At 36.4% G+C, this 144,179-nt stretch overlaps 1 protein-coding gene across 1 annotated transcript; it reads right to left on the bottom strand.

Moving 5' to 3' along the window:
* Positions 1–24,381: 24,381 nt before the first annotated feature.
* On the bottom strand, positions 24,382–141,825 carry BMP5 (bone morphogenetic protein 5). Its single transcript, XM_046638705.1, has 7 exons — positions 140,649–141,825; positions 82,223–82,415; positions 62,545–62,693; positions 42,214–42,408; positions 31,408–31,484; positions 29,730–29,840; positions 24,382–26,338 (listed from the first exon to the last, which is right to left on the bottom strand). Exons 1-7 carry the CDS (start codon positions 141,136–141,138, stop codon positions 26,189–26,191), a joined length of 1,365 nt encoding a protein of 454 aa, XP_046494661.1. The 5' UTR covers positions 141,139–141,825; the 3' UTR covers positions 24,382–26,188.
* Between the last annotated feature and the right edge of the window lie 2,354 nt (positions 141,826–144,179).

Below are 144,179 nucleotides of genomic sequence, written 5' to 3'. Positions count from 1 at the left end.
CATAGCAGAGTCCCACACATTACCTTTAATACTTTGTTAGCTTTTTTGAATTATCTGTTAATGGTGTTTACTCTAGTTTTTACTAAAATCCATAGTTACTTCCTATTTCCATATATACAACATTGTCATTGTGAAAATTTCAACAGTTTACCTATTTGGGCTTAAATTAGTGTTACATTTTTAAGTTTAGAAGACTGATGGCTTGAAATCACACTATATATTCATTTCTGCGCATTTATACACACCATCATAGCACAAAAATGTATACGTGACTGTCAATCATGCCAAAATAGAATGCCCTGAAGCATGTACTATAGTGTCAGTGACCTATATAGTGTGACCTGTTTTAGAAATGTCAGTTGCACAAAGGAAAATGTAACCTGTCTGAGAAATATTCCACTGACTTAAAATCACATTCTATAATATAGCCATTCCTGTTTTTAAGAATGTCAGCCATAATTGTAAAAGTGAGGCTTTAGTCCAACTTGGTGCATTGACCAAATATTCACACTTGGGCTGGGAGTGGGTTCATTCACTGGATCCCAGAGGATGAGCAGAGAAAGCAAGTGTTTACCACAAGCTGTGGGGGAGACTGAGGTAAGAGAAGGCTAAGGAATCAAGAATTGAGCTGGAAGCAGAGTTGACTAAGCTATAGAAGTGAGTCAACTTCAGGGGACTAGAGAACACATCAGGATGTAGAAGCATAGAAAATGGGGTGGGAAAAGTAGATGGAAGCCAAGCAGAGAGGGGTCGTGTATAATCATCTAGTAGGGGGATTGTTGCCAAAGGCTGAATTTGAGGAACTTATTGAGGGCGACCTAGAGAAAGTCTGGCACATAAAAGACTGTTGCTTTCAACTGCCTCATTTGACATTTTCTTTTCAGAGGTACATGTGGTTTTTTCCTAGCAAACTAAATTATAAACAATTTGAGTGACAAGACTGTCTCTTCTACTTTTTGTCCACTTAAGGGAGAACAAAACGAGGTGTCAGAAGAACTTGGTTTCCGTTTTAGTGTTTGTATTCCTTTTCTATTGTTGCCATAACAAATTACGACAAAATTAGCAGCTTAAAACAACACAAATTTATTATCTCCAAGTTCTGTAAGTCAGAAGTCTCGACTGGCGCAACTGGTTTCTTGTCTGAATTTCCCAGGCTGTGATCAAAGTGTTGGCAGGATAGGCTTTCATCAGTAAGCTGTGGGGAAGAATGGGCTTCCAGGATCAGTCAGGTTGTTGGCAGATCATTCAGGTCGTTCCTTGCGATTGTAGGACTGAGCTCCCCATTTCCAGCTGGTGATTTTTCTCAGCTTCTAGAGGCCGCCATATTCACTGGCCCTCCTTCCTCCATCTTCAAAGCAGCAATGTTGGTCAAGGTCTTCTCATACTTTACTTCCCTTCCCACCTCATCTCTCCAGCCTTCCTCTTCCACTGCCTCCCTCTGTCTGGCTCTTCTGTCTTCATCTTCTGCTTTGAAGAATTCAGGTAATTAAATTGGGCCCAACCAAATGATCCGGGATAATCTCCCTATTTTAAAGTCATCTAACTGGCATACTTAATTCCACCTGCAAAGTCCCTTAACAGTAGTGCCTAGATTAGTGTTTGATTAAATAACCCAGGGAAGGGAAGCTTGGGGCAACACCTTTAGAATTCTGCCTTTAAGAGTTTTACTACCAAAAAAATTGCATGTTCCTGGGCAAAGCAGGCATCTCCTCTTAGATTCAGTTTCCCATTGCAAGAATTAAGAAATTAGGCCAAATAAATGTTAACTTTCTTTCCAGCTCTGTGTCCATACCTAAAATCTCTTGACCTATACCTAAAATGCAGTGACAAGCATTCAGTTAGTGCTCAATGAATATTTGTTGTTTGAGATGAAATAAATGGCTGTAATTGTTGAATACTGACCTTGTGTCATTTGTTTGTTTTATGAAACTATTTTATGTAAGTAAAAGTTCATATAATTTATTATATTCTATTATGTATCTAAATAAAAATTCATATAACATTTCAAAAGAGTGATACTGGCAGAGTTTTAAAAAAACCTCCTCTGCCCCATTCCGCGCCCCCAGATGCTCTCCCAGAACTGGCAAATCCTGCTGTTTACATCATCCAATGCTACAGTCATGACTTTAAGTAGTATATTCACACTCCTTTATTTTGATGTAGAATATATCTATTGCTTAGACACTATAAACGATGAGGAATTTACCAAAATTGCACTCCATTACCCTCCTCCACTTACATTGCAAGTGTGTTGGTGACCATAGCAGATCGTATTTTCCAAGCTAAGATCTCCCACCTCTCATCTTCCAATGTTACATTGACCCTCCTCTCATCAAGATGTAGGATGCTTGTTCCCTCTCCTTGAATCTCACATGCTTGTGAAAACAGCAGAAGTGATGCTACTTGATTTCAAGGGCAGGTCATAAAAGACAATACAGCTTTCTCATGGTTCTCTTGGGATAGTCCTTCTTGGAACCCAGCCCCATGCTCTGAAGAAACCCAGATCACAAGGACAGGCCATCTGCAAATGTTCCAGCCAACAGGCCCAGCTGAGGTCCTAGCTAACAGCCAAAATCGGCCAACAGACACGTGAGGAAGCCATGGAGATGACTCTAGTCCCAGCCACCATCTGACTGGAGCGACATGAGACCCAGAGTAGTTGAGCCAAGTCAATACCCAGAACCATGAGATACAATAATAACAAAATTATTGTTTCAAACTACTAGGTTTGGGGTCAGCAATAAGTAACTAGAACAGTTATATCTATATTTTTTGTTATTCTCTCAGCATTCTGGTCAGAAATTCAATTACAGTTTTGTTTGATTTGATGAAAAATTCATTTTAATATATAAAGCATAAAACCAAAATTTAGCGTATTAGGGTTATATAAATGTAAGTTAATGCAGAATTAAAAAATGAGATTAAACCTCTAGGAAAAAAATGCATTCCTACGTCACTAAGTTCCTGAAACTCAAAGAAAAATGTGACAAACGCCGAGGTCCGATATTCTCTACTAAGGTTTGCAGCTTTCGTTTTGCTTTCATGGTCTGAATCAGCTATCACTCTTCTTTTATCTGAAGCCCTGCTCTTCTTATAGTGCTCTTTTTCATTTTGCTTGACTAATTTTATCTTTACTAGGGATACACGAGCAGGAAATATTCTGAAGTGCTATGTTTCTTTCTTTTGAGGAAGATTAGCCCTGAGCTAACATCTCCTGCCAAGCCTCCTCTTTTTGCTAAGGAAGACTGGCCCTGAGCTAACATCCGTGCCCATCTTTCTCTACTTTATATGTGGCATGCCTACCACAGCATGGCTTGACAAGCAGTGCCACATCCACAGCTGGGATCCGAACTGGCAAAGCCCAGGCCGCCAAAGCAGAACGTGCAAACTTAACCGCTGCGCCACCAGGCCGGCACCACTATGTATTTTTAAATGTCTGTATTGTGTCCTCCTACTTTCTTGATAATGGGGCTTGGTATAGAATTCTAAGTTGAATTATTTTGTAAAAGAAATTGAAGTCGTTTCTCTGTTGTTTCCTAGTGTCCAATGTTATCTTTGATTCATTGATTCATCTTTAGCTCATTAGTGTACAATCTATTTCTTGTGTTTAATCTGTTTCTCCAAAAGATTTTGGAATTCATTTTCCTGTTCATAGGGATTTTGGTTTTTCTCCAGGAGGCATTCATGTGTAGGACTTTCTTAGTTCATCTCTTTTGGCAATTATGGGTTCTTTCAATTTGAAGAACTACGTCTTGCTGTAGCTTGGGGAAATTTCCTTTTATTAATCATTTGGTTAGTTTCTTCCATCTTTTTGTCTCTCTCCTTCTGCTTCTAGACTTGTTTTGGAATACTTCTGAGATCTATCTTCCATGTCTCTCACATTTTTTTCCATGTTATTTTCACATTTGTCTGTTCTGCATTGTGGGAGACTTGCTTGTTTTTATGTTATAGATCACTAGTCTGGATTTTTAGCCGGAACCATTTTATTCTTTGGTCCATTCATTTGATTTGTTTCAATTTAGGGGAAAATTTTTTTTTCTTTCACATTTCTGTTTTGATTTCTAATTGCTCATTCTTTAGAACAATTTAGTCTTAATTTATTTATATAATAGTCTCCTATGTCTCTCTGAATATTCCCAGTGTTTCTCAAGTGAATTAGCACCCCAGTGGACATTGGGCAACATCCGGAGACATCACAGTTGTGAGGGTGCTACTGGTATCTAGTAAGCATAGGTCAGGGATATCGCTAAATATCCTAAACTCACAGGAAAGCCCCCTAGAAGAATTATCTGACCCAAAATGTCAATTGTATCAAATATGAAACCCTGAAATATACCTGTTAGAAATTAAAAATTCTCTTTGTTCCATATATCACTTTTGATTCCTCTGGAGTTAGTGGATATATTTTCTTCCTTCTATTTATGTTGTGTGTGTGTGTGTGTGTCTCTGTGTGTGCCTTTTCCAAATATGTGTTGATCGTAGTTCTTCATTCACATTTACGCAAAAAGTACAAAGTTGATTCATGGATTTTCCCTCTAGTCATGTTTGTCTATTTTCCCAAGAGCTTCTCCCTTAAATGAGAAAGCCAACTATTGCTTTCTGTTAGACAGCAGGGTGATGTCAACAGATCAATACTGTTGGAGAGTGCTTGGATATGGAGCAGGCAGCTAGAGATCCCATCAATTATCAAATTAAAGAGAGTTTTACTCTGGGGATAAAGTAATTTATTGTATTCCACTACCAGATGGAACTTACTTTTTCTTCTTTTTTTTTCCCCTCTCTTTCTCACTTTCTTTCTCTCTTCTTTTAAAATGTTTTCTCTTTTTCGGATGTAAAGGTCTGGAGTTATTTCAAACCCTTCTCCACTTCTTTCACAGGCCCAAACTCCTTCTAGAATACCTCCCAAGACAGGAGTTAGGTCCTAGCCTGAAGGCAAATACTACTGCTGTCTGTCATATCAACTGTGTATATGGCAGAGGATGAGGGGAAGGAATAGGTGTCTCCAGGCCCAGCTATTCCTAAAGGAGTCATTAATTAATTTCCCTGATGATTCCGAGGACCCTCTCCCAGTCTTTGTGTTGTCAATGATCTTAGAGTTTCTCATGGGCTCCATGAGGATTGATTGCTCTCACTTCTGGAATCTTGGCTTGGATTCTCCAGCTCTGTTTTCTCCATTAATTCCATCCCACCTGTTTTTTAGTTTCCAGAGTTTGCTTAAAGTTTCTGGTCCACTGGTAGCTCTATTTCCTGTTTCCTAACACTCTTGTGTTTTGATTCTTTATTTAAAATGTAGGTCCCAATTATATCAATGAAACCATGGATAGGAAGAGAGGTAAACATACAAAACGGAAGCTTCCCCGAATCAATTACAGACATGGGCTTTAATAGATATTTGTCATTTTTTATTGTCAAATGTCCTGTATCTGGTCATGTTCCCCAAAACCATATCCTTAGATAATGATTCCTGTGAAAGTGATTTATTGAGGAAATGCTGCTAGGGGAAACAATCATGGAATAGGGGGGCAGGGACGGAGGATGCCAAGGGTGATAGGCAGAATAATGCCCCCCCCCAAAAAAAAGTCACATTCTAATCTCCAGAACCTATGAATATGTTATCTTACACGGAAAGGGAACCTTACTGCTGTGATTAATTTAAGGATCTTGAGATAGAGAAGTTACCTTAGATATTCCAGGCAAGCTAACTACAATCAGAAGGACCCTTAAAAGTGAAAGAACGAGACGGGAATGTCAAAGACTTAGAGAGATTTGAAAATGCTATCTTGCTGCCTTGAAGATGAAGGAAGGGCCCACAAGCCAAGAAATGAAGACTGTTTCTAGGATCTAGAAAAGACAAAGAAACAATGTTTCCTTAGAGTCTCCAGAAGGACCACAGCACTGTCAACACTTTATTAGCCCAAAGGAACCAATTTTGGACTTCTGATGCATAGTTTGTTTAGTTTTAAGCCACTGGGTCTGTGGCAATTTGTTACAGCTACAATAGGAAACTGCAGCATCAAGCAAAGCTGAAATCTCAGGCAAAATCCATCAGAGAGCGTCTTTGGCTTGATCCCACAGGAGCACCCTACAGGGTGAGAACTGCCTCAGAGTTGTCTCCACCTGAGGTGAGGGCCCTGAAGCTTGCATACTGCCATGCCTGCCCCTGTTGATTGTTAGTTATAGTTACATTCCCAGGTATTTCTGGCTCTCTGCCTGAGGTGAGGAAAACACATAACTGTGCAAAGGGTTCTTGGATCAGCACTGACATTGTTCACCACACCTCCATTCACCTAATCTTCCTTTAGAAACCGTGCCATTATGGGTCCAGGATTTTGGAGAGGTAATATCTCTCTAAATGTCCATTTTCCAATCCTAGGTTTCCAGCAATCACTTGATTCTCTATGACCCTAATTTCTAATTTTCTATCGAGAAAAGCCCTGTTTTGAATAAGATATAGTCAGTTTCCATTTGTTGCAACATAAGTTTTGAAAAACATAGCAAAAGGATTGCGAGAAAAAACCTTCAGGAAAATGTAAGGAATTCGGTATTGGTCATCTGACTGGAATAGGGTAGAAGGTGGTGGAAGTCGCATTAATATTCCCAGATGGGACTCAAACAGCTCCTAACATGAAGTGATGGCACCTGATTAAAGGTACTATCTAAGGTCATCAGTAAGCAAATGCCCTTTGGAGGCAAAGATCTGGGGTACTGTGAGTCTCGTGCTAGGGGACAGTATAAACGGTATAAAGAAATCAAAGGCAAGTGAGTAATTCTAGATTTGGAAAGTTTACAGGAAAAAAAAACTCCCACAAATCTAAATAGTAAATAATAAGCTCAAGGAATAATTCCAATAACACACAACCTTAAGTCTAAATCTCCGCCCTTTACCTAATAAGTGAAAAAACCTGAATGGGATTGTTTCATTCTTTCTTTCTTTCATCTACTCATTTATATTTGAGTGATGTATAATATACAGTCACACACTACCCAATGACATACTGGTCAACTGCAGACAACATATGGTGGTCCCATAAGATTAGTACCATGTAGCCTAGGTATCTAGTAGGCTATACCATCTAGGTTTGAGTAAGTGCCCTCCATGATGTTCACACAGCAATGAAATGGCCTAACAATGCATTTCTCAGAACATATCCCTGTTGTTAAGTGACTAATGACTATATTGGCACCTGGACAGTTGCTAGAAGTCTGAGGGATAATACAACACACATACACAAAACATCCTTGCCTTCATGAGGAAACTTACGGTCTCATATTGTAGGACAGATATAGAATCCTAAATATCAGATACACACATATTTAATAAATATAAAATATTTAATACATTAGATATATTCATTAAATACTTTGACCTCCCTAGGCTAAAGCGGATAAAAATACAATTATGGCAATTAGATCATTAAAGATTAACTGGCTCAAGATATACTGTTTGGTTAAATAATTACCTTGAAAATATGGGACAGTCAAAATATCCAATCTAGGTAACAAATTCCTTCCCACCAACACACTCTTCTGATTCCACAAAGAAGTTTCCATCAGCTTTTGTAGAAAAAGTGTATCAGGTATCATCTTCACCAGATGAAAAAGTAATTGCCTATTTCATCAAATCAATGTGGTACTTAAACATGTAAAGATTTAACCAGCTGTTTATTATTTCACCCTTCTTTCATTTTACTCATATTAAATTAACATGGAACTTGGGTAATTGCATGATGGGAATTCAAAACTTTCATTGGTACAGGGGATGAGGTTTGAAATTGATTTTTCATATTGTTATACAATCTTAGATTTAGAATTGTTGATTCTAAAATAAGGATCCTATTGCTGAAATTAAACTATTTCTCTACCCTGTAAACTACCCTCACTTATATCCCAACTAGAAAACAAACTCAAGTTATATCTATTCAGTGTGACGGAATAAAGTCACATTTCTTGGATTATAAGGATTACAAGGATTTTCCTTGAAGATATTCAAGGTTAAACCGTAAATCCAAAGCACTTATACTTAATTTTCCTGGACTTTAAATTGTATTTAAAGATTTTAAGGTAAAAGTGAGGTTTTAGTCTCATAATAAAATGTTTATAAATCAGCTCGAGAGCTCTGGTTTGTGGATTCAGTTAGCTAGGTTGAAATCCAAGTGAGAGAAATTGTGACTAAATTAGCTTGATCCCTTTTGTGAGTCAGAATTACTCCAGTCAAAATTTTAAAATTTTAATACATTATTTGTAAAAGATCCCCATCGAAATTAAATTACTAACTGAGATGCTTGGGTAAGGAGATATATGGCCCCATGATCAATATCTTTATACTCTTCCTGTATTGGTTTCAACACTCTTCTCTTCAGCATATACGGTATTTTTTTTCCTCTCTGCTAATATAAAGGCTGCTAAGGAATTTATTTTATATTGAGCTCCCTTTTCTTTGTTTTTTTATGTGTGATACAGAATTTTTAAGAAAGTCTCAACAGTTTATCACCACTGTTGCTAGTTTGGAGGTTATGCCTTGTTATCGTTGCTGCTGATGTTGTTCTTGTCATAGAAAATGTCAGACAGAATGCCATTTCTCGGAATTCTGTGACGGACAGTGTGGTCAGGGGTCCAAGGCTAATGTTACAGAGACTAAGTCCTTGAGAGCTGAGCCCTGGACAAGGAAAGGAGCTGCTATGAGCCAGCTATACAAAAATATCTTCCTCACCAAAGAGTTTCTGTGATTCTTTTTATCTTTAATCTGCTGAAACTGAAATATATTACTTGAGCTAGGATGAGATATTAAACTAGTGACACTACCCTTCTGACTTCCCAAAAGTAAATACGTTAAGAGCAGGACCAAACAAAAATGGTGCCCAGTAGTATAAGGTATTTGGTTGCTTAAGTAGAGCAGGGAAGAGACAAAAGGAGTTTCTGGCATCAGAGACCCAGACAGCCTTGTCTAAACTGGACTCTTAAGGTATACGAGCCTTCCAGACACCTGGGAGAGAAGTGCCAGAATGGGTATGATATTCTAAGAAGGAAATATTCAGGTAGAGGGACAGGGACAGGAGAAGAGCAATGTATTCTTTTTACTCCACCATATTTCTCAAGATCAGCCCTTGGCGGACATAACACAGCAAATACTTTTCTAATGTATTTTATTCACCATAGTATGCTCCTTTGAAAAAGTTTCTAGTTCGGATTTGTGAAATGAATTGTTTTGGAATATATCTCCCACCAGAGAATAAACAATTAACCACTTTAGTAAAAAAAAAAATAATTTTATGTTAATGAGAATGTATAAGGAACAATGGCCCATGGCTATACAGATGTTCATGAAACAAGATACATCAGCTGGTACGAGACAGCATCCAAGAATCAGGATCCTTCTACCATGTAATTAAACTATAAACTATCCTGTTTTTTAAAGACTGTCACTAAGTAATTATTCTTTTGACACAAAGTAAGGGGGAAATTTCTTATTATTCTTGGGAAATAACTTGAGCTTCAGCTCCCCAGAGTGACAATTTGGGAACTTTCAACAGGAATGCACCAGTTGTTCTTAATTGCCATGAGGACTAAGGGAAAGAAAGTACACAATATAGTACTATATATTTACTGTCTGCAAAATTAAAGGAAAAGAAATCAGGAAAATAATTCCAACTGTAAGTAAATGATGTTTGTTTAAAGAATTTAATGATAATAATTACCTTTGTGATTGGATAACCACATTGAAAATTATTTGACTTGTACAACAAAAATTAACTTTGGTTTCTTTCTCTTTTATCATACCGTAATATGGGATGTAATCCTAAAAGTAGATCTTTAGTTTAATTCCCATGGAAAAATAATAAACATATGAGAGATATTGGACATTTATATTCATTCTAGAAATAAGCTATATAAAACATCTCTGTGCTTGCCCAGAACTAACATTTCTAAGAAACCAGAACATAATGATACCCAAACTCTGGGGCTTTTGTTGTATCAACCAAGTGTCTTTCATCACTGAAAAGGAGAAGAGAGCCCTTGGAACAAAATTCCACCTTATGTTTACAGCTCTGTATCAGTAAGTCAGATCCACAATAATGCTCTGTAACAAGCAACCACAAAAATCTCAACAGCATACAGGAATAAGCATTTATTTACACACAAGTCTTGAGGTTTCTCATGAGTCAGCGAATCTAAACTGGGCAAGACTTGGCAGCTCTGTTGATCTTGACTGGACTCTTTGATGTGTCCACGGATGCTTAGCTCCAAGAGTTACTTATCCTTTTCCCGGAACAGCAGGCTAGCTTAAACCTACCCTTATGGTATTAGTAGATGTGTAATAGAGAAAGCACACCCATACAAGTGCTTTTCAATGCTTTTTTCATATCACACCCACAAATCTTCCATTAGACAAAGTAAGTTATATGGTCAGGCTCAGAGGCAAGGAGTGAACAAATACGCTTCATCTTTTTACTGAGGAGAATTTCAAAGTCCAGCGATGACGGAGCATACAGAGAAGGATGAATCACTGGGTCTACGAATGCACTCTACCGTCACCCCCACTGCAGCACAGAGGAGTCTGCTCCAGCTTCTTCTATGGCTGCCTTCTCTAATTCCATGGGCCCCAAGAGCCATTGCATTTTGTCATTGGTGGTTTTCATTTGCTTTAAAACATATATAATACTATTTATCCCTTAAGCATCTTACACAAACCATTCACAATTAATTTCAATATAATCAAATCTTTCTTGATCCATAAAGACATCTCTCAGAAAACACCTCTTCTAAACTGCCCATTTGGGGAAGTGATTTAGGTGAATGTGGTATCTGAGGTTCATTCTTTGGAGAAAAGTTGATACCACAGGTCAGCACTTGAGCATCTTCTTTTAACAAGGGGTCCTAGCAGACGCAAATGCACCATAGCATGAATGCGATAATCAGGCAGAAAAAGATAACCAAGAATGTGGAGAATGGACATTCACACACCCGGGTTTTCTGCCTCCCATCCATCTTCTAAATTGCAGCTAGAGTAATTTTTCTATTTAATCTTTCCTTTCTAAATTGTTCTCTTCACTGCATCACCCCCGTTCATTGTTTTTTCTTCTTCTTCTCCCCAAAGACCCCCGGGACTGAGCTGTATATTCTAGTTGTGAGTGCCTCTGGTTGTGCTGTGTGGGATGCTGCCTCAGCATGGCTTGATGAGCAGTGCTATGTCCGCACCCAGGATCCAATCCGGCGAAACCCCTGGGCCGCCAAAGCAGAGCATGAGAACTTAACCACTCAGCCAAAGGGCCGGCCCTTCATTTTTAAATTCTTTGTTAAGAGCCACATACATCTGACACAACAGAAGGTAAACAGTGAAGATGAACAAGCCTCAATAGTTTTAGTATTTACTTTTGGTTTGAACAAATTTACATATTTATCCACAATTATCTGAATAATAAGCCCTTCCCCCTGAAATTGTTTAGATTCCAATTTCAAAGTTTTTATACTCAGCTTATAACTTTCACAAAGATCCTAATAATAATCATGAATAAAGTTACAGTATCAGGCTTTTCTGATTTCCTACCATTTCATGCATCATTTTGTGCAATGTTTGGCAAAGCACAAGTTCTGTCTCTTTAAGTAATGTTTACTTCTCAGGGATCAGGTAGGTTCATTTGAAAGAAATAAAGGATCATCTTCACATTCTTTTCACTGGTCTGTCTAACATGGACTTGGGATCTCAGGGATGCAGGGGGAAAGTTCTAAGAACATGGTCAAGATGCAAGAGAAAGACTTACAGAGTAGCATCATATCCTGATAAATGCACAAACTCAGGACACTTGATCAGATTCTTGATTCAGAAATCATCTGAAAGACACCACACTGTTTAAAATAGCTTTTGTTTTATTGTCCATGATTAAAATAGCTTTCTCCAAGGCTGGGTTGCATGCAGTGAACTCTGTGAGCTAATCTGCTTGCCTTTTTCACCTCTTGCTTACTACCGTCATACCCCAGGGGAATTTTTGATGGAGTTTGCTCAGGATTCTTTTGCCACAAGAATTATAGCTACCACTCACTAATTTCTCTCTATGTGCCAAGAACTATACCATATTACTTGAAATATTATTACTAATATTCACAAGGACAATCAGATAGCTATTGCTATTATTCCCAATTAAGAATGAGGAGACAGACTCCACCCAGGACATTAGGGGTCTTGTATGGCATGTTAAGGACCTAGGATTTTACTCTCGAGGAGATGGGGAGTCACTGAACAGTTTGAAGCAGGTGAACATCACGATCAGAATTACGTTTTGGATAAATTATTCTGGTGACAGAAGTTACCTAATCCTTAGTTGATTTGTCACGGAAAACAATCAAGCTGGAGGCTTGTTAGGAGGCAACCGTAGCTGGAGTGAGGAGAAATACTAAGATCTAGAGCTAGGGAAGTCGCAGAATGGAGCTCAGCCCCCTCTTTTATTTTTTAACCATGTGTAAACTCACCATATGACCTTTCTCAGCAAATAACCTTCCAGGCAGCCTTTACCCATAGATGAGAATTGACATGCAAATAAAATCCTTTTTGCTATTCTTTCTTGCCAAGATTTTGTTTTAACCTTCTAGATGGGTTTCCTACAAATACTTGCTCTCACACTGCTGCCTGATAGCTTATATTAGTCGCAATAATGGCTAGTTAATGGCCAAAAAATAAGTTTCATACCCTTCCTCCTATCGTTCAAGTCCCTGTGCTGACACCCTCCTTCATACAGGGTATTATTTCCAATAGCTGTCATTTAAACCTTACTGTTTCAGTGAAATTAAAGCATAAAGCAATCCCCTTCAGCCGTTTCCTGTCTTGCTTCAAGCTTGTTTATTCTGCTAGACTGTGATGCAGCCTCACCTTGCCAAACCCCAAGCTTACATATTCATCGAGTCGTGTCAAATGCTCCCTCTGCTGTAGAGCCTGACTTGGTTGCTTCAACCAGAATAACTCTTCCTCCATTAAGCATGCTGAATTCTTTACCTATATCTCACTATAGGGGCTCATCATTTTTTTAAAATTTAAGACTTTTATTATGGAATATTGAATATATGCAAAGTAATGTATAAAAATGAATGTGGTGGATTATTGCAGTAACAGCACCCAGTTTGTTCATGCCTATTTATATTCATGTATTTCCCTCCCACATAGACTCCGGGCTTGGTCATACGACCTGCTTTGCCTTAAGAGACGATAGCAAATGTGATTCAAGACCATGAAAAGGGCTTGCACAACAGGCTGTGCTTTCTAACTTCTCCCAGGAATCTGGTAACCACTAGCATGGAAATAAGCCTGGGTTAGCTGACTGGGGACATGTGGCCTAGCCACCCCTACAACATTTAGCTAACCAGCCAGCACCAACCAACAGCCTGCCCCAACTGCCAGGTGTGAATGAGGCTCTCTTAGACCACGCAACCCCAGCTGATGCGTAAACTGACTGCAGTGCCAGCATAAGTCCAGACAGGAGCAGTAGGACAATCATGGCTGAGCCGAGTCCAAATCTCTGATCCACAGAATTGTGAGCTAAGAAATCATTGTTGTAACTGACTAAGATGTAAAAGAATTCTTTTACACAGCAAAAGCTGAGACACGATATACATGCATTTTTAGAAATATTAATAAACAAGCATTTGTATTGTAATTCATACTAAGAAATAGCATTATCAATAGCCCCCTCCTCAATTAAAACCACTTTCCCATCCCTTTCCCATTATCTTGAATAGTGAATTTTTTAAATCATTCCTTTGCTGTTCTTTAATGTGTGTGTGCATATAGATGGATATTTAGTATTGCTTTATTTTGAGATATATAAAAATTATATCATACCATATGTAATCTTCTATGATGTACTTTATGTTTTCAACATATTTGTAAGATTTATCCATAGGGTTGTGGGTTATTCATTTTCACTGCTATATAATATGATGTATTTTTCCATTTTCTGTAGATGAACATCTGTGTCATGTCTGGGTTTTTAGTTGTAACATACATACATTTATTTGTTTTTTTATTATTGTTGGCTCAAATTAACAGTTTTGTCATAAATTTTCTTGTATAATTTCCTAGTTCAGATCTCCACAAGTGTTTCCATGGTGAAGATTTAGAAAAGAAAAGAAATCATTAGGTGATATAGTATGTGAATTTTCTTTACATAATTATGCTCAAATGTTTTCAAAATTATTTTAGCAATTTTTATTGCCATTAGCAGCATAATGATCCATATTCTCTCCAACTGTCAATGTTAAAACATTCTTTGAAAACTATTTGCCACTCTGGTGTGAAATGTTACTCATTGTGGTCTTTGTTTGCCTTTTCATCAATGGTAGTGCGGTTGGACATTGTTTCACACGTTACTTGGCCATTGCTCTTCCTTTTTTGGGAAATTCTATTTAAGTTTTTCCTCACTTTTCTATTGGATTGTTCCTATACCTTTTATCATCCATTATTTTAGGTTTTTTCTGTCTTATTATCTTTAGAGTATGTCTCATGTAAAATTAGTTAGTTAGTAGGAACTTAAACTCTTCATCAAGGAAAGCTACTTTTTTAGACCATAGAGTATTACACATGTGCCAATTTACACAGATTTTTCACGAAAAGTATTTTTCCAATTTCATTTTCTTTTTCACAGTTAACATTATAGTAAACTGGGTTGGTACCCTTCTCTCAAAACAGATTAAGCATCTGTCTTCCTGATTTGATTGCCTGGCGTTCTCCACATCCTTGTGAGGAGATGCTTGAAAGGTAAAGTAAGAAAACAGACTTCTTCAAAACGTTCCTCCTAGTTCAACATGCAACAGACTTGGCTAAGCCCTTCTAAATCAACTCCCACAACATCATCTAGGATACAGCACTCCCTAAGAGAGCTGTTAGAAACTTTGAATAATATAACAGATAAAATACAGAGCATACTTAAAAGACTTCTTCAGGCTCTAGAGACAAATATGAGGCACTGATATTTAAAGCTAGTAAAATTGAAATAAAAGCAACCAGTACAGATTAAAGAAAGGTATCAGAAAAAACTACTATGTTCTATTTTTATAATTAGTATTAACACATGATACATGATTATCTGTAATGGTAAATAAAAGACCTTAACCCAGTAATAACATTATCCACCTACAGAATAGTTACACGAATACCACAGTATCTAGAAAATTTTGGACTGATATTCACATTGTTTCCTCATGACGTAAATTCTTTTGTGTTAGTATATACAGTTCTTTAAAAAACAAACTTCTTTACTAACTAATCCTAATGCAAAACAGGTTTCAGCTTCACAACCAGAAAATGGCTATAATTTCAGCCCAAAATAAAGATATGTGAATGAAAGAAATTTTAATAGTACGCAAAGGAACTTACAGTCAAAGAGTTCAAGGCAGAATTGTGTCTTGTCTATGCTGAGCGATAGGAACGATCAAAAATCAACAGTACTTCTGGGGCTGGCCCAGAGGCCTAGTGGTTAAGTTCGTGCACTCTGCTTTGGTGGCCCATGTTCACAGCTTTGGATCCAGGGCACAGACACACACACCGCTCATCAAGCCGTGCTTTGGCGGCATCCCACATACAAAATAAAGAAAGACTGGCACAGATGTTAGCTCAGGGCCAATTTTCCTCAAGCAAAACAAGGAGGATTGGCAACAGATGTTAGCTCAGGGCCAATCTTCCTCACACACACACATGCAAAATCTACAGGGCTTCTATGAAGTGTCTTTCAAAGTCTTTCTTAGAAAGCCATTTTAATATTCAGCAGCACTTTAAATCAGAGATGGCTTCCTTATGTCTCTCCTAAACCTTTTATGCTACCATTAAAGCTCTTTTCTTTCCTCATTACATGTATAGAATTGGTGGAAAATCATGTGTTACTTTTTTGTTCTTCATTAAGAACTTTTTTGCCAATGACATTTTACACAATTGTTCCCAGATAGTCAGCTTCATCCATCTTTTTTTTCTCACTGCTGTGTTCACTTTCCCGAAGCTCCTTGAACTATTTTAAATACACAGCCAGCATTAGTATTACAAAATTAGACAAAAATGTTTTATCAACTAACACCTAAATTGTATTTTCTGCAAAACTGATAGGAAGTTCCACTTGACCTTTCATGGTAAAGAGAGAGAAGCTGACCACAAAGCCCTGTGGCAGACAGGACAGAACTAAGTTCATTGTCTTCATGTCAATATCTGTTTCCCACAGACGGACCTTGGGTGTGATCAAGCTGTGAGTAATAAAAGCTGGAGAAGCCTTCCCATTTACCACAGGTACCTGGATCTGCAGTGTGATCTCACTGACTGCATGGCTTTAAATGCCATCATACGCTGATGACTTACAGGTTTATATCTGGCCAGGACCTCTCCTGTAATCTCGGGACTTGTATTTCTAAGCACTTTCTGAATGTCTCATTCAGAAGTTAACATGCCCCAAATCAAACTCTCAACCCCTTGGGGCAATCCCTCCCCTTCCTCTGCTGGAGCTCAGTAAATGATTCCTCCCTCCTTCCACTTCCTCAGGCCCTATTAATGGAAGTCATCCTTAACTCATTCTTCCCTCACATCCCATTAGCAAATCCTATCAACACTACCTTTGAAATATTTCCAAGTTCACATTACTTCTCACCACTTCTACAGTTACCACACTGGTCTGAGTTACTATATTCTCTAGGACTGCATCATTTCATTATCCCCTAAACTGTGCTCCGTGCTTCTGCTTTTGCCGTGCTACCCAGTGCTCTCCTCACAATGGCTAACATTCCTTTGAAAACACACTCATGACTTTTTCTACTCAAAACCTCTCCAAATGGCTTTGCACCTCAGAGTCAAAATTCAGAGACCTTACAGTGGCCTTTAAGACCCTATACCCTCTGACTCTCTGCTACCAGCCTGAACTCATGTCCTTCCTCTCTCCCCATCACTCACTCTACCAGGCCACAACGGCCTCCTTGCTACATCTCAGAAATGCCAACCATACTTCTGCAGTTGTTGTTGCGTTTGCCTGGAATGTTCTTCCCACAGAGACCTACATACATCGCTCCTGTTGTAGCCACATTCAATTCTGTACCACCACCGTATGCATGAGCCTTTATAGAGGTCTTCTTTTGTCTCCTACAATTTAGGAATACTAAATCATCCTGTGGGCTCAGACTGTGCTCCTTGTTTTATCCAGATTAGAATGCTCTGCAGCTGCTAGTGCAGGATGCAACGCAGGAAGGACCTGAACTCCTCTCCTCCCATGGACACACCGAATCTACAGCTAAATATGTAAAAATTCCCTCAAAAAACTACTAAAAACTGGCAGACAGACCCCTTCATGTTGGGCCAACAAGAAGGAAACCACATTGAAGCAGCTTGGAAATGCTGAGACACAATCTCGCCATAAACCCCAACCCAAGCATGTTGACGCACAATCCAGAGGGAATTCAAAAGTTGGAGCATCTCCCTGAGCAGCAAAGGACTTGTCCCTCACGTGGGGCACCCCAACTTTCAAGGCCCACACTTGAAAGATGAGCCTCCAAGACACTTGGCTTTGAGGACCAACAGGAGACCAGCGGGGCTGTGGGGATCTGAGGATTGGTTCTTTCTTTTTTTTTCGTGAGGACGATTTGCCCTGAGCTAACATCTGTGCCAATCTTCCTCCACTTTGCATGTGAGATGTGAGGACCGGTTCTTAAAGAGCCACACACAGACTCACCTCCCAGGCCCAGCACAGAAGCAGCCATTTAAAAAGCATCCAGGCTTTGTGTGAAAGAGATTCATTTGCTGATTTTGAAGCATTGGTCTAAGGGTCAGGCGCCTGCTGGGATACTTTCTGTGGACAGAGGCTGGTAGACGCCATCTTCCTGCCTTCTTCTGCCTTGCCAAAGCTGGAGGGCGCCATGTCTTTTTTTAAATTTTCATTTCTTTTCTTTTTATTTCTTTTTTCTTCCCCCCCCCCCTTTTTTTTTTTTCCTTTTTCCATGGGTACCATCTTTGCAGTGGGCACCACCTCCAGCTCTCCAGCAGGCCAGTACCCACTAGAGGGGAGCTTCTACAGGCATGTGGTGCCTGTGGCAGCTGCCACCCAAGGGATGCCCCTTGATCACCTGGCTCTGGAGGCCATGGGACTGTAACAATCGGAGAGACAGTTCTTGGCCAACTACCATCCCCAGGGCACTGCACAGATGGCAGGCTGAAACCCACCGGGTCCTCCTGAGAAAGGGCCTATTTGCTTTCCAAAGAGCTTTGGCTAGAGGAGCCGGCTTCAGGTCTGGCACACACATGGGGGCCTACGAAGGGCCTGTCAGGGAATATAGCCCTGGGGACATCAACTTTGTGCTCTCCCCCTGGCTTGCTACAGCTCCCCGGTGTCTACCAGAAAGGAGCTCATACACACTTCTGGAGCCCTGGTTTTGTGCCTGCTACCCAGGGGACGCCTCCACATCACCTGGCTCTGGTGGCCAGCAGGGCTTACACCTGTGGTCCCACAGGACTGTATATATTTGCATTCTTGAAAAGCTGCTGCCTGAGGGTCTGGCTTTGAATCCACCTGAGTCTAGCTGCTGCCTGAGGGTCTGGCTTTGAATCCACCTGAGTCTAGCTGCTGACTGAGGTCCTCCCCTTCGGGATACTGATGGCCGTGATGCACTTTCAGCTGCCGGGTGCGATTCAAAACAAAATAGGCTGCTGGGACAATCACAGAGGTTGGAGAGACAACCGAGAGCTAGGGCAGGGCTGAACGATGATGTTCATCTCCTACACAAGGCCACTCCCTCACAACTGGGAGAGGTGGCTGTTTCACCTAATGCATAGAAACCAACCCAGAGAGTCAGGTGAAATGAAGAAACAAAGGGAGATGTTTCAAACAAAAGAATAAGATAAAATCTCAGAAAAAAATCTTACTGAGGGACCAGCCTGCTGGCCCAGTGATTAAGTTCACATGCTCCACTTCAGTGGCACAGGGTTAGCCAGTTTGGATCCCTGGTGTGGACCTATGCACTGTTGGTCAAGCCATGCTGTGGCAGGTGTCTCACATATAAAGTAGAGGAAGATGGGCGCGGATGTTAGCTCAGGGCCAGTCTTCCTCAGCAAAAAGAGGAGGATTGGTGGTAGATGTTAGCTCAGGGCTAATCTTCTTCAAAAAAATTTTAAAAACCTTACTGAAACACAGATTAGAATGCATTAAAAGTGAAAGATACTTTGGCAACATTCATTGTAAGGTGAGGAATTCAGTCCCCTCACTGTCTCAATTTTGACAGTCTTCCTTTTATGTTCGCTGTTTATTTTCCATTAAAATAATAAATGAAGACACTTCCTACTCATTTCCAAATCACTTATAGAACATCAACTCTGAGAATATGTTTATGATAATGTTTTAAGGAATTAATAAATAAGTGAACACGGTAGGATATCTTCATCTTAGGATCTCGAAGGAGTGTAAGATTTTCCCAAATAACTACAGTAGCTGGCTGTACTTGTCTCAGAAGCCGGAGAGCAGCAGTGGTTTATTAGAGAGCTCAGACAAGGGTTTGGTGTGTTTGGTCTTTTTGAGGAAGTAGCAAAGGAGAAAGGCCTCCAGGAATCAGTAGGATATCAGCTGGCAGAATTGAGGGAGGGCATTTCCGATGAATGGGAAAATGTTATCAAGACCCAGAAGCTGTATTAGTGTATTGGGGACACAGAAAGTACTTTAATTTACTTTCACTTAATAATAGTTCTCACACTCCAGAAGTGTGAGGTGAGAGTCATTGGAGCCATTAGGTTCAACAGCCAAGATTTTTCAAAGATTCTTCCTTTTCATCATAACTCTTTGGAGAAGTGCTTGTTCTCTTATATAGACTTTATTTATTTTTTAATTAGGTTTTTTTTTGAGGAGGAGGAATTGCCCTGAGCTAATATCTACCACCAATCTTCCTCCTCTTTTTGCTGAGGAAGATTGGCCCTGAGCTAACATCCTTGCCCATCTTCCTCTACTTTATACTTGGGACACTTGCTATAGCATGGCTTGACAAGTGATGCGTAGGTCCTCACCTTGGATACAAACCCGTGAACCCCGGGCCACTGAAGTGGAATGTGCAAACTTAACCTCTATGACGCAGGGCTGGCCCCTATAGGCTTTATTTAATTTCCTAAGTGGAAACAACTTACACGTATTATTGAGAACAATATTGTGGACTTTCATCTTTAAGACAAATAGTCTTCTAATCACCAGAGTCTTAATAACCTTAAGAAGAGAAAGCCGTTATATCCTTTTTTCTTTATTAATTTTAAACAGGTAATTTTAAAAGCCAATCTACAAACTATGTTATGAGAGATATGCCAAAAATTGAATAGGCAATGATAGTATGTCCTTATATTCAAAAGGAGGGCACTCTATACTCACAGATGCAGCCTTTCTAGATGACATACTCGGTCCATTGTCTATTTGCACATCTCAAATAAGAAAGACAAAGAAGAAATAGGTTGTTCCAATATTTTCTCATATTCTTGTCACAAAAGTAGTCTGAGTTAGCAAACTTATTCTTTTGAAGTTGGTTGAAATGATCAATTTTCCGACATTTTCCATATTTGCTCGAAAATAATGTATTTCTTAAATATTGTTTGCACATCCATTAAGTCACGTTTGTTAATTGGGCATGTCTGCTCTATCCTCACTGATCTTTTTTCTTTTAATCTATCAGTTAATGAGAGAGATTCCCTAAAATTTCTCACTAAAAAGGTGAACTTTTTTTTTTTTGATGAGGAAGATTGTCACTGAGCCAACATCTGTGCAAATCTTCCTCTATTTTCTAAGTGGGATGCCTCCACAGCATGGTTTGATGAGATGTGTGTAGGTCCATGCCCAGGACCCAAACCTGTGAACCCTGGGCCACCAAAGCAGAGTGCGTGAAGTTAACCACTATGCCACGAGGCTGGCTCCAAAAAGTGCATTTTTAATTTCTCCTTGTAGTTCTATCAGTTTTTTGGCTTGTGTAGTTCTAAGACATAGAATACTCTGTCTTACGTATAAGCTTAGAAATGAGAGTAGTGATTAGAGGTGTTATCAATATGTTTTGATCCTCATTTCTCTAGTAATCGCTGTTTGCATCAAAATGTAAATTCACTTTATTAACATGGTTAACTCAGTTTTCCTGAGACGGGTATTGTCCTGTTACATATTTTACCTTCATTTTACTTTCAACCTTCTTATGTTTTTAAGTTTTAGGTGTGCCTCTTTTGAACAAAATGTAGCTAGTGGTTGAAGTTATTATTATTATTATTTTTAAAGATTGATACCTGAGCTAACAACTGTTGCCAATCTTTTTTTTTTTTTTTCTGCTTTGTCTCCCAAATCCCTCCAGTACATAGTTGTATATTTCAGTTGTGGGTCCTTCTAGTTGTGGCATGTGGGATGCCACCTCAGCGTGGCCTAACAAGTGGCGTCATGTCCACGCCCAGGATCCCAACCAGTGAAATCCTGGGCCACTGAAGCAGAGCATGCAAACTTAAGCACTCAGGCACAGGGCCAGTCCCTGAAGTTACTATTTCAATCCAATCCAGCAATAGTTGATCTTTTGAGTCCATTTACATTTAGTATTAGATGACTGTCTGAATTTAGTTCTATCATATTATTATATGTAATATTTCCCCTTTGCTATGTTTCTTTTATCCTTTTCTTCTTTTTTATTTCATTGAATTGATTGCATTTGGCCATATTGCAATTATTCCCCCTACTGGCTTAGAATATGGGTCAGCAGACTACATCCTATGGACCAAATCCCACCCGCGCGTGTGTTTGTAAATGAAGTTTCATTGCAACACAGCTGCACATATTGGTGTACATGTTGCCTATGACTGCTTTCACACGGCAGCAGCAGACTAGAGCAGTTGCTACAGAAACACAGAGCCTACAATATTTACTATCACGTGCTTTACAGAAAGAGCTAGCCAACCCTGGTTTAAAATATACTATTTTGCATCCTGAGGTTAATGAGTCTAATTTAATCGCTATCACCAAGTGAAATGCAAACCTATATTTCCAACCATCCACCTTCCAACATACGTTCTGTAGTTGTAACGCATTTTACCATATTCAACCCTATTTAATGCTATTTAACTCTTTTGTTTTTTTAAGCCACAATTACTAGACATGGTTATTTATTTTAGTCTATGCTTATGTTTGCCACTTTCCTGCTCACCATTTTTGTGTATATTTCCTTCTGGGGTTAATTTTGTTTCTTCCTGGGCTATAACCTTTAGCAGTGGCTTTGCTGTTGATGCTAAATGCTCTGTCAGTTTTATTTGCCTGAGGATGTTTTTATTTTGCCCTAATTTTTGAAATAGTCTTGCTGAATACACAATTCCAAACAACATTTATTTTTCCTTAGCAATTAGGAGATAATAATTGCCTGTTGACTGACTTTCAAGTTGAAAAGCAGCTTTGATTGAGAGGTCGGCTGTTAGCCCCAAAATAGTCCCCAATTCTCTGGAATACTGATCAAACGGATGCTACAACTCCCTTGGATCCCCATGGACCTGAAGGTCTTTTAGATTTTCCACCTCTTTCTCTGTCTCAATGCTGCTGCCTTCTGGATTTCTCCAGATCTACCTTTCAGCTCACTATTTTTCTCACCAGTGACATCTAAGCCACTGTTGTAACACATCTCATAAAGTTTAAATTTATATTTTTCCTTTCCAGAAAGTTCTATCGATTTACTTAAAATATTTTATATTCACATTTTTATTCCCTCTTCTCTAAAACACATAAAAATACACTTATGTATTACATGTCTCTATATGTGTTTTATTGAAGAAAGTATAAAGCTATAATCTAAGACATCTTATTGATCTTGTGGTTTAAGGAAGATAATTCTTTTCTTTTTTTATAGGTACTTCAGGAAAATAAACACAGTCAAACTTTTTAAGTAGTTTTTATTATATTCTACCATGTAATATTAGCCACAATGAACTGGGAAAAAACAGGGCTCACAGCCCACTAAACCATCAGTTTAGGTCTTGTTTCTAGACCGGTTGAGTCTTGAGGCTGTTATGCAGTGTTCCCTCTCTTATCTTCCTATGGATAAGGTGCAGAATTTGAGGCTGTGGGGTGTGGGGCATCCACCCATCCTCTCCCCATCGTGTATGTACTCTGACCTCGAAGCTAGCTAGCTTCGAGGATGGTTGCCTCCATCAAATTGAAACTACAATACAAGGTTAACGTGCATGTTTGAAAGTTTCTGAAATTTCTTTGTATTTTTAAAAGTTTACATCTGACCCAGTTTCTCCTGTCTTTGAACTCTCCATCTTTTAACCAGGTTTTAACAAATACTACAATGGACTTGGAAGTAATTTTTTGCAAAGCCTTTGCTATTTTTAAATTGCTCACTTGGATATAGTGTCACTTTTCTGCCTAAATAATAATAAATACTGGCATTGATTGTTACTTTTCCTACTTTCTCTTCAACTATGATCGTCATGAAACTTGATAAAATACAGATTTATAGATGTATACCTAGCAATGTAGATGTTTTATCAGAAAAGCTTTCTTCACTTCTAACTTTAAAAAGTTTCAGGCCAAAAAAAAGTGCCAAAGAGAAAACGCAGAAAAGCAGGTGATCTGCGATGGGAATTGGATAGACTGAGCCCTGGAAGGAATGGTTGTGAGACGGTGACTCGTGTTCGGGAAGGAGGAGTTCTTCTGCCTTGAAGGGGGATGCAACATAAGCTAATTCTTCACTCTAAATGTCTTGGGAGATGATATTTGCCAGACTGTATAGTAGCCAGTAGACTCTGGCTCGGATGATGGTGATATAGGGATTATAAAACGAGAGTTCTTTACTTAAGGAAAAAATAATTTTGGATTTTCTTTCTTGTGTTTTCCTTCTTTCTTTAGTTCAACGCAGACGATTTATTTTTGCCTTAGTTTTAAAGAACTTGAGTATTTGTGTTTTTTGCTCTTCTATTTTCACAAAGGATTAGGGCCACTTTGCAAAGCAAAATACATATAAAGCAGAAAAATTAAAAACAAAGACGCACACAAACAAAAAAGCCAATACGTAACCAGCTAAAAAGATCTGAGTAGTTTGGATTGTGTTAAAATAGGCAGTTATTCTGATTTCTGGTAACCAAAGTAATACTAAGAATTTACTATAATAGCTATTTGAGAATAATGTGACTGAGCATCTGTGCATATGTGTATATCCACATCTCCATATATGTACATATATAATTGAGAAAAGGTGAAAATATTGATGTCAATTATATTCCTTCTTAAATGAAAGAGAACAAGAGAAGTATTTTCTCATCCTAATCATCTTTTGCTATTTTTAAAATTCCTTTGTTGTTTGAATAGATTAAGAAAATATTAATTCATGGATTGTTGCTTGGTTCATTTAATGGTGACTTATTTATTAACAACACAAAAACTAGTTTTAGCAATTAAAAACAACTTAAAGAATCAGTAACCCACAAACATTTTACATCTGATATTCTTATATTCTTCATTTGTGACATACTTGCTTACATTTTGTATCCCTCTTAAATAAAGAGCCAAATCGAGAAGCACAGTAGAAACTAGCATCACAAGTTTAATATATTTTAAAATATAGAAATATATTTTAAACAGCACATTTAAAGAATAATATAATAGACTTCCATTTCTTATTCTTACAATGGTACACCATTAATCAAAAAATATATTAGTTAACGTACCCCCCCAATATAGTTATTATCCAATTTTCTTTAAGATAGACTGTCTTTTAAAACAACATTGCAATAGACCTGAATGACAAACCCATAACATTTTTGAAGTTACTTCTGATATGTTTTATTTGAAAGACCCAAAAAAGTGAATAATAAATGGTGCTTTATGAGTATTTTAGATGAACTGTAAATAAAGCTAACCGTGGAGCCACCATGAAACAGCAAGTTATCCATCTAAACGTCAGTATTCAAGAAGTCAGTGTGTGTTAAATAAAAGCCTTAGAAGACAGAGAGAGAAACAGAGAGAGAAAATAAATTAATTTCAGAGGGAAGGACACACATGCACATACACACAACAGAACCTTCCCGTTTGGAATTATTTGTGCTTGGAGAAAGGTTTACAAAATCCCCTTACAAAATCAGGTTTTCATTGAGCTCATTCTCAAAGATATGAAAAATGGATCTCAGCTGGTCTTTGGAAATGGCAATTCTGTCAAAGCCATTCTGGGATTTTTGGTAATTTCCTCCAGTTTAGTTTCAGTGCTTTTACTCTAAATAAAATCCCTTGCATCACATCAATCAGCAAACTCAGTTATAAAGGAGAGCTAAGGAAAATGGCTCTGTCGGCATCTTTGCTCCGGTATATTTTATGCATGCAGCGACTCTTGTCAGTGGGGAGGGAAGTGGAGCACATGTAAATGTTTCTTTATTTTGGACTCTTTAAATCTGAAAATTATCTGAAGCAGTAGTGTTCTAGATAATAAGCAGACATGATTTATTTGAGGTAAGAAGGTTGTGCTACAATTTTTTAGCGTTAACTTGGAAAGTTATGGACACGGGCTCAAACCTGTCTCCACAGAATTCCTTGAGCTTTGAGCTCTTTGCAAAATCTACAATCCACAAGCCAAGAAGGAACACGCTCCTATAGTTACACCAATTCTGTTAAAGCAAACAGTTATAACAATTATGTGCAATCTTGCAGCTTCTATCTTCTGCCTACCACTTATTTATTCAAATTCAGTTCAACATTTCACTTTATCTAATGAAGCAGAAACTCTAAAAGAAAAATTGTGTTTACCCAAGAATTTTTGTTTGGGTTGCTATCTTTTTAAGTTTTATTTCTAAATAAATATCCTATCATAGTTTTCATTGGCACAACGTAACCAAATGCATTCAATTTCCTTCAACAATATTTAAGAGTCAAAGGAGTTCTAATTTCAGAAAATTATATGAAAATTGTATTAGAAAAACTGTTGCAATGGAATTGGACTTAGCATATCCCATTGAAAGTTAGACTGGGCAATCTATTGTACAATGTAGTGACCTATAAAATAGATTTTCTTGATAAGGCATCCACAAAGAAGAATATATACCTTTAAATAAATAAAAGTGACTATATACATGATATTGTACATAAGTAGAGAGATGAAATGAGCCAGACTAATTTTATGAAACGCCCCTTTTGTCTGAAAGTAGACTTTTTATTGTAGTCATAAACCTTAATACAGATCTTTTTCTTATTACCATTGTTATTTAATATTAGTGGCAACCACATGAGCGCACTACCATATTTCTGTATTTTTTCAAAATGACATTGGAACTGTCATCAAAGTACAGCACAGAGATGGCATTTAATTTGGTTGGAGCACAACAAGGCTTTGGTACGTGGTCAGGAAACATCAGATGAACCTGGGAAAGAAAAAAGTGGGTTTTTTTTAAGAAATAAGGTAGACATTTTGTCTGCAGCTTTAAAATACTATGCTTGTTTTATCATTCACAGTCAGCACACCCCTGAGCTGACCAGCATCCTCCTATTTATGTTCAATGGCTGGGATGGGGGTGGCGGCCCGTAGTGAAGGATGTATTCTTGAGCATTAACACCTAGAATGAACCCAGAAGTTCTAATTATGTGTTGGGGCTTTGAAAAATATTCTACCACGTAAGGAAAACTCCCTCTATGGAATAGCCAGTGGAAATTTTCCTGGGGGAAAGACCATGGCAACTAGCACTGAGTTGCTCTGGGTTAGAACGACTGCTTCTATTTACTTCATGAGAAATATGGAAATTATAAATGCAAATCAATGAAGCCACACAATTGGACTGTAGAAAGATTTGGATCTAAGAATTATTTTTAAAAGGATAATTAAACAATAAATCATAAAAGTTTTGCCAACTCTTAATTTTCCATCGTAAAGCAAGCATAAAAGTCACAGTAAAATAAACTCCAGGTATAATCCAATAGTTGCTTTAAAGCAATGATTTCAACTCTTCACAGAATTTTTTACCAGATTGGCTGGAGTTTAATACCCTTTTACTTTCTTCTCTAGACAAATGCCAAAAAGCAGGCCAAGCTAAAGCAGAGGTAAGGAGCCTAGATATTTTACAAATTGAATATCCATCTTCCGCAAAAGCCTAAAAAGGTGGCTGTAGGTGGAAAGTGAAATGCTTAAGTAAAGGATTTATTCTCATTTTGATCAGACTGGCTGTCTGCCTATGATTTGCAGTAATTGACCAAGGAGCCAGAACGTGGTTCCTCCCTTCCCACCCACCTACCCTGGTCCTTCCCCCAAAGGAGTTTATGGGAAGTGCCACTGATGAGTCCTAAGGGATTGACAAAAAGTGAATACGGTCTCTTGGAGTTTTGGCTGCACAGTGTGCTGGCTGAAATGATATAGGAGTCTTGCATGTGGACAAAAACAGCAGGAAAAATGAGGTGATCTGACACGAACTTGAAATTTCCTAAGACTTCACAAAACTAAAAGTTGGACAGTTTCTACAAATTTCAGATGTAGCTTGTGTCCCTCATCAGCTTTATCTTCCATAACCCATACACTCATGACGGATAACTCCCTGTTTCAATGGCCTTGGCAGCCTCACGGAGCAGTCGCTCCAAAAAAATGGATTGTTCTTGAATGGCTTCTCAAACATATTAGTCACAAACACGCTTTTCTTTAGCAACAAACATGCCTGTCTTCTTGTTTCATGTCCTTCACAGAACAAACGTAGAGAGTACACAATGCCAGGAAACAAAAGCAGACTTCCCCATGTAAGCTTCAAGTTTTGCAATGACTTATGTCCCATATCCCAGGACAGTAATGCAGAGCAGGGTCCTGTTCCAAATCCGTGTCAGATTTTTTTTTAAATGTTTGTTTTTTGACACTGCCTTCTAGACTACAGCCCTAAAAGCTGACAATGTGTAGCTATATATTTATAAGCAAAAAAGAAAAAGAAAAATGAGAGAAAGGGGGAGAATTTGGCAAAGAGTTTTTGCAATAATTAAGCATTGCTCAGCCTGAGGGAACCTTTGATGCGTTAGATACACATCTAAGGAAGCAAACGTCTACTTTCTGAGTCATTGAGATGACAGTTAAAAGAGGCAAAGAATTTTCTGAGAAATTAAATTACATTTCTCTATAAGCTAATAGTGGCTGTTCCTCGTGACCCTACAGAAAGATAGTGATCATGGCTGTCCCTTCAAGGCACGAAACGGCGGCATTCTCTCTATGTGACTGGCTTTCAGGTCAATGTGAATTCCCATAGACAAGGCTACAAGACTAGACTTCATGGATTCTTGTTACCCATGGAAGTTTGAACACAACACACTCATTCTTGCAGAGCATACCTGATCCTCAACCCCCAGAAATGATACCCTGTATCAAGTACTTATCTTTGTGGATAGCAAAGACGAAGTCATAGCAGACCTTAAAATTTCCCCAGGAGTTTACTCTATACTTTGTATATGGCACAGAAGTAGGCAATCTCATTGGTCCAGACTAAAGAAAAAGAACATTTATAAACGACTACCTTTCAAAATGCATATTTGTTTTATTTCTCTGTGTTTCTTCACTCCAAGGTTATTGCCAACGTTTTTGACAATGCTCACGCTCTAGTTGCCATCGATGAGCGTCTTTGGTGTCTACCTATTCTGCAGTACCTCTGAAGTCAGTGAAGATGCCAGCAAAACATCAAGCCATTCAAAGATTTAATCTCTCCATTTATGGAGACCATTCCTTATTCAGAAGGAAACTGGGCTAACCTTTCCATCCACTTTAAATTTTAAATTAATTGTGAAAAAAGTAATCCGAAGAGTCAACTCCTCACAAATTCTCATAGTTACTCTTGTTTTGGTCATAAACAAGCCTCGCCCACAAAGAGATTTTTTTTCTCATAGCTTCTGCTCTCTTACAGCCATCCAACAGTGGCCGTGTATCCCATCATTGAGCTTGCATCTAAAATAAGTTGTTCCCTTCCTTCTCTCCTAATTACGTAGAGTTAAAATGTTCATATTAACGCAAACATTCATTTTAATGATATCACATAGGCTATTGCACCTTCTAGGAGCCTCTTGCTTAGTCTTCCAGAGGTTGTCTCTCTGCCACAGCAATAAGTCACACTCCATAAGGCAGGTATGTCAGACTCTCAAGAGGTTTCCTGAGCTCATTAGATAGAGTACAAACATTTAGAGACCATGAAATCAACATTTCACTATCTTTTTCATAAAAACAAGCCTCGGTTATTAGAGATTAAATCACTGCTAAATTCCTGAGTGTGGAAGGGAAAAAAATGAAGAATAATTCCACCTGAAAGATTACCAAACAAAGGTATCAAGAAATAGAAATGAGTCTTCTACTTATATTCCACATTGAAGAACGTTCATAATACCAAAGTATGTCATGGAACAATCAGAAATAATTAGAGTAACCCTCTCAGATGAAATTCAGTGCAGCTATTATTCGATGTTTTTGCAATGATTACTAGTGAATTGCTGGGTTAGAAACAACCCCTGGGAACCTGCTGGATATTGCGTAGTGAAGAAATCGGTGCAGAATGACCACTTCATGTGATTACTCTAATTCCCTAGCTGAATCCTCCCCATTCTGGAATCAGGATTATTCTTTAAACCAGCCTGCATTTCCTGGCTATACTCACAATTTGTTATTTTGGCTCTAAAAAGTACCAAAGGAGTTTGAGAAGAGAAGATAATGCACTGCATAACTATAAATGGATGCTTTCCTTTAAAACAATTTTATGTGATGCTTGCATCATAAACCATTTCCAACGCTACAAAATCAAAGCATACCAGAGTTTGAACTATGGCATGGTTGGTGGCATTCATATGGGCATTGAGTGGAAAAGAACATTCTCCATCACAATAAAATGCAGCATATCCTTCTGGTGCTATAATCCAGTCCTAAAAATGCACAAAAAAAGAACAAAAATATAATATCACCAAAATAAAAAGAAAGAAAAGTAATTCTTAAAGAATACTCAAATATATTTAACCTGGATAGGTTTCCTTTTTTGGTCCAAAAATTATTCTAATAGGACAGCCTCCTCCAAGCCCTTAATTTATTTTTAAGCTGAAGTTTACAAGAAAAGTATAAATATTTTCACAAGAAATTGTCCTCTGTAATTTCTCCCAAGAGGTCACTATGTAAGATATTCATAGTATGTATTAAATCCATGTATTCACGAATAAAACCATAATCATGAAATAGCTTTCTAAATATTGTTTAAACAGGAAATGATGAACTCTGGAAAGTTCAAGTGAACCAGAAAGGAAAAGAATAAACTTAATTGAGATAATTCTCATTACTTCTTAATAACTCATTGTTGGTTTTCGAAGCTTGACAGCCTCCTAAAGCTTTAACATTTGTTCCTCGTGCTGTTTTTCTTTCCGTTCATGTATTAACTTTATAATCTCTTTAGAAGAAATGAATGGGAGCAAATTCCTGAAAACTGCACGTGAAAAATTTAGGAAGTAAAAAATTGGCACATGTAATGGTTGCCCTGACTTTTTTCCCAGAGATGTAAAACTTGGCCCAAATGTAAAATTATTGAATGTTGATGTTGAAGGTTTATCATAAATTTGAAAATGTTTACATTTTAATATTACTTCTCAGTAAGATAGCTCATATTCTGAGGATACATTGTAATGGGATAATGTAATCTAAAACCTTCAATTTAAACTATTATGACATAGAGCCAGTAAAAACTATTTTGGTTAAATCCTCCTCCTCAGCTGGTTGTGAAGCATATGTAAAAGACAGCAGTAAGATTTTTAAGTGCAAGAAGAAAAACTGTTGTCTGTATTTTGTCTTATGACAGAGACCTCATAGTCGAGGAGTCTATTTCTTAGTCTGATATTTTGGGACCACAGGGGGCAAATGGAATTGCTGTAGTTAATTTGAAAAATTGATATTGAAATTAAAAGTTTGGGATATTTAAACAACAGCACATTTTTCTACTTTCTAAATATCATAGGGTTACATTTCTTCTTCAGCGTAGTTGTTTTTTACTGTAAACTCTAAAAACTGTGTTTCAATGGTGAAAGGATAATGGAGAAATAAAAATGATATGGATAGGGGCCAGCCTGTTGTCACAGCAGTTAAGTTTGCATGCTCCGCTTCAGGGGTCCAGGGTTTGCCGGTTCAGATCTCAGGCACTGACCTACATACCGCTTATCAAGCCATGCTGTGGCAGGTATCCCACATATAAAATAGAGAAAGATGGACACAGATGTCAGCTCAGGGCCAATCTTCCTCAGCAAAAAATGGAAAGAGGAGGAATGGCAGTGGATGTTAGTTCAGAGCTAATCTTCCTCAAAAAAGAAAATGATATGGATAATGCATATACTGAAGAGCCATGTCAAAAATAACGGGTTACTGTATCAGAAAAATTAGTGATAAAGATTACGAGTAACTCAGGATGTATAATAAAGCAGAGAAGACACACCTCAGTTGATTGACCATCCTTACCTGCCATCCCAGATCCCGGAAACTCACATAGAGTTCATGCTTCTTACAGGCTTGCTTTTGTTCACTTGTATTATAATCTGCAGATAAAAATCAAATTTTAACAAATGGCAGCTCACCAGGTATATTAATATTTCCTTTGTGATATCACTGATAAAATAAATAAGAGACTGTATTTGAATTGTCAAATATGAATTTGAATCTTAAAACTAGGAGCTACTAACTAACCATGTGAACTTCAGACAAGTCCCTTGTCCCATTTCTTCTTCTGTAAAATGTAAACAATACCATTTACCTTGTCAGGTTCTAACTGGGGTTTTGATGGATGCCCCCATGTGATGGTGCACAGCCTGATGTCTTCTACTCACTGAGTACCGGCTGCTCAGTGAATGCTCATTCATTAACTCATTCACATTAGAGTGGTATTTAATATATTTAAATATATCAAGTATTCCTACAATACTTTTTTAACATCTTCCATGAGACAGACATTGGGAAAGTGCCAACTGGGATCTTACTGAGTTGATTTTATTTAATAAATATCTTAAACTCAGGAAACCCAAAGTAGACCTTTTGATCATCCTCCTAAAACCTGTCCCATCTAGACCTTTCCATTCTTTTTTTAAAATTTTTTTTGGTGAGGAAGACTGTCGCTGAGCTAACATCTGTGCCAATCTTCCTCTATTTTTGTATGTGGGATGCCACCACAGCATGGCTTGATGAGCAGTGTGTAGGTCCACCCCCAGGATCCAAATCCGTAAACCCTGGGTTGCGGTAGAGGAGTGCGCAAACTTAACCACTATACCACTGGGTCAGCCCCATAGACCTCTCTATTCTTGACTGATGGTAGCTTCCTAGGCAGAAAATTAATTAATTTTAAAAATTTGGAGTCAAAACATACTCCTCTTTCCTTTCACTCACACATTCAATCTGTCAGGAAATCCTACACATTTTACCTTCAATAGGTTCAAAATCCACCCTCTCTCATCACCTCCATGACTGATCCTGGTCCAAGATGCCATCCTCTCTCACCTAAATTACTACAATATCCTCATTGCTACTCTCCCTGCTTCTGCCCTGGCCCCCCTACAACGAAAAGTGGACCTTTTAACAAAAAATTATGTCACTTCCAAGCAAAATGTCCCACTACGGTTCCCCATATCACTAAGAATGAAATATCTGCACCTTTTAACAAAAAATTATGTTACTTTCAAGCAAAATGTCCCACTACGGTTCCCCATATCACTAAGAATGAAATACCTGCACAGTGGCATACAAGGCTCTATGGTTGGCCCTACTACCTCTCTGACTCGTTCTGCTACTCGTCCCCTCCTTCATTCCACTCTGGCCATGACAGCTGTTTGCTGTTTTGCACACAGGTCAGGTTTCTCCCACCTTAGAGTCTTCACTCTCATATTCCCTCTCCCCGAAATGCTCTCCCCCTGGATATCTATATAGTTAACACCCGTAGCTTCAACTCTTCACTTAATGTCGTCTTGTCAATGAGGCCTTCACTGACCACCCTATTTAAGATCAAAGCTACCACCTCGACATACCTGATCTCCCTCCCCGTGCTCTGAGTTTCTTTTCCATTTCACTTATCATCTCTGGCATATGCTATGCCATTGCCTCGTTTATTACGTACATCGGTTCTTGCCTGTTTCCTCCCACTAGAATGTCAGCTCCACACGGGTAAAAATTTTGTATGTTTCTGTTTGGTTTGCTGATATATCTCCAGCATCAGGAATAGAATCTGGCACACAGTAGGTATTCAAAAAATATTTGAGGAATTAATGAATGAATTCCTCAGAGTGTTCCACAAATGATTGGAAGCAAGAGAAACACATTATTTCCATTACCTATTTTGGAATATAATCTGAAAAACCCATAAGCTTTATTGTTGTGCAAAAGGATGAAGGACGAATGAAGAGCCCCAGTCTTGCATCTGGAATAAAGTGAAATACTGAAGAAAGACAGAACTTTACAGAAAATCTTTTTATATGGTCTTCTCTACAGTGTGTTCACACTTTATACAAATAGCATTCTTTTTTTTTTTTTTTTTAAAGATTTTATTTTTTCCTTTTTCTCCTCAAAGCCCCCCGGTACATAGTTGTGTATTCTTCGTTGTGGGTTCTTCTAGTTGTGGCATGTGGGACGCTGCCTCAGCGTGCTCTGATGAGCAGTGCCATGTCCGCGCCCAGGATTCGAACTAACGAAACACTGGGCCGCCTGCAGCGGAGCACGCGAACTTAACCACTCGGCCACGGGGCCAGCCCCTATACAAATAGCATTCTAAAAGCCAACCCATGTTGATAATTTCCAATATGAAGTATGAAAGGGAGAAAAATTTAGGGCAAAGGAGCTAGCAAATAATTTATTTTCAAAGAAGACAGCTAACTTTTTCTTCTAGGAACGAACGCGACATTCATGCTGACAGTCATCTCTGGCAAATCAATGCAGCAGTGGACGCCGCAGAAGCTGGCTGTCTTAAGGTGTAACCTTCCAGTTCAGTCACCCTCAAGCTCACTGAAGATGTAGGCACAACAAAGATCCAAGGGGCCCGTCTTAGCGGGACCTGTCATCTGCCTTTCAGTTACTTCAACTAATTACTTAATGTCAGTCTAGAAAACAAGATAATGATTCAATTTTGAACTCAGGAACTTTTTACTTCTAGATCAGACTTATTCCTACTGTGCAACTGCCTTCATTAAAACAAATTAAATATATAGATAATGATGGAAAATGGGGGAAAGAGAATTTATTTGAAACTTTCAAAGTTTATTCTTTGAATAAACATCCCCTTAATTAGAACAGCACAAAGAGTTAATGTAATAGATAATTCCTTTTACCGTTTTTAGGGAAAAAGACACTTTTTCGTTACAAAGGCAGAGAATAAGTATTTTATGTTCTGGGGTCTCCCTTGCAGTGACTCAACTTTGCCACTACAACATGAAAGAAGCCATAGACAAGATGTAAATGGATGGATGTGGCTATATTCCAATAAGACTTCTCTTATGGAGACCAAAATTTGAATTTCATATGATTTCTACACAAAACCAAATATTATTTTTCTTTTGAGTCTTTTTCAAACATTTAAAAACGTAAAAGCCATTCTTAGCAATTGGGCCGTACAAAAACAGGTGACGGCCTGGATTCGGCTTTCAGAACTTACTTTGCCAACTCCTGCGTTAGACAATAATGAGAATATTTATTCATTCATCCTTTTCTTAATTAAGAATATTGAATATGAATAAAGACTTTGTAGCCAATAACACATACTAGTATATGTGAAAAGACATAAACTATGAATATGGTTATTTGAATTCCATGTTTATAGAAAAAGAAAGAAAGTAAAACTTCAAAGTAAAACTATATCTGTTCCATCTATGCAGCTTTTCATGCAGGCTAAGTGATGTATATAATGTAACATCACATAAAGGTAACGAGCAATGAAATTTATAACAGAATCTGGTTCCAAGAGTCTGATTTCATAGAGCGCTAGGACCATATGTTTATTCTGTCAGAAATAAAAATTAATGGATACTGAGTGAAGTAAATGTTGTACCCAAACCAGCACAGTCTGCAGTTAGGTTTACTATTAGGTTTACTATAAATGGTTGGCAGAATAAACTGTGGGAGGAAGGGCAAGGAAATTAGATTTATATCTTTAAAACATATTGATTGGCAGCCCTTCAGATATTAAAACAAAATGGACATAATGCAACTGTTGATGAGCCTGCCTACAAATGCAGGGTCATGCCAGAAATTACCAAAATGTTCTGGTGCCACAGTCAACACTAGAAAAACATGCCAACATTCCTCAACCATAAGGCAGGTGCTATAAATGCAGCATTTCTTTGTTTTGTCTCTTAATGGCAATAATAGTGAGAAACCACTGCCACCATATTGAAAGTATTGCTAAATCCTTATTGCACATTTCTTAATGATCAATTTCTGGAAACAGTGTAAATTTAATCTTTCTCTGCATTTGACTTTTAAAAAACTATTTTATCTTAGAAAAAGATCGTGAAAAAAAGTACTTGGAGGTAAAAAGTGGAAAAAAAAATCCTGAAATCTACATAGGGCTTCCATGTTCTGTCTACTAGTCCCTGAAAGAAACAACCAAGTAAATAAACATGGGCTAGCATAGCGTAGCTAAGAAGGGAACAAAAGAAAATCAAATCCAAACAACTCCAAATGCCATTTTGGTTTTCTTTTTCTTTCAAATCTAGTATTAGCTTCTTTAAGGGAGGAAATATAAAAGAAAAGAAAAAAAATCCAAAATACAATTTAACGCTTAAGTGTGGCAATTACTTAAACAAACCAAATATAACGAGATACTGTGTTTCAAAGCAAAAGAGATGTTAGCATTCTCACGCTTACTTTCCAAAAGGAAAGGGAGTCAGCAGCTACAGCACCAGGATTTTAATGAACTTACAGAAAACGAAAATGATAAATGAATGAAGGTATAAGACGTAAAGAAGCAGGAATGGTGCTAAAGTAGACCACTCAATAAGATACATTTCGATAAGGCGTTGGGGACAGAGAAATTCATAATGAACCCCAAAAAATAACAATCCCCCCAAAAGATGGGAGATTTCAAAATGTTACTGTTATTCTAACCTAGTCACCATCTTCCATAGTCAGTGAATTCTTCATTTGAATTTGCACACAACCCAGAAGGAATTACTGTTATTTATTTGTGTAGGGATAACTGTGTGGGTCTATGTACTAATGTGTGACACAAAACAGACACCACAAAATAATAACTAACCAGTTAGTTATTAAAGTGTCTATGAGGATGATCCAAATAACATGCTCACCTTAGAGCTCACTGACAGAAAAACCTCTCCACAAACCTGAGTTTCCAATTGCCTGCCAGGCATCAATAAATGTAAGTGCCCCAGACGCCTCCTACTCACTTTTTCACTTGGGACTTCAGTGCTCACTCGTTTGGTTAACAGGATCACCAGTCATCTAGCGGCCCAAGCCAGAAAATTTAGTAAGTTTCTTGATTTTCTTTCTTCCTCCCTCCTATCCTACATTAAATTGGTCCACAAAGCCCCAGTAACTGACCCATTTCTAGCCTAGTTAACCTGTTGGAAGCCCTTTGCACTCTTGGTTACCCCATTCTTCTTCAACATCCTCTTCTGGTCACTTCCTCCTAGGATAGCACTTCATCCCTGCTCACCTCTTACATCTCTCACCTAAGTCTTTTGCCTCTTTATGGAATTGCTTTCCCGCAGGAGGCTCCATCCTTGATGTTTGTCTTTTACTTTGTTTCCTGTGGCACTGTCAAGTCCTATGCTTTATCTAACAATGTGGGCTCATAGCTACATCTTTTTCCTGCACCTTCCACTTCTTCTTGACACTCCCGTCTCTAGTCCTGTCTCACCCACCCACTGCTGGCCCCATCACATGTTTTGGTTTCCACTTCCCCTCTCTCCAATCTCTGATCTTTATTGCTTGGAGGGTTGGACTAGACTCCCGATCATTATTTGGGCTCTTAATTTCCTCCCTTGGCATCCTATCCTTCACTCTGATGCCAAATTTAACTTTTTAAAATGCATATCTGATTATGGCACTCCTTTATCCAAAGGCCTGCATGAAGACACCATAGCTCCCTCTATCACATAACCTACTCTTTGTGATTTGGTCTCTGCATAATTTTCTGGCTGATATCACACGTCTCTCACACAAGAATACTTGCATACCCAGCCAGATGACAGTGGTACATGGTACTACGACCACATACATCAGTGTGAAATGCCTTCGTCCTCCCCTCCATTTCTGGTAAATGTCTGTTCTTTCTCACATAAGTCCCTCACAAAGTCTTCTTGTGCTCTAACTTTCCTGCTCTCAATCTACCTTACAGCTACGCTTGTGTGTGTCTTTCCCATTGTCTGTGTGAGCACTTTTTAAGGAGACCTTATGCCATCCATCTTTTATCAGCAGATAGTTAATACTGCTCTTGTCACATAATGGGGGCTTATTTAGTATTGAATAAATGTCATTTCACAATAAATCATGCCCAGGTATATTCTCTCAGTGGATTCTCTCTAGACAGAAACTTGACAACAGACACAATGCCTTAATATCTATTGACAATTTTTTTTATATTATATAATTAATTGCTCAGGTAGATTGGCCAATTTATGTTAAAGATTCTAAAATCTCTCTTACTGCTGAAGTCTGAAAGGCCAAGAAATCTCAATAGGTGATCAGAGTATGGGTACTTACTAGAGAGACAGAGAATCTCTAGTTTTCTGTGATGTAAGAGTCTGAATTCTTTATGTACCAGCTCTAAAAAACCAAACCATACAAAGTCATCTTGAAAAGAACAATAATAATGGCTACCCCTGAATGAGCATGTACTACTGTCCTCAGTTCTTTATACATATTAACTTATTTAATCCTCACAAGTCATGTAATCTTACCCTATGAAGCAGTTACTATTAACATTCCCACTTTACAGATGAACAAACAGAGGCAGAGAGAGGTGACATTTCTTGTCCAAGATTATACAACTAGTGAGTGGTGGACCCAGGATCAGATTATAGGATGATAGAGAGATGTAGATAAGTGTACAGATGGAGAGAGATAGAGAGAGATAGAGCAAGATATTATATGCAGCAAAATAATTGTTGTTTTAGGAAAGATTCCCACAATTTCGCATGTTTCAGGTCACATATATCAGCTTTTAGTGTTAATTATTGTAGAAGTAATGTGGATGAGAAACATTCTCACATGTGCAGCCTTGCAGGATTTTCACTGCAGCATTGATTTTGAGAGCCCCGATTTGGAAACAATCAAAATGTCTTTAAAGCGTGACAAGATTAAATAAACTCTGATCCAAGCACCATTGAATATACGGCAGCATTAAAAAGAATGAGGTTGCTCAGCTTGAAAGATGGCTGAGACACATTGTTAAAAAAATATGTAAAATCAATTACAAGACATTCAGGAAAAAGCAAAACTATGGAGACAATAAAAAGATGAGCGGTTGATGGGGGAAGAGAGAGATGAATAGGCAGACAGAGGCTTTTTAGGGCAGTGAAGATGCTCTGTATGGTATTATATGATGGATATATGTCATTACACACTTGTCCAAACCCACAGAATGTACAACATTGAGAGTGAACCTTCAGGTTTAGTAAACTATAGACTTTGGACAATTATGATGTCTCAGTGTCGATATCTCCTTGGTAACATAACAAAAGAGACATACGTATAGAGGAAAAGATTTGGAAGTACGCGTACCATGTTGATACCAGTGTATCCCAGTAGCCTATCTCAAAAGGATTAAGTGATAAAGGGAGAATTTTAGCTTTATTTATGATTCGATTATTTTTAAATAATGAAAAAGTACATTAATTATATAATATAAAACATTCTGAAGAAATAATGTCAATTAATTGTTCTATCTGATTTTGATTAATATCTGTTTGTACAAGAGGCGTGACTTTACATTGTGTCCGTTAAGTAAGACATAGTGCCTATCAGAGTGAAGAATAAGTGCAGAAGGTTTCCATTTCAATGACTTCCTGAAAGACTTGTCCTAAAATATCACCATGGTTTCAGGCAGGGCCGCCAGTGATTGAATTCGCCTTCAAAGATCCCTGGTATACAGCACGCAGTAAGCAATCTTTTCAAGCAGTTCTGCAGGGAACCACAGCTTGCCATTTGCCCTGTTAGTTCGTCCAAATTCTTTTTTTTTGTTTTCTGCTTTTTCTCCCCAAGTTCCGCCAGTACATAGTTGTATACCTTAGTTGCAGGTCCTTCTAGTTGTGGCATGTGGGCCACCACCTCAAGGTGGCCTGACAAGTAGTGCCGTGTCTGCGCCCAGGATCCGAACCAGCGAAACCCTGGGCCGCTGAAGCTGAACTGGAGCGCGCGAACTTAATGACTTGGCCAAGGGGCTGGCCCCCCAAATTCTTAAGACTCTGTTCTTTGCAGTGTTGATATATTCCTTTGCACATCATTTTGCTCTCAGTAAGTTCTTTAAACTCTTATCAAATTAGTGCCTTTTTATCTTAAAGTGAAGCTAACTTAAAATTTAGCTTTGCTTCCATTTCCTTCCCTCCCACACCCAATTCTGATACATGTACATTGTGCTGCCTCATCGTGAAAGATGCACTACCTCCCAAAACGTGTTTGCTCAACCTTCTTGCCAAAAACCTGAAGAGGGACAAGGAGGGACAGGTTTTGCAGAAAATCTGGGAGCAGTGTTTCTGCACATATTCACTTCAAAAACGAAGTTCGTTTTTCCCATACGCTCAACACGGTAGTTTAGTCAACAAATATTTTGGGGGTTCCAGTTTTGTACTAGACATTGTTCTAGGCTCTTCCACAGGCGTATGGCAGAATAAAGGGGCATTGAGAAGTTGAAAGGCAAGAGTCATTGAAATAGGAAAAAAATGGGATAAAAACAGCAAGAATGACCTGGGTTTTAACTGGGCACTAACTGAGACTTTCCACATTTGATGATATGCTCTGCAGAAAAAATGCACTCAGGCAAACACCTCCTACAGCTCTCCCCACTTCCCCATTTCTTAGCCGTGTAGTGCTCGAACAATATCTTATTGTAAAAGCCTAGAGGCATTACAGCATTTATTATTTATATTTGGATAATTTTAAAACTTCACTGGCATTTCAAGTCTCCTAAGTATCAAATTTGGTGTTTCTATTAGCTTTCCCTTTCCTCAAACCCCTGTCTTTTAGGCCAAATCCTATGAGACTTTTTCTTGTCTGCTTGATTACTACCTATTGAAAGGTTAAGTCTCATAGACACAAACCAGCTACTTTCTTTTTTCTTATTATCAAAATATGAACACGCTCCAAAACCATCTACCACATATTTCACAGAAATGGTTGCCAATGACAAACTTTTTAAAAAGAAAACATTGGTCTATATTAGAATAATTTTGTACTCTAAATGGTGTTAGGAAACTGGTGAAAAGTTACGTGATTTCTGTTCCATGTGTTTTATTCATCTCTGGTTATAGAAGTACATTTGTTACTTGTGGTCAGGAAGAGACGATAAATAGAATTCACCAACAGGGAAAAAGACTTTGATGATTCAGTCTCTGGAACACCTCTGCCAGAGTCATTAGGTGCTCTAGCAATAAGCAGACAACTTATAATTTTCCCTTTGTAATTTCCTCAAAAATTATTTACTATTCTATTCGAGGTTTAACAAAGCTTTTCCTTAATGCAGTCTGCTACATTAAATTAAAAACATTTCAACCAATTTCGGAACCATTCTACATGAAAAGAAAAATATACAACTTTGACAGGCTAGTATTTACAAGGAAGAAAAGGTCTTAGAAAGTTATTTTTCTCCATCTTTCATATTAGGCAATTACAATTTTTGCCAAACTAAATATCTTGTGAAGATCTTTATAAAATAGCTTTGTAACAAGGCCCTAATATCATGTTTTACTTTCAAGTGAAAAAGATGGTTAAACTTATTTGTTGGAAAGTTATTTTAAAACATTGCTCTCTCCATGGCATGTCATTCAGTACGATGTAATTCCATACAGAAATCTTCCCTCTGCTTCTGCTGCTAGATACCCCAAATAGACTTCTTTCTAACGTGATTCTCCTTGTGCCCACACTTTAGGAAGATTCCGTGAGTTCCATTTAGTATTTTTGTTGTGAATCCCAGGTGCAAAAAGAAAATTATTATGTGGTTTTTGTTTTATTTATAATCATTCTTATCTAACACTCGTACATGTTTAATAAAAAAGTGCAGTATGATTTGTCAGTTTCAAGTGATTTGGGAAAAAATGAAGATTTCTGGAATAATGGCGAACAGTCTGAATGTGTCTGTTTGGAAGCGTGAAGCATCCTCATTTGCTGAAACAGCAGATGCAGGCTCTTTTGTTCACCGGCTCACCCATCGTGCCTCGCAAGTCCTCTGCATATGGTGGCCATTAACATAGAAGAATACATATTTTACAAATGAACAAACATATTGTACTAAGTTGGGAGAGTAAGCTTTCCCCTTCGAATGGATTTATTTTTTACAGATAACGATAGTTCCTTGGAATAAAATAGTCATCATTTTCGTCTAAGAACAGCTTATGAAAATCTGTTTGCAGCCTGGACTAAACGAGATACTTGGTAGTATAAATAATATGACTAAATCACTTCAGATTTTGGCAGTGAGACGCATTCAGCTCAACTGTAATTTTATTTCCTTGTCTATCAATTAATAAAATTAAACTGCAAGTACATCAGGATCAATTGTGCATTTGTAATATATTGTTGTTAGATTTTATATATGCATGTGTGTGTACACACAGACACACTTAAAGCAGATTAGATAGCAGCCCTCCAAATAATTAATGGAACTATACAGATTATCTTAATTCTCATATAGTCAATCCCGCTTTTATTGTCAGAAAAGTTTTAAGCTGCATGATTCGCATGTATTAAGTACTAATCAAATATTTTAATGTTTACCTGGTTACCAGTCCACTTTTGAGAGGCCCTGGGGAAGTCAGCTCAGTAAGTTGCGTAGTTTGGTTTTGGCTGGACTTTGTTGATGTAGCCATTTCATAATTTCATTACTGCCAGCTTGATTTTAATTTGAACTGAATCTTTCAACATGTGAAGGCAAGTCATACCTACTTTAAAATGAATTACTGAGTGACCCACTGATGAAACATTCTGGAGATGCTAGAAACATCGCTGGATGATTTAATAGACCAAATGAAGGTATATCCAGAGGGCAAATTTATTGTGGCTACTTGATTTGCAACATATGACCCCATAACTCTCTGTGCACAACTGGTTTTATCTTACCTCCAACACTGGACACTCTGGAGGAGTCCTGATGAGAGCTGGATTTATTGCGGTTTTGATTTTTTCGCTTGTTGGCTGCCCTCACAGATCGAAGGAGGACCTCACTCGCCTTGAAGAAGGCCACCATGAACGGTTGCTTTGACTGAGGCCCATGTCTTCCCACCAGACCAGCGGATTTTACGTTGATACTGCGTCCTAGAACAGAATATACAAGCACTTGGTTCCTGAAAATGAGATAAAGTTTGGCTGACGTGAACGAATTCTGAGGGTACTTTGAAAGAGGGGAAAGTTTTAAAACATTATCAGAATGTTTTCTTTTCAGGCCAAAGATTCTTATAAACATTGAAAGTTTACTATTGCAGATAATTATCCATGCTTGTTTTTCATTTTGCATCGTTTGTCCACCACAGAGCTGCCTTCACTAACTGATACTTCAGACCTGGAAGTCAGCACTATTATAAATGGAAATATTTACATTATAAATGGAATACATTTACATATTATAAATGGAATGTCCACATTAAATAACAATTTCAAAAATACTAGCCATGGGCTCTTCTGCATTCAATGCCCCAGAATTTTCTTCTAAGTGATAAAAACTGAGTGGCTGGCTGGGCCTTTCTGTTTTCTCCAGCTTATTTCAAGCCTTTCAAGTGTTAATTAGTGCTGCTAGCCTTCCCCCTTCACCTCTGGCCTGTGCCCAGTAAACTTTACAAAGTTATGCTCTACTTAAAGCTCTTCACAGATCATTCTAGAAGCCTCTGCTGGGGATGGAGTTCTGCTCTAAGCTCCAGTTCTTTCTCATTGTGAACTATTTTGAAGTAAACACGGAAATTTCAGAATTCCTACTCCTCTGAGTTTCGACACACACACCTGAACGTTTACTGAAAGGATTTCAGAAGATGCAAAGCAAGCCTGGAGACCCTCAGAAAGGAGAAACATTCCAGGTGATCTCGGAGACTGTCTCTAAACCCAGCTGCATCCCAGACCCTTCTGAGCCTATCGGTGTGGTTGTGTATCAGAGAAGGAGTGCAGCGGGGCCTGCACGCGAGCAAGTTAGAAGGCAAGGTGTTCTGGACACTGAAGTAGATGTCGATAAAGTCTCTCTCCCATTGGAGTAGCAATAATAACATTTATAATAACGCCAAATACGTTTGGAGCGCTTGCTATGTACGCGCTAGGCATTTTTCTGTATCTTCCATGCACTATTGACTTTGAGTCCACAAACACCCTAGGAGTTAGGTATTACTATTTCTCCTTTGTACAATTCAGGCTTGTTATGCTCTTCTAATTTCAAATAACTATCGCTGACAATTTAAAAAAATATTTATGCATCTATATATAAAGAAAACCATTGGCTGATATTTGGTTCCATGAAAATCACCCACAGGATGAACTATGTAACCTTCAGTTGTAAATTTAGTTGAGAATTACTCAAAACTCATGCAAAATTTCTACTCTAGATACAGAAGTTACCGATCTTTTAAGAGGACCATATAATGTGGTTTGAAATATGTGCATGATTGACTCTGCCTTGCCCCCTGAGAGATGTGCATGTTTTCTTAAAATATTTATTCAGTAAAGACTGTGGAGCAACCTCAGTCCATTATAAGACCTGACTCACCTTAGAAGAAAGAAAAGGAAAGCAAATCCCTGAAACAGCATCAATGGCATTTTCGCAAATAAACTCTTGCTCTTAACAAAATTTATTTTGGCAGCATAAACACTTTTGTGTATACTTGTATTGTGCAGAGACCGTCTACCGTCAGAAAATGAGACCGTGTCATGTGAGGTTGTGCAGCTGTTGGGAGGGACACAGAGGTCCTTTAAATGTGGAGGTATTGGTTAAAAAAAAAAAAAGAAAAAAAAAAAGAGCGTGCACCAATGCAGGCAGTGTCAGCATCCCAACTGTTCTACAATATATCGGGAAAACTTGTTCGATTCCTACAACTATTAAAATGTCTATCTGCCTCACAAATGCCCCTCCACTCAGTCCTACCAAAGAAAGAACTTACAAATAATCCAAGAAGCCAAGCTTAAACAAATAAGCATATAGGTTTCTCTTGCAAATGCAAACTTACGGTGGCTCTATGCCAGAGTCTATATTTCTTAGAAAAACTCTATCACTGGCATAAATGAAAGAGGCAGTTTGATTTGTGGTCAGAGCAGTTTCCATTCTACTTCCACTGTAACAAATGTATTAATTCAGCTCAGACTTCCTCCTTCTGGCAGCCCTTTTGCTGTAAAAAGAGAAATTAGAAGTTCCAGCCAAATACCATACCTTGAACTGACCCACTTCAATACATAAACACTCTTACAACATGTTTATTCAGGTGTAGCACTTGAAATTGGTTTAAGATGTTTCCAGTGACAGAGAGCTCAGCAAAAGAAAAAAAAAAAAAAAAGAACTGAGAAACTTAACTGTTATGGAGTAGAATAACTGGCAATCTGTTCTTCCAATTTTTGTGTTTTTTTCTGTCTTGGAGTACAACATAAAAAGTATTTGTTGAGCTTTTATTTTGATTTTTTAATGAAGTGTTAATTTAACAGAAACTAAATTTTTACTTGTACACATTGATGATTGCAGAAATCGTTTTTAATATATGATCTTTCTAATACCGAAATAGGTTGCTGCAAAATGCTCACAAATGGAATACTACAGCGAAATCGGTTTTCCATTCATTACGACACACTGACCTTTTTATAGTTAAATACGCACTTACATAAAGTTCCAAGTTCCCTTTGGTTTGCAAAAGAGTTTCTTTTATTATTATTCTAAAGACTTTCAATGTTTTAATTTTTATCTGTGGAGAAATAATACTGCTCTAAAGATTTATGTCCTGAAAACTGTAAAGATGTGTGTATGTTACAAATATGGGTTTCTTGGGCTTTACAAAGGCGGATATTGTGTGTGAAGCAAAGGACCCTTCTAACCAACGTGAACTCCCTTTAAAATAACTTTTGATATTATTAAGTTTCCTCTTGGTTTCCTTTTTACTTCAGCAATGAGGTGACCATTAAGATTCCATAGGTTAATGCTTGCTCAGTTACTCTTGGTCTTGAGCTACACCATAGAAGCATTAACTATTTGACCCACTCCTTCAGGCACAACATACCTACACTGATTATGTTGCCTAAACCTTTTGAATGGCTCAACACTTGTTTTTGTTAGAAGTGCTAATGGGAACCCAGACTATCCGCATGCATTGAAAATAGTGAATCTTTGATAAATTTATTTGAATGTGTTGAATTTTATTATTAAATGCACAGAATGTTTTAGATATTACAAATATATAAATAAAGAAGCCTACCTAAAACATTTTGATTTAGGAAAGCTATGTGGGGGTATGTATCTCCATGGATTCATTTTCCAAAACTGATCCTTATTTTTGATTTCTAGTTAAAAAAAATATAGAATGATAAAGGGATAGTATATAAAGATACAGTACTGGATATACAGTGAAAATGAAAAAAGTATTAAAAGGGTGATAAGGACACCAACTTGAGCCCAAGCTTAGTCACATTAGGATTCAGACATGTCCAGGCATAGCTAGTATGTTGTAGGTTTAACTCATCAGGCATGTATTTGAATGAGTATGGAGCGAATTCATGGTTTTCAAAGAACTCATCCTAAGGGAAAGGATTCATAGATTCATAGATTCAGAACAATGTCCCAGTGAGTATAAGGAAGCCATGATTTGGAGTCTGTAACTAAGAGTTCCTTCGGCACAGCTCCAAAGTTTGCACGACTAACTCCTAAACAACAAAAGGGTTCAAGAAAATCTAATAGAACTGTTTTTATCCAAAGTCCCTGTAAAATACTTGGAGGGCAAGGTAGCACTCCTTTGGAACTTGGTTAACAGTGTGACCAAGCGGTAGAAAAATATTCTTTCTGCTTCAGAAGAATGGCTTCACAGCTCCACATTGGTACAGAATGACAGCAACACAACATAGGTCCGAGATTATCTCCTGTACCAGCATCAGCATTAGCTTCAGAGAGTGGTAGCAGCTCAAAGGTGAGCAGAGCAGCAATCTGATGCCATTGGGAGTTTTAAAGTGCACCAACAACTGTACCAAAGTGAAAGGCGTGCTAGTGATGGAATAAAGTGGCCCCTAGAGTAAGAGAACAACTCCTTTGCATGATATCCATGGCCTAAGGTTGTACATTAGTAAGGGGGAACAGAAATGGTTCGCTAAATGGGTGAAGAGATAACAAGAGAGGGAGAAGAAGCTAGTTGTTGGGAACTATTCAAGCTTAAATACACTTGGGCTCTCCCATACAAATGGGAGGGTAGAGGAGTTAGGAAAGGTTCTTTGAAGGATATACCAACATTCTAGTGATTTCACTGACGGCAGCTAGACCGAAAAAAGCATTGTTTGCGTTCAGTTATGCCAGGTTTGTATGTCATAGAATTCTTGGATTATAAAATGAAAGGGATAATGAGAACAAACATAGGAGTCCAGAGTTTGGTATTGGCAGAGGTACTGTCCTCTGCATTTACAAAAAGAATACCTATTAACTCTTTGCATATGAAAGTGTGTTAGAACTATTCATTCCTTAGCCATCTTGTTTTTATCTCAAAATTATGGTACAGATACTGAGGGAAAAGAAACAATTTAAGAAGCAAATATATGGGCATATTATTTCTCAGTTTTACTAACTGCAGAGTGAATTAAGACAGGGTTAGGATGATATCTTCTAAAGAGATGATTATCCTTCCCACACAGAAATCTAGAGGGAACTGCGTGAGGCTGGGGCTCTAACCTACTGAATTTTGCCGTGACTGAGGATGGAGGTTGAAGACTTCTAGCTCTGGATCTGATCTTCTTACCCTCATGACTGTGTGTAAGCCCTGGGGTCAGGGGATTGTATTCACATCTGCCTAGGACACAACTGACTATTTCAAATTTAGGCTCATAGAGAAGGTAGGCTGGCAAACCAAAGATCCATCCCAACTCACTGGTTTTGTATTTCAGACCATTCTTTTTGGAAAATGTGACTTTCAAAATGTTTATTTCTTTAAAAACAGGGTTATTAAAGGAGACTCTGACATAAAACAGCTCTTTAGAGACATGTTGATGTTATAAGGATAAGTGGTTCCAAATATGAGCATTTAGTTTCCCTCCAGAATACACAGTTTGAAAAACATTCATTTGAGGATTTATCAGAGTCTAAACGTTGATATCTCTAAGATGTTAGCATAAATTCCAGTTTGTTTTTTTCTCCTATAAACCCACAGTAATTGACTGCTTAACCCAAAACACCTGTGATGGAACTTGTGCACAAATTACCTTTCCTTCATTTCAAAACAGTCTCTTGCAGCATCTTTTACAGACTATTTCATAGGAAAATCAGTGCACTGTTGCTCGTTCACACACCCTCCTGATCTTCGCTTATTTTCAATCTGTGATTAAATTTGATTCTGGTGCTCTTAAATTATAGTTTCTGTGCCTCTAAATTATACTGGAATTTTACCCTTTTTAGAAACAGACGATTTAAAATGTGCAGAATTCTCTACCCAGCATACAGGCTAAATCATTTTTATATCAGATTTTAAGGAATGTGGGGAAGACAAAATTCTGTCTACTTAAGTTCCACATACATTTTAAATCAGTGCAACATTAAATTAAGTGTACTGTAATCTAGCTGTAAATTTAAATTCTGTTATAATTTGATGAAAACTTTACACAGTTTCTAGTTTTATAGTAAAAGTACAGATCTATTGCGAGATATAAGCACATGGATTTGAAATATCACAAACAGAATGTTACATTCATGCTCAGAACTTTGTGAAATTTTTAAGATGGTTTACCTTGCCTTATAATCACAAACAAAAACAAGGAAAAGCTGAGATTTTAAACTATTTCGGTCACACTGGAAACTCACAATTAAGTAGTATTTGAAAAAAAATATTTTGAACTTGAGTTCTAGGTAGTAAAATTTTTGAGTGATTCTTCATAGCAATTCTGGGATTTTGTTTAAGAATCCAGGCTCTTCCTACAATGCCTTTGCTAGATCTTTCTAGTCTCTTCTTTACACTGACAGAAGAGTAAATTTAAAATATCCACTGTTTTATATTATATTCACAATTATACACTCAGTATAAAAAGTGTCAAAAACAAAAGAAGGGACAAATGTAATAATATATGTGGATACAGGTAAGACTCTGTGGCTGGTAATAAAGAGGAAAAGACACATTGGACGTATGAAATCTGGGGAGGGCCATTGGGAACCGTATCCTGATGCACTGACATGAATCGTGAGTTGGGAATTATCTACAGACAAGAAATGTGGTTAAAATTCCCAGTAACACAACAGTAGAAGAAATCCATTTTCCTCTATGATCAGGGTGTGTGAGGGGTAGAGAAATTTAAAGGAGGAAGAGATTTTTAAAAGAGTTGAAATTCCTTATAAAAAGTTTGCGGAAGGGACTGTAATGCCCGCAGTTTGAGAAAGCGGTAGGGATTCAAAAATTGGACATTTGGTCAGAAAAATTGGCATGATGACTCAAGGCATGACGGGGGAAAAAGCATACAGTTGAGATCTGGAGCTCCTGAGACTCCAGGAAGGAGGGCCTGGGGAAAGAAAGGCCGAGAACCATAAAGTATCAGGGCCAGAGGTTTGTGCCTAGTTATGGAAACTGTCCAGAACGCTCAAATGTTTTATTGCACTGAGGGTGGGACTGAGGTGATGGAAAACGATGTCTCCTTCCATGGGACATCAGTCTGAAATGAGGAGGCTCAGGCGTGACAAGCCCAGCACATGCTTTTTGCTTGGGACCTCTTTGCAGCTAGTGGAAACATGAATCACAAACTAAGAATTGTAGTTTACCTTCACATAAGCGCTTGCGTTTTAATAGCTCTTCTCTTTATATATAGCGCCTTTCCCCTGAGACCCTACGAGCTTTTCAGACATCATCTGTCACATGCCCCTAAAAGAGTGGTTAGCAGTTGGTCTTACATCCCTCATTTATTTTAAGAAAGCAGAAACATTCTTTTCACAAAACTATGGAAAGAGTGGATTATTTTTAACTTTTTTCCAGTTATTATGTGACATTTTAAAATAAAAAACTATACATACACATACAATTCTTTCCTTTAAAATCATAGGAAATTTAAGTAAAACTAGAAGGAAGCAGAGTTTCAGCAGAAATCAACAAAAAAGCCTTTAAAAACTATTTCTATGTGTTAAGCTGTCAGTGAAGAAAGCTTTTTGACTTCAAACCTGTTTTAGTTTGTTTGATGGCAGTGAAATTAATTTAATTTCTTACTCGGCATTTTATCTATCGTGGATGAAAGTGGTCTTTGAAAAGAACTTAATGCAGTTACTTGGGAAATTTATGAGTGTCTAAAGGAAACATTCTTTTTTACCAGCTTACATGATATATTATTCAAAAGAATTTTTATCATACGGAAAAGCATGGTTCATTAAATGTTTGACCTTTCCATTCAGTTTGATACATGAAAGTGTGAAATGATCACAAGCTACTTCCAGAATCTTTAGATTAATCCATACCACCAAAATGGAAGACACATTATTTTGACACCTAACAAAAAGAAAGAGTGAAGAGAAGAAAAGGTATTTTCCAAAATATGCAATGAGGCACTGGTACTGAAATACCTAATATATGTACCACGATAAGTGTCTATTTTTGCCCCCTCAAAAACTGAGTTAAGACATTTAGGACTTAATTCTTTCTTTCATATATGAAAGTTGGATCACAAAACATTCCTCTGCGTGAAGAGATGCAGAACTTTTCTTCACCAGTTTCTCCTGTCTCTGGCCGTATCAAGAACATAAACCGGCCTGCCCCATGTAAGGCACCAGTCACAAGGTGAGATCTCACATCACCATGATGCCACGGTGGCCCCCAGAACAAAAGCATCCTTCTGAGCTGTCTACATGCAAAATAACAGCTGGTTTCCAAAAGTGTTTACCTTTTGGTCAGTCTGACTCAGCAGCATCATTGGATCTCGTAGCACAAGTAGAACTTTCATATTCGTATGAGTTGCATTACTTCAGAGAAAAATCATGTGACTACCTCCACATACAAATGTAGCTGGTGCTCAAAAGCAATAACAAGCATGACTTTCAAAACGATCAGGGAAATTGAGAATTGAGAAGGGTAGCCAACTCAATACTTTTGAAGGTAAGACAGAAGCAACAGCTGCCGTCTATCGAAGCCAAGTATTTTACCAGTTGATTACACGCATCGTCTATTTACTCCTCACAACAAGACAATGGTACATTTTTAAATGAATAAAACAAGGCTCAGAGAAGGGTCAGACTTTTAACTCGCCCTGCCAACCCTAGGGTTGTATGCTATTCCTCTAAGTGCACAGTGTTCCCCTTTGTTGGGATTGGTTACGGCTGCTGCTTTCATCTTGGGTCTCTGCTTTCCACCTTGAGAAGACTGGAGGAAAATCATCAGCTCACACATCTGCCAGGGACACACACACTGTGTCTGTCAAGAACAATGTTACAGTTGCTTGTTTTGTTAAGGTCAAGGTCAGACATTCCTTACCAAGTGGGAAGATATGGACTCAACATTCCTTACCAGCCACGGAAGGGCAGGTGATTTCCCTGATTTCTATTCCATTCAAATTGAAATTTGTCACAATACAGAGAAATTAGTAGGCATTTTTAAGGAGCTGGAATACGTAATTTCTCTATCAAAGCATTTTACCTGTAATTTCAAATTTTGATCGCCAATGGCAATGCATACTACTGGCTTTGGTTGTTAGATGATTTTGTTTCTTTTTGATTTTCTATCCCCTGTGAGCTTACACCAGGTGTGCCCAGGTTTAATTCAGCAGCACAGAACCAAGTGATCGATCATACCTGATACTAACTAAAGATTCTCTCTGCTTTCCACTGTGCTCTCAGCTCACGATGCAAAACCAGCACTGTTGTTATTTTTACAATATGTCTTTGGAAATGTTTACCAGCAATAAATTAAACTTACAGTGGAAAGAGCAATGGGAAAGACAGAGTTAAATCTGGTGCCTGATGAGAATAAGGAGAATCTCATAGTTTTCATGGCCCTCAATCAGTATTACCATGAAAATATTTACCCCTCAGATCATTAGTTAAAGCAGAGTTAGAGCCTAGAATAGAGAATTTAACAAACAACAAAAACTGGAATCTGTTGCTGACATTGGCGTTTGTTTGGCAAGATTGGTGCACCATGGTTGCTGTTCTGAATTAGAGAAAATCGAAAACAGAAATACAGATGTAGCCAAACACTTTCTTATCCCTTTTCATTAAGGGAAATCTAAAAAATGTTAAAAATACATCTTTCACCAGATAATGAAGCAAGACTAACTCCCGTTTGTCTCCGCTTACTTTAAATCATTGATTTCAAAACTCTTTTTCATGTATGTTTTTGAGTTGTGATGCTAAAATTTGGATAAGCAAATTATGTTTACCATATGGCTCTCATTCAAATATAAACATACCATAAATTAAAACATAGAAAATTGCCTTTAAAACGTTGTATATATAATGGTCATGGTAAAACAGCAAATTCAAGTTTTTCAATTTATTACTGAATATATTCTGTAATCAACATCTATTCATAAAGAAAAATTATTTCTTTCTACTAATCATTACATAAGACTAGACTAGGCTATGAGGGGCCCATTTCAGAGTACTGATCAGAGAAAAATATAGATGTCAAAAATAGATACAGATCTTGAAATCAGAATCGGGACTCTTCATTTTCAACAGAACTAAAGGATCTGTAAATTACATTCAAGCCGTTGTTCAAAATACAAAGTTTTTAGAAAAGCAGTCATGGTTCACCCAATTAAGCTCTGCTTATGGTGAAAAAAAACAAAGGCAAGCACATTGACAAATTAAAAACATATTTTATTGCCAGAGATTTTTCTTTTCAATTTTTTGGAAAAAAATTACACTAATGTGTTGTCCCCCAAAACGCAATTCCAGTAGTTCAAGACCTCTTTAGGGTCGGAATAACATCCATTCACTATCATCTTTGATGCTGGGAGGTGGGATGGTAAGATGAGAGAAAGAAGTGATTTGATACTGATGGGTTGCAAAACAATAAATTAATAAATTTTGGAAACTGCACACTTAACTGGCCTCAGGGTGAGTTCACTACACCCGAGTTTAAACTACAAACTTGAGCCCCGTTGACACACAAAAAGGGCAGTGAAGGAGGTAGAGATGAGGACTCCGTGATGGCGTGTATGGATTAAGGGAGAGTAAAGCAGAGAAGGGAGGAGAGCCTATCAAAATACATTAGTGCATGACATAGGGCACAAAAGAAAGGGGAAGTTCATTATCAAATTCAAAATAAAGAAATTAAATTTGGCTAAATTTAATCACATGTTGAAGTGAATCACTGGCAGCAGAAAAGTTACTTTTTCTTCGTTTCAAATTATGAATTTATCAAATTAGCTATAATCGTGCAGGGGCTAAAAAAATATTGAAGTAGCTAGATTTAGAAAACAAAAAATATGATAAAAATGCTGTTACTTTTTGTGGGCTAGATCCCAATTAAATTCCAGACAGAAAATATACAAACTTAAAGGTAATTCTCAACAAACCCAACAGAAAATTCAATTTTGTCCCAAAACAATCATTATTAACAGCATTGTTTTATTTGGAAATGATAAAAATACATTTGTGTTTTTTTCAGTTGAAATTTAAACAAAATTCATTTGTGAGAGTCATAGTACATAAGAACTGGCTCTGAAACAAATCATTTTTAGTTTCATGGGAAGATTTTTAAATCTTCTAAGGCCGTTTCCTCATGTACAAAATGGGATGATAATAGCGAAGCTAAAGTTGACATTCCATTTAAAGAGGTCAGCAATATACCTGCATTTAGTAAGTTCTCAGTCAATGTTAGTTTCCACTAATTAATATTATTTTGATTGAACATCATAGCAAATACATGATTTTAAGACATTAACAATGAACTAAAGATGTGCTTGAGAAGTAAAACTTGGATTAATCGTGAAGAATTAAAACATATGAAATATTAGCATGGAAGAATAATCGATGTTGGTAAAAAGCCAAAATCAGGGCATAAAAAAGCAGATATTTGTATGGACAGAAAATAAGTTTTGATAAATAGAGTGAGTTTGAAATTACATGAAGTATAGTTAACAAGAATCTTATATGACTAGTAAGAGAATTAATAAGATCTTGAGATGGACAAAGTAGAAATTTAACAGTATTCCAAGATTTACATTTAGCTACTCCAGCCATGAAAGGCATATTGATGATTTTGCTCATTTTTATGCAGTGGGAAAATGGCAAAAATCTAAAGCATACAGGAAAGATTTATGTCCTCTGATGTGCTTTAAGACATTACACGAGTTAGAAAACCCATAGGTCACAGCTTACATGGGCTTGGAAAATTAACAAATGCTGATTTTAAACCCCAAAGGAAATCTATGTCATATTTATTTTCAGTAGAAATCCAGTCATTTTTACCATAAAGATACCGGAATTCGTCTCAATGGAAACTTTTCTGAATCATTCACGTAATAGAACCAATGCAATTGTTTCTTTTAGACATCTTTTAAATACCTCTCCATGGCTTGATTCATACAAAAAATGTTTTTTATAAACTAATGCATTGCCATAAATTAACTTGTGTTTTAATGTCTTTGAAATTCTATAGAAATATGATAGAAACAGAAGCCACTCTAAAATGTCTAAGTTTTATGTTTTGTTATGATACTGAAAAACTTACCATGGCACTGAAAGTAAAAGAAAATATAATCCTACTAAACCCTGTAACAAGAGCTCTCTGGAAACCTTAATAAATATAGATTTTCAGCTATGAACTTCTGTCTGATCCCTCACAAAATTACTTGAGAACGTGTTTATGCCTGAATATTTCTCCTCGACACACACCCACACACACTTACCCCAGAAGAAAATTCATGGGATGTCTAACATTTCTTGCTTCTCTTTACCAGTTTCTATACCTCTGATTTTATATATCTTGAGTTTTGGGTTGAATATAACTATTTAATACCAGGTTCCTTTAAAATGGGTTATCTCTATTCACCGTACCCTCTCTGAGTATAATATTTCTATATGTATAATGCTTACAGTGTAAATACATGCTTATAAGTTATAATTACCAGAGAAATTATCCATGCAATATAATAATGCCTAGAAAAAAGGTCAAATACCTTGTGAATTCTTCCAGTCACTTGTAGCTCATTCCCTCAGAGGACAAACACAGCCATTAACATCCATTTCTTAGGCAGTTTTTTCCTTGTGTCTTAAATCTGCCCTTTTTGCTCATTGATTTAATTTCTGGACGATGGGGAAAAGTTCAATTTTACATATTCATTTTATTTATTTAAATATTTGAAGACAACTACTCTTCAACTATCCTCCTAACTTATCCTTAAATATTCATCCAAACATCAAGCAAGTACTCTCAGTTTTCCAATTTCCCTTAACATTAGGCACTTACAGGACTGTTTCATTTATACTAATATTTGCCTAGAACAAATCGTAGGAGGATACGTTCCTTCTTCCTTTCTGAACATTCAGCAAAATATGTGAATCTTGCAGTTTCTTGGATGAGGAGACTCCCTCATTTATTTATTTGAAACCAATTGTCATCACCATAAATTCAGCAAAAGGGACCCATATGGTTTTATGAACAAAAATTACTTAATTGCTTTATAAGATAAAGTTCAGATAAGGGAAGAGAACATTATCAAATCTTAAAATGTTTGAAAGATCCTCAGATAAGTGGACATAATTCAACTTTTTGAACTTAGATAAATAAGAATGAGAAACTGTAGTCAAAACAGCAGGACAAAAAGAAAAATATCACCCTTGATCTCTGCATTTCTTCTGCTACTTATTAGCACTGTGTCAGCTGATAGTCAGATTAACCAGCCACATAGATCAGCTGACCCTTGGCGCAGATAAATAGTCATCTGACAACACAGGGGCTTAATTTGGAGATTTTCCCCCTGAGGTAAAAACGACTGTTTTAGGGATCCCAAGGATAACACAACAAACTTATTGAACCAGATACTTCCATTGAAAAGCAGAAGATTCCAGGACTTACTAAATTTAAGCAGATATTATGTTAAGAACTCATCTCTCGCACACAAACATGCTCACATTTAGTAAAAGTAAAAGAATATCAAGTTAGTAACTTGTACATTTTTTAGATGTATAACGACATGAGGCCTTTAGATACTAGAACATATATTTTTCTAATTATGAATATATATTCTGTAATTCAAAAGATGTCATGGAATTTTTGAAAAATCTGATTTTTTTGTGTATGTGTGAGGATGATTCCCCCTGAGCTAAAATTCATTGCCAATCTTTCTCTTTTTTTTTTTTTTTTTACTTGAGGAAGATTAGCCCTGAGCTAGCATCTGTACCAATCTTCCTCTATTTTTTTGCATGTAAGATGCCTCCGCAGCATGGCTGCTGAGTGGAGCAGGTCCACGCCTGGGATCTGAACCCGTGATCCTGGTCCACCAAAGTGGAGAATGCAGAACCTTAACCATTCAGCCGTGAGGCTGGCCCCCAAATCTGACTTTTTTAACACAGAATATTTAAAAGATATCACAGGATATGGCAACTTTGAAGAAAATTTTTATCCGTATGTTAAATTACTCTGCACATAGCAAGCAACAATAGCAATAAAAAACACCTCAAGGTTGTAGAAAAAAATGATTAATCTCATTCCTTATCATGAACGGAGAAGTAGCAGTTGTCCGTTTCTAGGAAAGAACAAAAAACCCTACAAGTTGAAGAGTAGAGAACAAGGCAAAACCTTAGGTAATAAAAGTTTAAAAACAGCTACTGTCAATTTAATTGTACTAATAACTAAAGTTTTTTTTAGTTTTTATTAGTTTTTCTTTGTTTGCCCAATAATGTTGGTGAAAATAAAAGAGGATGAAATTGTTGGTGCTTTTAGAAAAGCTCCCATATGTATAATTTCTAAAAATCGAACAGACAAAACTCTTGTGTACCAACAAGGAGAAAACAAGCTATAACTTTACCCCTTTACAACGTCTGGGAAATACAGCCGCTGACCACCATGGGTTATAATCTGCAAAGGGGGCAACAGTTGCAATGGTTTGTTTCCTTGACTTTCAAGGAGCTCATCTCTGATGTTCCTCCAATAAATTCATAAGGTCTCTTCAATTTTCTGATTATTTTATAGGAAATGTCATTTATATAGTGGAGATTTTATGTAATTTGCTATAAATATCAACACAACATATATTAGGAACTATTGGGCCCCACTCTTTAGCAAAGACTATCAATATTTCTTTAGGCTTGTGTTCTATGAATATTAAAATACTGCCTGTAATTCTGCAATCTTTGTAAGAAGTCATCTTGATTCATCAGGCTTGCTAATAGGTCTACTAAGTCAAATACTAGTAATTTATACTGAGGCTTCTCTAGGTTGGAACATTTTTCTGATGGCAATGGAGGCCAGCCTTTCATCAATTATCAATTATGGGGTTATAACCCCATTGAGTGACAAGAAACTTGTTTCCCTTATGTTCATTGATGGAATAAGTTACCCTCAAAATAACTGTTGTTTTTTCTAGGAATAAAATGGATGGGATTCAAGCAAACTACCATATTAAGTACTAATAATTTGATATTCTTTGGTACTTATAAATATCTAACCAATATAAGCAACCAATTGATCACGACACATATCTCTGAGTGTTCGTTTCTATTGGCTTCATACCCTAGATCAGAATAAACTTAAAAGCTTCCTATAAATAATCATTGCATCAACCAAAGCTATTAGACATGAGTCTAATAACACAACCATCTGTACACTGTGCCACCAACTGAAAGTTTACGAACATATATCCATAATCTTACCTTTCTCCGATGGACTATCCTTTGTGAATTTATCTAAAACTCCCTTAAATCGTCTGTACAATCTCCATGATAAAAGATTTGACCCTAAATTAAACGGTGCCACCTGGAGTAAGTGAAAAGCCCCTGTGCATTCTGTAGCCTACTTCTGCATAAAGACCTTTATTTTATTCCTGTCCTACCACGTGCCAGGTGCCATCATCTAATACGACCTCACACTGTCCTTCTAAGGTAATTACTATTACACTCACTATATTGATGCTATGGCTAAAATATAACATATTATGTCAGAGCCAAGATCTGAATCTAGTTTTCCTAATGATTTCTTCTTAGGTTTTATATATCCAGAACGGGCTATCTGTTCTATTTATTTATCCTCCTTACTTAAGTATCAAAACTAAACTATAAGTTATCTATAGCAATAACTATGAATTTATTTATCTTATATTTAGTCATCAGTTATAATGGAATTTAATTTGATAGTTTAATACCTATGAATCTGTTTTTCTTGATTTGTCTACAAAATTTAGTGAAACTTTGAAATCTCTGACTTTAAGGCTGAATTTTTACCTTGACGCTTGGAAATTATGCCACAACTTTGTTCGAAGAAAAATGGATTTTACAGTCATTAAAAAAAGAACCTTATAATGTTTCTTGGATGTTAAACAATACTCTGACAAAACAACATTTTGACGACTTGAATACAAATGAATCAGAAACATACGGATTGAATTTTCCTTGACGTATAAGTGGGTTTGAATAGAAAGGGAAAAAGTCATTGGCAAAATTTCTTCTGAGTATTGCCAAACCTAAAAGGTCTGAAACCATAGGGTTTTTAAAAAGACATTCTAATGAACTCAAAAATACTATCTTTGTTTTTCCGTCTCTAAATTATTCTGTAAAACCAAGTTTGAAAAAAAAATTAATTTACTTGGAAGTTTTAAACTATATAAAGCATCAAACAATGGGAAAATTATAGTCTTTGGGGAGAAAACCCCAAGTCTTAAAAGCTATATTAAATTGCTCCCTGTGTAATAACCTCTGTGTGCAGATATGTATAAAGGATAATAATTACCATAGATTTATTAGCAATTTTAATAAAGAGCATAAGTCAGATAATTAATGTGTCTTTATAATTTAGGGAATGGAAAATCTCATAATAAATTATGAGAGACCTAAGCCCACTAATTTACTATTAAAAAAAGAGTATTTTATCATAAAGGTTTATTAAGCACCATGAGAGAGCGCTTGAGAATTCTGAAACTGATTTCGCACAATTGGATAGAACCACTTGTCTGGAATTTCTAGATCTGGCCATTAAAGAAGCAGTAATGTTTCCTTTTTGTTTGATTGCTCGTATGTTCAGTTTGTTTTGCTGAAACAAACAGAGAGAGCTCAGAGAATTATCTATTCTGCATGAAAAAAAGTCAATAAGATATCTTTAAACTCTCCTGCCAAGTCCTTGACAGTTCATTTGTCAAATTTCTAAAAAGCGTATTTCACAAACTGGCATATTTTCCACAAGTCTTCTGAGGAATCATAATGCTACTTTTGATTTCAACAGTCTTTTGATTTCCAAAATATATTTAGGTCTCTCTGCTATTTTTTCTTTGCAGGGGTAGGATAAACAAAATTTAATAATATACATCACTGACTTTCTCCTCACCTTATGATTGAAACTATTTTAACTACTGTACTGTGGTTTGCGGTACAAAATTGTGCTCCTGTGTTACACCAAACCGGTTTGGTTAATAATCACCAAAATTTTACAGGTTGAAATGTCTTCTTAGGAGTCACACATTCAGTGGCAGGTGGTCTGTAAGAGCCTCTTAAACCACAAACTCATTCAATGATCATTCAAGACATCTTTAACACCTACAACCCACATTGTACCAAGTACTGAGGGTACAACTGTGAATGAGAAACATGCATCCAACGACCTCATGAAACATATTCATTCAAACATGTAATCACGATGGTATTGCTATGATTAATTAAAGCAGCAAGTCTACTTCTTTTATGATGTGTGATCAAGCTACAAGAATATATATTATACATAAGTGAGATTTCAGGTCCCTGTCATGATTTGTTTCCAAATCACTTTGCTAAGAGCATCTGCAATCATATTTAATACATCAAAGTTGTTCTGGTCAACTCTGGACTATCGACTCTCTCTAGACTATACCATGCCATTTTGCCATTCTATGCATTTACTCTCATCATTTCCTCATCCAGGAATGAATTCTCTGCTCTTGTTCTCATCACTACTCCGTATACCCCCACAACTCCCTCCCTCCTCATCTCCGTTCCTTGAAATCCTACCATCTGACCTAGCTTAAAAGCCCCCTGGACCATGGTCCTTTTGGCTCTATTCCATTTAGACTTAACTATCTCTCTTCTGGTTTCCTAGAGTGTCTTGACTGTATCACCGTTTTTAGCATTTAGGGCACTTTACGCTTTGTAAAACCAGCTACATAAGTCTGTCTTCCATGTTATTTTTCTCCTTTAACATGTCATCTTGCATATATAGGCACTCAATCATTCTGTGTTGCACAAATGAATAAATGAATAACCAACAAATGGATACGAAAGCAGACTTTCATGAGTATCATCCTTTCATGACTTCCCATTACTTTTCCATTATTTCAAATAAAAGATGGTCTGTCTGCTTTGTTTGAAGCAATACCGCAATATCACATTGCAAACGTCAGCAATAGCAAGGAATGAAGGAGTAATAAGCTGAAGTGTGACTATTCACACTATAGAGAAACGTCTCATGTAAATTTTCCATGAGGTTGCAGTTAATAAAACTAAGGTACCGGAAGGGTCACTTGCTTTCCCGAGGTCATGTATATGCTCTACCTCTGGTTAAAAGCTGTTTTAAGCATTGCTTAAATGCAAAATCCAGCTTCCCTAGCATATTTAATCCTTTTAATATTTTCATGTTAGACAATATTAAAGAGACAAACAAAAGCAACAAAAGGCTGTGTATCTCAAACTTAGCTTTTAAAGGATTTGGAAACCTTTGAGAAAAGCAAAATATTAGTTTAATTTAGGCTCAAAAAAAACCCCCATAAATAATACAACAGTGATTTAAAGTAAAATTACGCCTAAAATATAAGGGAAATAAATCAAGGAGAAAGGGGAAATGCAAAGTATAAAGTAGTTCTTGGGGAGAAAAAGATAAAGATAGAAGCAAGAGAGCAAGACAGAAGCTAAATTATATAGACAGCAAAGCAAAGTGAACCAATACAAGAGAAGGAGCGAAAACCAGAGAGAAACTGCAGAATTTTCAAGTGGGGGCAGGCGGGAGGGAATTACAAGGAAACAGGCTGATCATATTTCACAGATCTCTTGAGTTGTTTAGTTAGACATTTCAAGCATATCCCCAAGGAGAAGACTGGGAGAAGCACATACCACTAATTTAATTTTTCTTGTTTGGGCCACATACCAGGGAAGAAACGACCGGTTCACCCCCACAGTGCTGATTTCCCAGTCACATTTCTGACCATAAATGTACAGTAGTCTAACATTGTAAGAATTCTTGGAAGACTATTTAAATATGTGCTTTTCTCAGCCTACATTTACAATGCTTGAAAATCCTTAATGAAAATCTCAAAGCCATAATTAGAAAATAATCTATAATTCAAAATATTTGAACTGTTTATAAAAAATTTTAAAATTCAGCATTATAACTAAAATCTATGGAAAAGTCTGGATTGGGGGGGGGAATGAAACTTATCTGTAATCTCTTCACTAAGAACCTTCTTTTTCTAGCTCAAGATCTGAAGCACATGAAACTTTCAGTGGACTAACTAGGGAATATATTTAATCTGAGTCTGTCAACCTCATTCCATATACACACTTGGAGTAACAGCATTGGTTATGGTATTATTCTTAGGCTATGAATGTGATTGTAGGCAAAACAATGCCACTGTCAGGTCCTATTGCTTCTAGTAATGAACCCCTTGAAGGAGGCCCAAGACAGACTCAGCTTGTACTTAACTCCCTAGTTTATTAAGTAAGGCTTTAGTGTAATACACCTAGGAGGAATGAGTGAGCAGACTTTAGGGCTAATGTTTCTGTTGCCTGATCCTGCAAGAAACCAAAGGCAATAAAACTTAAATAAGGCGCGTTCTCTAATCAATCATCCTTTTAAAAACTACCCTCCCTGAGCCCGTCTCTAAAATTTGCAGGGTGTGAGGCAGAAGCGTAATGCAGGCCCATTTGGTACGCTTTTAAATACTTAAAAGTACTAAATATTTAAAAAGCTAACAAATGATTAGATAAATTGTATTCTATCCTCCTGTCATGACAATAATAATTTTAAAGGACCTGGAAGTCCAGATTTAACTTTAAAACTTTTGGACTCGTCGAGTGATCACAGGACAACAGGGCTCTCTGAGCCAATTGGCCTTGGCTTCCTCAGCCTCCTGATCCAATGTGCCAAGACCACTTTCACTGCAGTCTTTGCAAATTCTGTTCCACTTGTCTGAAATGCCTGCCTCCCCAATTTCTTCTCCTAATCACATCTCTCTGGATCTCTAAGATTGTAGCTCGAATTTACTCAATGCTGTATACTTATAAGCCCGTCGGACTCTTCTCAATGTGTAGTGACACGCATTCCATTGCATTATTATGTGATTGCTACCTTGGCCTCACTCCACTGCAAGCCTCATGAAGCCATCTCTGCATTTGCTCATCATTTTATCTCTAGCATCTAGCCAAATGCACAGCACGTAGTTGCTCAATGAATATATGTGAGGGTAAGAAAAGCTTCTGGAGCATCTTAAAAATGAAGATTTCCTACAGACCCCTCCCACAGTTGGTCCTGGAGCTGCTGTCTTTGACCAAATATTACAATATGTTAAGACCTAACTTGACATTACTTTCTGCAGTTTTTTGTGACTCTTGTTCCATTCCCATCTTCCCTTCCCCCATGTATTATTGGAAGCTCCTTTGTCTGTTTCTCTGTCACTTTTTCTATATATATTTCTTCGTTATTTTTTAGTCAGGTTTTGAGATATAATTTGCATATAGTAATATTCCTTCTTTTTAAAGATACGATTCTACAAGGTTTTACAAATTGTATGGTTGTGTAACCACCACTGCAATCAAGACAAAGATCCCTAGCCCTTCTTATGTAGCTTTCTTTTGGAGTGTTGTATTACTGTAGTGTTACTTGTTTGCATACAGGTCTTCAATACCAGTCTAAACACGCCTTGAGAGCAGGAACACCTTCTTTACCCCTCCACCCCCACCACAGACCCTGATAATAAATGTGTGTTGAGTAAACCTGTTCATAAATCAATTAACTAATTAATATTTTGCCCGATCCTCTGGAATTTGCTAGCTTGCATGTTGTAAGTGTAAAGCATATATTGGCTAAATCGCACAAAAGACTGTATCTCTCAATGTGTCAAAAGCAGCACCACAAAAAAGATATGAAATTTTGTGCTTACCATCTCCTGTTTCTGCACAGAGCTGTAAGCCCAAATTGTTCTGTGGATTAATCACCCAGTGATTGCTGGTCACAGTGATATCAAAGACGAGCCAACCCACATCTAAAGCTTCGGCCTTTCTTGTGTCTAAAAGGAACAGATCTGCATCCCTAAGGAGGAAAAGAACAAAAAAAGTTAAAGGTTTAAAGAAAGATCATCATTTCCTATACGTAAGTGAAAACACTTTTTAAAATAACAGGAATTAATTAAAGAACAAGGGGAACCAGTGACTCAAGTGATGAGTAATAAGATGCAGAACCTTTTATTATGAGGCTCCAACCCAAACCTGGTGCGGATTAGTAATATCTGAAAGCAATTTCCATTTTCCTGCTCTTCATTGGCCTTTGCAAACCGACATAAAGGTCTTGATTTGGTCTCTGACAATCAGCGCTCCCCTAAACCACTATCTGTAAGAAGCCCTCACTGGCAAGTTCACTGAAAAGATCAAATGAATAGAGATGGAAGTGAAAGTTGCTGCTCCAGTTTGAATGAATATGGATTCTCCAAGGCAGAGAGCACAGGCAGGATGCGATGCAAGCATCTCTTTTAGAAAGAGTGTTCCATTTTTAGTTTTTATTTCATTTTCTGTTTTTATTATACAATTACTTTATGGATACCAAAGGCCAAGGGAGGGTCACAGAGTACACCACTGGATTAAAAGATAAATCCCACAGACCCAGAGATAGATCTACCATGATTTGCTGTAACATCTTCTGCAGAATAAGTGCCCTGGGGACAGTAATGGCTATGAATATGAACTCAGCTGTTTCAGGATAATCTCCACAGTGTTACTGTTATTAACATTTATCAATCTTAATTTTAGCATTAAATTTACAAATGTATGACTATTTGTTGAATTATAATAAATTATTTTATTATTCCCTTACTGTAGGCAGCCTCTGAGCTAAATATTACATATTTCTAACATTTAATCCTTACAACAGCTCTTTTATATTGATGAAATTGAGGCTGAGATAGGTTAATGGTAAGACACTGGAACTCCTTCAAAACAGAATAGAAATACACTACTATGCGCTTTTATCACCTTTTATACTGTGCTGTATCAGTTTAAGAGCATATTATTTACATGAGGAAAATCAAAGCTATGTCATAATAAGCTATGTTAAATACTGTTCTAATGCATTTGCCATCTATCTGCACCATAGAGGTCACTTCAAAGGTCGCTTACAAGATGTACAAAGCAAATTTCGAATAAAACCAAATTATGCACATATATTATTCCTTTAGAAAAAATACTCCATTATAATTGAAAACGGGACTATTTTTAACAGAAGTGAAGTAAAGAATCGCAGTCAATATTTTAGAAGCTACATCTTCATTTCTTTATTTCAACTTCACTTACGCCATTCTTCCATTAACCTAAAGAAATTAAAATAAACATATTATGATCAATTAAATCATCCAGCTACCCTACTCCAAACTATGAAACTTTCATTCCCCTTCACAATATTAAACATAGTGTTTCCCAATTGTTTCACTAGATATGAAGAGTTGCAGATACATTTTCCACATCCCATATAGGTCTCAGTTTGAGATACTGCAGAAATATGACAAGTATATACTGCAACACAATGAAAAGACTCAATTAGTTCCCATCTGAATTTTAAAGACCTGTTATAGTCACAGTGTGATGGAATGTCAATCAAGTTCTCCCTCTTCCTCCTAAATTGGAAAACCCACCAAATAAACAGAATTTAAGAAAATACAAATTACCCTTAAAATTTTGAGATATTTGGTAAATATCTTTGAAATGGTAATCTTGGAATTAACTTAATCACATTATTAGCTTCTTATACAGAAGAAGGAGTCATCCTGTAATTTGGGAAACACGCAAGTGCTACCCTGCTTTCAAGGCTGCTTTTATTTGAAGTCTGGTAAAAATGTTCTAACACACTCTGCAAACCTTATAATGCCATCCCTTGGCATGATATAAATAAACACTTCAAAAACAAAAATGAACAAAGAGGGAAATTTGAAGAGTAATTCCAACTAGTTAGCAAGTATCTTTAGGTATTTATTTAGATGATAGTTCCTATTATTTTTAAATTCTGCTATTTTTCCAGAAAAAAAAATCCCCAAATTATCCACATTCATGTCTCAAAACTTTTAAGTACGTCTGTAAGGAAAATGGTTCCACTTTAAGGGATATATTTAGAAAAAACACCAGCCAAAGGATTCCAGCAAGCCCTAAATATTTGAACTTCAGTCATGCAAATCACAATTCAGTGGAAGGTAAATCTAGGGAAATAGTGTGGTTTGAGAGATCCATATACTTCCAGTTCACCTCTGAAAAGTTATGAAGGTTCAGTTGCTTTCCTAAGCTCCACGGTTTCCTGTTCTTGAGTCAAGCTGTTTTATTTTTGGCTGATAACTTCTCTTCTTTAATTTCTCCTCTCTTCTATTGTACAAGAACCTCTTCTGCATTACCTCCAGACAATAGAATATGCTTTGAGAGAATCAAGTCTATCACTAATAAACACGAAGGTAACCATTCTGTGATTTTCACTCATGTAGCGCCTTTCTTAAAAATAAATTCCCACCCATTCTGTAGAGAGTTAGATGTGACTTTTTTGAAGTATAAAGTTACTCCACTAAAAATTGGCACTTATATCACTGGAAAGAGTAGAAATACTAAGTATTTCGCATGAACAGTATAAATAAACTTGTTAAAATTGCCCCATCTTACCATTTTTACCTGATTTTTTTAATAGAAATTCTTGCAATATCTAGTTTAAAAAATTTTAAATATAAATGCATTTAAAAAGAATGCAGTAGAGAGAAAATATATATGTAGAAAAAGACACATTTATAGCAGAAATAAATCCATAATATAGTTCGTGTATATTTTGTACAATTATAAGAACGAAACTAAGATTAAAATCTAAATTCTAGCAAAGGAAATAAAGTCCATTTACATGGGTGTATACAAGCAAATATTTCAGAATGGCATAGTGTTAGTTTCCTAGGGTTGCCATAACAAAGTACCACAGACTGAGTGGCTTAAACAAAAATGTATTGTCTCACAGTTTTGGAGTCTGGGAGTCCAAAATCAAGGTGTTGCCAGGATTGGTTCCTTCGAGGGCTGTGAGGGAAAGACCTGTTCTGAGCCTCTCTCCTTGGCTTGTAGGTGGCTTCTCCTTGTGTCTGAACATCATCTTCCCTCTTTATATGTCTCTGTGTCCAAATTTCCCCTTTTTGTAAGGACACCAGTCATATTGGATTAAGGCTCACTCTAATGACCTCATTTTATTTTAATTATCCCTTTAAAGACCCTCTCTCCAAATAAGGTCACATTTTGAGGTATTGGAGGCTAAGACTTCAACATATGAATTGTGAGAGAGTAGGGAACACAATTCAACCCATAATGCTATTTAAAAATATTTTTTAAAAAGGCAGGAAAAATCCTGGATGTGAATGGTCTGTGTTTATTGACATTACAGCAATTATCAACACCGAAATGCTTTCAAAAACAAATACATGAGAGTAAATTTATATTGATGAAAATAATTCATAATTACTAACATTTCCATTTTTCTTTTTCAGGTAGAATTTGAACATTTGTCTTGGCTATGAGACAGATTAGAATAATAATTTCTTATATAGCTAAATTAAGTCATCATGAAGTTGTTAAATACAGAGTCATATTTAACAGATAAAGCATTTGCAACACACAGGTGGACTTACTGGATACGAAATACATAGAAAAATATAGCTACCCAAAGGGGAAAAATAACGTGCATATGTGTAGATACATCTATACAGCACAAATACATTTATGCAGATCTTACTTTAATCCTGAGCAGAAGTTTAACCATGTCTAGTGGTGGGATATTGCTGCACATGTAGATACTGATTTGCAAGAGTGCTCTTTATTTTTACTGAGAGAGCAAAGAGTTTTGCAAACGTGCCTTGGGAGTCTCAAAACACCAGAAGGGTAGGTACTTCACTAAGCACTGAGCAGCAGGAGCCAAAATTCAGCAAAATTTGCGTTATCATCGTTCTTACAACTCACCGGAAAATACAGATTGGTGGAATGGGAAAATTGAGGCTCTACATCTAAGAATACGACAATGGAAGAGATAAAACTTAATATTTATTATCTTTATATAAATATCAGTGTACTGTAATGAAATCAATAAGGATTTGGGGATCAGACAGAGCTTGAACAATTAAGGAATTCCCCAGCTTCAGTGTCCCCACGTATAAAAATTATAGCAATTATCAACACTGTAGTGTTTTCAAAAGCAAATATGTGAAAGTAAATTTATAGTGATGAAAATAATTCATAATTATTAAAATTTCTATTTTTATTTTTAGAAATAAAAGAAAGCCTTTTATTTTATTTTAGAAATAAAAGAAAACCCTGCCTTGAAAGATTTTGCGAAGACCAAATGTAATATAATCTAAATATCTATCTGGCTGAGAGGCAAACTATGGTTGAATTTCTAGATGGTCTGTCATAATATAGATAGCTCTAAATTGCTTAACTGTGAGGTTTGGGAATGTATTATTTGGGGAGGCACATTATCTTCAAATGACCTCAATCAATGTTATTTTTGGATGCTTACAGATGTTAGCTTATAGAATTGCTTATAAGGAAAAAAAAAGAAAGGAGGAAGAAGGATGGGAAAAGGAGCAGGATAGGGGGAGCAAGGAGGAGAGGATAAGGAGAAGAAGAGAAAAAGAAGACACAGGGAAATTGAGTAATTATTCCTGGGAATGTTGTCTTGGAAATCCAACTATTGGCTGTATTGTGAATTACTTTTTAAAACATCACTTATACAAGCATAGAATCAGAGGTTGCATTATGGCTATAACATTTATCCACCTAGAAAACCCTAAAAAACAAACAAACAACAATAACAAAAAACATGTAGGTACTGGTACTTTTGATAATATAGTATCTCCAATGTCAGCATCATATACAGATTCAAAAAATGCTATTTTTCAAACAACATAGATGGACCTGAAAATTATATACTTTGTGATACTCTGATATATGATTCAAAATATGGCTACAGAGATAGACATGATATGACATGTTTCACATGTCAAACATGCATGTGAAAAGTTTGATGAAAGTTTTCCCATACATATTTTGAGAGTGAAACAAGGAATACGACTATATTAATATTTTACATAACATATGATTAAAATATGCATAGACAATTATATTTATAACTATTTTCTTACTATTTAACTACATTCATTATATATCTTTGTCTATAAATAGACCCTTTGTAAATATTCAATCTCCTCCTTTAATTACTTTGATCTTTTACATGCGTAAAGTGGATATCATTTTTATATGATCATATCATGATTACATGTTCTAATAATCAGGCATATATAGTATGCAAACACACCTGGTAGCACACTGTGCATGTAGTTTGGGATGTTTGAAATGTCAACTTTCTCTACTGTCTATACAGCTGGATAAACACAGTATTCTCATTATAAGACTAAAATAAAAATTATGACCAAGAACGTCTGATGTGAAATCAGCTAGTCTCGGAGTCTACCTCTGAAAGTGATCAAAATAAATCACAGAATACTAGAATTAGGCAGGATAAAATTACTTAGCCAAACTATTATTTTGTTCATGAGAAAATTTATAGAAATTGAATTCTTTCCCATGGTCACTTAGCCAATTGGAGGACTAGAACCCAGGTTTCCATATTCCATTTTCAGAACACTTTTATATCATGGCAGCTCCCTTTAATCCCAAGCCGTACTTTAATTCTTCTCCTTATACTGAAAGATCATTGGTTTTTGGATTGGAATACTGAAAGGTTGAGCTGAGCCACCAGCCTAAAACAAGATGAGCAGAAATGGAGCCAAGGAACGACATGAGACATTTCATAAATACATCCATCCATACATTCATTTATTCACTCTTTCAATTTGACATTTATTGACTCCCTGTAATGATTTTACACTATGTTAATTAAATGAAGCTGGAACTACCCTGTAAATTTCTGGAATAGGTTGGCTACAATAGAAATTGAGGTAATTTGGAAAGTGGAAGTGAAGCAATGGCCATATTTATGCCTGGAAGTTGTCTGTATGATCAAGTGTTGTTGCAGCTTAGATACGCTGTCAAGATCTGTTGGTTCACCTTATTGGTGTGGGGCAGCAGCTAGGCCGACAGCTCCTTCGGATCCTACTGAATCTCTTTATTCAGTTATTCTGAATCCAGGGCCAGGCACGTAGCACATCTATGAGGAAGGATTTGGTAGCTGGGAAATCACCTGTATCATTGAAGTTGGAGGCTGGGAGATAGGTTCAAGTTTGTCCTCATGGGTTCTAGATCATCCTCACAGATTCTACTTTGTCCTTGTTTCCCCCAACTCACATCCATCTTTCCTTCCTGTCTGCCCTGAGAACCTTAGGCCCAGCATCAGATGCAGAGTAACAGCCTTACATAGACTGTTTAACTACCTTCCACAATTGCATAAGGTCAAATCCCTTCAACAAATCCTTACAGCATCATTCCTCAGAGGTACTGGACAGCTACCTCGTGTTTGGTTCATTACGTTGGACCACTTACATCACGGAAGGGCTCTACTTCTTTCTCACCAAAATAGGCACTCTGGATATGAATTTTCCTTCTCTGTCCAGGAGGTTTCTGACAAAATCACTATCCGTGAACTTACATAATGCCTTATTCACTGTCACGGAATTCCACACAGTATTGCCTCTGATCAAGAAACTCATTTAAAATCAAATGAACTGCAGAATGGGCCCATGCTCATGGAATTCACTGATCTTACCATGTTTCTCATTATCTTGCAGTAACTAACCTGATAGGACAGTGGAATGACCTTTTGAAGACTCAGTTATGCCACCAGTTGGGTGTCAATATCTTGTGCAGATGGACTAATATCTTCAGGAAGTTTTATATGACCTAAATAAGGAACCAATTTAGAGTATTTATCTCATAGCCATATCTCTCATGAGTCTGGAAATCAAGGGGTGGAAACAGGAGTGGCTCCCATCACTCACTTTACCTGATCCAAGTAGCAAAATTTTTGTTGCTGGGCCCCAAGATGTTGGGCTCTGTTTGTCCATAGCTCTTAGTCTCCAATAGTGGAATGCTGTCACTAGTGGCCATAGCAATGCTTCCTTGAAATTAGAAGTTGAGACATCCACATGGTGACTTTGGGCTCCTCGTGCTAGTGAATCAACAAGCTAATCAACAGGCTACTGTAATACATGGGATGATTGACCCTAAATATCAAGAAGAAAGTAGGTTGGTACTACCACAAAATGGGAAAGGAGGAGTATGTCTCAAATACAAGAGATCACTGGAACACCTCTTAGTACTCTAATGTCATATGATAAAAATCAGTGGAAAACTACACCTCAATGCAGGCATTATTGCTAATGATCCAGACGCTTCAAGAATAAATGTTTGGCTTACTTCAGTAGGTAAGGAACAATTACCAGCCATGGTGCTTACGGAAAACAAAGAGGATGAGTTGCATAGTGGAAGAAGGAAGTTATAAATACTGGCTAAAATCATGTGCCAAGTTGCAGAAGGAGGTTTGTAATAGCTATGAGTACTACTCCCTTATTTTCATATTAATGTATTTTTATACACATTAACCAATTGTCTTTTTTTTCTTCCCTTCCCCATCTGCCTACCATCTAGGATAAGTAGTTTTGATACTAGCTAACCTCATATTTCAGTAGTGAAGTGACAGGATACCATAGGGGGAACGTGACTCAATCAGAAAAGGAATGAACAAGATCCAAAGATGGATAAAAAGGCAGCAGAATTATTTTACTATTGTATATTTTGGAAAGTATGAGTGGTTATAAAAGATATGCGTCAGTGCCAAGTTGACAGGGGTGGACTGTTGTGGCTTTATACTTTGTCAAATTAGCTAAACTGGAACCCAAAATCCCAGAATTCTCTTCCCTGTTGGGTTCTGTGTTAAGGTTAGCCATACGAGAAATGCGTGCAGGAATGGGAGTAAAGCAGCAGCCAAGTTTACGCTTAGAAGGTTGGTAAAGTGCCAGGCTTCCCTGCTGCTCACATACATTGTCGCTGATCTGTTGGCTCACCTTGTTGTGGGGAACAGCTGGGCCTGCAGCTCTTCCAGCTTCCACTGGATCTCAATTCCATCAGCTTCTCCAAATCCCGGCCCACAATTCCTCCTGGCAGGTCACCTCCTTCAGCTTCTCCAGATCCTGAGCAAGGGGTATGTGGAGCTCATGTGAAGTGCGCCAGCTTCCCCTGCAGGTCACCCATGTCACTGAAGTTGGAGTTTAACAGGTGGAATGGGTTTCAATTTGTCCTTGGGGTTCCAGTTTTTCCTCCCAGGTTGTAATTCTTCTTTTTCTCTCCTACTCCACATCAGTTTTCCTTCTCAGTTTCCTGTGCTACAAACTTAAGACCTGTCCCTAGATGCAGAAGCAACAGCCTTATATGAACTATTTAACCAGGTCTCACAATTGCAAAAAGTCAACCATTGGAATAAATCCCTTATCCCTTATCTCTCATGATGGTTCCATTTCTCTTACCTGACACTAACTGACATACATCCTGGTAGGTGTTGAATTGTGTCCTCCAAAAAGATATGTTGAAGTCTTAATCCCTGGCACCTGTGACTGTGACCTTATTTGGAAATAGGGTCTTTGCGGTTGTAATCAAGTTAAGATGCAGTCGTTAGGATGGGCCCTAATCCAGTATGACTGCTCTCCTTATAAAAAGAGGAGAAGAGACACAGAGACGGAGACACACAGTGGGAAGGCAGCCCTATGACGACTAAGGCAGAGATGGGATTTATGTTGACACAAACCAAGGAACATCTGCGCCTACTAGGAGCTGGAAGAGGCAAGAGAGGATCCTCCCCTGGAGGTTTTGGAGGGAGTATCACTGGCCCTTTGCACACGTTGATTTTGGACTTCTGGCCTCCAGCACTGTGAGAGAATCAAGTTCGGCACTGTGAGAGAATCAAGTTCAGCACTGTGAGAGAATTTAATAGTTTTGTATTAAACCATCCAAGTTTTAGGTAATTTGTTACAGCAGCCCTAGGAAACCAATACACTCCCCTAGTTAGTTACTTTCACATATTAAATCGGAGGTGATCAGTGATATCAAATACTGAAAAGAACAGGAAGAATGAAAAAGTGTCTGTAAGATTTGGTAGCGAAAGTCTGTTGGTGGATGATCAGTAGAGCAGAGTTATGGGAATCAAATTGCAGTGGGTTGAGGGGTAAATAAAATATAAGAAAGTGAAGGGTTTTAAAGCAAAGTTTTATATCAGTGAGCTTGGCTAAGATATGGGGAAGAGAAATAGTGTAGAATTTTGGGCAGAAGGAGCAAACAATCAAGTAAAGGAATTTTTAGTTAATGTAAGGAACATGAGGATATTCATAGGACACATTTAAATTCATATGTAGAAGACAGAATCTCTCACATTATTTCAACACAAGAAGAAATGTCAATAGACAACACTGAAAATCTCCCAGAATAAGCATATGCTTGGTTACCTCTCTATAACACTATCCTTGGCGTTCACATGTAAAACTTCCTTATGAGTAAAATCACTTGTTAGCAAGGGAAATTGAGTAAACTAACAAGCATTGGATAAGTCCTGGGAAGGGACCCCCATTCATCTTTGGCTGAAATCTGTTTTATCAAAGGTACTATATCATAGGCTTGTGGCAAATACATTCTGTTGCTTGTTTCTAAATATGATTAATAAACCTTTCTTATTGGTATCTTACTCCTTGAGCAGAGGGTGTAGGACTCGTGGGTCCCCTGAACAGCTTCATTGTAAGTCTCCCTTTATAAAGCAAAGATTCATAGCTATAGGTGGAGTTGGTATCTGCTTAATTTCAACAATGACTTGCTATACTTAGGCTTTTGCTTAGTATTAGAAAAAATAATTATGCCTTTTAAGTCCTCTTTCTGAGTTGCTGTTTCTTCTTCTTTAAATGAAGATTAGAATAAAATCTACCTTACTAATCTGTTGCAGGGACAAAAGGATACACAAATAAAAACGCTATGCAAATTACTATAATTGCTATTTTCCTACCGAAATACATTTATGGCATGTGAGTGTGTATGTAATTTACATGTATTATGTTTGATGGCATAATTAGGTCAGAAGTGATTTATGCAATTCTTACTATAAAAGTTCCTTAATAACCTGTACTTACAAATTTTGGATACAGCAATCCATTTATTTTCTTTGACTTTGGTAACATTTATTGATACATATAATCCATAATGAACTTTTGTCCGTAAATTTAATTAGAGGAAAAAAATTAAGTTGCAAATTTATCAAAAGGAAGTAAAATTATTTATATAATCAACAATAAGAGATAATGAAAGAGAAATATTCTTCATATTGTTGTTTCCATTATACATATGCAAGCTTACGTGTGTATGTGTGTATACACATGTATTTTGTAGATGTTAAGAGAGAGAGAAGAATAGTTACGAAGAGTATAACAGTTCTACTATCTAACTAACAAGCACTACACCTGGACAAGAAAAGCTTCAGGAAATTGGAAGATATCCAGATAAATTCTAAAATGGAAACATTGCAATACTACTCTATTTCCATGAGGCATGAACGTTACAATCCACAGTGACATCTCCACTTTGCCCAAAATTTCTACTATAACTATTTCACCTCCTTCCATCTCCTTTTGTCTTTGAGTAGCTCATCAAGGCTAGGAAAAATGTAATGATGGCCACCCAAGAAGAAAGCATACATCATTCTCTGGGTGTTTGACATATATATCACCACACCATTTCAGGAACCCGATGTACGGAACACATTAACAAAGGGCTACAAATTAATAAATGGTATTCTCTGAATTTAGGATGTCAAAGTTTTTCTCATGAGCACCTTCAGCTTAAAAGTGTTTGAATTTGACTTTGTTAGCTCACTGATATTTTCAAATGGTGGTTATTGATTCTCCCAGAATAAATATGAAATAACAAAATTCCATGAATCTCACAGAGCATTGGTTTTCAGAATATCTAAGTCAATGCCGTATTTATATTTAAAAAGTACAGATGCCAATCGGTAGAATAGCAATATTAGATGATATTGAATGACAAGCATGGTAAAGCATGGAAAATCAAGTTGAATTACCACTATGGAAATGCAGTCACTTGTCTCTCTGCAGAATATCTTTTAATTGCCCAGATATTGTTAATGTTTAGCTGGCTTCCTGGCATTACATCATCCCATGTTTTTGCCCTGCAGAGACATCTAAACATGCGCCACTGGATGTATATATACATACACAGGAGGTCTCTTCATTCACAAGAAACAAAGAAGTGGGGCTATTAAATAGATACTCCAACCACTCTTAGTGTCCCGTAATGAACGGGCAATGTACCCAGTGCAAGTTCCTAAGAGCTCTTCCACGCTACGACTCTTACGACCCAAAATATGAAATAGAGAAAAATAGTCTTTATGGTGCAAATTATTCCCATTTTTAGGCTTATAACTTAAATCTTCAAATAGAGCAGGCTTTCTCATCCTCAGCGTGATGGACAGTTTGGATCAGATCAGCATTTATTGGGTGGAGGAGCTGTCCTCTCCATTGTAGAACATTTAATAGCCTCGCTACCACATTACTACTCCAGCATTTCTACTCTCTAGATGCCAGTAGCACCCCATCCTCCTACCCTTACCAATCGTGACAACCAAAATGTCTCCAGACGTTGCTAAACATCTCCTAGGGGCCCAATCGCCCCAGCTGAGCACCACTGAAATCGAACATGATCCCCGCACACCGAAGAAATGCAAGCTGTGCTTGTGTACTGTCCTGCAGAGTAAGAGAAACGTCGTCAACACTCCCGCTGTCCTGCTCTGCTACACAGCTCTCAGGAGCCCATGAGATCTGCCGGAGTGGCCATTGTCAATGTACATTCTGAAGTATGTCCACAGGAGAATCACAAATCTTAGAGAAGCAGGAGGGGGGAGATGAGGTAAATATGAAGCTGACTGTGAACTGGAATGATGACAGCTTAACTAAATATATCCAAGTCATGAAGGTGGCTAATGACATCGAGCAGGCTAGCTTAAAATGTTTTTACAACAGAGTACAGAAATTTATATTCATGGCGGAACATTAGGAAAAGGTTGAATTATACATAGCACATTTTCTTTGGGGAATATATAAATATATATATTTGTGAAAAAATTAATTCAAGCAAAGCTCTTAGCACAGTGCCAGACACATGGTGAGTGCCAGTGAAATGGATAAGTGCTGGCGGCTATTCTTGTGGTAAGACCGGCATTGATAATTTTATACATATTATTTAATTCTTTATACATTTAAACATTTTAATTCTTAGGAATATTTCCTCTACAATACATCTCTCTCTCTTTCTGTCTCTGTCTCTCCCTAGCTAGAGAAAGTTCTCACTCATCTTGAAAGGTCCAACTCAAGGGTAAACTCCTCTCAGTGGCTTCCACTAAGGTCCCTCACACTCCCACACGAAGAATTAATTTTCCCTTCATTTGTATTTCCACAACACTTGGTGCATACTTACATCATAGTGCTTAACACATTGTATTATAGTTATTAAAGTCCGTGTGCGGCAGGCCCACCGCAGCCCCTGGCCCTCAGGCTATAGGCTTTGGAGATCTTATTTACTTGGCCCGATGTCCCCTGTGCTTGCCCCATGGTAGGTGCTCAGCAAAAGCACGCCGAACTCAGCTGAATTATCTGGAAAATTCAATCATGTGGAAACCGTATTTCCCAATAATGCCAGATATATGAGGTGTGACTGAAGAGTAGTGCCTTTTATATAGAATTTGGGGCTGTCAGCCTTATATGAAAAGATTAAATAAGTGAAATGATGCAAAGTGTGTTAACTTTTTACCAAGAAAAATAAAGATTTGGATAAATATCAGAACAGTCTTTTAAATTGCACACATTTAAATATGAGTAGGGATAAATGGAGGAGGTGGGAAATGGTAGGAATAAAATATCTAATTTTAAGAGTTTTAAGTCTTGCTAAGATAAGTACGTGTGAAAGAGATGACATAATGGGTCTTTTTTTTTTTTAATTTGAGTACATAACGCTGTCAAAGAATTCATATAATAGGTGGTTAATAGATCAGACAATGTCTCAAATATAAAACTTATCTACAAAGCATCAGTCCAAATTACTGTAAGAATCTCCACCAAAACTCCTAGATAGGTATGTATGTAAAAATTATATATGTACATACACATATGTGTATGTATGCATTGTCAAATGCACCATGAAAGAGTATGGTCTGCATTGACTTTTCAATTGTTTCTCAGTTTAATTCAAAATTCTGAGCAGATGAAATCCCTAAGTTTGAAGAAAGAAGTTTTAAGAGGCGACTTCAGCATTGAAAATAGCCAGGGGTACGAACTAGTTTCTTTTCCTACCTCTATTTTAGTTCTTTTCTTTTTTTTGTGTGTGGAAGATTAGCCCTGAGCTAACATTTGCCACCAATCCTCCTCTTTTTGCTCAGGAATTCTGGCCCTGAGCTAACATCCGTGCCCATCTTCCTCTACTTTATATGTGGGACACCTAGCACAGTATGGCTTGACAAGTGGTGTGTAGGTCCCCACCTGGGATGTGAACCAGCGAACTCTGGGCCACCAAAGCAGAACATGCAAACTTAACTACTGCACCACCGGGCTGGCCCTTCCACTTCATTTCTTTCTTTTTTTTTCTTTTTGAGGAAGATTAGCCCTGAGCTAACATCTGCTGCCAATCCTCCTCTTTTTGCTGAGAAAGACTGGCGCTGAGCTAACGTCCGTGCCCATCTTCCTCTACTTTATACCTGGGACACCTACCACAGCATGGCTTGCCAAGCTGTGCCATGTCTGCACCAGGGATCCGAATCGGCAAACCCGAGGCCGCCGAATCGGAGCATGAGCACTTAACCACTGCGCAACTGGGCCGGCCCCATTTTATTTTATTTCTTGATTTAAGAAATATGTGAAACCACAGATAATCGATATTAAATAAATTAATAATAATTGGACTTTTGCATTACTTTTTCAAATTGAAATTCAGTTTTGACTGCGATCACATGGTATATAGGTATTTTTAATCTATTTCTCTTCACTTTTAGAGAACCAAAGTCAAGGTTCCCAAGTGGCACAAAATTTTCCATAAAATAAGGGAGAAGAAAAATAATTTATTTTCTTCATTTTCTGTGGGGAAAAAATGCCTTCCATAGCTTAAGAAAAAATAAGAGCAACTTATTTAAATCCTGGGATTTTGTTTAGTTTAGTTTTGGTTTGGTTTTGCCCCTCTCTAACTGGAGAAGCTGGGAATGCTATTTTGTAAACAAATGTGTAACATACAGTTGTTTCATTATCTTCTCTATCTCTCAACTATAATTATCCTTGTTTCTGATTATAAAAATAACGTTCATTATAAAAATCTAGAAAGTACAGAGAGGGGTAAGAATCAAAATTGAAAATTACCCACAAGCCTGCAATGAACACTTGATGCTTCCTTCTGATCTGTTTTCCACATGAATTTATTTAAAAATTATAATATGTGCAATTACGTTTCCCGCTTTTGGTCAATGAATGGTATAATCTGCGCACTTTCCAGTGTTATCAAATATTTTTAAAACACAATTTCTACTTGATATATTAGGTATAGCATTTCCACCTTCCAGGAAATGGAATGTGAGTTTATTTCCTCTGTTTAAAATTGAAATGTTCTCAATTTATGCAATCATAAACAATAACACTGTGATAAACATTTATATGTGAATCTTTGTCTAACTTTTCTATATCTCTGACATTTCTGTAAGTAAATTAATAAATAAGCTGCCCCCCCCCCAAAAAAATAAACAAATGGGGCTACATCAGACTAAAAAGCTTCTGCAAGGCAAAGGAAATCATCAATGAAACGAAAAGACAACTCACCAACTGGGAGAAAATAATTACAAATAATATGTCTGATGAGGGGTTAATTTCCAAAATATGTAAAGAACTTATATAACTCAGCAACAAAGAGACAAGCAACCCAATCAAAAAATGAGTAGAGGATGTGAACAGACATCTTTCCAAAGAAGATATACAGATGGCCAACAGGCGCATGAAAAGATGTTCAATGTCACTAATTACTTGGGAAGTGCAAATCAAAAGTATAATGAGATATCATCTCACACCCATCAGAATGGTTATTAGTAACAAGATGAGGAAGTAATAAGTGTTGGAGAGAATGTGAAGAAAAGGGAACCCTCATACACTGCTGCTGGGAATGCAAACTGGGGCAGCCATTGTGGAAAAAAGTATGGAGATTCCTCAAAAAATTAAAAATAGAAATACATATGACCCAGCTATCCCACTACTAGGTATTTATCCAAAGAACTTGACATCTACAATAGAAAGAGATCTATGCACCTCTATGTTCATTGCAGCATTATTCACAATACCCAAGATGTGGAAGCAACCCAAGTGCCCATCAATTGATGAAAGGATAAAGAAGATGTGGTATATATATATATATATATACATACATACATACATACATACACACAATGGAATACTACTCAGCCATAAAAAAGACAAAATTGTCCCATTTGCAGCAACACAGATGGAACTGAGATTATTATGTTAAGCGAAATAAGCCAGACAGAAAAAGACAAACACCATGTGATTTCACTCATATGTGGAAGATAAACAAACCCATGCATAAAGAGAAAAGGTTAGTGGACACCAGAGGGGAAGTGGGGAGGAGGGTGGGTGAAACAGGCACAGGGGAACATTTGTATAGTGATAGACAAAAACTAGAACATCGGTGGTGAGCACAATGCAGTCTACACTGACACTGATATATAATAATGTACACCTGAAATCACACAATGTTGTAAACTAATATGACCTCAATAAAATACAAAGAAAAAAAGAAAAAAGAAATAAATAAGCAGTTTCCCATCCCCATACCTCTTCCGCTATATTTTAAAGAAGAGTTCAACTATTTATCTAGAACTTGTGTTTTCAGGAGCAAGTTTGTAGATGGCTCCAATGACACTGCTGTTAGGTTAGGTGGGATTCATTTCATTACTAGACTTACAAATGTACTAATTCCTTTATATGAATCAAATATTAGGTAATTTTGTATTAAGTAAAGGCACCTAGCATCATTTTACTGTATGTTTACATAAAAGCAGTTGTCAGCAAATGGTAGCTACTGTTATTATAATAACCTACTTTTGGTTATCCTATGTATAAAATCCTCTAAACTCTAGGGAAATAGATTCTTCGATTAAGCTATGTGAGTATTTATTGGCCAGTGGATTTATTAAGTATCAACTGTTGTCTTTGCATTGTGATAAGAACTAGTCCTTCCCAAATCATCTGAAATATTTTTTATTGTTCTCAAACACTTATTTTTGCTTTTATTCTTTTCAGATTTATAAACTGAGACGTCAAGATGTCCAGCAATTTCCCCACGTGGGAATTCCAAAATCTATGCTCTTATTGTTATACATTACTGCTTTCTATAGTGACTTGGAAATTCTACACAGAAACCTGAAATATTCCAAGAGGCACATGTGCTGTTTCTATATCTTCTGTCCCTCAAATGTCTTTCTTTGGAAGAGAAAGTGGAGTACAGAAAGTGAATCCTAGATCTATAGACGATGACAGGGCACAGGATTGCCTTTTCTTCCAGGGCAGATTCATGAACCCCCGGCAATGGACAAAGGCCTATTTCAAAGACAAGGAAGGCATTTGTCAGAGATCCTCTCACCTGTTGTACATAAAATTGAAATGTAGGGTATGCACGTGAGAGCCTGTATGTTTCAGGGTTTGGAAAAGATAATTGGAGGAAAAACATCCCATACACATTAACAAAACAAATACCACAGAAGATAATAGGTAAAATATAACCCTCCAGGATAAAAATCACAATTCAGCAACAATACTTAATTGTAAATGTTCAAAAATGTGAACTTGGTAGAAATGAATTAACATGGAATTGAAATTACTGAATTGAATATTTCAAAACAATATTCAGTAAGTTGGATAGGAACCTATCCAATCTATGCTATCCTAGAGTTTGGAATGGCAAAGCAAGAGAATACCAATCAAAGATATAAATGTACTTCAGCTGTTAGAAATGATTTTTCAAACATTTGAGCAAAATATCAGTGAAATCCTGGATCTCAGAGTAGATGAAAACACGTGTTAAAATAAGCGAAGACTTATTTTATGTGTGAAGACTTGGGTATTTAATTTATATCCAAGAATACTGAGAGAGCATGCAGATGTAATTGTAGAAACATTGAAAGTATTATTTTTAAAATTGAGTGTAATTGTAGAAATACCAAAGTTTTAAGATAGACAAATGTCCCATTTTTAAGAGAAATGAAATTTCTCAAAACTATGAAATATGATAAGCTAGGCATCAATACCCATAAATATTCCAAAATATATTATTAATAAAAATCAGCATGAGTTCATTCAGAAATAAATCTACAAATTATTATCAATAAACTTTCCAATTAGTCCTTTACTTTCATCTTTTTTATCATGTCTTAAATTGTACAGTTCAGAGACTTAGAAAATAGAGGAAAAAGAAAACTCAAAGGGGTAGCAAGTTCAGTGGATGACAGTCAAAAATATCCTGAGACGATAGAACAATGGACCTAAATATAAGCTAGGACCTTTAATTGTGATCAGTGTAAAAGTCTGTATTTAGATTCAAACAATCAGTAAATGTATTCCAGAGAATAGAGATGGTTTCTGTTAAAAATTCTTGAGATGTTAAGCAAACAGCTACAAATTTAACATGCATAAAGATATGTTGTAAATGACCAAAAATAAAGATAGTTCAAGCATTTTAGGCTATGTTAATGGAAATAGTATTCCAATCATGGATAACAATGATTACAAAACTTTAATTCATACCAAGCAAATTAGTACTGCTGAGGATTAAAAAAAAAATTACTTGAGGGGCTGGCCTCGTGGCCGAGTGGTTAAGTTCGCGTGCTCCGCTGCAGGCGGCCCAGTGTTTCGTTGGTTCGAATCCTGGGCGCGGACATGGCACTGCTCATCAAACCACGCTGAGGCAGCGTCCCACATACCACAACTAGAAGAATCCACAACGAAGAATATACAACTATGTACCGGGGGGCTTTGGGGAGAAAAAGGAAATAATAAAATCTTTAAAAAAAAAAAATTACTTGAGATACTATCCTTTCTTTAAGGAGCTCACAGTTCAAGTGTGGAAACAGACACAAAAAAAGAGAACGATAAATAAAACATTTCTTCATTATGACAATATCATTAAATAATACTTGGAGTGTTATGTTCAATTCCTATCACTTAATTTTAAAAGATACCATCTTTATTTAGTATAAAAAATGTAGTATAGGCTGTCAGGATCTGTCTGAGAAAAAAAATTAATATCTTCGTTTTATAAATGGAACCATTAAATTGGGATTTAAAAAACAAAAACTCATCCACAAATAGCTAGTAACTGTTAAAGCTAAGAAAAACACAGATCTTTCTGCATTAGCATTACTGCTCTTAAAGTAAGAGCGTATATAGATCGGTATTTATTAGTGTGTCCTGTTGAGCCAGTATTTCATAGGATATTACACACCCAAAGAAAAAGATTCCATAGTGAATAATTTTGAGAAAGATGAGGTAAAACAAAATTGACAAGTTTCTTTACTATAAAGCCTTTCTGAGACTTTAATATTCTGACACGCACTGTGAATCCCTTAGAGGATAGTCTAACAGGGAGACTCTTCAAATGCATTTCACTTCAGAAGCTTTCTGTTGTTTTCTTCATTGAGTATTTGAGGGGATGGTGTTCCATGGAACACCCATTGGGAAACGCTGCAATGCTAGAAGACCAAGAAAAATCTAAATGTCAGGAACTAGAAATAAAAAAAAATTCACCTCAATATAACATTTCAATAAGAATTTTTTTTCAGAAAATGTAAGAGCTGCTCAACAAAGGTGACTCAATACCTGTAAAAGATGTTGCCCAAGAGATCACATCAATAGGTGAAAGGTCAGAGAACACTGCTAAGGTCCCCTTCTAACTCATGTATTTGATGGCTTATTTGCAGTCATTATCCTCTGAAGTTTTCATACATTTAGTGTTCCAGATTATCTGTCCATTTTTGTACCATTTTGAATTGTCTTTTGTAGACAGAAGACAGGCAGGTGAACTATCAGAACCTGTTGCAAATACGATGTCCTACATCAAAGTACACGTAACACATACAATTTACACTTATGCCAGTGAAAATTAAAGCCACTCTTCTCCAACTTACAAAACACCAGGTGATTTAAATCATCTTAATAATAAATTTCATGTGTGCAGAATAAAAGTTTTCTCATTTACAAAATGAGACAACGGGCCTGGAAAGCACATATGGGGAAGTGTGAGACCATTTTGTACACGGACTGGTGTCAGGAGCAGGGAAAGCTGTGGAATGCATAAGGCACTCTTCAGATCATTTCTGCTTACTTTTCAATGTGTCTATACCTGGTCTTGAACATCGTTACCCTCAAACAAAACATGACTGGATAATCACATGGGTTATCACTGCATTTTACTACAGTCTAACATTTATTTGCTAGAATAATAAGCTAGATATAAAATTGATACCTATTTGTGTATTCCTTGATGATCTGATATATACTAATCTTGATTGTTTCATTTTCAAATCGACTGTTGCTCCGGTCCTTGTAGATGCGGAATTCAGCTGCTGTCACGGCTTCTCCGTGAGGAATTTGAGTAAGGTCAAACCGGAATTCTTTGTAATGCCTCCGCTGGTGAGAAAAATCCTTGTCTCTTTCAACTGAAAAAAACAAGGAAGGAAAAAAGTTAGTTCTTTATAAAATATGGAAATTAATGGTAAATTCTCCAGCTTTGAAAATGAAAATAAACAAGCAGGATATTATAAAACTGGGACAACACTAAAACCACAGGCTCATACGTGTTTCCAGTTGACGGAAATTCCACAAACCAATAGCCTTTAGTTCAAAAGCAATATAACCTCTGTGGTTTTATACAAATTCCTGGACCCTAAATGGAAAAGCTATCCAAAAACATTTTAAAAAGTGGAGGTTGTAAAGTTGTTACTAGTATGTATCAAGCACCAGAACACAGGAGGGTTCATACAGGAATTAGGAATATGTTATAGAAAACTCCAGTGTTCCAGGTGAAGCTGTGGTAATATTTAGGACAGCCAGGGGAGGAAAATAGGAAGGGGGACTGAGGAGTTGCAGGCACATGGGACTGGGTTTATGACATTTGAGAGGTCAAGTGAATAAAACAAATTCATGTTCACAAGAAAGATTATTTCTAAAATATCTTCCCCAGAAGAGTTTTCTTTTCTCCTCTCAGCAATGAAATGCTCCTTTTCTAAAAAAAAATTTTTAAAAAGCCACTTTCATTAGTTCTCTAGATTGTTTAGTTCAACCTCCTTAACCATGGTGTGGCTTAAAGCTTCCCAAAGACCTCTGTCTGGTCTTGCTCAGAATTGAGAGAGGAACATATTTTCCCCTTCAGCACCCTTCCTAGCAAATGAAGCCAGAAAACTTTTCCTGTTGAGCATACTAAGGAATTTGGAGGAATTCAGGACAGTAAGTCTCAGGCATATTATTATATAATCTGGCTTTGTAAGATAGTGTATTATCTGATACAGTCTATATCTACTGGGCCTCTAAAACTTTCTCAAGGAACTTTCTATTGAAAGGGCTCATTTTTAGTAAGACAATATCATTTGATGGTGTTAAGTTTCTCACTATTGGTAGGTTTCTTAAAATCTCAGTTATCTAGGATAATATAGGACAGGATTATAAAAAATCCACTGCAAAGCACTATGGGCAAGATGTCTCACTATTACAGCCTACAGTAATGTTTTCTAAATATTTTCAATGACATGATTCATTGCTAAAATTTTGTTACAAAAAATGTATAAGTTGTACAAATGAATTCACAAGGTTCGAAAATTGGGTTAAGATACAAAAATAGCTTGAGGAGGTTAACTGAAATTAGGTCAACACTGCTATGGATATATGAGACTCGGGGTCCTAAACTGGAGGAAGGATTAAGATTAAGGAAGAGAGAAGAGGACGGTGATCATCCTGTGATTTTGGAGAGCTGAACCTGCTAGACTTCCGTGTTCCAGTGCCAGAGGGGGTCCATGTCAGAGAGCAAGCTCATGACAAAGGAACCCACAATTCCTTGCCTTTCCTCCAAAATAATCTCTGGTTTATTTTCCCAGAGGAGTAGGAGGTGGTTTAGGAGAATGAGGAGCTCATCCTCCCCCTGCCCGCCCCAGACATCTAAACTAGCAAAGAGAAAACCGCGAGCTACACCTGAAGGCACTTTAGTTCTGGGGCGCTTGGCAAGGATGGTGCTCTTAAGACTGTCTGGCTCACACTCCTACCACCTCGCATGACTCATGAAGATTTGTTTTCTTAAAATACCATTATCTTGGTCCTAAGAGAGGCCCATTTCTAGAGAGATCATTAATCAACTTTTCCCTAAACAAGGAAAATAACCCCATTTTTAGGATCCTATTTTGATCCATAATTCAAACCTCTTTTCTATCTAATCTTCTGCTGGGAGAGAATAGACTGAATAGATCTCCTTTGTCTCCATCTGTCCTTTCTCCTGACGGAGCCACGTGAGAGGGAAAGCGTAAGGGAAGAAAAGACCTACAAACTGGATACGTAAGAACTGAAAGTTTGCATGTATGAACATTAAAATGAGATGCAACTTTTGTTTACAGAGGACAAAATTTAATTGACTGGAAATTTATTCTTTTCTGATCCTAACCTAAATGAAATTACAAGACAGTATTTCAATGGCACTTATTATATGCCAGGTACTGTTCTAAGCTTTTTATTAATATTAATATATTATACTTCATAACAATCTGGGAAGTGGGTTCGGTCGTTATCCTGATTTTGAAGGTGAAGAAACTGAGGAGGCATAAAGAATAAATACCTTGCCAAAGAATTTGAATCCTATCATTTGATGCCACCAAGCTATAGTTCTTAAATGCCAGGATATGCTACTTCTGCTTATAGATAATTACCTTGTCCTAATTCATTAAGCATTTATGCTCTCAGAAAGATCTAAAATCTAACATTTACAATTCAAAAAGCTCTGAAAACTGAAAGTTTGGTTTCAAGATCATTTGGCATAAGAACTGGAAATTAACTGACTTGAGGCTATTTAAAGTCTCTATCCGACTTTATATAAATATTTATTGCTTTGCTGCAGAAATGGTCATGTGTTTGACTAGATGGTACTGTCCCAGTATCTGCTTGAGAAGTTCATGCTTTATGATATATGCACCAACTAGACATTCAAAAAATATATTTTCTTACTGTGAAAGTCCATATTCAAAATTCTAAGTAATAACAATTATTCAATTTTGCATTTACAATCAATTTTATATTTGAAATTTAAACCAAAAAAACCTATAGTCCTGGAAATAAAAGCTTTGACATGAATTTGTTAGGACCCAATGTAAAACACACACCTGCATAATGCAGATAAGTATTGAATTCATATTATGTAAAGTCATCTACTGTTCTGGAATCCCCTGGGAGATGTTAGTGTAATAAAGTGGAAAGCTAGAATTTCAGCCATTATTATAAGATTTGAGTTTTCTAATCCAGGCTATTTAACCTAACCCCTTAAGGGGCAAATTTTCAAAGAGTTTAATAAAATTTTATATTAAATATACCACACAGAATAAAGTTGCAATGCAAATTTTCAATGATTCAAATTCTTATATCCCACTGCTTTGAATTATAATTGCACTAGTAAATTTTATGGGACATGTTGGAATGAGTAATGGAATAAAACTTGTATTTATAAAGCCTTGCACTTCTAATGATGCTCACAAATATTCACAAGGTAATCTTAGTCACCTCAAAGAGTAATGCTGGGGAGGTGTCAAATATTAATATCCCTGACTTAAGAATAAGAAATTGGGTGATGACAGCTAGGCGGGAACAGATGTCTGTCTTCTAAAGCTCATTATAAATCTTTGTTCAATGTCCATACCACCTACAGAATGACATCCTACTGTTGTGTACTTAGGGACTAGCTCATGGTTAATATATTTAAACAACGTTTCTCAGCAGTACACAGAAAAGTGTTAACAGGCTGGAGAATCAGGAAGTTGATCACCAATGTGTAAGCAGCATCTAACACAATACAATGCCTAATGCAAAGAAATCTTCTCATAAATAGTAGCTGAATGAAATACTGTAGGGATGGATCAAAATCTGGTCCTATCTTTTCACTCGGCATCATCCTGCTGCATTCCCCATTGAAGAAAGTCATGATCATTTATTTAATTAGTCATTTGTTTGGCATGTGTTTCCTTTAATCCTCACAACGTTACTTATTTCTATTAGCTTCTAGAACTCGCCCAAGAGCCCAAGATGTATAATTGGGAGAACAGATTTCATCCCAGAGTCAAGATTTCAATTCCCAAGCCCTCGACAAACCAACACTGGGTTTGCTTGTTTTTCCTGAATGTAGTTTTGTTGGTGTGTTTTATGTAATTGTCCCTCAGGAAAGTTGATCTTCTTTCAGTGCTTTCATTCTCTTCTCGGATGCACCTACTAGACAGATGCCATGCTTTCTGAACTCTACTCATTCTTCTAGAACTCACTCCCTCCAATCTGTATCTTAGCAAAAATTATTTTATTCACTTACTTATTATTGATTCCATTTCTTATATGAGGAAATTTGCATAAATAAACAAATGACTGTATTCATAGCTTGAATTAATATTATGTACTACATATATTCATATGCAAGGTCATCCTTTTACTGCAACCATATTTTAAAATAATTATAACTCACCAGCTGGATCTCTCCATACTCCAACCTTTTCTCCATTAGATCCACTACCAAAACATCATTCCCAAAACAGATGAAAAAGAATGTACACACACATTTTATATTCCTTAAATGTAAGCTTTTTATAGGAGATATTTTTGGCTTGTTCATATTGCGATGATTTTGGTAAATATTGAGCATTCTCTTTCTCTGTACTTTACAGTTTGCTATCACCAATTGTAACTGCAAATGGCTTGAAAAGCTTAAAAGATAAACAATTAAACAAGAAAAAAATCAGAAACGTATATACTATTTTTGTTTTTTGCCTCCTAATACATTAAATATTTGGTCCTTTCAATTCACTCTTTCATTTAAATGTTACATCAACTAAATACCATGAGTTTCCTAAATGATCTTTATTATCATTTCTAATAAAATCTGTATTACCAGATAAAATTATGCAGGACTCCACAACAACCATAATTACATTCCTATTTAGTGGTAGAAAATACTTTCTTAATAACTGGACAAAACAAACAAAGCAAAACAAATGAGATAAAAGAAAAGGAAACAAGCAAGAGGGTTAGCTCATTCAAGCCAGTCCCATACGTGCTGAATACTCAGACGAGTGTTAAAACACACTGAGATCAGAGGGTGAGCACTTTTCTCTGGTGGAGACCATTCCTTTATCCCAGACCATAGACACCATTTCCGTCGTGTGAGATGGAAAAGAGAGTTCAGGAACAAATATAATAGATTTAAAACACACATACTGTATCAATCAATTCAATTATATTTAAAAAGAGAACATAATGACCTGCCCAAACTGCTGTTTTCATATCTGCTTACACATCTAACAAGATCAACGGGCTACATTGGGCCAACAACCAAGCGTACATTGCACCAATGCCACATGCTCTTCTCCCATTGCCATTCATGACACTGCCCGTTTTGAAGATTGCTAGATGTAAAACCAATGAATATCACCATAAAAATTAAATAGGTCTATCAATACAGGATTGTTTATTTATGTTTATTTAGCTAATGGTTGCCAACAATGCTCTCTGCAAAAATTAAAAAGAGTTGCTTTGTGCGTGTGTGTACACACACACACAGAGCAACTAACAGAAAATAAACCATCAAAAAGTCATCAAAATTTATAGTTTACCACTGAAAACACAATCATAATGATGGTGGTGAATATACTTCCTTCTGCTTCTAGGAAGCAGGTTTTTGTATGTTCCGCATATTTCCATCTATGTGAACGACCTAGAGAAAGTGAAAGCTCACCTACACTGACAGAACCAGAGAATTAATTTATTATATTTTGGTTTTGAAAAGTGGCAACATCAAAGCATACAAGAGGGAAAATATGAATGGAAAGATTCACATTTCGTGATTAATGGGCTGAGAGTGAAAAGAAACAGGATTGCCTTCTATAAGCACCAAACTACATTCTAAATGCTCTAAATGGCCAAAGTTCTGCAAAGATTAAGCTTCCTGTGTTTAAAGACATACACTGAAACCTTTTATTGTTGAGATGTGACTTAGAAGTTAATGACTGATTGCAGTCTCTTTTTTTTCCCCAAATGGACACCTCTCTGAATGACTTTATCCTTAACAAAAATTGTATAGAAACATCTTGACTAAATATTTCCATGTCTACAATATCTGAGGAGTAGAATTAATTAACAGAGGATCGCAGTTTTATCTATTAGTGATTTATCTGCAGTTTTAAGGAGACGCATTCACGGGCAATCAGTCTTAATCTCCCACACAAGGGCTGTAACTTGGACGACACAAATAGAATCAGTAGCTGCAAAGAAAAGATAGCACTTTCCCAGGAGCCTAGCCAGCTGTTGAAAGAATACAGATCATTGTTTGCTGCTGAGTGCAAAAAATCATTAAGAGATTACTCATAGAATTATTACTTATCTGTGTTGCATTTTAGTGTAAAGGAAAAAAAGCAGTGATATCATGTGACTACCAAGATGTATCACTTCACAAGACATTCTTCACTGACTAGCCCACTGAGAAATATAAACTTGGTCGTATAAAAGCCTATTCTTTGGTCAGCGAGTGTACATGTACATGTTTGTTTGAATGGATAGCCATTCCAGAGAGTGTGGTAAACTCCAGATTCCAGAAACCCTAAGAGCCTCTTAATACCACAGCAATGGGGGACCCGAAGGAGAGAAAATTGTCCCCCGAATGTTTGGTTTCAAAGAAAAATTTCAATCGACTTCCAAATATTCTGGAGTTAAAATACTTTTACTTGACTCATAAATGCTTCATGAATACAGTTTTGTAAAGAAGGAAAATCAAAAAAGAAAGATTAGATGATTAAATAAACATGATAATATGATAGCTAAACAAATAGATTCCCTAAATCAATTTAAAATACAATGCACATAATTTTGAAATTTACAAAATGTAATTAATGATCCAATATTTATATATTATTTTGTTTTAAAAACTATAAGCAATTTAGGGACACAAAGAATTAAGTCTTACATAAAAAGAGCTTCGGAACTGGGATGAAGATGGTTGCATGATCTACCTGCCCTCCTTAGATCGGTTGGGCCCAGTACTCAGCCCTCAGTGGGTATTTAAACACTATAGTGATAACAACTATACATATCAAGCACTGGTATGAAAACTGATACATTTAATAATTAAGTTAATAAATAATAATAACAATAAGGTATTAATTTCATAAAATTAATATATTTCAAATTTTTGTTTCTTCTCTCTTGTTTGACCCAATAACCTCCATATAGACCCAATTATCCTCCATTATCTTCTCCACAGTAGAGATAAAAAGCATTAACTTCCTGAATGTCACAAAGTTAGTTAACTACAAAGCCAGGAATAGTATCTGAACCTGTGACTCCTAATTTAATGTGCAGTGCACCAGAGTTTCAACTAGTAATAATCACAACTTCTGTCTCCGGGCAAAAATTTTCCCCTTCCCTTCCAAGGCCAGTGTTTCCGCCTGAGCCTTGCTCCCAATGTCCTGTGTTCATTCTTAGCACGTTCTCTCCTCCTGTGTATTCAATCTTTCTCTCTCTGCTTTGTGTTGGTGCCCTGGACAATAGAACACTGCGAGCACAGCTATAGATGAACAAAGTGGGGTTTCCTGACTTGTTTCAACATATGTCATGGGCCAGATGCCATAGGGGGCCTCAGTAAAAGGGTGTTAGAAACGACTTGTTAGAATTATGTAAGGTAATTTGGGCCAAGGTTCAAAGAGGCAGGGTTTTACTCTGGAACTGGGTGCCCTCAGGAAGCAGAGGTAATTTTATCATTTGGTAGAAGTTCTTCTAGAAAGTGAGAAGAAGAGAAGTAGGACAAAGCCCTAATTTGTAAAGAAAGAACACTCACTGATACTATCCAGGAAAGAGGATGTTTGGTCATTTTCGAGGTTTGAACAATGTTCTTGTTTTTTAACCTGTGCTCAGACGTGACTGTTGAGTGGTCCTCTTTTTATCTTCCTCCCTTTTGGCCACAGGGTGGTCTTGTCCAATGTTGGTGTTCTGTGAGCTATTTAAGTTCAACAGGACAACTCTGAGCGCCAGGTCAGCTCATAGCAACTCCAATGCCTGGCTGACCGGTCCAGGCCGGCTCCTGACTGTCATTGGGCTGCTTTGCTCTTTCTCACCTTCCATATCTACTCATCTCGATTGTCCTAGAAATAGCTACTGTGTTACTTCTACATTTATTCCATCCCAAAATATTGATTGGATAACTGCTCCAGGCCAAATCCTAATAGTTAAGGAGATAAAAGAAGCAAAGAGACAGGCACTAAAGATGAGAAAGACAAACATGGAACAGTAGAATTACAATACAGTTGTGGTGACGCTTTTGGGGATGTGTGTGATGCAAGGCAGAATAATAAAGGAAGGAACGAGGCATTGTGCAGGAGGCTTCAAGAGGAGGTCGTTTTGAGCTTGGTGTTAAAGAATTATTACCATGTAGAAGAAAGAGTTCACATAGTTGGAAAGAGATGTGAAAGATTATAGCCAAAGTAGTGAATAATAACTAGTTCATTATGATTGCACATTATAGGGTCCAGGGGATTAGTAGTGGGATATGAGGAATAGTAAGAATTTCCTGGGACTTGATCAATATTTTCCAGTATTTCCATTCCATCGATGCATTCTATATTTGAATAATTAAAGACAGGAGCTTATTTTCTTTAAATCAGTATCACCTAGCACAGGTGAGCACATAGACAACACTCACATAATTTTGAATGAAAGTTGAATGAATTAATGACTCCTCAATGATCATCTCCCTTTCCTTACTTGATGGTTTTGCTCACGTTTTCCTCTAAAATTTTTTCCCCGTTTTTAAGAGATTCGAATCCTACCTATACTTAAAATTTCCAGTTCTAATTCCACAAAGACTACTTTGAAAATTCCTATCCAAATTAATTTCTCCTGCTGGGAAACCCATAGCTCTGTTTCTGTATCTCCCTTTTGATAATGGAGATGATACAATGCCAGAGTTAAGAGTGCCAGATTTGAAGTGAGAAAAACTTAAATTAACCGTGAGTTCCCTAACTTAGTAAAGAGCATGATATTAGGAAAGTTACCCAACATCCCTATGCCTTTATTTATCCATCTTTAAAATGGAAGTAGATAACAAAAGGCGCACTCCACCTTTGTGTGTTGCAAAGGTGAAATGATATTTGAGAGAGGGAATCTTTGCATGGTGCCCAGAACACAGCAAGTTCTCGAAAAGCAGTAGCTATCATATTAATCACTTTCCACTTGCGTTATAATTATTATGTGACCTTCCTCTTATTATTATGAGTAAGATACCTCAGAGAAACAGCCATATTTTCTTGTTGTTTTGTTTCTTATCTTTGTATTTCTTCACCTACTCCAAACAGGAATTTTTATATAGTAAATGGTCAATAAAAGTTTAATTACATAAAATTGCCACCTGGCCTAAAACATAGCCATTTTGGTTGTCAAAAGATCAATTTCTTTATCTGGAATATAGGTTTATTAATAAAAGCGATTAATGTTATTGGTTTTTTAAAAAAAAATCTTAGAGTTAAAAAAAAAAACTTCAGGCTAGATTCTACAACAGTGCATAGATAGAAAATAATTGTATTTACTTGATACCTTGTTCAGATATTTCACACCTGCAAAGTGGAGGATATACTAGCACATATCTTGACCGTCACATGTTGCCCATCGGTCCAAACAAATTTGCTGGTTCTGACACGACTCCTCTTTTAAAGAGTCTGAGAGTCACTTACTTACTTTTTCCCTGAATACAACAATGCATCTTGAAGTACAGAAAATATTTTGTTATTGTTTTTATTATAAATATTTTACACAGGATCTTATTAATTGGAATTTAAAATAAACACTCATCTTTTATAGGTTGGATATTCGTATTAAACTTCAAAAATTAGTTTATAATAAATACAGATGATATGTGATTATTTTGTATAGTAAAAATGATTACATAATGATGAGTGAATATATTTAGTATATAAATAATAGATTTCAATCACAACATGTACAAATATTTGGGAAAAGTTTGTTTGCCTGCAAGAAGTCAACATAACAACTGTCTGATAATCACCTTTTGGTAAATATTTAGTTCTCCTGTTTTCTTTAGTGGAAAACTCTGTAGGTTTTATAGATTGCCTGGCAGCTAAAGGTCAACCATTCTAATCTCATCAGATTTCACCGAATGACTTTGTGAATTCTGCTCCGTAAATAAAATAAAACGTTCCATTTTTAGCCACCTGAAGGTGATAGAGGTTACAGTAAGTGGATATACAGCAAAGAACCTCCCCTTACATCTTGAATACAATGAAATGATAGTTTATCTACAGTGAATATTTGTGGTTATCTGACAAAAACAGGTCAAAGGTTTTGCAAGTTTTCTTCTGGAATTGCTCAGTGCCTTCTCTAATGACTGATAATTAAAAACAGAGCCTGGAACTATCAAATGTGGTGGGTGACAGATAAGCAGTAGATTAATGCCAATACTTGGTTAGGAGACACTAAAAGGTCAGGAGTCACAGGAATTAGCCATTGTGCTACTGTGAAAAGACAGACATCAGAAGTCTATGATCCCATTAACAGCTCTTTCCCAAGCCTAAAATCCATTCTCACTTCCTTTGGTTATAACTCAGAGATAATCTCCATGTCATTACACACATGAAGTCAAAGTGACACCACTCACCCTGAGTATCAATAGTTTGTGTGCACATTTTTATTTATATAATATTTTTTTCATATCACATTTTTAGTATGTTCAATACTCATTTTGGAGAATTTTAGGGACATTTTACCCAGAAAAAATTTATACTTAATGGAAAGAAAGAAAAACTAGAAAACTTGACATTATATTAAATTTGTTAAGAACTTCTCTGCGGGAGAAAAACCGAAGTAGGTTTAAGACAGAGTTTGCATAGTATAAAGGATATGAAAATTTTTGTAGCTGAACAAACAAATAAATATCTTTCTCAAATTAACTGCTTTAACTTTTAAATCAGCATGATAACTTTTATGGAGTTCACTCAAGTTCAATTTGTGGTTCAATCTGTCATTTGAAACAAAAGCAAACTATAAATTTCTTTTGCCAAATGGGCTTCATCAATGAAGTTTGGTACATGGAAGGAGATCACAGAGAAATGTGGTTATACTTAATGATGGATAAAGTTATGGGAGACACACTGACTTGGTTTTATAGATCTTCAAGAAGAGGAATAAAATGATGTATAAGAATATATTACATATAGAATTGATAACTCATGTAAGAGTAGCTGATGGTCCCTGTTTGTCTCCTATGAAGGGCTTATTTGCCATCTATCTCCCTCACTAGATTTTAAACTTGCCAAGAGCAGTTTTCTTGGCTCATCACTGTACACTCGGCTCCTACCTCAATCCCTGGCACATGGTATGTGTGCAATATACATGTGGAATGCATGAATATAGGAATACATGTTTAGTTCCGGTTCTTTGTTGTTGTTGTTGTTTCAGGAAGGAGAGTAAATGCAGACTCTTAAATGAGCCTTGCCCGTGTTAAAAAGTAGTATTATTCCCAATGGTATACTCATTTTTTCCTTTCTTTCCTTTCTTCTTTTAAAGGAATTCAAATAAATAGCAATAACTTATTATTGCTTGACTGAATCCTGTTGTCATAAATGTATTTTCAGTTTCCACTAGCTATATTGTTACTTAAAAACATGTGCTAGACCAATAGAATCTCTATGATTCTTAAATGGATGTACTGCTCTTTGGGAAGGAGAAAAAGGTAATAGAAAAATTAAATAACATTACTCTTATTTTATAGTTATTGATAGAATTGTAGTTAAAATAATTTGCAGACTGAATCATGTATTATAGAAGAGACATTTATGCAGTTTTGAATATAACATAATAATTGATATATCCTTATTGATTTGTCTCTTATTTACATAAAAACACTTAAGAATTTCATTCCGCCACAATATGTATATGTAATATAACCAAATCTTTGGCAATATGTTCATAATTTTTTAATCTTCTTCCTAAAATTTTGAAAATAATGGTGACTTTAAAAATTGGTTTTGTTTCTTTTAAGATTTTATTTTTCCTTTTTCTCCCCAAAGCCCCGAGTACATAGTTGCATATTTTCATTTGTGGGTCCTTCTAGTTGTGGCATGTGGGACACTGCCTAAGCACGCACGGCTTGATGAGCGGTGCCATGTAAGCGCCCAGGATCCGAACCTGTGAAACCCTGGGCTGCAGAAGTGGAGTGTGTGAACTTAACCACAGGGCTGGCCCCCAGTTTTGTGTTTTTAGTTTCTCTTCTGTTTAGAAAAAATTATAACTGCTTTTATTTGCTATGCTTTTGTAACATCATCCTTGAAAGTGAAAGTTCATTTTATCAGTCTGTATGTTTACAGATTGTACGTGTCTTGACTTGCTTAACATTTCTTTATAGCACATTATTAAAATGGTGAGTTAGATGAATCAATACATTGTATTAAAAGATGTTTTCTATAATTGGAGACCCACTTCAGAACATGTGCTAGATTTAATAAAAATGGAGCAGGTGCCAGAATCAATAAAGAAATCACATGATATTCCCACATTTATTGGATGAGGCCACATTGTAATTAGAGTCAAGGGATCCTTAGCGGTCTCAGGTCACAGAGTATTCACATGAACAGTCTCATATTTTGGTTGATCTGGTTTCACACTCCTGGGCCTTTCCTTTGTTTTGGGATTTCAGGTCAACCACAAAACTCAGAGCAAAATTCAGCTAAGAATCATTGAGCAGTATCTGGTTTTGAGTTCAAACTATCAAATCCTCCAAGTTTCTTAAGATGCACACCTGGAAGGAACAATAAGTCTTCTGAGAGCCAGGTCAGACAATCTCATTTTACATTCAAATTTAATAACTTCCTCAGTCTCCAATCCAATTTTATATTAATTATCAGATGGTCTGTTTTCTGATGCTTTTGTTGCTAAAAGTTTGAATTGTTCATAGTGTTATTTAATAATCCATCCGACTAACCCATATGTGCTGTTATGTAAACAACCAAATTTGGCGATAGGAAAAGCTGAATACCAACCTGATGTAAACCACATATTCCTTAAAATGCTCAGGAGCTGGTGACACCTAGTACCTCCAGAAGTGAGTATGAAGAGCAGGTATGAGTGTGGGGTTAAAATGAGGATGTTTGAGTGTTAGCTGTTTAAGAAGCGGGTGGGTTCTTAGACGGCCCTTCACATCTGTGCTGCTGAGTGACTGCTCCTCCACACATGAGCAGAAGTTTGGAAGTTTTCAGAAGAGAGGAAAATTGTGGCCTCGCCAGCACAGTTGAGAGTGTGGTGGTACACCGCAGACAGAGGAAATAGAGAAACCTATGCATACTAAATGCTGAATTACAGGTCTCTTTCCCCACTTGGTTCCCAGAATGTTGACAGCCAGGCCTGTACCTTCCAGACAAGAGAAGGAGAGTTCTTTCATTGAAATCTGACTACTCTGAGGAGAAGGACTAAGTCCCATGAAACGGCAAAGCAGAACATCTTAAAGAAAAAATGATGCTGGCAAGTTTCACCCATAGCCTGAGCTTCTAATTAGCTTTTCAATCTCTCACTACTAAATGAGAGCAGATGAGTGAAGATCACTAAATATCTGAGAAAATTCTCTATCTTCAAATACAGAGACAAAGTAGATTTTAAAAAAAGGAAGTTGAAAGAACTTTGGGAAAAAACTACTAGAAAAACTACCATAATACCCTTTGAGAGTTAGGAGAAGGTATCGCACTTGTGAAACAAGAAGATGCTATAACGAAAACAAATATTCAATGCCACAATGCCATTGGGAATAAAGCTGAAAATCAACCTCAGTTTGAAAGATTAAATTGAGGAAATTTTCAAAAAGGAGAGCAATTAGTCAAAGGAGTGGAACATAGGAGAGGAAGGCTGAAAAAAAAGAAAGACAAGAAAAGGATTAGCCCAGAATTAGCCCTAATTATAGTGGTTCCATAAAGAGAGAGCAGGAAAAAAGAAAAATGAAATTATCAAAGAAATAATTCAGCTCACTGATCCAAAGTGCAAAAGCTTCAAGAATGAAAATGTGTGCTCTCTGGACAAACAGAGGATTCTGCAAGCTTCTAGAGAGAAAATAAATATCACATAAAGAGGGGTCAGGAATCAAAATGGATTTAGACTTCTAAAAAACAACACTGCAATCTAGAAGACAAAGAAACAATGCCTTCAAAATCATGACGAAAAATTATTTGCACCCTAGAATTTCATATTCAACTAAATTATCCATCAAATATGAAGGCATAATAAGGATACTTTCAGACATAAAAGGTATCAAAAATTTGGTTCCCAAAAAATCTTTCTTAGGAATTTCCTAAAGAATTTGATCCACCAAAACAAGTAAGCCAGAAAGAAGATGAAGGCATGGGCTATGGGGAAGAGACGGCTTAACACAAGAGAAACAAAGATCGTTCCCAGAATGATCACGACAGGAGAGCTCGGGACAGCTGTGCTGTAGGCATAGAAGGCAAACAGTCCATGCTGGAGCAGTGAAACTCAACACAAAGATATTTTAAGGCTACCATCACAAAGATCTCATTTCCCGTTCATTCTATCCTTTGAACCTGACAAAGTCTACATGAGCCAGAACGAGGTCTGTACCTGCAAGTGGTTTCCGGACATGATTTACGAAGTTCCTGCTCTCTCCTCAAAGTACTGCAGCCTAGATCATCCAAGAATTGGATCTCAAGCCTTCCCACAGAAATTTGTTTTGTTTTGTTTTCTTTTTTTCTGTACTCCTCAGAGCTGGCTGTTGACCACAGTGAGCCCAGAAGGTGAGACTTCAGAAAAGGTCGTACCTTCTCGCCATGTTTCAGTTGACTGGACCATACCTGGCCTCACCACATTATAGCTACCAAAATTCCCAGGATACTACCTCCCCAGAAAGGACTCTTTAAAAACTGTCAAGCAAATTAAACCAGAATTTTATTCAGAAGCTATGTTTATCTCATCTTCTGGAACCATCCACCTAAACACTTTTACTTACCTATCTAGCTTTGTGTTTCCTAAGAGTTTTAATAGTAGTTTTATACTTACTCATGTGTCAAACATATCTGATAGAATATAAAATATGTAATTAAAGTAGAGAAAAATAACTTATCCAGGTTCAAATATGCAGCAATCCGTGAAGCATGCATTCAAATCTAGTCTGAGCACATTAGTGCCTCTTAGGAGATGTTCCAAGAGCCTACTAAATTTCTTTGAACATTTATCTTTATGCTCTGCCTCAGTGTTTATACTAATTCCAAAATTCAACTGTTTCTCATTCTCCTTTGGACATCTTTCCTTTATAAGTAAATCATAGAGAGGTTTGGAGTGTCTAACACTAGGGAGCATTTTCAGTAATCCTCACAGCATTGATCATAGCACAGGATTTTGAGACTCTGCAAAGCACAATTATTATTCCTACAATCATATCTAAGTAGAGCAAGAACTGCTCTTGTATAGAAACGGAAAACACACTTAAAGTTCTGTTTTCTGTTCTCACTCCCTGATGTGTGTTCACAACAGCAAACAAGGCACATCCCTGAAAGCATATGAACATCACTACGCAATTTACTCTGCATTGCTCTTAACACTCAATGAAAACAGAAGTCATCTCTATGTTTGACATATTTCCACTTATAACTAGCTTTCTTCTCTTTTGCTTTTGAAGGAAATCAGCTAAAGCTGAAGATAACCATGTAAATAACCATTAAACAGAAGAGAGATGACAATGGTAACGAAAATGGTTAAGGGACTTCATTTGAAAGAGAAACTGAAGGCATCTAAGAGAGGAAGGCATTAACAAACCTCATCAATATTCATTACCTGATAAATTCAGGCAAGTCTTGTCAAAGAACATGTAGACAGGGCAGCAAGCTCGGAAGAATAAAGCAAAGCCTGTATCATTAACTATATTAATGATGGTATAGAAATTAGAAGCTATCATGTCTCCTTTCTTCTTACTCAAAAATCACACAGGATATTCCATACTCAGTCATGGAATCCTAATGAATTTATAAAGCTTAGGTAGATATTTAAAAGTCTTATAATGTTCAGAGTCAATAATAATAATAGTGATTATAAAAATTATAACTAACATTTAGTAGACATTATGCTAAATGCGTATAATCTTATTTAATACAATATGTGTTTAGTGAGAGAAGAAAGAGAAAATCAGCCCGCGTGTAGCGAATGTTTATTATTCAGCCACAATTTTAGGCAGAGAAGATTGGGGAGCAGAGCGGAAGGAGGAGGGTAGAGAAGAAAGAGTTATCTTCCTGCAGGCAAGTGTCTAATTACTCTCTGGGGTGGTTCGATTTTAGAAGAAATGAAGATCATGGAAAGCAACATGAAATTAGTGTTAATTAAATTAGAACATTTTTCCATCTGTGATTAATGTCTTTCTTGCTGAAATATGAAATTGTCTGTTCTCGTAAAGCCACTTTAGGTTAGATTTCATAAACAGGCACTTCTTTTCCTCTCTCCTCAAATCTTGCTTTCCATTCACTCCTAGTTATATTGTGACAAAAGAATTCAATAAATGTAATACTATTTATGTTATCTGCATTCAATTGATAAGTAAAACTACATCCTCACATGTTTAACACGACTTGCCTCTTGTCTCTGCATAGAGGGCTGCCGTCATTTTTTGAGGATTCTGAATCGTCTGGGAAGAAAACTTTCACTCGGCTGGTTCATGTATTTGTTTTTTCAGGTCTTTATCCATTCATTTAGGTTATGGCTACAAAAATTCAATCAACTATCATTTTATTGAAGCTTTGAGTGTGGCAGAGTGTCATGGGGCATCATGGGGCATACATCCCTCCAAAAAAGCTGAAACTCATAGTTTATATGCCCTCACTGATTTATTTTTTAAAGTAAATAAAAGAATACATTTAAGCTGACAGCAGAGATGAGATTTCAGAAACAGATTTTATATGTGCTCAGAATATACCAAAGAAAATGCTACTGAATTCTGGAACAATTACTTTGAGAAGACATCCTCATGAACAGCAGTCTCTATTCGGTCTTTTGCTACAACTCTATTTGCAGGGAAGCATTCACCTTATTCCTAACATATCATCTAAAAAATAATCGTATGAGAACCAAGATCCCATCCTAAATTCCCCCCATCAAATTCCCAGCAACAAAAAGATAAGAAAACGCAAGATTTCATCAAAAGCTTACAAAAACAAGAGCATAACATGAATGGAACAAAATTTACTAACTGAGCAGGGATCATCTCTTTGGTTTAAAAGGCACACGTACAGAAACACTTTGACTTGGTTAGCATAATGCAGTTTTACCTTTTGCACTACATACTATCTTGCAAATAAACCTAAGTTACAAATCTAGTTCCACTCACATTTACTGAGCACCTATTTTGTACAAGGTGCTCAGCTTGAAGTTGGGGAAGGGAGAGCTTAAGGCATAGTATAGACACTACTTTTGTGCTTAAGACTAAACTACATTGTTTAGGGCTCCAGAGTATATAGTTCTATTTTTCCATTTCCCTGTGTCTGAGGCTTGGATTCTGTCCAATTTTCAGTAACCTATTTTTCCTTTCTAGAATGCCAACTATAGCCTTCATTGTGTTCAAGAGGAAAGGCCACAGATAGAGCACATTTGAAAAACACTTCCGTGGTAAGGGACTAAGAAAGGAATTTTCTGTCGAAACTATTTGGGGGAAAGTGTTACAAACAGTTTTCAATTTAAATTTAAAACCAAAGTGAGAGATGAATTTAAAGTTAAACAGCAGTAGTTTAGAACTAAAAAATAGGCATTTAATCTACACAAATGTTGGCGTGTTTTCAATACATTTTGATTTAACACAAGTGAAGTACTGAATTTTTTTTCTTGAATATTGAATGGAATCATAACACCATCTCAATATTTATTTAAGTGTAACCTGCATGGCTCAATTTTCCCAACAGAAACAAAACAAATTAGCATACTTGTGAGGTTGATTATGATATCTAAAAAAGACTCATAAAAATATCAGAGAATGAACAATTGTTATAATTACAGCTGGTGTTAATTGAGAATTTAAAGTATGCCATGCAATGAATCAAGGGTTATAGATGCATTTTAAAATTGACTACTATATAAAATCCGTAACTGCAATTCAAAATAATTTTAAAAGTGGTTGTTATTGAATTTTTAGAACATAATTGTTAGCATTAAGAAGTTGCAAACATTAATTGTATCCTGGAACTTGTACGTACATAGAACTATTTTGCAAAGACTAGAGAGCCTATTTCAAAAACAAAAACAAACAAATAAAAACCTTCTTCCAGCCCTCGAAAGGGGTGTAAGTCTAGACGGAATAGTTCCATGGTCCAACATGAAAATCTAATGATACATCTTGATGAACCAAGTTACGTGATGAATCAGTCTTAAGAATCAGATTTCCGTCTGCTGACTTTGTAGACCCCCAGCTAACAAACTCTAGGCTGTAGAGACGTTAATCTCGCCCCTACACACACACACATCAGTAGGTATCCCTAGAAGACCTCCCAGATTTATCTAGTTTGCCCTCCCATACTCCGCACTAGTGCCAACTAACATACTCCAGAGAGTGCCGCCAATTCTGGACTCATATAGCTGTACCTTTGTGATTTCTTGTTCCAGTGTGAAACATCAGTGTTAGGAAGTTCGCAGATCTCTCTTAATACTGTCTCACACTACACTTTGGAAACATTTCTTAGATTGAACTTGAGGGACATAAAAATTCAAATCAGAAGATATATTGTGGAAAACTAAAATTAAGTATAAGCAAAGTTCTTCAAATTTATGCTGCTATCAAATGTGGGATTTTTGATATTCAAAGTATGGGAAGAACTGCTAAAAATTACATAACTAGAACAAGTTTTAAAATAATCCTCTATATCTAAAATATAAGTAATTTAGACAGACAATTGATAGACAGACAGACAGACAGACAGTTTATTTTGGGCTAAATCATTCCAGTCTTTCTAAGCTGTCTCATTAAATACTACTTTAAAAATTTCTGGGAGTGCTTTTAAGATCTGGGCCTTCTCCAGGTTATTTATATCTTTTAAAAAAATCTTTCTCTGTCCTATTATTCCCCATGGAAACATCTATAGAATCACATATTTTCATCGTGCTTTTGCTGCCATACCTCTGTTGAACTTTATAAATTATAAATAACAAGATGTTCCACAACCATTTTCCTTCTAATTGCATTTTGGAATTTTGCACAATTCAAAAAAAAGCTTTAACAAATAGGTATATAGAAATCATATAAAGGGCATGTCTTGGTGTGCTATTATGTTGAACTATTTTGAAAAAATAAATGCCTCAATAGATGAAGTGTTAGGAATCTTTCTCTAGCAGATCTTATTAATACCATGGTATTTATGGGAGTGGAATTTGACTAATTTTCCCATTGTAATCTGTTCACTAGAGATCCTTTAATGATTATTTCATGTCATTTTTTTGAACTTAACTTCTAAATTAGACTGTTTTAAATATTTTCTAAAACAAAAAAATATGAAAAATATTAAATCATGGAGACAACGATATTTTGTTTTCATACTTGATCACTAATACATGCTCAATTTTCTGCTAGCTCCTCGATGACTTTTAGGACAATTTGTGTATAGCACATTGTGTAAGAGGTGACTTCACCTCTTTATTTCTGGTCGCAGTTTCCTAATATCTCCCTTAAAGCTTCATAATCAGTTGAAATGTTGGCAGGAGCCAAGAAAGGGACAGGAGACTCAGAGCGATATTGGGTAAAAGTTGCTGATATTCCAGCACACTCAGAAAATAGTAAAATGACAACCTTCTAGAAGCTATTGTAGGCCATCCACACCCAAAAATCTCTCTCTCTCTGTCTCACTCACACATACCCACACATGCACACACACCCACATACAAGAGGCAGGCTCACTTTGCATGATGCCATGTCAACTGAAATTTGTGCATATTGGAACTGTGTCCTCACTTTGTACTAATCTGTCATGGTCTCAGTTGCCGTGGAACCATGCAAATCAAGGACATGGTTTTGAGATGCGTGAGTTTCAGTTAACACAGCACTGTGTAAAACACGGACTACCTGTGCGTATGTGTGTATATGTGTATACACATACGTATATAGGTATACATACACATTATATATGTATACACACACAAACACCTACACAACACACACACATAAACTATGCTCTGGCATACTTTACCTATACCGAAGCATTTTGTAATTAGAAGGTTATTTTCACGTTCATGTTAAAAAATGTGGAGTTAATTACTCAAATGCATATATTTAAGCTTTTTAATGGGACTTTTTCTTAAATGAGATAAAAGTGATATACAGTGAAATGCACATATCTTAAGTACAAATGTGCAATTTGTGAGTGGGTCAAGTGAATACACTTATATAACCAACATCCCAATCAACAAATAATTTGCATCACCTCAGAAATTTCCCTCATGTCCTGTTTCAATCAACTCCCCCCCCCCCCGCCCCCGACATAGACAACTATTCTTATTTTTATCCTAAGAGTTTGGCTTTTCTTGTTCTTGAACTTCTGGCTTCTTTCACTCAACAAAATGTTTTAGAGATTCATTCATGTTTCTGTATCTACCAGTGTTTGTTCTCTAAGTATGCTAAATATTAGTTCATTTTCTAAGTATACCATAACATATCTAGAATGATGGACATTTGGGTTATTTCAACTTTGGGAATATTATGAATAAAGGTCCTATAATTATTCTAGTAAACCTTTTTTGTGGACATAGATTTTTAATGTCTCTGGAATAAGTACTTAGCGGTATAGTTGCTGGATCACAGGGTACATGTATTTTTAATTTTCTGAAAAACTGCCAGAAAGTGTTCCAAAGTGGTTGTACCATTTTGCACTCCTGCTACCAAAGCATGAGACTTCCAGTTGCTCTGTATCTTTACCAACACTGGTTGCTATCTATCTTTTTAAATTTTGCTGTCCCAGTCATTGTAATTTTAATTTATATTTCCTTAATGACTTTCCATATGTTGAATACTTTTTCATATGTTTTCTTGCTGTTCATAAACATTTTCATAAATGTTTTGTATATATTCACATACATTTTCATATGTTTTTTTCCATTCATTCTTTGTGAAGTGCCTGTTCAATCTTTTTGGATTGTCGTATGCTATTGGATTGTTTATCTTACTATTAATTATTTGTAGGAATATAATATACATTTTAGATGCAAGTCCTTGGTTGGATATGTATATTGATAATGTTTTTTCTGGGGGTATTATTGTACATTACATTTTCTTAGTGTGTTATGAACAGAAGATTTTCGTTTTGCTAAAGTCCAATGTAGTCTAACTATTGTCTAGCTAGCTAGAGAGAGAGGGAGGGAAGGATGGAAAGAGAACTCTTGCAGGGTCATGAAGATGTTGCCCTATTTTTGTCTAGAAGCATTATAATTCTAAATTTTTCATTTAATTCTATGATCCATCTCTAATGATTCATTAGTATGTGTATAGTGTGAAGTAGGAGTTGAGGCTCATTTTTTTCTGTATTTTTATCCAGTTGTTTCAGCACCATTTGTTGACAAGACTATCCTTCCCCATTAAATTTCCTTTCCTCTTTGGCACCTTTGTCAAAAATTCTTTGAGTGTAATTCTGTGGGTTTATTTCAGTACTCTCTATGCTGTTCCATGGCTCTTTTTGTCTATTTTCACTCCAATACCACTCTGTCTTGATCATTATAACTTTATACTAAATCCTGAAATTAGACAGTACAATTCTTCCATATTTATTTTTCTTTTTTTCCAGATTATTTTGGCTGTTCTAGGTCTTTTGTATTTCCATATATATTTTCAAAGTTTGTCAATTTCAATTTTTTTAAGACTATTGGTATTTCAATTGCCATAACATTGAATGTATAAATTAAATCAGGGAAGATTGTCATCTTAACAATATTGAGCTTTTTAATCCATGAAGTCAATCTATGCCTCCACTTGTTCAAATCTCTTTAATTTATTCCAACTATGTTTTATAGTTTCTAGTATAGAGGTCTTATATATCTTCTGTTAAATTTATTTTTGATGCTATAGTAAATAGTGTTTTAAAGTTTTATTCTTCAATTGTTTGATGCCAGGATATAATCATTATTTTATATTGACCTTGTATCCTGTGACTTTGCTAAATCCACTAGTTTTTCTATTAGTGGTTGTGTAGAATGTTTTAAAGGATTTTGAACATGCTCATGTTGTCTGCAAATAAACAGTGTTTTACTTCTTCTTTTATAATCTTTATTTCTCCCAACTGGTTAAGAACTCCAATATAATGTTGAATAGACAGGGTAAGCAAAGCTGTTCTTACCTTATTCTCTATCTTAGAATGAAACCACTCAACATTTCACCTCTCAGTGTAACGTTAACTGTAGATTTTGTGTAGATGCCCTTCACAATATTGGTATTATTTGTCTGACCCTGAAGATTTTCTTCTAATGCTTCTTAGAATGCAGGTCTCCATGCATTGAAATATCCCCATTTTCATTCATCGAAAATAGATCATCATTTTAGGCATCGTTGTGAATGCTACGTTGTAGAGAGTCTGAACGTTTTCATTCTTTGAATGCTATTGAGTTTTATTTTGATAGAAAATTCAATCCCTGAAGGATCCTCTTAATCCTGTCAGGCTGTGTTGTTATGAGATGATGATTTCTTAGAGCAGACTGTCTTAGTTAGGGTATGGGCCCTACCCTAGGTATCCTTCCTCCTAAAATATGGCCTTTCTGAAGTCCTAACTGACTGAGTCAGTCCAAGTCAGTAAGGTCTCTCCACTCTGGTTGGGCTAGATCTTCCAAGGTTCCCATGACCTGACCTCTGCTTCATCCCTGGAGAAGCTGCTGTCTGCTAGGCCTCCGGGATTTTCAACCTGCACTTACAGAGCCCAGCCCTTAGCCAAGTTCTGGAGGGGAGCTCAGTGCCTCCACACAGCTCCTCACCCATAGTACCTTTCTCCAAAAATTCCAACTTCCTCAGGAGCCCCAGTCTCCAGTCACTACCTCCTCAGCTCGGTGGCTGCTGCTCTCAGCTTAGGCTCCACCTTCTTGTTTCATGGTCCCCAAAAATGCCACCACACAGAAAACCTGGGCAAGTATGAGTGTCACCTTGTGTGCATCCACTCCATTGAAGATGATAAGCCTCCACTGCCTGCTCTTCAATGCCTAGAAAGGTCGCCTCATATATTTTTTCTCAGTTTCCTAGGTTACTTTGTTTGGTTTTATTGTGTTTTTTAACCTTGAAGATATGTCTAAGACCAGTTAGTCCGTCACGATCAAAAGAAAAAATACCATTTATGTATTTTTTAAATGTTTGAGCTAAAATAGAATATGTCAGCCTTAAAGAATTATTTTTCCTCACTCATCTAATTACTTCTTCTTTGCTATGAGATTGAAAAGAACCTAATTGCTTGTCTGTACCAGAGGCAGTCTCCTAAGAATAAACATTATTAAATCTATTCCCCGGCCATTGGTACTGATTCTTATGAAAACTTTAAAACCAAAAGATAAAGTAAAATTAAAAAGGAGAATAAAGTAAGAGTTTTCTGAATTTTCTTTTTCCATAGGCTTATCAAATAAAAAAAAGTAATTCACAAGGCTACATTCCACCATGTAAAAACATCTTTTTCTTTTCTAAGTATTCCCAGTTAGGATATCTGATTTTTAGACTTACTGATAAATGATTAGCTTTTATAGCAGAATGGCTGGTTCATTAAATTGCTTGGTACAAGTATAAAATTTTAAATTTTCCTCTAAATATTTAAGCATTTTATGAACTATATAAATTAGTACATTTTGAAGTCAAGAAATATAGCTAATAAACTAAAGCGTAAGTGGACATCTCTACAATGACATTTGGAGCAAAAATTTCAAAACCTTGCATACTGCCTTAACCATTTGATCATAACTGATATAATGTTTTTTTCACAAATTGAAAGTTAGATTTTTTTCTGCATTACTCTATAACATATAGGCCCTGGATTTCACACTAATTAGGCTGGCTTTGTCTCTAAAGAACCAGGGGGTTCTTCTGCAAGCACAATGATTTAGGAATAGTGAAAGTCAAACCAGCTGTAAATATGTTTAGATAAAAGGATTTGTAATAAGTCAAGTCTCTAGCCGAGGATAATTTGAGCACACAGATGAATTCGTTATATAATATTTGTTTTTCAGATTATTATTTCAACTTTAATAACTGAAAAACAAAAATAGACTAGTTTCTACTTCGGTAGAATTTTTTATTCTAATAATAACAAAAATTAGTTACTACTTTTGAGGTGAGGCTTTATATAATCATTTTTCTTAATAAAATGCAAGAATTATTATTCACACTGTACAGTGGAGTAATCTGATATTCAGAGAGTAAAAATAACTAATCTGAAATAGGAGAAATGATTATCTGCTATCATATCAAAGACAATCTTTGACACATAGTAGTTGCTTAATAAATGAATGTTGACCGAATTAACAAGGCTTTCCAGTACTGCCTGAGCCGAGACTCAAACGCAGGTTTGCATGACTCTCAAATTGGTACTCTTGATATCCTGCCCTGAATAATATGCTAATATCCTGCAAAGAAACTTGAATTCTCTGAATAATTTTAAAATTCAGATTATGGCACTCTTGTTAAAGTAAAAAGGAATTGTTCTTAAATTTTAATTCGGTATCAGCCACTAGGTTTTTTATGAAGAGTCAAACGACCCTAAATAGCTTCATTCACATCTCTACCAGCAACACATACACTGAGGGAGAAGCCTACATATGAATCAGTATTTATGCTACAGGATAAGTTGCTTTTACTTTAATGAAGTTTCCACCCACCCTTTCGATAAACATCATATTATTTTTCCGAACACAGGAACACAGCAGGAGCCTGGGAGTTGATTGTTCTGTCTTCTGATTAAGGCATTTTCCCCACTAAGATTTTGCATTCAGAAGAGGAAAAACAAGCAAGAGTTTGGAGATGGTCCACTGACAATTTATCAACTCTTTTAACCACACTGCTGTCATCATGCCTCATTAATCTAATTCTGATTTGGATAATTGAATAAAAACATTGTCATGTTTCCTTTCCTGCAACATCAATCTAAAGTCAGCAAGCTTTTTCTAAAATTAAAAATAAAAACTATCTGCAGAGGGAAAATATAGTATCTTGAAGTTATACAATTTTATAGCTACAACAGATTATGCATATTTGTGGACTCATTTAATGTTATGCATTTAAACTAGAAGTAATTTCCTTTTTATAATGGCCTTTCTCCTTGAGAGTGATTTTGTGAGTTCTACAAATTTTGCAGATTACCTCGTTTCCAAAAGTTCAGACTTCAAAATAGCTCACAGCAGATCACTAAAATTCTATGGGTATTCAATAAATGGAATACCAATACTTTTTATTAAGAATTTTATAAATTACATAACCTATGGAAAATTTGTTTTGTTGCCCTTTAAAATCTAGTAAATGTACAGTTTAACTCTTTCTATCAGTAATTTTGAAATTCTACAGAAAAATACTTATGATTCCATACAAAATGATATATCCAAGACATAAAACTTTTCTAAGAAAAAAGTAATAATGCTGTTTAACACCTACCAAAATATTTTCTAAGACTTAGATATTTAGCTAAAAATGTACATTTTGAAATATTGACCCTGACCCATTAAATTCATTTTAACTCCATTTCCAAAACCAAAAAGTGACACCTTGTGTATATCATATAGCTTCAGTTTAATTCACCGTGTACATGACTGTCAGTGGTATTTATTATTTCCTATACACATGAAAAACCATAAACAAATGCAATTCTGCGAGTTATTTGAAACATACTAAAATCCGAAATCCCCTAGAGGACATTCACCAAATTTTATGGCTAATATCTTTACACTGCACATGCACATAATAAGAAACAGAGCTGTCATATTTACTTCAATGGACATTTATAATGAGATTTATATTTTTGCCAAGAAATTTGAGTTTCACAACAAATCAGATATGCTGAGACAATAAAAAATAAACATGGAACTTTATGAATTATTCCAAGATATGATTTTTACCATACAAATTACCTGACATCTGCAAGTAACTAAATCACTCTGTAGCAAATTCACCTGAAACCTAAATGGATCTGTGGAGCAACGCTTGAAATAAAATCGTGGTCTAGATGCTTTGGTATAGTGATATAACCAGAAGGTGGAAGGATTTCCATGGAATATGGGAATATACAACACTTCATTTATTGTAAAGATGAGTGTTTCCTACAAACGTTAAGATGTTTTTTATTTACTACGCAGATCTGTGGGTGATAGCAGTAGTGTCCTGTTACTTTAAAATTGCTTAAATAGCTGATATACTCACCTGGATTAAAATATGAGGTTGAACTATCATAAAACCACAGCAGGAAGCCTTTCAGAGAATCACAGGGAAGAGAGCATCAGTTTCCTCTCACACAGGGAGAGAGACTATGGTACTTCTCTCCGTCCGTGATCTGGAAGGTATGCTACGAACCCTCTGGGTTCAGTTTATCAAATTTCCTCATGTCAGTCTTGGAAAACGTAGATTGTACCACTAGGCAGCCATTTTCACTCCTCATTCCCATACTTTTATAGAATAAAGAATTTGTGAAGAAGGACACGGAATCCAATTACTTCCTCCCCAACCCCACCCTCTAACCTCAATGTTCTAAGGCAAGAAAATCTCAGAGGAAGAAATGCTGCCCCTAGAGAGAGGTTTGGAAATATAGAGCCTTGACATTTAGTTGGAAGAGCAACACCAGAGTCCCTCAGAGGGAAAAATTATCTCGGCCCCACATCCCCTTTGAATGGCCACCAGACTGGACATCCATAAACAGAAACTGGCCATTCTTTAGCACGTAATAATCCTTAAGAGTTTTTCCTGAACTTACATGAGAACACCAGTCACTCAGCAAAAGTTCAACACTGAAAGGGAAGCTTAAGTGGAATAAAGGCATTGTCTTGAAATTATTGAATTATTTACTCACTACTTTATATTGTAGCCAATGTGTAATTTAAATGCAATGTGCTGATAGTAAATGAAATGGAAAGGGACATACCAGTGCTGATTGGATAATTTCCATTTTGTTAATGTGTTACTCCCTGCTACTGAAGACACATAGTAGATGTTTGGGATGGTCCTCATTATGTTACTAGAGAGTAAGGCTGCCCAAAGTAGTTTAGAAAAGCTGGCAACCGAAAGGGCTCAAGATAGCATTATTTGTACCCTCGCTTGAGACACTATCATAGTCTCTCACTTTCTCCACTTCAATAGTTGGTCATTTTTCTTTTGGATCCTGTCTTCAATCAAACTTGAACTCTTATCCACACACATTACCATCCTCTTTCTCTTATCATGTGCAAATGGCATGGTTTTTTATTTCTTATCCTAACACTAATTTACATGCTCGTATTTCCCTGAATGTCTGCTCTTTCATTTCAGTGTTTTTTGAATAGAATGGCTTCTGACGTCACATCTCTTAAATTCAAGTATTTTCATTCTTAGTAGGTGCAAGCATTTTGTTGTTTCATCAACTAATCTAAGACCCAAGTCTTTATATATTTAAATATATAATATTTAAAAATAAATTATTTTTCTTTTTATTCTTTATATTACATTTAAACGTTAGCTGTAGTTTTATAATTATGTGTAAGTAGATTATATTTTTTGATGATTTTCATTTAGGGAAAGTAAATATTTATCATTAAAAGGTAGTTTCAAGATGAAATCACTGCCCTAAGGCAGAGATAGGAAAGGAACCACTGAGGGCTAACTATGAACCAGATTTGTCCCAAGCATTATACACCCACAATATATCCATTATATACCCACAATATATCCATTATCTCATACAGGGGGAATTACAGCTCCTACTTTATAGATGTGGAATCTGACCTTCCAAGAGATTTACTTGCCCAAGTTTGCACGGCTAGAAAGTACTGGAACTGGGATTCAAAGTCAATGCATTTTAAAATACACCCAAGCCCCTCTGGCCATCTTTACCAGCCCCAGGATAAATATCCATCATTCCTCATCTTCTCCTCTCATTCGCAGCCCAGACAGACCCAACACTTCTTTCCATGCTGAATATTTTGTAATACGTCCTTTTCTACCTTGAAGCAAAACTCTTAATAATGCATTATACCTACCTTCATAGTTTCCAAAACATCAATAAAAAATCAATATCATAAAGTAATTTCTATGTACAGTGGAAGTAGTCAGAAGTTAATATCACCAGGAATGCAACAGCCTCAAATGCAGGCTGATACATTTGCACTGCCATCAGCCATATTGTTGATCAAAACAGAAAATGGTGCTTCTTAGAACTCCTGACAAAAGCAAAAAAGTACAGTCATCTTTTGACTTGTAAAATAAATACATTAGTGGAGAAATCTATATATGTAAAAGTGTAAAAATATTTTGTATTTTTCTGTTAAATGGGTTTAGAATCTAGATTTTCGTTTTTCACCTACATGAATGTCCAGTAGGAGATTAGAAATTTGCATAAGAAGCAGAAAATTCTTCATTGCATGGAATGTTTATTATTATAGGGTGTCTAGCACCCCACTTACAAAATATCAGTGATCTATCTCAATATTGTGAAAAGGAAAACTGCACGCCAACATTTCCAAAGAGACTCCTAGGGCACGTCACTCATGCCTGTGGTTTTTTTGTACTGATCACTAATGTTCTCAGTGAAGAGGGCTTCTTGTCTTGTTCCAGCTAATTTTCCTTAGAAGGATAAATGATTTTAAAAGAGGCATTTTGACTCTTAGGCCATCATTTTCAAAACAACTTTTTAAAGACTCCTATTTACTTTCCTAGTCAAAACTGCTGGTGTAGTCCACTTTACGTTTAGACTTCCCCGTGTGAGGCCCAAAGTTTCTACTTTTAACCAGAAAGCTTCTTTGTGTATGTTTCTATAACACTGCTTGTAAAATGTTCTGTTTGTTGTTCTGTTTCCTGGAAGACCACCCTAATGTATGAATAAATATCCTGCAAAAATTCGGCTGACTCTTGGTTTCTGGTTGACCAACTGCTGTCACTTTGGTGTAATCATTTAAAGGCCAAAAGGATGCAAGTTTGTAAACAGAGAAAACCCTGCCTCCCAGTCGCTACATTTGATTCTCTGTCATTTAATAAGAACACACAACGTTTAGCTGATTCGTGTACTACTCATAATTCAATGTATTCATCCCATTCATAAATGCAGTATTTACACATACGTTTATATACATATATGTAAACCGAGCTACCAGATGATGGATAGCACCACAATAAGAAGAATGTCCTTGTTGATCTCATTTCCTGCCGTAACCCCAGGGTTGAAAACAGTGCCTGCTATGAGGTGGGGCTTAATAAATATTTGTTGATGACTGAGGAGCTGGGACTTTATGCTGTGGTCTCTGGATGGCCACAGAGGGCTTTGTGGCAGGGGGATGATATTATTTCCTAGCTTTCAACTTCATTTTCTATAAGATGTCTAGTGTCTGTCAGCCCTGAAATGTTATGATTCTACATATGAGCCACACATCAACTGGGACAATGATGCTGCGGGAGTCATTTTTCCCTTCTTTCCAGTCATAAGAGGGTGCAGAGTTAAACCAGCTCCTAAAGTTCATCTAGTCTGGGCATGGTCTGCTCTAAATCTTAACGAAGAAATTAGGCAGATGCTGTTTGAATATCTTTGGTGATGGAGCAGGAATACTACCTGTAAGCGTCCACTTCATCTTTGGGCAGCTGGGACTGTTACAAAATCCTTTCCCATCTTGAGCCTGAATGTGATTACTGATAATTTAGCACTATTCCAGATTATGTCTAATCACACTTCTGTGCAAACGCGATTCAAATATTTGTGGATAATGAGCATCCTCACTGTATTTTTCCCTTCTCCAGGCTAAGTGGTCAGTTGTTTATTGCTTCAACAAATATTTATTCTGAGCCTAGTATGGGTCAGACACAGTTCTGGGAATTGAGGGTACAGCACTGAATGAAAGTTAAGAAGTCCTTGTCTTTGTGGAGCCCATATTCTACTGATGAAAACCGTAACACCAATGACTAAGAATTGATAGAGAAATAACACCAGGTGGAGACAAGTGCCATCTTATGTATGTACATATGTACACACACACATGCATGCATACGTACATACATACATTCATATCAGGATAAGAGGACAGTGAGTAGTATGGGTGCTATTTTAGGTAAGATGGTTGAGGAAGGGCTCTCGGAGAAAGCAGCAATTTAGAGAAGTGAGAGTAAGACACATAGTAGGGGAGAACATTCAGGCAGTGTGCTGGCAGGTGCAAAGGCTCCAAAGCAGGATGGTGTTTGGCTTATTTAACGATGAGCCAGTTAGAGTCACGTGAGCTGTAGGAAGAATCAGGACCAAATGGAGGTGAGCTACTCAGAAACCGGATTGTTTTAAGGCCTTGTAGAACAGGATAAGGCGTTCGGGTTTTATTCTGTGAGATGGAAAGCTTTTCTATTTCCTTCAAGTGCTCCCGAACTAATTAAATGATTGCGAACACCCTCACAACCTGTATTCACCTCCCGTGAACTGACTGAATTTTCTCTACATGTCTTTTAAATTATGGGGACCAGAAATTAATGAAAACAATCCTGCACTTATCTGATCAACAATTAGAAAAGGACTATTTCCACCCTCCTCTGCATAATCTGCTCTCTTAATAAAGTCTAAACTCGCATTACATTTTCTGGTGGACATAGCAACTTGTTTCCTCTTGAACTTAGGGCCAAAGAACGTTTTGGAGTCTTGCAGCACACGTGGAAATTGTCAAAATCTGTCAGTGCCATATTTTTCTTCTTGTTCTTGACCTAGACAAAAACTTCAAGTGTATCTCTGATACACCACCTCTTCTGGAATGATCTGGATTAAAACACCAGCTGCCATTCACTAGTCGTACAACCTTGACCAATTACTTAAGTTTTCTACATTTCATTTTATTTACTTGTAAAATGGAGGTCAAGAATAGTATTTGTAAGTATCTTGTTGTGAGGATTAAATGAGATAATAGATATAAATTACTTAGAACATACCTGGTGAACAGCAAGCAGTATACAGAAGTTAACTATTTTCACCTGATATAAAGCCAATGTATATATTTTTTATATATAACATATAATTTAGTAAATATATTAAATATTTTAATATTAAATAGATTATATTACATATAAGATAATTTAATTCACAGAGATTAAGCTGATTAGCAGGTTGGTTCATTTCTTCTCAGGCATTTTGTGATTCATCTTCAAAACAGATGCAGTAGTTGCATATTCCTTAACAGTAGTTTGAGCCACATCTCTATTATATTCTCTGCTCTTTTGTCTGTTAGTGTCTTAGTGCTGATGTTAATGTATCTAAGATCATTCTACATCTAGTACGTAATATTTATATTTTATATTTGTTAAAATTTTTTTGTCCAGTTGGCTGTTGATCTTCTAATTCTATTCCCCTTAGGTGGAGAAATCGCCCATTTGTGATATAGTTCAATCTAGCTATCTTTTTTCCGAGATTTTTTCCATTTCCATTAATAGTAGAACTTCTTCCCCCAATGACTACTTCAAAATAAACATTAATATGTACAGCACGATGACTATAGTTAGCAACTCTGTACTGTATATTTGAAAGTTACTGAAAGAGTAAATCCTAAAAATTCTTATTACAAGAAGAAAAACTTACAACTATGTGCGATGATGGAGGTTAACCAGATGTATTAATCATTTCATGATACATACATATATCAGAATCGTTATGTTGTGCTACTAAAACTAATACAATGTTATATGTCAAAAGTAAATAAACATTAATACATTAAGTTAAATTAATTGATTAAATATCAATTCCATTTTGATTTGTAAGTATGCATTTATTGCATATTAAATTATTGTGTATGGTACTGCTTCTTAGCTATGCTTTTTCATGGATATATAGTCTGTTATATACAAATACTATACTGCTTCTATTATAATAGCGTTACATTATGTTATAATACTTGGTAAGGCTTTACAATGTATATTAAGATTTGGGAAGAAGATACCCAAACTTCCTCTTCAACTAGATGTTCGCTCATTTTCAAGATGAATTTTAGTATATTTTGTCAAGATCCAAGAAAGATCAAGTTAACTGTTTTAATTGGAATATAGTAAATCTATATGCATTTAGAAAGATAATATTTTACACCTCTCCTCATTCAGGAAATGGTTTGTCTCTGAATTTATTTATACCTTTTTTATTTCTGTAAAGTTTTAGTCATAAAGGTTGTACACATTCTTGTTAAGGGTTCCAGTTAAACTTTTTACACCATTATGTTGGTGATTGGTTTTACTTCAACTGTCACTGGGCTGTAATTTTTTCGTTATAGTTAGACCCTAGTTAATTGTTGATGGTGATAACCAGGACACTTGTCTGTTTTTGCTGTTGCGGTTTTCTTCTTTAATTTGTCCTTTTTTAAAAAAAAATAGACCTTTATTGTTAGAATATTTGCTGCTGATTTACAATAGATTTTACTGTGTGAGTAAAATATCTCTCTATTCCTAGTTCTCTCTCTCTAACAGGATTGGGAATTGAATTTTATTGTACGCCATTACTTTTCTATTAAGATCATTGGCGTACCGAGAGTAGGCAGTTAGAGCAATCCACGTGGGGTCCAGGAAAGAAAGGATTCATTAAAGACATTAAGAAAACCAACTGTAAGTCATTCTGCTTTTTATTATCACCTTGCCTCAGCAATTCTAAACAGCATCAGTGATAAAAACACTCGTCCTAGAAAAATTGTGTTGCTCAAAGTTCAAAAAAATTGCTATTATTACTATTGTATTTTCAGAATGTATATATCAGCTTCAAAGTAGCACGTTTTTATTACTTATCCTTTAAGAAACATTGAATTCTGCAGTAGTTAATGTGGGGAAGTGATGGCTGCGCAGTCGATCTCAATGCAAGCGCGTGAGTAAGCATGTAAATTCAGCTATATTTTTTCTATACCGTGACTGTGCTATTACTATCTACACCGAATCTACCGTTTAAATGCAGACTATGTGGCACCACGTGACGTGGAGACACAGCGCCCGAAAAATAGCAAGCTCGAAAAACTCCAAAACACTATGAACTTCAGAAGTTTTTACCAACTACGACGTAATTTTATTATGAATTTTCTGGTGAGGATATTTTAGCAGAAAACTTTCAAACATGAAAACGTTGAAAGTTGCTGGAAGTAATCCAAAGAAACAGACAGTATGTTTTCCAGTTTCTAGAAAAGGTGAAATGGGATTTTCATGAATCTCAAACAAATTTATCCAGATGTTTAAGACTTTCCTTAGCTATTTGTATATCTGTTGCTGTACAAGAAAGGAACTTCTTGAAATTAAAATTCATAAAAATTGCTCTTTGATCAAGCAGGTGTGAAGCAGATTGACAAAAATGGCTATATTGATATTAAACAAATTTATAAAGACTGTTTTATCAAATCATTGAAAAATCTGCAGAAGCCTTGAAAACAGAAATTCTAATGTCATTTCTTACGTATATGACCAAATGTAGATATTGGTTAATATTTTTCTTTATTTAAAAAAAATAGGGGCCAGGCCCGGGGCCGAATGGTTAAGTTCGTGCCCTCCGCTTTGGCAGCCCAGGGTTTGCATCCTGGGCGCGGACCTAGCACTGCTCATCAGCCATGCTGAGACGGTGTCCCACATGCCACAACTAGAAGGACCTACAACTAAAAACAATATACAGCTATGTACTGGGGGGCTTTGGGGAGAAGAAGGAAAAAGAAAGTCTTTAAAAAAATACATTTATGTAATTTAAAAGTGTTAATCTAGTACCTCTTATTATGCTGTAATTTTTTAATTTTATTGATTACATACATACACATATACAAAGGTATATATGTGTACATATAGATAGATATCATTCAATAAAGAAACTTTTCACTGTATTTCCTTTGTGGTCTTATTTTATTGGATTCATTTCACGATTATTATTAAAAAATAAGCCGTCACACAGAGGAGCAAGAGTTAAAATGATCTACTCTGAGTGTCTAATATTCTAGGTATGCAGTCAACTAAGAATATGTAATTTATTGAATTGACAGATTCCCTGACACTAAATCATCCTTTCACTTCCAGGATCAAACTCAATTGGTAAAGATGGATGACTATTTAAAATTATTAAATTTCAATTTGCAAATATTTTAATTAAGATTTTGCCACAGGATTCTTGTTTTGATTTGCAAGTAATTTTAATTAAGTTTTCACCACACAAGAAAAGATCTCTTTTCATATTTTCCCATCCAAGTTAACTAACATTAAAAATTACTATGTAGCCACTTTTTTAAGATAAACTTTTTTTTCAATAACCTTATTGAGATCATAATGGTTTATAACATTGTGTGATTTTGGGTGTACAATATTATTTATCAGTTTCTGAACAGACTTCATCGTGCACAGCGCCAGTAGTCCAATTTTTGTCTATCACCTTGCATATGTGCCCCTTTACCCCTCTGGCCCCCCTCTGGGCCCCTTCCCCAGTAATCTGTTCTCTTTATCCATGTATTTGTTTATCTTCCACATATGAGTGAAATCATGCAACATTTGTCATTCTCTGTCTGGCTTATTTCACTTAACATCACAACCTCAAGGTCCATCCATGTTGTTGCAAATGGGATAATTTTGTCTTTTTTTGTGGCTGAGTAGTACTCCATTGTGTATATATATATACCACATCTTCTTTATCCAGTCACCCGTAGAAGGGCGCTTAGGTTGCTTCCACATCTTGGCTATTGTGAATAATGCTGCAATGTACCTAGAGGGGCATAAAACTCTTTGGATCACTGATTTCAAGTTCTTTGGACAAATACCCAGTATTGGGACAGCTGGATCATATGATATTTCTATTTTCAGTATTTTGAGAACTCTCCATATTGTTTTCCATAGTGGCTGCACCAGTCTACATTCCCACTAGCAGTGCATGAGGGTTCCCTTTTCCCCACATCCTCTCCAACATTTGCTATTTTTGTCTTGGTAATTATAGACGTTCTGACTGGTGTAAGGTGATTTGTCATTGTAGTTTTTATTTGCATTTACCTAATAATTAGTGATGTTGAACATCTTTTCATGTGTCTGTTGCCCATCTGTATATCTTCTTTGGAAAAATGTCTGTTCATATCCTCTGCCCATTTTTTGATCAGGTTGTTATTTTGTTGTTGAGCTTTAAGAGTTCTTTATATATTTTGGAGATTGACCCCTTGTCAGATATATGATTTGCAAATATTTTCTCCCAGTTGGTGGGTTGTCTTTTCATTTTGTTCATGGTTTCCTTTTCCTTACAGAAGGTTTTTAGTCTGATGTAGTCCCATTTGTTAATTTTTTCTTTTGTTTCCCTTGCCTGAGTAGACATGGTATTGGGAAAGATACTGCTAAGACCAATGTCAAACAGTGTACTGCCTATATTTTCTTCTAGGATTTTTATGGTTTCAGGTCTTACATTCCAGTCTTTAATCCATTTTGAGGTAATTTTGGCATATGGTATAAGAGGCTTCATTCTTTTGCCTGTGGCTGTCCAGTTTTCCCAACACCATTTATTGAAGAGACTTTCCTTTCTCCATTGTATGTTTTGGCTCCTTTGTCGAAGATTAACTGTCCATAGACGTGTGGTTTTATTTCTTGGCTTTCAATTCTGTTCCATCGATTTGTGCAGCTGTTTTTGTACCAGTACCATGCTGTTTTGATTACTATAGCTTGGCAGTGTATTTTTGAGTCAGGGATTGTGATGCCTCCAGCTTTATTCTTTTTTCTTAGGATTGCTTTGGCTATTTATGGTCTTTTATTGTTTCATATAAATTTTTTGGATTTTTTGTTTTATTTCCGTGAGGAATGTCATTGGGATTCTGATTGGGATTGCATTGAATCTGTAGAATGCTTTAGGTAGTATGGACAATTTAACTATGTTTATTCTTCTAATTCTTGAGAATGGAATATCTTTCCGTTTCATTATGTCATCTGCAAGTTCTTTCAATAATGTCTTATAGTTTTCAGTGTATAGGTCTTTCACCTCTGTGGTTAAATTTATTCCTAGATATTTTATTCTTTTTGTTGTGATTGTAAATGGGATGGTATTCTTTCTTTATTTCTTTGATTTTTGGTGAGGAAGATAGGTCCTGAGTAACATCTGTTGTCAATCTTCCTCTTTTTTATTTTTTCCTCTCCCCGAAGCCCGAGTGCATAGTTGTATATCCTAGTTGTAAGTCATTCTAGTTCTTCTATGGAGGATGCCGCCACAGCATGGCCCAATGAATGGTGTGTAGGTCTACGCCCAGGATCTGAACCAATGAGCCCCAGGCCACTGAAACAGGGCTCATGAACTTAACTACTTGGCCACAGGGCTGGCCCCTGGGACTGTATTCTTGACTTCCCTTTCTGCTAGCTCATTGTTAGTGTATGGAAATGCAACTGATTTTTCTAAGTTGATTTTGTACACTGACACTTTGCTGTAGATGTTGATTATTTCTAATAGTTTCCTGATGGATTCTTTAGGGTTTTCTATATATAGAATCATGTAATCTGCAAACAGCAAGAGTTTCACTTCTTCCTTTCCAATTTGGATTCCCTTTTTTTTTTTCTTGCCTAATTGCTCTGGCCAAAACCTCCAGTACTACGTTGAATAGGAGTGTTGAGAATGGGCACCCATGTCTTGTTCCTGTTCTTAGAGGGATGGCTTTCAATTTTTCCCTGTTGAGTATGATGTTGGCTATGCGTTTGTCATACATGGCCTTTATTATGTTGAGGTATTTCCTTCTATACCCATTTTATTGAGATTTTTTATCATAAATGGATGTTGGATCCTATCAAATGCTTTCTCTGCATCTATTAAGATTAAGCCTTTCTATTGTTTTTTTAATCTCTATTTCATTTATTTCTGCTCTAATTTTTATTATTTCCCTTCTGCTGACTTTTGGCTTTCTGTTGTTGTTGTTGTTCTCCTTTTTCTAGTACTGTTAGGTGTAGTTTAAGATTGCTTATTTGAGATTTTTCTTGTTTGTTGAGGTGAGCCTGTATTGCTGTGAATTGCCTCCTTATAACCACTTTTGCTGCATCCCATAAGAGTTGTTATGTTCTACTTTCATTTTCATTTGTCTCCAAGCATGTTTCAATTTCTCCTTTGATTTCTTCATTGTTCCAATGGTTCTTCAGTAGCATGTTGTTTACTCTCTACATATTTGTGACTTTCCCAGTTTTTTTCTTGCAGTTGATTTCTACTTTCATAGCACTATGGTCGAAAAAGATGCTTGAGGTGATTTCAATCTTCTCAAATTTATTCAGGCTTGCCTTGTTTCCCAACATATGGTCTATCTTTGAGAATGATCTGTATGCACTTGAGAAGAATGTGTATTCTGCTGTGTTTGGATGGAATGTTCTCTCTATATATCTATTAAGTCCATCTGATCAAGTGTTTCATTTATATCCACTATTTCCTTGTTGATTTTCTCTCTGGATGATCTAAGCATTGATGTAAGTGGGGTGTTGAGGTACCCTACTATTATTGTGCTGCTGTTAATTTCTTCCTTTAGGTCTATTAATAGTTACTTGATATACTTTGGTGCTCCTGTGTTAGGTGTCTATATATTCATAAGTGTTATGTCCTCTTGGAATGTCCCTTTTATCATTATATACTGCCTCTCTTGGTCTCTCCTTGTCTTTTTTAACTCAAAGTCTGCTTTTCTGATATAAGTATGGCAATACCTGCTTTCTTTTGTTTGCCATTAGCTTGGAGTATCATCTCCCATCCTTCACTCTGAGCCTATGTTCATCTTTAGAGCTGAGATGTATTTCCTGGAGGTGGCATATTGTCGGGTCTTGTTTTTCAATCCATCCATCTACTCTGTGTCTTTTGATTGGAGAATTCAATCCATTTACATTTAGAGTGATTATTGATATACACAGGCTTCATACTGCCATTTTATCTCTTGTTTTCAGTTGTTCTATGTTTCCATTGTTTCTCTTTTTTTTGTATTTCTGACTGCCATTTCATTTTGGTGGTTTTCTTGGAGGTTTTCTCATCTTTCTCTTTTTTTATGAATTGTGGCTCTGCTCTGATTTTTTTGTTTAGTGATTACCATGAGATTTGTATAAAAGATCTCATAGATTAATAAATCCATTTTCTGATAGCCTCGTATCTCCATTGGCCTAAGCAGGTTTCATTCCCTTCCTCTTCCCCTTATGAGTTATTATTGTCTCAAATTATTCTGTTTTATGTTGTGAGTTTGTGACTAATTTGAAGTGTTTATTATTACTTTTGATGCTTTCCTTCCCTTTATCTTGAGTATTTGCTTCCCTGTTCTGATAGAGAGCTGCAGTTTTCTGATTTTGTCTATTTATCTCCTTGCTCAAAGCTTTGTAGACCTTTGCATTTTTGTTTCCAGTATGAGGACATCTTTAACCATTTCTTATAGGGGAGGTCTAGTGGTGATGAACTCCCTTAGCTTTTGTTTATCTGGCAAAGCTTTTATTTCTCCATCATATCTGAAGGAAAGTTTTGCTGGATAGAGTATTCTTGGCCAAGAGTTTTTGTCTTTCAGTGTTTTAAATATATCATTCCATTCTCTCCTAGCCTATTACGGTTCTGCCGAGAAATCCACTGAAAGTCTGACAGGGCTTCCTTTGTAGGTTATTTCTTTTGCCTTGCTACCCTTAATATTTTATCTTTGTTGTGGACTTTTGCCCGTTTTACTATTATATGCCTTGGAGAAAGTCTTTTAGCATTGATGTAATTAGGCTTTCTATTAGCCTCGTGTATTTGTAAATCTGTTCCCTTCCCCAGCTTTGGGAAGTTCTCAGCTACTATTTCTTTGAACAAGCTCTCTACTCCTTTCTCCCCTTTTTTTCCCTCTGGAATACCTATAATCCTTACGTCACTTTTCCTAATCGAGTTGGATATTTCTCAAAGAATTCCTTCAATTTTTTTTTTTATTTTCAGTTCTCTCTCCTCCTCCACCTACAGCATATCTATATTTCTATCCTCTAACTGACTAATTCTTTCCACCAGATCATCAGCTCTATCTTTTAAGAATTCTAAACTATTTTTGATTTCATTAATTGTGCTCTCCATATCCAGAATTTCTGCTTTTTTGTTTTTATAGTTTCAGTATCTTTGGGAAGTACTCCTTCTCATTAATTTTATTCCTGGGCTCATTAAATTGTCTTTCTTAGTTTTGTCATAACTCATTGAGTTTCTTTATGACAGCAATTTTGAATTCTCTGTCATTTACATTGTAAATTTCTGTGCTTTCAGGGTTGGTTTCTGGAGAACTGTCATAATCCTTCTGGTTTGAATTGTTGCTGTAGTTGTTCATGGTGTTGGGTGAACTAATCTTTTGTCAGCACACTTTTGGTAGTATTAGGTTGCAGTTTCCACCTGATACCACGAGGGGGACGCAGGAGCTGAGTTTGTGGTCCCACCCCATCTGCTGGAAGTTGTAGGGGTACTATGGCACTTGCACAGGCCTAAAGAGCTTTCTGGCACACATGTAGACTCTGCTTCGTGGGTGGGGCTTCCTTGCAGGGTCCAAGCTTGGGGTACTCCTTGGGGCTACAGGGGCATGATGGGGTCCCCCACCAGCAGGAAAGCAATCACAAGTGGGCTAAGTGCTGCCTCTGCTTCTTCCTATAGCTGCCCCATGACACGTTCCCGTTTTCAGGATGCAGCAGTACTATGGGTGCTCACGGGGGCTGAGAATTCACTTGCTCCACTGCGTAGATCTGCCACTGCCTCTTCTTGCAGTCCTGCCTGCTACTGTGCATGGCGGGCGCGTCTTCCTCACAGGGACCAAGCCAGGGCCACTCCTTGGGGCTGCAGGGGCCCAGTGGGCTCCACCACCTCTGGTAAAGTGATCGTGTGCAAGCTAAAGGCTTCCGCTGCCTCTTCCTACTGTCGTCCTGGGGCGCATTCCCTCTTTCGGGCACAGCGGTACTATGCACTCTTGTACCAGACTGGAAAGCATATGTGCACATGCACAGGGCTGCCAGAGAAGGGCAGAGAGTGCTCACCTATTTTCACTGCTTGCCCCGGAACCAGTCAATCCACCTTCAGATGTATAGCTGCATGAATCTCTCAGGCATCCAGTTGTGCTGTGTGGGTTTCCTCCATTGGTCAATGAATATCCATTTAGTTGTAGTTCAAGGCAAAGAGAGAAAGGGAACAGCTCACTCTGCCATGTTGCTGATGTCACTCTGTAGCCACATTTTTTGGCATTCTGGACCAGTTTATGCAGCATTTGCTTTTTTGTTTCCTAATTTTTTTTCACTCCTCCCCTCAGAATGACAAAGCTCCAAATCTTCAAAAAAAAATAATGTTTTGATCAAATTTTCAATAACTACCAATGTTGTTTACCTATTCATTTTTCTCTTTCCTGAGCCATCTCATCAAGCTTTTCAACTTATTAGCGTAGAGTTAATGTAGTAATATATAAAGTGTTAACTCTATATTTATAATAATATACCATTACACTTACTTATTTGTTTTCTTTCATTTTGACAATATTTGCCAGAAGCTTGTTGATTACTTAGTCTTCCAAATTAATAGCTCTTACACGAATTAATTCTACAGTTTGTTTTCTAATTCAGTAAATTTTGGTTTTATTTCTGTATGTCAGCCATTCAGCATTTAATAGGATATGTTGAATAGATTGCTTAATTTATTAATCTGCATTTATTTCCTTTTTTTAGTCCAAAATCTCGGAAAGCAAGAACTTCTCATAGAGTTTAGCTTTGGCACTCACTCATGTTTTGATAAATTTTCATGTATGACATTTTCTAAATCTTATCCCTTAAACATTTAATTTTTCTCTTAATTTAGTCGAGATTTATACATAAAAGATAGTTATTCTGTATTTTATGAATATTTCATTGTAAATATAGCATAGAAAGTGTCTGTCTCTTTGTAATTTACTTTCACAAGTAAACCTGCTGTTAGTTCTACAGCTTTTGACAAATGCACATTTCTGTGACCACCCCCACAATCAAGATACAGAGCATGTAATTCCATCACTGTCCTGCAGCTCCTTTGTAGTCAAAGGACCTTGCCTGTCTTTAATCCCTAGTAAACAGTCATCTGTGCCTCATCTCTATAGTTTTGCTTTTCCTAGGATTTCATGGAAATGAAATCTAGCATTTTTTACTTAGGAAAATCTATTTTAGATTTATCTATGTTTTAGCATGTATCCATAGTTCTCACCTTTCTATTGTTGAGATTCCATTGAATGGATATACCACTATTTTTTTAACCATTCAGCCACTGAAGGACATTTAAGCTCTTTCCATTTGGAGACAATTATGAATCGAGCTCCTACAAACATTCAGGTCCAGGTTTTTATGTGAAACTAAGATTTCATTTCTCTAGGGTAAATACTTAGAAGTGACATTACTGGGTCACAATGGTAAGTATATATGTATTATAAGAACCTGCTAAGATAACGTTAAAGTGGCTGCATCAATTTGCATTTCTACCAGAAATTTGAGAGCTCCATATTCTTGCCAGCACTGGTATTGTGAATTTTTGTTGCTTTTTTAACTTTTCTTTCTCCATTTTTGCTATATTTATAATGTGTAGTGTCATCTTATTGTGATTTTAATTAGCATTTCCCTAATGACTGATGATGTTGAATATGATTCTATGTATTTCTTGGCTATCCATAACTTTTATAATATTTTTAAATTTATGTATCATTTGATTAGTGATTTCTTTAGACATTCCATGGAATCTCAAAAAAAGTATATTCTTACACAATTTGAAATATATTTCAAAGTAAAATCTTTGAGATGTGTCCATTAATTTTACTTTATTAATTGTATTATTCAAGTATATTCTTGACGTCTGTGTGTGTGTGCTGTATTATGCAGTTTTGTTTTTCTCTTTAATACCATAAACTAGGTTGTTTATTATGCAGTTTTAGTTGTATGGTAAGATTTCATACTATAAGTTTGTTTCTACCAATATTTTCTTACACTTGTAACAATTTTTGTTTTATGCATTTTCATTTATTACTTTCCATATAAAGATTTGGCAATCCTGGAGCTTTGCTGAGCTTTGTATAGTTCATGATCATAATAGCGACTTGTTCTGTTCCATGTCATTCATTTTCCCTTGAATTTTAGACTTGCTAATATACTCTGACCCCTGCTTTCTTCTGCTTGTATAGTCCTGATATAACTTATTCCTGGATTCAGAATTTATCAATTATTTGATTGTCATGGCAATTGAGTTACTTAAATTTAGATTTCTAACTGTTGCTTGTGTTTTTTTTTAAACTACACTATGATACAGTATTGAAACTCAAAAAGTTATTGTGTATGATTAAAAACTTTTCAAAGCTAACAGAAGTTGATAAGATGATGAACATGTGTAATGAAAAACCATGATTTAGAGACCAGATTTAGCCAAAACAAAAATACAGGCATACCATGGTACTCTTCCATAACCCTGTCAGACGTAGCTGTCAACCTGGACGGTGCTAAAGAGGTCAAGGTGATGAAAGTGGTTTGCGAATACTCCACATTACTGTGATCATTTAAATAACTGCTGATGGAAAAAGTGATTCGAAAACATTCTGGGATTCTGTGAAAAAGGCTTACACTCCAAAGTCAAATTTGATACTAAACTAGAAAGTATATAATTTGTGGGTGAATGTTGGTGATTGCTAGTCAGTTTAAAAAACGTGTGCATTTACTTAGTATTCCCTCCTTCCAATCCCAAAACACCACCTTTCAGTAATGTAATCAATGAGATGCTTATTACACCTCTACCATCCCAATTGTTCTTAGGTCGTATGTAAATACATGTTTTATAATTAAATTATAGAAGGTCTTTTGGGCATAAGCTTATTTAGACCAAATCTGTTTGTTCAGCTGACTTTAATTCTCAAACTATGGCTCCCTGAAGACTATGAATTCCCCATTCTTCTTAATTTTTATTCCAGCAATCAGCTACAGTACACCTTTGAGCAATTATTTCAGAATGTAAAGCTGGTGGTATATTTTTCAAACTCTTAAATATCTGGAAGTGTTTTCCTGCGACTGTTACATACAAATGACAAATTAGGTGGAAAGTAAGAAATCAAAGCATAAAAATGAAAAAGAAACAGTTAATAATTGTTAAATATCTAGTCACACGGAAAATTTCTTAGCATAAGCAGTAATGAAACAAGGCAAATAGAGAAAAAATATCAACATAGAGCTTTCTGAAGAAAAAATGTAAATGGCCAATAGATGTGTAAAAAAATCAATCTCAGAAGAAACACAAATAAAAAAGTTATGTTTTAGATTATCAAGAATGTTAACATATCACATTTCATTTAGGTTTCAGTCTGGTAAAATAGCACTAGCATCCATGCAAATGGAAATTGAGACAAATTTACTAAAAACCAATTTAGTAATCTTTTTCAGGAGACAAAAAACAATCATACCTTTTGTTCTAATAGCTCATTTTCTAAGAACGATTTCTAAGGGAATGATTAGAAGTTGTCAGAGATGTTTTCTAACACTTATATAAAGATATCCATTGCAACACAGTATAAGACAGTAAAAACTGGAAAACTTGCATAACCGACAATATAAGAATGTTTATGTAAGTTATAATGGATTATTTAGCTGAAATATAATTGTCATTAACAATATGCTCATAAAGAACAAACAAAAAGGAAAGTCATATACTAAAAATCAAGAATAAACCAAGGGTACAACGTTGCATAAACATTGTTCAGCTCTATGCAAAAGATATATTTAAAAAGTATGGAAGGAAATGTACAAAAATATCAACAATGATTGATTCTAGATAATGGAATTATAATGTTTTTCCTGCTTCTTTTGAATTTTCGATATAAAATGACCACAGTGTCAATGAATCAGATTATCATAACGCTCGCTTGCCATATTTCCAAAATGGCTTTTATAAAATAGTATTTCCACATGGAAGAGAGTTCCTGAGAGTGAGTCCCCTGTAACACTAGGTGCCCGTGGTGATCTTTTAGGAAAGTTCCAGGGTCCAATGTGCCTGTGAAACCACACAACCCACATCCTCCTCGAAGAGACTCACAATGCTCATTAGCATAATAAAGATACTAAGAATTCTCATCTTGGAAATATAAAAACCCAATAAAGTTATTGTTTCTCAGCATAGTTCAAATTTATTTGACTACAAAATTTCATATAACACTTCTTAAAAGGCTGTAGAAATGCTTTCAATGAAATATACTTTAGGAAATACTGACAAAGGATTCTGATTAAAAAGAGTAAATGATTGAAAATGCCCAAGATATTTGAATAAGCATGTGCTTTAGCTATTATATGTCAATGTAGTTAGTCGAAGTAAAATTAAATAAGATTTTTGACATATTCATAAACAATAATTTTATCATCTGACTTCCTAAATACCTCTCGGTCTAAATAATTAGAATTCAGATATTGAGATTCTTCACACTTCTCCTTACATTACCATTGGGCTGTAGCTAGCTTGGGTAAGAGTGGTTAGATAAAGGGAAAAGGAGCGATAAAGAAAATAGAACCTTTTTTTTTTAAAGATTGACACCTGAACTAACATCTGTGGCCAATCTTCTTTTTTTCTCCCCCTCCCCCTCCCCCTCCTCCTCCTCCTTCTTTTTCTTCTTCTCCTCAAAGCCCCTCAGTACGTAGTTGTATATTCTAGCTGTAGGTCCTTCTAGTTCTACGTGGGGTGCCACCTCAGCATGGCTTGATGAACAGTGCTAGGTCCGCGACCAGGATCTGTACTGGTGAAACCAACCACTTGGCCACAGAGTGGGCCCCAGAAAATAGAATTCTTTAAACCAGCAGGTGACTCCTAAGTGCTCATCTTTACGCTGCAGCTAGCTCTTTGCTTGCTTTTCAAAGCAGAGATTAGTCCTCAGGAGTTTAGCTAAAAGTTGATGTATTAACAATCATATCTGCTTTTTACAATCCCCTTTTTGCTTGAGAGCTGAGAGGAGCTGAAACTGACTTGTCCTCATGTACTTTAGCATTTTCCTCTGAGAAATGTTGTCATCCCAGAAATATTGACTTTGGGGAAAAAAAATTAATTACCTCAAGGCCTTAGATTTTAATTCATAAGATACCTGAGGAGCAGAAATAACATATTTAGCTTTCGTGTGGTACAGGGGCAATGAGAGAACTGTGTGCAAAGAACTCACTTTACACGTGCAAGAAATTAGGGCTAGAGCTGCTGCAAATCCAGAAATGTGTATTAAATGTGGAGTGTTCAACATTATATAGAACACAGAGGAGATTTCCACCATAACTAGCAGGACGAAGCAGAGGCTATCTGCCAGTCTCTATCTGCAGCAGCAGGAATTTCCTGACTTGTGTGTTGCAGATGGTCTTGCAGCCCAAATTTCCACGTTAGTAGGTTTCTCATGAGATTCACTGGCCCATCCATGGCTGGCTCAGAAAAGCTGGCCAAGGCCCTCATACTTCGCCGCAGGGCAACCCTGCTTGTGTGGCCTTCTACACTGGCCAGCAGGTTGGTAGTTTTCCAGCATCCAAATGAACTCAGTATTAGTTTGTTCCAATCTCCAGCCACTGCTTTTGAGGCCTTTTACTGTTTGCAACTTTGATATTCTGCCTCTTTTCTGTTTTGCTAAATGTTACTCCTGTTCCTGTTGAGTCTGTCTTTTGAAGGTGGGAATCAACACAGATCACCTTTCCATGTTACTGACCAGTCAGGGTAGGTGGCACAAAGCTCAGCACCCTTGTCATCTGCAAAGTACTTCTTCCCCTCTGCCTTGTGAGTATTGTAATTGCCTCCTTCCCAGGGCCACAACATCCCAGTTCAGAAGAAGGTCTGTAAGAGTCCAACTCCAAGGACGAAACTCTTAGGAAACTCATTATTAGAGATTTCTCCCTACAATATAAAGCATTACTAATGAAGTGAAAGCATCCCTAATCCAATACATGAAATGTCTGAAAAACATATAGAGTTTTACAAAGAATTCAAACAATGTCCCAGTGGCAGCCTTCCCAATGGCATTTACAAAGGCAACACAGCATAGCAGTGAATAGCTTGGACTCTGAATGCAGTTCCTTCTCTTATAAGATATAGGACTTTGGACAAATGATTTAACATCTCCGGGTCTCGCTTTCCTCATCTGTAAAATAGGGTCAGTTTGTGAGAATTAAACGTGAGCACTTGAAATGCTGTTACACTGTCTTGCACTCCATAAGCCCTGAATACAGGCTAGCTGTGGAAGATGGTGCGTTTCCAGAAGGGCAGAAATCATTACAAGTCTTAAGTTCTTCTACTTTTATTAGTTCACTTTGATGAGGTGGCGTTTCATTGATGTGAATTGATAGGTGAACACCAATAACTGTGATGGCACGCCAGTAGCCTTAGATCCGCATTTTGCTGCAATATTCATTTCATAATCACAGCAGGTTGTTGGCAAAGAGTAAATAGTTGTAAAATAGTGGTCGCTTTTTCTCAAAAATCAACTTAAGTAATAATTACCTAATGCCCAATGTGCTGAGCAGATTCAAAGCAATGTATCAAAGAGGTCTTTATACCAATTCTTGGAATTCTCTGTTAATTTCCACATTATAAAATGTATCTCCATTGACTCTTGTTGTAGCCTGAATCCACATCATGATCAGTGTGTACAGGAACAAAGTAGACACTGAACACAACTTCTTAGCACACAGTTGAAGAAGTAAGGTAGGGTCAGGGGTCAAGATTTAGAAAGATCAAACAACTTAATTTTGAAAAATTCTATGAACTTTTACCCTTATTTCCTGAGTACAACACAAATAAATAATGAGTGTTTAGGCCACATTTATGCTGTGGAATGTGCTCTAAGCATCCAGTGTAAAACATAAACCTTCTTTTTAAATATTTCCTTTAAAACCACTGGAGCCTCCATACTAGCAAGGCCTTTCAGCTACACAAGCAAGTTTCTGACAGAGCCCCTAAGCTTTGTTGAAGCTTGATTCTACCTTTGCTCTATGCTTTTTGGACTACAAGGCTCCCTTAGGTTCTGTTTGCTAGTAATAGGTTTTTTTCTTTTAATTTCCTTAAAGGTATTGAGGTTTGAAAAATATTTCCTGTATACACAGGAGGTTAATCCTACCTGGTTATTTAAATAACAAAACAACATGTTCTTTTAGATAATGTTTGTTAGTGCTTTTAACTTTCCTTGGTGCTGGAATTTTCATGTGATTTCTTTAAAGTATGTGACACTGAGCAAAAAAATCCTGGCACAGGAATCAGGGATTCTGGGCCTAGGCCTGGCTCCCCTGCCCTGTGATCTTGGCAGTAAAACAGGAACAGGCTTTCGCACAGTGCCTGGCCCAACAGTGGGTAATCAGCTTATATTTGTCAAATGCCTGAATGAATGACCTTTCAGAACTCCAGTTTCCACAGATGTATATTGTGGGATCCCATTTATGTCTTTGAGTGCTATCCACGGCAGGAATGTAGGTGAAATCACAAAATGCACATAAAGATGCTTTCAAAAAGTATACAGCATTATTATTATTGTTGTAAAAAGTTGACTTTTTTCATAATTTTCAAAAGTGGTTACTAAGCTAAAAAGTAGTAGGGAAAAACAAAAATTCCGTAGCCAGATTATGGTTCCAGTACCGATTCTGCCATTTACCAGTTGGGTGACCTTTGTAAGCCATTTAACCTCTGATAAGCCTCAATTTTCACATAAATAAAATGAGAATAACAAAATATTTACCCATACCGTTGAGATGCAGATTGATTGAAATAATGCATGCAAATCACTTAGCCCAGTTCCTGGCCCTGGAGTTGTGTTCATTGTTACTGCCACTCTAATTACTACTGTTACAACTATACTGTAATTTAAAATTACATTGATCTGATGATCTCATATGCTGTAAATGTATCACCTACACACACAAAAATGATAAACAGTTCACGTAATTTTGAAAAATTCTTCCTCAAAGCAAATAACTGTAGAATGATAACTCTTTTGACATGGCAGGATGGAAGAGAAGAGTCTTAAATGTTGATTTGAATATGCCAATATATGCAGTCAGAATCCGTGTTTTATTTTAAGAATTTTACTCACCATAACTAAAAATTTAGCAAAGATAATCTTAATGGCTTATCTTTCAGTATGTTATCAAATAATGAAAAACCAGTAAATGCATATTTTCCCAGTTGGTCTATTATGAAATATCAAGTCAATGTGATGACTTTACAATATGGGGACTATAAACAGAAGACGCCCACAGTTCATGTATGGACTTTTGTATGACCTTTTGGATCAAACCCATAAATTCCCATCCTGCTTCAAAATATTATAACAGGAAGCCATTCAAGAAAATTAATAGAAAGATCTGACTGTCCTCTGAAAAAAAACCCAGCCCAAAGAAATAGTCTAGGAAAGTCAAAATAGTTAAGGTTGAATGATATGAAGTAGAAATAAAATTATGATACAAACAGTACAAATAGTAATGAGAATAGGTACAAATCAGAAAATCTTAAATTCAAACATGATTTGAGTTACAGACAATATAAAAAGCTCCCAAATTGAATGATTATTTGAGCAGATTGGCTTTCCTATTTAGAGTTCAGAAGTTTATTCAAGATTTTCATTCTGAATCAACTTTTTAAAAACCTAAAACTAAAAAAACAAGTTGGCTTGTTGAAAATAAGCCTTAGAACTCTTCTAGATTTTTTTTCCTTCTTTCAAAGGGTCTTTTAGAAAGTACTCATGTCTTCACAACCAAGTATTTTCTAATTGTATATTATTACTTTGGCCTGCAATCAGTTTCCCCTTCTCCATCACAAGCAAGGAAATGGAAGAAGTAATATCTGAAACTGAAGTAAATCCGTGGGTTCGTTCTAGGAATCTGACCAAAGGCGATATGAAAAGCACCTTTCAGCAGCACATCACAGCAAATGTTGCCTTTGGGTGCTCAAAGGGCAGCCCCACAGTCACCTGAATGCTCTGTTGTGGACTGACCTTTTCCAGGACACCCTGATGAAGGAATGTAATCCATCCACAGTCCAACTTGAAGACAGAGTCAATGAAATTCAAGGGTTCATTTTCTTTTGGAAGGAGGAAAAGCCACATGCCTAATGTTCTACAATTTCAGCAAAGCATTTATTTGACAAAGTCCAGTGGACTGGGTGTAGATCTCCTCCAACTTTAGAATGCCATCGATTCTACTCTAGTACAAGTAGTTGTAGTAGCAGTAGTGATCACCAACGAGTACTTTTCTCATGTAGGCTTAAAGGCCCATACCCTTACCTTATTAAATCTCAAATGCAATTCACTATTATGATCTCCGCTTACAGACGAGGAAACCGTTCCAATGAAGTGAAATAGTTTGCTTGAGGATATGCAGCTGTTAAGGCAAAGCTGGTAAACCAGCGTGACTCCAAAGCCCTTACACTTAAACCTCACTGAGATAAAGAAGCAAGTAATCCCTTCTCACTCCAAGCAAAGAAAACATCTACAAAACATTAACCATAAAGCCTATTTAATTCATGACCTTCACTTCTTCCCCACTAAATAAGACTTCAACGCCTGCATCAAGGTTATTTGTAGACGAGCCTACACAATTTCCACGTTGAACTCTCTTTTCCTTTGCTTTTGATGATTATAGGAGTAAAATCAGGTGAAAATTCCCATCCTTAGCAGCTTTGAAGGGGAACCTAGACTCTGCTGGACAGGAGCACTTCTACTCGATGCCCGACTACAGGGCAGAGGGATGGCTCTGGCCTCAAGGCTTAGTGGTTGGTTATCTATGAGAACTAAATAGCAGACATACCTGCTCTTCCAGTAAATTCTGCCTCTGTGAATCAAAGGAACTCTGCCAGGGGAGAGGAAAGGAGGCAAAGAACAAAGACCATAATCCCAATTTACCTCATTCTAACATTATTTCTGCCTGCAACATTAACTGTGGAGAATACCAGATGATTCTACTCAGAATTCAAAAAACTTTAACACACAGTCATGGATCAATTCAGGAAGAATGACATAGTATTGAAAATAAAGAGACCTAAAGACTCAAGAACTCTATTGCTTTTCATATTTGCTCTACATATTTGCATATTCTCTAGTGCTTTCTATACTGGTTTTTTGATTGGCAATTGTAGTCTACTGTTCATATTGCAATCTGAAAGTGCTACTTCCCCCTGGGTTTTTGTTTTTAATTTTAGTTTGCTCTAAAATAGTTTTAATATGGAATATGAAATTACTGAACCATATAAAAGACCTAATAGTGAATTTTTTTTTAATCTTAGGTATTGGCATATCCCAAGGTCTATACTATTCTAGGGTGAGAGACCTTAGCAGTGAATATGATTTGAACTTATTCATGTTTAGAGGGTGTCTCACATTGAGAACCAGGCAGATCCATTGACTCTGACCCTAAAAGTGGCTCCAAAGTAAATTGGTTGAAGAAATTGGATCCCAAAGATTACAGGTCGGGAATTTTTAAAGTATGTCCATATTCAAGCAGAGAAAGAAGCCCAACTGAAAGAACTGTGAACTGACTGACCTGACAACCATGGACTGAGTAAAATTTCTTTTTAAAAGGCGCTATCTTGAAGATTATGACTCAAACTTTGGCGGAACTAAGGTGATTGGCAGTGGAAGGAATCATAACATGTGAAATTACTTAAAAGTTTATTGACTTTAAAAAAAAAGAATTTTTTTCCGCATACCATGCCTGTTTTTGCCAATTTACTTCACTAACTTGTGAAGTAACTAACTCTCACACTAAATTATGATTATCTCTTGAATTGTGTAACAAATTAAGTAGGGCAAAGGTTAACATATATCTCAGTAACTTACACTGAAATCGAAGTGATTCTAGAACTCTTGGTGGCCTAACACCCAATATTCATTTATGTATTTATGCCAAATATCTTCAGTTTGTGCCTCAAGATCCATTCTCCACATTCCTCTACTCTGTTCTCTGCACTAAGAGGCTGACTTTCATGAGCTGTGCAAACACGCTCCATGGCCCTCTGGCTTTCAGTGAGTATCAGCCAATGGGAAACATGGCAGAAAAGTATTCTCTAGGTATTTATTCCTTGGTCTCCCTCCCTGCTGAGTATCTACCGGTGGGCTGTATGGCATCTCTAACAAAAGCCACAATTCCTGTCAGGTACCTTCCCCATGCAGCTCTCCTCTGAGTTTTCTGGTAACTGTTTCTGCCCCCTGCCCAGGAATAATGAAGGCTCCCCTGCTGTTCCAGGCGCTGCATTATGCCCTGTTTTGACAAAAAGCCCTGCCGACAACATTATAAACATTATTAATATTAAACTCTCCTCCAATGATCCGGTTTGCACATGCTGTCTCTTTCCTTCTGGGACCCTGATACACCACTAGGGATAAGCAGGGCATGGCTCCTGCCATCTCCTGCCATCACAACATATCATCAAAGATGCAGTGCTAGCTTCATGAGCACGTGGCCTATGTAGTTGCACAGGGCACTACACGCAAGAGGACCCCCTGGTCTAATAATCTGCTGCCATTATCTTGGAATTCTTGATAATTTTTAAACAATGCGCCTCGTATTTTCATTTTGCATTGGGCTCCAAAAATTATGTAGCTGCTCCTGTACATATGGTACAGATGGTGGATACGAATGCAAATCTAATAACAACAAGGGCCATTTATTGAGGTCTCACTACGTTCCCAATACTGTTCTTAAAGTTGGATGCATATGAACTCATTTCACCCTCTCAACACCCAGTGAGGAAGGTGCTGCCATTATCGGCACTTGTTAGATAAGGACCCAGAGGCACAGAGAGATTTTAAGTAACTTGCCCGAGGTCACACTGCTAGAACGTGTAGAATACAGGATTCCAGTCCAGGCATTCTGGCTTCTTCTATGCTACTCTGCTTCTGTGGTGGAAGCACAGAAAGGAAAGCAATTAGGTTTAATTTATAATTAAACCTTAAAGTCATTTGAGCAGTAATATGCCATGGACTTAAGGTTCCGAAAATGTACCATCAAAGCTATCTAGGAAGGCTAATGATAAGGTTACAACAGGGACAGAAAATCTGTGCACGACAAAAAATATTGAATTTCTCATATCATGACAGCCTAAAAAATAGCTGAAGGGGTTTGTAAACGTTAATAAATCTTTTGATTTTGACATGTCTCATAGTCCTGAATAAAATCTAAATGAGATTTACATCTGGTAATCCTGACTTTTAAAAACTATTTTCTTTCTTGCTAACAACACCGGGAAGGCTATTAGACAACAAGAACAATAAAAGCTGTTATTTACTTCCAGAAGGAAATTAAGTAAACACAATTTCTAAAGGATAATTTAAGATACATTTATTTCTAAAATACAGAGTTGTCTTCTAATGCAAGCACAGACGCTCCATTGTTTATGAAAAGAAAAATGAAAGGACACATCATTATGAAGACAGGGATCTTCATCATCTTAGAAATTACAAAATAACACACACTCTAGTTTAATTTCGATACCAAATGATTTAACATTATACAAGGTCTTGGTCCCTAAGCTGTACGTAACATTGACGTCACTCATGTAGAGGATACGTGCTCCAAGCAGAGGATACCGACTCCGAGTAGAGGAAGGATACGCACTCTGTTCTCGTATGGAGGTTTGTTGTTGTCTTCTTTTCTCTCAAAACTACTAAAGACCCTTACTAATCTACAAATTATTGTTTTATTTTCATTGGAAACATTATACGCTTTAGTAGATTTTGTTTCTCTCTTTTTAGATTATAATTTTACCACAACCGTTTAGACAAGACTCATGCAAATCAGGGGTTACTACTTGGTTATGTGGACTCCTGTAAACATCTCCGAAAAAGGCAGGTGAATACTCCCACTATTATTTTCATCTTACTGTGGTAACGTTAAGATCCATAACTGGATCTTAAACATCCCAATCTGACATCAAAATCACAACAAATCCCTTTTCCCCAAATAAATGAGACGGTTGTCAGAGCTGACTGGTGTGCTTTAAAGGATATCTTAGCCAAGGGTATTATTTTAAGAGATGAGCGAATGGGGAGACCCCACAGCCGAGCCAATAAAATGTGAACTTAAGGTGCAAAGAAGCACTCATAAATATTACTTAGAACAAGGGATTCATTGTTCCCCTCCAACCCTTTCAGAGGCTCCTCTGATCTCAGCCCCTCTCTGTGCGTCAGGGAAGCCTCTTCCCCTAACCTGTGGTTTTTTCAAGCTGCGCTACTCCATTATTTATGACTGTCCATGTGAGTAGCCGTCTGTATGCTCCTTGTACACACACACACAGAGAGCCCCCTCCCTTCTACCCGCTTCGGTATTTCAGTGTGGAAGGATGAAAGGGTTTTCCCCTGGAGCTGATGTGGTTGGGGATGTTGAATTAGCTGCTGTGTCAGTATGAGGTGGACTCAGGATTTCCCAACGTGTCCTCCACCTGCACAACCCCAAGACCAGCCTCTAATGACTCATTTCATTCATTTTCTTTCTTCCATGGGCTTTTAAAAAAATATTTTATTTCTTTCTCTGTCTCATCCTCATCGTTGTCTGCCTCCAGCTGTTACTCTTGATCTCTTTATCCGCTCTCATCATCTCTTTTCAACTTAAAAAGGAAATAGTTTCTTCGCAGACATGACAAGAGTATTAAATAAAAATAATATAAGCAAAAGCATTTTGTAAACTAATAAAGAATTTTATTTTGATTACCATTTGTTGTTTTTCACTTTCCCTTAAATTTTCCCTTTTAAATTTTGATTATGTTATAAAAGAGTAAAGGCAAAAACAATTGAATTCTGTCAATGGCATCCTCAGGGAGAGGTGAGGAGGCAATGAAGAATGGGTTGGTGGAGAAACAATTACAGGGGATGGCAAGAGCCAGAGCAGTGCTGATGCCCTGGGGAGCTTTTCTCCTGATGGGTGGAGGCTGCAATTGGCACATCATAACCTTTTCCTTCTCAACTAGAGAGAAAACAGGAGACTGTTCCTAAATAATCAAGCTGTAACTAATTGATTTTCAGCTAATCTAAGCCTCCAGCTATGAAGAAACTAGGACCAAAGACAGACCCCAGGAAGGGTGGGGGCAGTAAGGAGAGAGGTGCCAAGAGAGCCTGAGGCTAGAAAGACCATAGAACTGAAGAGGAAAGGCCACAGAGTGTGAGGAGAGCCGGGGTGAAGAGAGAGGGAGGCGATATTAAAAAAAATGGAAGAATGAAAGGGAAGGAACTGGGGAAGGGGGGTGAGGCCGACCCAAGCCCTTCCAGAGTATGTTATCACACCTTCTTATTTCCAGCTGTTACTTCTTATTAAACTTTTAAACTGGCTACTTGTGAGCGACTATTAACACGTGCAAAAAACCTTTTAATTAAACTATGATTATAACGCTCTCTGGAGCCATGCACATCATCTAACAATAAAATAGCTTTAAAGGAGAAGAAGAATCTGTCAGGGCACATTTATGAATGCCAAGGTTTGTTGAAGAGAGAAGAAGGTTTCCATCCTCAGCAACTTCTTTTCTATTCGAAAGTTAAAAGTTTTAAAGAATGATTGTTTTAAACAATAGTAGCATTTGTTATTCCAGACAGAATCCATAAATGTGTACTATAAAGGTTTGAGATCATCTTCCCTCCCATCCCATCCCCCCTCCCTAAAAGAAAATCTTGCATGTGTTTATGGGTGTGTTTATGTTACACACGTGTTAATAACGCTGTTGGAGAGACTCCATAGATAGGCATCTTTAGGTAGGTCTGTATATAAAGTCCTCTTCACTGGGCACTTGAGTCAGCCAAAAACAACAATAAATATCAATGATGTCTTTCAAATCTGTCAACTGAGGACATAAGCATTTTTTTCTTCCAGTACCAGGAGAGTTTAATGATTTGAGGAAGTAAAAGGATAAGGGTTTAATTTAAAATTTTGAAAGCATTTTTTTTAACATGCTAAATATGTTGTTATAACATACTGGAAAAATAAGCATCACATTTATATAGTTTTATGCTTGAGAATTAATACATATTCTTGAAGTATCCCTAAGAAGTATTTGACTCCAAGCCAACTGATCAGTGAGTTAAAAACCATTAATAAACCTAGAGTTCTTCTTTACCAGAGAAATACATGTAAACAAAGAATAATAAAAAGTAAATTTCCTGCGTTTACTGTTTTTTGTAATCTCCTCTAAAACATCTACAATCTTATGCCATTTTAGTTATACCACCACCAAGTAATCAAATAAAAAGCAGTTTCTAAATAAAAGTTCTTAGGAATGCTTGCATGTTTATCTTTATGTAAACAGGAGATATACTTAAATATTGCAAGCAAATTGCCTAATCATTCCTTTCATTTGCATAGATATTTGATATATAAACTAACCCTTAACATTTTTGAAAAAGAGACAGTTAAAAGGAAAATTACCAGAAAGATACTTCTGTCACTAACAAAATAATGTGGTATTGACTAAGCAAAAATTCCACGGATATTCAACAGTTTTGAGGACAAACTGAGAAGTCAACCTGTAAAAGCTACACTTTTAAGAGATCGACAAAAGTTGGCCAAAGAATAATTAATAATTAATATTTGTTTCTTCAAAATGAACAAATCACTAAAATAAAGGTAAAAATAATGTGTTTGGTTTCATATTTAGTTCTTTACATTGGCCTTAAGGCAATTTATTCACTGTTGTGTCTTTTAACAAATTCTAATCTATTTTTCGCTTATGGACACAAAACTAATCTCATCTGAAATTTAAAAAGTATTTTGTTAAATATGATTCAGAGTTTGAATTAAGTTTAATTGTTCTTGATGAGCAAAACTTATGTTGGAAAAAAATGTCTTTCTGATGACCAGATAATAGTGGAGAATCTATTCTTTGACTTGAAAATGACACATGCAAGCATTAATAAAAAAAGATGCTACTAGATCCTTTTTATATAATTCAACCTATTATGGGAAATGTCAACAGATTCTTTTCACGTATTTAAATATCCGGGTGACTTCCTCAATACAAATCCCTTGCCTATTGCTAATTTGATCATTTGCCATTAGTCCCCACTATATACATCGCTTTCAAAATACTAAAATATCAAATCAAATCCTCTTGAGTCTTAGAAGTACATGAAACAAGTTTCAGATAATATTTGCCGGTGAATGTTACACAAAGAAACTCTGAAATTCTTAGTGCAGTTAATGATATTATATTTTTACCTTTTCTACATATGCTTTGACCTATTTTATTATGGAAGAAGTGCAGGAGTTAAAGCTTTTTACTAAGCAGTGATTGGTTGCAAGTTTTGGATATATTAGAAGGCCTGGTGGAAGGATAATAAAATAAAACTGTGGTTCAATTTTCCTCAGAGACTACTAGGAAAAACTCACTTAGCATCAGAATCAATTTGTCAGTAGTTTCATGTGAGACATTTAGTGTGGAATTATTAAATAAAGAAAAACAATATGGTTTCTTATTGAGAATAAATCACTACTCAGCTGTTCAAGCCTGATAAAAATAGACAAATAGAAATTTTCTGAAGCTTATCTCCAATGTTGTTTCTCTACAGAAAATGAATAACTGCATTTCATGGGATAGTTAATAAACTGCCTTGTTACTACAATCCAAACAATATCACCAAAATTTCATTGATTAAAACTACATGTATCCTTTAATGACAGAAATGGTTCTGGAAGTCACTGAATAAAACTGTTCATTATTGGTTTTGATATCCTTATTCTATGTAGATTTATAAAAGGTAATGGCACACAGATTCAAAAATCATACTTAATTCCTTTCTAAAAAACCAATACACTTGTGAATGATCAAAATATTCAATTATAGTAAAATATATTATTAGGACAGCTTCATGACTGAGGTATTGTTTTTTAAAGTACTTAACATGACACATTCTTCCCTATCAGATTTTAGATGATCTGAACTGATTTTTTCAGTGATTTACTTTGTCAATATGTAAATCATGCTGGAGTGTAATTTTTCTATTAAAAAATTAAAACTAATTTAAATTATTGAATAATACTTTAGAAATTGCTGTAAAGTAAAACATACCATGAGCCATATTTGCATGCCACTTATACTAGGAAAAAGCAATCAAACTAATTTAGAATTAAGCTATATTTCAATGGCTTGAAAGTTCCAAATGAAACCTGTTAAGTATATGTAGGAAAAAAGGCCTCCAGGACACCTGATTAGGGGAACCAATGATGGCTTACTAAAACTCATAATGAGAGCTTTGTCTCTACTAACCTGAAGCATATGATTTATTAGGCACCTTATCGTTCACTCACGCTAGAATTGCCGAGAGCAAATGAGCAGAGCATATTAAGCAACATGTATTATAAAAGTATCGATGTGTTATTAGGATTTGTGGCTATCTGACTTTTCAAGGAATATTTTCTTTGAGACATTATATGAGGAAGTTTTTAATTGTGTATAATAAAACATGTCAATTTTAAGTAAGAGCAGATTTGCATTTTCAAAGCAAAGTTTGAAAAGTTCTTACATTAAAATGTTCTCAATTCTTTCAAGTTGATTAAATTTGTTGATAAAATTTTGTCTTCCAAAATAAGTATATTCTATGTTATTTTTTTGAAGGTCTCAAGGAAGATAGTAAATTTTCACCTTCAGTGTCTACTAAAACATTTTAAGAAAATTAGAGCCCTTGTAAAATCATTTTAAATAGCAACTCTTTAATATTATTATGAGATGATGCATCGGGCAGTAATTTACCAGTTGATATTGTCAGTATTTAAAAACTACCACGTCAGTACTGCACTGAGTAAAACATAATTTTCAAAATCATTCTCTAATAATGCTGCTAATTAAAGAGTTTTCAATTAATTTTTTATCTCAAATGGATAGGAAACTTTTGTATAGATAAAGACCATCAGAGCATGTTTTACATTTCCCTTGCTTCTGAAAAAAAATCAAATAGGCATGATATATTTTAATCATTACAGTCAAGAAATGTTAGCTTGAAACTCCTTTTCTAAAATATTTTTCTCAGGATTTCCGAATCTCCCCCTGAAAATCTTTGAAAGTAGTCATTTACAATATTATTGGATCTTAGTTAATTTCACATCAATATTTTCACAGTAGTTGCCTCCCCTAAATGAGAGTTTTTAAGTGGCATATAAATATATACTTACATGTTTTTTAAATTACTAACAAAAAAGTGGTTCAGAATGTCATTTTTACTTTTCCATCTGCAAATGTTTCTTTTTCATTTTTATTATTATAATTGTTTTTTGCCCATAGCACAGCTATCTTCATAAATTTTCCTTTTCTTAGACTATCACCTGTTTATTCATACATTTAAGCAAGGTTGAAATTTTAACAAGATCTGAAAAGCCCCTAATCCACCCAAACCGTAAGTGCTTTAATTTTAGCTTGTCCTTTAAAAAGAAAAAAATTAAGTATATATATGTATATATATGACTTTGTTGCCTACGGCAAAATCTTAGATTGCATCCATGAAAGAAAGGAAACAGAAGCTGGAGAGGAGAGTTATAGAAAATGACTTTATATAAACATGACCACCTACCAGGCAGCTACTTTCCCATTAGGAAAACTTCCACTTTGTAATAACATAGATTAACAAATAAACGAACAACATACCTAAATTGACAAAGCTCATGACCATGTCAGCATCATTCAGAAAGTTGGTATCATGTAGGCTGGCTAGAGGAGGACTCTGGGTGGTCAGGGGAGCCGTTCGAGATAACTGTATGCCACGAGGATACCCATTGGGAGAGGCTGGGTATCCCTTTCTTCCTCCTCTGGTTTCTCCTGCCAGGGACGCCCTCACTGAGTATTCCGTCTCGTCAGGATTTTCTTCATTGGCCATAGCATTGTATAGGTCCAGCATAAAGAGAGGTGCAGAGGAAGCTTGTTTTCCAGGTGAAAATGGTCTGGGTCTGTGAGGCAAACCCAAGATAGAGAGAATTTCCCTCTGTATTTCCCGTCTTTCATGGTTCCGTAGTCTTCTATAAATAAAACTGGAGTGAACATGATTGTCTCCCAAACCTCCTTTTGCATAACCCACTAGAACCCAGCAGCTCCAGAGGAAACCCACAATACCCCTAAGTAAAAATACAGTCAGATGCATTTTTGTCCAAAAGCAAAATGTTGATATTTTTAGTCCTTCTTGTCCTCTTAAAAAAAAAAAAAAAAAAAAAAAATCTAAGTTCCTAGGAGGTACACTTTCCCAGTAGCTGAAAAAAACAAATTTACCTATTCTTCATGACAGTGACATTTCTGAACACAACATCCTCACTGATTTTCCTGCCCTATTTTAAATATTTTGGAATATGTCAAGAGCAGTTATTTCTAAGAAAGCTGAAACTCGGATTTCCAATTATCCACAGTTGTTAAGAGTTTTTGCTGCATTGATGTAGCAGGAGACGGCTAATATTATTTGACCAGATGACCTAGGCATTCCTATATGAATTTATGATAATCAGGCCTTTGGTATTTGAATTAACGAAAGTTGATCTTCTGATAAACTGTAGTTCCCAGTTATCTTCACTTGCTCTTGAGTTCTTCTCAACCCTTGAGCGCTTTCCAAGACAAATCCTGATTTCTGAATCACAGATCTACGCTGATCTGCACCTTGGTGTTGGAATATATATTTGTCCGGCAGCTTGGTGATAACTTTAACATCTTTTGTGTCGTCTTAGTGTAAAATAAGACTCAAGGTTCTACTATTCAAGTAAATGTGTTTCCCTGAATTTACTTGCAAACCTTCCTGTAAATCCATTCAATCCCTTTCTCCTCCTTACTGTTAATTCCACCTCCAGCAGGCACAAATATACCAGCCCTCTTCAAGGGAGATCTAAAGAGTAATGTAAGCACAACCCTGCTGGGGAAGAAGAGGCTTCTCATTGTAATTCGAAACTGGTAAAGCAAAAAGAACTTAACCCTTTTGCTACCAGAAAAGCCTCCATTTTCGCGATTTTATAGGCACGCATCTAACAAAGCACAATGATGCATGGGGTATATAAATTCTAGGGGGGAAAAAAGCCAGTTTTTAAGCAGCAGACTGAAAATTTTGCCACCAATTTTGTATAGCACTCTTTTAGATCTTTCTTTTAATAGTACATATTTAATACACTTCTATATTGAGCCTCAGGTTGTAGCTAAATTAACAAGATATGTCTCAGTCGATATTTGAGGTTATTTCTAGTTTTTACAAGTTATTAAAGTTTACTGCTTAAAAAAATAAAAGAAGTAGTTGTAAATGGAGGTTAATTTGTTGTTTCTTAATATCAGCCAGATCTTTTTAGAATAAAATACTGTAGAGAATTAATCACCAGTAAATAGATTCTAGTTCCCAAAGCAATAATTATAATAATTCAGTAATGGTGATTAGATAGCCCAGCTTTAAGAGTTTTTAAATATCAAAATTTTGAGCAGAAAAGCATATTCCTATTTGTCTTAAGTCAGTACAGTTGAAACACAAATCCTCTAAGATACACTATGATTCTTTTAAGTCGTTTCAGTTGAAATGTAAGCAGACCTACAAATTAGATATTTCCCATAAGTTGTATTCACTACTTTGCTTTGTTTTAACCTATGCAAATAAATATAAGTCAAGCATTCTTCATGACTACATGCAGACTGAAATTTGCATTTTTAAAATTTGATGAGTAGAATGGGGAAAGAGCACACCTTTCTAAAATACCATACTTAATCCAAGGAAATGAGCAAAGTACGTGTTTATCCTTAATGTTTAATGCCTTTAAAATTTGGAAGTCTACAATGTTTTTGTGCAGCTATAATTTTCCTTACAAGCTCTCACTTAACCCTAGGGCTCACAGTACTTTCATTGTCTAGGATAGCATTCTGATACCAGTGTAGATTTATCGAGCAAATTCTAGATTTATTATGAAATTTTAATCTTTTTCCTTTACTCTACCTGGAGGTGCCTGGTTTCTTGTTTAATTTCTCTTCAGATGTTTTCCTCTGAGTATCTAAAGCAAAGCCATATTTCTCACAAGTCTCGAGTTTATTGGTGAAGGCAAGATACTGAAAGAGCTTGCAGAATCTTACTGTGCGCACCATTTTTCGGATGCAAACTGACTGCACTAAAACCTGATGGCGTCGTTTAATATTTCCCCTATTGAAAATTCTTTGTTAACAGCCATGTGGGATGGGACGATAGCAAACTCAAACGCTGACATACGCGAAACAACTGCATACAACTGATGTCACATGAATAGCAGGAGAGCAGGTTGGAAGTAAGTAAAGGAATATCATTTCAATAAGAAATAGTTTAAGCCACTAAAATTCTCGAAATTGTTTATTTCTTATCCAAACCAAACTAAGGATTTTTTGGTCATTGGTACAGATTCAAATCAAGTACCCTGAGACAAAAAAGTTTCTCCTCTGCATTTATAAAACATACCCCACATCAAGTATACTACAGTTTTCCTGCACATTTTAAAATAAATGATCAAGGTTGTGAATTTGCTTCATGTCTCTGGAGCACAGCATAGGGTTACAAGTAAAAACTGGCCACACCAGAGGAGGAAACCATTCTTATTATCTTCCACACATGAGGATTTTTTTCCTAAGATACAAGTGAAAAATAAAAATGAGTCTGTCACAAGTCTCACAAACTCATTTTCCCAAGGCGTGATTTATAATATCAGTCAGTGTAATTGTAATTTAATTGCTTAACCAGGCATATAGCCTACTTCTATATTGGAAATCAGTTACTAATATTCTTGGTCAGAATTTTTAGTATCTACCCTCCCCCCACCTTCCCTTCCAACACAGACTGGATTTGGCACACATTCATTTTTCAAAAGGATCAACATGTGCAATGAGAGGAAAAGAAAATAAAGAAGAAAAAAACCTACCAGGAATAAAGGGGAAATGCTAACCAACAAAGGAAAAGTCAGATTGATTTTCAATTAAAAGTAAATGTAGTTTATCACATCATTTGGATCCCCAGGTAGATTACTATCTAAGTACGTGAAAGCAGTTTGAAAGACACGGTATTTTGCAACTGCAAGGTATAAACATTCCAAATTTCAGAGCATGTATTTAAAAGTTGTATAAGTCATTGAACACACTGAATAAATATATGCTAAGAAAGGAGTTGGGATAGGAGAAACATCGAGGGCATCACAAGAATTCTTCCTA

The sequence above is a fragment of the Equus quagga genome, chromosome 15, assembly GCF_021613505.1.
Source record: "Equus quagga isolate Etosha38 chromosome 15, UCLA_HA_Equagga_1.0, whole genome shotgun sequence".
Taxonomy (NCBI): Eukaryota; Metazoa; Chordata; class Mammalia; order Perissodactyla; family Equidae; genus Equus; species Equus quagga.
This window is presented reverse-complemented; position numbering and strand designations above follow the sequence as displayed.

Bases quoted from the DNA above. Each gene is read 5' to 3' on its own strand.
- BMP5 (XM_046638705.1), bottom strand. From the start codon at position 141,138: ATGCATCTGACTGTATTTTTACTTAGGGGTATTGTGGGTTTCCTCTGG. The intron at 82,416-140,648 runs GTATGTTGTTCG...TGTTTTTTTCAG, and splicing joins CATGAGCTTTGTCAATTTAG to TTGAAAGAGACAAGGATTTT. The intron at 31,485-42,213 runs GTAAGATAAAAC...TTTTATCTGCAG, and splicing joins CAGAGTGTCCAGTGTTGGAG to ATTATAATACAAGTGAACAA.